General features: G+C 40.4%; 1 protein-coding gene across 2 annotated transcripts; it reads right to left on the bottom strand.

Moving 5' to 3' along the window:
• Positions 1-43,903: 43,903 nt before the first annotated feature.
• On the bottom strand, positions 43,904-135,447 carry LOC124621882 (dual specificity mitogen-activated protein kinase kinase dSOR1). 2 transcript variants are annotated; one of them, XM_047147349.1, is made up of 9 exons: positions 134,860-135,447; positions 131,221-131,259; positions 92,546-92,777; positions 69,499-69,611; positions 68,355-68,466; positions 67,429-67,605; positions 67,166-67,349; positions 56,799-56,980; positions 43,904-45,516 (listed from the first exon to the last, which is right to left on the bottom strand). In XM_047147349.1, exons 1-9 carry the CDS (start codon positions 134,961-134,963, stop codon positions 45,379-45,381), a joined length of 1,281 nt encoding a protein of 426 aa, XP_047003305.1. In that variant the 5' UTR covers positions 134,964-135,447; the 3' UTR covers positions 43,904-45,378. The 2 variants fall into 2 exon arrangements, with proteins under 2 accessions (XP_047003305.1, XP_047003306.1); XM_047147350.1 differs by lacking the exon at positions 131,221-131,259 and having other exon boundaries at positions 134,860-135,440.
• Between the last annotated feature and the right edge of the window lie 8,732 nt (positions 135,448-144,179).

Here is a 144,179-nt window from a genome sequence, read left to right as displayed (position 1 = left end):
CTATTTGGCATATAAACTTGTACTACTGTGATCGGTGTGGACTCTGTGTCCATCTTGGCTACAATAATGTGTTCACTATGCTATTCATAGTACCTTATCCACATACCAATTTCTTTATTGTTTATTAAACCTACTCCTGCATTGCCCCTATTTGATTTTGTATTTATAACCCTGTATTCACCTGACCAGAAGTCTTGTTCCTCCTGCCACCAAACTTCACTAGTTCCCACTATGTCTAACTTTAACCTATCTATTTCCCTTTTTAAATTTTCTAACCTACCTACCTGATTAAGGGATCTGACATTTCACACTCCAATCCATAGAATGCCAGTTTCCTTTCTTCTGATGATGATGTCTTCCTGAGTAGTCACTGCCCAGAGATCCAAATGGAGGACTATTTTACCTCCAGAATATTTTATCCAAGAGGGAACCATCATAATTCAACCATACAGTAAAGCTGCATGCCCTATGGAAAAATTACCGCTGTAGTTTCACTTTTCTTTCAGCCGTTCGCAGAACCAGCACAGCAAGCTGTTTTGGTTAATGTTAGAAGGCCAGATCAGTCAATCATCCAGACTGTTGCCCCTGCAACTACTGAAAAGGCTGCTGCCCCTCTTGAGAAACCACACATTTGACTGGCTTCTCAACAGATACCCCTCCGTTGTGGTTGCACCTATGGTAGGGCTATCTGTATAGCTACCGAGCGAGGTGGCGCAGTGGTTAGCACACTGGACTCGCATTCGGGAGGACGACGGTTCAATCCCGCATCCGGCCATCCTGATTTAGGTTTTCCGTGATTTCCGTAAATCGCTTCAGGTAAATGCTGGGATGGTTCCCTAGAAAGGTCACGGCCGATTTCCTTCCCCATCCTTCCCTAATCCGAGCTTGTGCTCCGTCTCTAACGACCTCGTTGTCGACGGGACGTTGAACAGTGAACTCCTCCTCCTCCTCCTCTGTATAGCTGAGATACACAAGCCTCCCCACTGACAGTAACATTTATATGGTTCATTGGGGGAGAGGGGGGGGGGTTAAGACAAATACAATACCCAATTCAGTTTCACAAATGTTCAATTACTGATAATTGTACTAGCACTCATTGTTCAAATATTTTCTAAGTCCCGACAAATAAATACACATCAAAATAATTGTGTTCCAACTAATACTTTGTCACACAGCTAACTGGCTACTCAAACTTTACAAACAATCTTACCCACCAAGGCAGAACATCAAAAGAACATGCATCATTCTCATCCTGCCTATTTAAAACTTTCATCACAAGACCCACCACTAAAGTCAAGTAAGCATCTTGTATCTAACCACTGTACTAAAGAGTGTGCATTTTATTATCTTGACATATTTCACTATATACACTTACAATAATTTGAAGACTGATACAATATAACATACTAAGCATCACAGAAGAGTTAACTTTGATTTGCATTATATACATCACAAAAGGAACAACAAAAGCTAGTCAAACTCATGTCTTTATTCAGCTTGCCACTGCCATATTGCACTATTGAAATAGTCATCTTACAAACAATTCCAAGCTTTTGATGATATCCAGCATCATCTTTGTCAAGGACTAACACCGGACTCATGAGCTGGCAAGGTTCCCTCTTTTATACCCCCAGAATGGCATCCAATTGACTGGATTATGTCACGAGTGCACATGCAGAAGTGGTGCACTCTATGTTCATAGATTTTGCTTGCGCGCTCTATCTAGCATTGCATGCAGTGCCATCCATCGCATCAGGTGTTGAACTGCAGTAAGTATTCCTCTTTGTTTTTTTATGAAAGGAGTCTGCCATGAAGAACTTTGTAGCCATATTAACTTACTAAATTCTTGTTAAGCAGGTATAAAAAAATTGTAGTAAAAGGATTAATTATTCATGCTGATGCCAATCTACAGTGTATCTGTGAAGAACTGTGAGTTTTGGCACTACTTTCTGAAATAATAAATTACTTTATTTATAACAGCTGTATCTCCTCAACGTTAAAATAAATATTGCCATTTTATAGCTTGCATCAATACCTATCCAGCCACATGCCTTACACACATGTGATGTATCTGCAGCTCATTATCACTTTAATAAAGAATTTTGCATATAAATGCCAATAACTTTGTTCATATTTACTCATACTTTGTAAGGATGGTAATAACTTCAGTGAATTAATCTTATGAGATTTCATCACTTTCATCAGACTTTCTGTTGTATGTCTGGAAGTGGTATTTGTGTTTTTAATGAATATTCAAAGCTTTTAGCTTTTGAACAGTCAGAGCCTGACCATACTACTCAGCATTCACAAGCACGTAGCAGTACAGTTTGCCCCAACCATCATGGGATTTCCCACACAGTGACCTGCTGGACAGCAACTCCCATTGCCTTCCAAGGCTTATTGCAGTGACTCTGAGCACTCCTCAGTGCTTGCTTGCCTACCTGATTCAGTCAGTTCATGGAAACTTGCCAACTATATGATTCTCAGCCAAACTCTGAAATTTTTAAATGCCTTGCACAGCAGACTCACCTCTCATATGATGTCACAGCTGCATGGTTTTAGATAGATTATATAAAGGCAACACAAAGTTTTCAGAACCTGATTATGAGTTGTAAAACATTTGCAGGAGCAGTTGTAGAATCTGACAATGATTTATTGGTTAGAAACAGCAGAGTAAAACTGAAGAGGCTGCAAGAAGATATTAAATTAAGGATATGGGGCCCGCATAAAGTAAAAGATCCTGAGACTCTGCAGAGTTTCAGTGAGAGCATTAGTCAACAATCATCTGAAATGGGAAAGGAATACAATTTAAGGTGAATGGGAAGGCTTCAGGGATGAATTATTGAAGGCAACAGAGAATAAATAGGCAGAAATGCAAGGCTAGTAGAAATCATTGTTAACACAGGAGAAATTAAATGTAACTGATGACAAAGAAAACAAAACATAGGTGACAAAAGTAAATACAGACATCCAAAAATGACATTGATAGACAATGTAAATTGGCTAGAGGACAAATACAATTCTGTACATGTATGCATAACTAGGAGAAAGATCAACACCACCTCTAGGAAAATTAGAGAGACCTTTGGAGAAAAGAAAAGCTCCAAAATGACTATCAAGAGCTCAGATGGCAAACCAGTAAGCCAACTAAGCGAAGAAGAAAATGTTTGAAGAAATATGTAGAAGGGCGAAAAGCTCCAAAATGGCTATCAAGAGCTCAGATGGCAAACCAGTAAGCCAACTAAGCGAAGAAGAAAATGTTTGAAGAAATATGTAGAAGGGGTATACACGGAAATGAACTTGAAGGTGATGAGCACTACCTTATTTCAGTCTATTCTAGCAATCACTCCTCAATGATTTTCATATAATTATTATGATGGCCTAGATGTGTCATTAACATGAAACTATCAGGTAAGACATTAAGAAAAAACAGCACTGGCTGCGAAGCATTGCATTGCAAATGTGCCGCATGCTCAGCTAGGTGAAACTCTTACTCTTTCCATCTCTCCTATCATATGCATTCTGCAAACTGAACAGCTTACTCATCAGAAGGTTTTTCCATATGTGAACAAAGCATCAACAATAGCTTTTTTGTTGTCATTTGGCAGAAGTTATTTTTCTTTTTTCTGATTATTATAGACTGAATGACAATTTTACTTAAGAATGATGTATTAAAGACTTTACTGTCAGCATATTGTGTTTAATTTTACATTCCATGCTTTCATTCTTTATGCCTTTGCAGTGCAATTTCCAGTGACTGTGCATTGATTCACTGCACAGTTCAGTTGAATGATATCAGGTTTATATTACTTGCACCTTACTGAATTTCTCTGTGAAAGTTTGCATTTCATACTACACTGAATTGCTAAGGAAACTGATATAGGCACGTGTATTCAAATACAGAGATATATAAACATGTAGAATATGGCATTGCAGTTGGCAATGCCTATATAACACAAGTGTCTGGCGCCATTGTTAGATTGGTTACTGCTGCTGTAATGGCAGGTCACCAAGATTTAAGTGAGTTTGAATGTGGTGTTATAGATGGTGCATGAGCGATTGGACACAGCATCTCTGAGGTAGCGATGAAGTGGATATTTTCCCGTATGACCATTCCACGAGTGAACCGTGAATATCAGGAATCCAGTAAAATATCAAATCTCCGACATCGGTGAGGCCGGAAAAAGATTCTGCAAGAATGGGACCAATGACAAGAGAATCGTTACATGTGACAGAACTGCAACCCTTCCACAGACTGCTGCATATTTCAGTGCTGAGCCATCAACAAGTGTCGGCAAGCAAACCATTCAACAAAACATCATCGATATGGGCTTTTGGAGCTGAAGGCCCACTTTTGTACCTTTGATGACTGTATGACACAAAGCTTTATGCCTCGCCTGATCCTGTCGACACCGACATTGTACTGCTGCTGACCAGAAACATGTTGCCTGGTCGGATGAGTCTCGTTTCAAATTGTATCGCTCAGCTGGACGTGTACGGGTACGAAGACAATCTCATGAATCCATGGACAATATACGTCAGCAGGATACTGTTCAAGCTGGTGGAGGCTCTGTAATGGTGTGGGGCGTGTGCAGTTGGAGTGATATGGGACCCCTGATACATCAAGATACGACTCTAACAGGTGAGAAGTATGTAAGCATCCTGTCCAATCACCTGCATCCATTCATGTCCATTGTGCACTCCAATGAACTTGAGCAATTCCAGCAGGACAATTTGACACCTCACATGTCCAGAATTGTTACATGGTGTCTCCAGGAACACTCTTCTGAGTTTAAACACTTCCACTGGCCAACTGACTCCCCTGACACGAACATTATTGAGCATATTTGGGATGCCTTGCAACGTGATGTTCAGAAGAGATCTCCACCAGCTCATACTCTTACAGATTTACGGACAGCCCTGCTGGATTCACGGTGTCAATTCTGTCCCACTACTTCAGACATAAGTCGAGTCCATGCCACGTAATGTTACGGCACTGCTACATGCTCATGGAGGCCCTACACAATATTAGGCAGGTGTACCAGTTTCTTTGGGTCTTCAGTGTAAATGCTCTGTTGTTGTCCTTTTTACGTTCTTCTGTGGGGTGAGAGGGGGGGGGGGGTTGGGGAGTGAGGGGGGGGGGGGATAATGCCAATGACAGCATTGTTTAGTAAAAGTCTTTAATGATCAAAAGATGTTACCTACACATAATGCTTACACTATAACCACTACAGATACTCCAAAACAGTGAACCACACCTGATGACTGAACTTTTCAGTCTCCAGTATGCTTAAGAAAGGAAAACAATAATAATTGCAGCAGCCATTGATTTATGAGGTTCAGCTTGTACTTTGGTTTTATTGTTATTTATTATCATCATCATCATCATCATCATCACATCACGTCATCATCATCATCATCATCATCTGCACTCTAGCTCCCAAGCCTAGTTACAGAAATGTGTTCAGTGTTTTGACCCAGGGTCAATTAGGTGCTCGCGTCTCTGAAAAAAGAGCTACAATCCTCACTTCCGAGAATGCTCAGAAAAACTATCAGCAGTGCAGAGGTATTTTGCCTCTGGCTAGTATAGCTGACAACATTGCAGAACATGTTTGACAACTCTATAATCACCAAGTTACTTCCTAGACATATAGAATTACCCTGGTTAATTCACTTTATGTTTTCTTGTTATCTGAGCAATTTTTACAAAAGGTGTGACATTGGACTATAAAATTTATAGCTTTGAGTCAAGGAAGGTCATTCCACATAGAGAATATAACTGATCTCATCATCAGTGTTGCATTTTATCTTTCCTAGCCATCGCTATGGCAGTGACAGAACAGAGATCACAATAGTAGCTCACTGGCTCAATGGTAATGTGAGTGACTTCAGAAGAAATGACTGTATTAGCTGTAGGTCAAATCTGTCTGGAGGACTAGTTTATTACACCTGCCTTTTTACTCTTCTTGAAACTGTCAGACAAAAAATCAGCAGGGAAATTTAGGAAAACCTCTACATTGTAATTCTCCTCACAAAACTGATTCAGTACCTCGTAAATCTGAAGTGAATTACAGTGTACCCTATATGCAGTAAAGTCAAGAACTAGTAACTCATGTACTTGATTAAACAGTGTGGTAAACATTCTCCTAAATTTTGTGGTTGTTTTCTTTCTAGTAAACTCATTCATTGACATGACCAAAGAGACTACGCATTTTTAGATCACCACCCCATCCCACAAACCACTACATCATGAGAAAATTGACATGAAAGAGTGTTATTCACAATCACATAACACTCATGGTAAGCAATTTTTTGGCATTGAGCTGCATTCCAATACAGCCAGAGCTATAATTTCAGTTTTCAAAAAATGAAGATAGGCAATTTTAGCTACAGACACACGTGTATAATAAGACTTTCATTTTTAGTTATTTCCAATTAAACGATTAAGCCTGAGTGATAGATAGTGCACACTCACAAACCCATTCTTAAAAGTTTTATTGCCTCCATACCTCATATGTTGGCATCCAATTGCTGTTACTGCTTTTTGAACATTGTCAGGTCCACAACCTGTCTTGTAGCCCGGAGGCATTTAGGAGTACCATCTTCCATCAAGTCAAATAAGCAGTCCTAGCACATAGGGCATAAGCAGTTACAGAGTGACATCAGATATTCCTGAATCAGTACCTCACATCCTCTCTCTGACGTCATACCCTGGACACTTTTTTTGCTGTGAAGTGTAAAACCACTAAACAGTTTGTATTTTTAAATAATGTGTGTCTTGCTAGGCCACACACATTTCCAATAAATTTCTTCTGCAATATAAGTAGTTTTGAGCGGATCCATATTAAAGATGAAAGTAAGGAAGAAAATCAATGTTGGATATTGCAGGAAACAGCAAATATGATCCAAGGAATGGCATGTTTGAGTATTGGTATACTATTTATAGCAAGTACACTCTTTTATTTTGAGAACTTGGATGGAAATCATAGAAGAGTGGGAATTACAGTGTTAGAGTGTATCCAAGTGTGTTGCAGATTTTGTCCCATATCCTCTATCTTAATAAATTTGCTTATTTAAAGCTGAGTTTTGAGCCAGTAAAACATCAGTATCATTTAAGTGTATGCGCCAATTGCAGCTACATATGTGCAAGAAGTGGACTCTTTGTATAAGCAAATCAAGAAAATTCTTAACCTCACAAAATATCTCGAGGTTAATATAATAATGGAAGACTTCAGTGTCAAACTGGGAAATGGCAAATGTGAAGATTTGGTAAGGCCGTCTGATTTTGGAGCATGGAACGAGAGACGTGATAACCCACTATGATTCTGCCAATAAGAAAACCACTAATACTAGGTTCAAATTACACCCCAGTGACTGCATACATGGAAATCTCCAGCCAACAAAGAAGACAATATAGTTTATAAGTATATAGACTATATTCTAATCAATTAGAGTTTTGGAACTCCAGTCACAATAGCGTCCACTTATCCTGGAGCAGATGCACAACCTGATCATGTACAAGCCTTGTAGCTTGTCTAAAAACAAAACTCATAAAACATAAAAAAAACCACCTCAACAAACGAGGGTGGCTTATCAAAAACTCAATCATTCTGAATTGAGAAGTGACGTAGTCATGGATATCAACAGTAAAGTAAAGACCTGAATGACACCTCTCATTGATTAATAAAAGTGGACCAAAGTATGGGAAGAGATGAAAAACATTATGATAATCAGTGCTCAAGATAAAATAGGATATAAAACAAGTTTATGGTAGCTTTCATTACAGGAGTAGTGCATTGAAGTACACCATTAAGTACAATGTTTCATTTGTGGTATGACACAGCATCTCATAAGAAGTGACTTATTTTGACTTTGCTCTCTACTCTTTAGTTTAAACTTCTAAACTTTCAGGCACAGTTCTGTATTTTAATAAACATCTAGTGTATACTTCCACCTTCTTTAGTATGGATAGGAACTGTGCTTCTGTGTTCAGATGTGAGCTGAGTTCGTGACCCTTAACTCACAGCTCCTGGCGGTGCTGGCTTTGGTCACACAGCTTGAGGTTATTGGTAGTGGGCATCACTCTGGGTGGCCAGACATGGGGATCCAAGGGATCTCCAGCACATCCCATGTGTCCCCCCAATTGGTCCACTACCATGGCCACCCCAGGTACTGGCTGCACTGAGGATGACACCTCCAAGGACTGGCAGGCTGTGAAAGACTTTCTGGGGAGGGGGGGGGGGGGGCTGATTGGAGGGCCACCTTAGTTCATCCAACAGACAGGTTTCAGGTTCTGTCTGCATCTGATAAACATCCTGAGGCAGATGCAGTCCCTTGCTCTGTTCCATGGACAGTCACAGAGAGTGGGATTACTGGTAGTTAGGAGCTCTGTTAGGTGCATATTGGGGCCCCTTAGGGATATGGCTACCAAGGAGGGGAACAAAGCCAGTGTGCACTCTGTGTGTATACCAAGAGGAGCCATTCCAGATGTGGAATGGGTGTTTCCGGATACCATGAAGAGCACAGGATGAAGCCAATTGCAGACAGTGGCTCATGTTGGTACTAACAGTATGTTGCAGATTCCTTGACTTGTGCCACAGGGTGGTGGGTTTTCAAGTTCTGCTTAATAGGCCAGGGATCCACAAGAAGTGGCTACATGGGTAGCTGGTGCTGTGTGGAGAGGACTGGATTTTTTTTTTAATGAAAGGTTAGAGAGTAGCTGTGCTGGGAAAGAACCAGAGCTCCAAGTGCTAACAGAAACCACTGAAGCTCAAATCGTTACACGTATGGAAAGTTGGCTAGAGCCAGATATGACTCTAGCCAAAATTTTTACAAAGTTCCTAGCCATGTTCAGAATGGATAGTTTAAATACAGTTGGTGGTGGACAGTTTATTGTTGTCAGTGTACCATGGTGATAGGCTTTTTATTGTTGTCAATGTACCTTGTAGTGAAACTGTTCCTATTAGTTAGTATGGGTACAGGTTATACTTGACAACTAAAATAAATTAATATTTGATTATTTTTACTGACCCCTTGACTCAGATGATACAGCTGCTGAACAGTTCAAAGAAAACTTGAGTCTCATTTCAAATAGGTACCTCACTCACATATTTACAGTTGGCAGTGACTTCAGTCTGCCCACGATATGTTGGTGAAAATACATGTTTAAATTTGGTGGTAGTCAAAAATTGTCATATGAAATCATACTGAATGCTTTCTTAGCAAATTATTTTGTACAATTAGTTCAGGAACCCACTCAGATTGTAAATGGTTGTGAAAACATACTTGACCTCCTAGCAACAAATAAACATCATGACAGATACTGGGATTAGTGACGATAAGGATGTTGTAGCAAGACTGAAAACCAGACATCCAAATCCGCCAAAAATAAATACAAAATAAATCTGTTTAAAAAAGCAGATAAAAATTTGAATGACACCTTCCCAAGAAGCAGTCTCCACTCCTTTTAGTGTGACCACGTAAGCATAGACCAGATGTGGTTTAAAATCAAAGATATAGTATTGAGTGCAATTAACAAGATATCAAATAAATTAATGAGAGATGGTAATCATCCTCTGCACAAAACTGGTCAGAACATTGTTGCAGAAGCAATGAAAAAAGGAAAATGATCTATTAACAAAGAGTCAAAACAGATTCAGAAACTATTGTTTTTGTGAAACACAACTAGCTCTTTATTCTCACAAAGTAAAGAGTGTTATCAACAGAGGATGTCAAATTGAAACCATATTTTTTGATTTCCAGAAGGATTTTGACACTGTTCCTCACAAGCAAATTCTAATTGAACTGTATATCTACAGAGTATCATCTCAGCTGTTCAACTGGATTTGTGGTTTCCTTTCACAAAAGTTCACAGTACGTAGTAATTGATGGAAACTCATCACATAAACAGAAGTAAGTGTTATAGGCCCTCTGCTGTTCCTGAACTATATAAATGATATAGGAGGCAATCTGAGCAGCCCTCTTAGATTGTTTGTAGATGTTACAGACATTTACCATGTTGTAAGATCACCAAAACCAGATGTAAAATAATTCAGACAAGATATATGTATGGTGCAAAAAGTGGCAATTGACTCTAAATAATGAAAGGTATTAAGACTTCCATAAGAGTACTAAAGGGAATATGCTAAATTTTAGTTACAAGAGAAATCTAAAGGTTGTGGATACAGCTAAGAGCATAGTGGTTACAATTACAAATAACTTAAATTTGAATGATCACATAGACAACATTGTGGGGAAAGCAAACCAAAGACTGTCATTTACTGTCAGAACACTTAGGAAATGCAACAGGTCTACTAAAGATGCTGCCTACACTATATCTGCCTTGTTCAACTGGAGTACTGCTGCATGGTGTGGGCTCTGCGTCAGATAGGGTTGATGGAGGACACTGAAAAAGTTCAAAGAAAGAGAGCTCATTCTGCATTATCATGAAACAGAGCAGAGAGTATCACAGATATGACACACAGATTAGAGTGGCACTCATTAAAACAAAGGTGTTTCTCACTGTGGCAGGATCTCTTCATGAAATTTCAATCATTAACTTTCTCCTGCATATAAGAAAATATTTTGTTGGCACCCACCTACATAGGGAGAAATGATCATCACCATAAAATAAAAGCAGTCAGAGCTTGCACAGAAAGATTTAAATCTCTATATGTCCATCATTTTAGTGAAGGTCATGGGACTTGGCTGTTCAAATTAAACCCCTTACAGCCATCAGTTTTCAACCTTATTTTATTAGGCACCCAGTCGGCGTGTGATGTCTGGTCACTGTGCAAATATCTACTAATACCAGTATTTCTGGCCCCTGTTTCAACCACAAGTGAGGAAGATCACTCCTACACATTGGTCAGGGGCCTGAAGGTTCTGTACTAAAGTGCTGAAACTGGCTGCCGAATAAAATAAAGTTGAAAACTGACAGCTGAAAGGTGTTAAATTAAACACCTCTTTGAAAGTTTTGTGTGTTCATTTTTCCTGTACTCTCTTCGAGAGTGGAACAGTAGAGAAACAGTTTGAAGGTGGCTCAAAGAACTCTCCACCAGGAACTTATCATATAGCTGCAGATGTAGAAAAGATCAAAAAATAAAATTTATGAATTAGGAAATTCTTTCACTGATGTGTGAGTGCCAGAAGCATAAATCCCACACAAATGTAAGTAATTACAATAATATTCAGAGATTTATAATGTCAGAGATTAGAGCAGTAAAAAATGAACGGTTGCAAAGCAAATTTGAAGAAATTGAAAGCTTGCCAGCTTTGCATGATAATGTTAACACATAGAAAGCTAAATGAAACTGCTGGGATGTATAGAAGAAAAATGTCTTCTGACAGTAAATAAACATAATATAGTTCTTTGTGTCATAGATAAGAAAGAGAGATGGGAAGACTACACTAACAATCTCTTTTCAGATGAGAGACCAAATATTGACATTTCTAGAAATGATAATCTAACAGGACCTCCAATTGTGAAAGAAGAAATTGAGACAGTGGCATGAAACTTAAAAACCATTATAACAATAGATCTCGACAAAATTCTGCTGGAACTCATTAACCTTTTTGATGAAGAAGGTATCAGTCTAACACAAACTTTTAAAAAAATTACAGTAAAAGTCATTACCCTGCCCGATGGCTGTTATCAACTTTCATTCCATTACCAAAATGGAAGAATGCATCAAAATGTGAAGATCATAGAGAAGCAATATTTGCGCTACAATTTCCTGTGCAAAACTGCTATGATCAGGATAAAAATGTAGGCATTTGTTTTATTGATTATAAAAAGTGTTTGATAAAGCACATCATTGTAAACTTATATAAATTCTCAGAAGAATCAATACAGATCAGAAAGACATCCAGTGTATAGAGAATTTATGTTTGAATCAGACAGCACAGGTTAAATTTGATAATGAGATCACATCTGTAGAGGAGTCTGACAAGGATGTGTTCTGTCACACATTTTATTCAGACAAGGATGCTTTCTGTTGCACATATTATTCAATTTTTACTCAGAGAGTGTCTGTCACGGTTTGGTGGTGTAGAAAAGGCATAAAGGAGTCTCCATCAACAACAGACCCTATGCTGATGATACGGTACTAATTTATGATAATAAAGACAATCAACAACTCATCAACATACAAGGGCTGTTCAATAAAGAATTTTTTTGACGATATACCTTTACTTTTACTCATAATTTTGATAGTCCCCAAAATAGTCTCCTGCATATGTAGAGCATTCATCCCAGTGTTTCTGCTAGTCTGCAAACACACACTGGAAACCATTTTTTGAATGGACCTTCAGAATCACTTCTGCAGCCTTCACTACTACTTCTGATGATGGAAAATGTCTCCCACAAAGGTGTTTCTCTAGGTTAGGAAATAGAAAAAACTAGCCAGGGCAAAATCCAGACTCTAGGGGCAGTGAGGGCTCCACTTCACATTAATTTATGCAAGATATTCAGTAAAAACATTTGTAATTGCAGCTGTGTGTTATTTTGGTGCAGCATTCAGCTGGTTTTGTGCTTATGTAATCTTTTGCACCTGATTTGGACTTGAAAAGTTTTCATGACATCCCTGTAGGACTGTCCAGTTATTTATGTGAGTGCAGGTACAGCATGCTGATAAACCATTCCATTAATGTAAAAAAAAAAAAAAACCCAATGGCCATAACTTTCATAGCAGAATCAACCATTTTGCTTTTTTGGAGGTTGGTGATGAAGGCAACTTTTCTGTTTGCTCTCAGGTTCAAAAATGATGTAACCAAGTTTCATCATCAGTTATTATTACCTTTGAAAGAAACTTTCTCTAACATTAGCTTCAACTGTATGCAGTCATGTAGGCGCATGTCCTTTTGTCCACAAATTGGCAGACTTGGAACCCACTGCACACAATCACATGCCATGTGTAAATTTTCTATCACTACCTTATGGGGGAACCCAATGAAATTTTTCAATACTTTGGAAAGCATTCATAAAGTTATCTGTCAATCCTTTCTGACAATGACAGCAGCAGTGTTGGTGTTTCCTTTTTTTCTGTAAGCAGTAACTGGAGAGCAAGGCCCATCTTCCTTTGAAACTGATTGTCTCCCCTCTTTAAACAAATTAAACCATCTCCAAGCAGTGCTGTAGGGAAGAGGAGACTCTCCACAGGCCTCCTGTAATATTGCATAGGACAGCTGAAGATTTTTTGAGACAAAAATAGAACTTCAAAGCCACATATTGTTCATTACATTTCACCACCATTGTTGCAGTAGGCAATACTGAACCTGTCTCACCTTGCCCACCTCTCACAGGTGGGAACAATGAAACTAGTGCTGTGTGTTTGATACTCATTAAACTAACAGGATATCATAAGATTAAATTATAGTGCATGAAATTATGATCATGTAATAAGTATGATCATTCTTTATTCAACAGTCCTTGTAATAGCAAATTACAACAGTAACCTGCTGTTAGTGTTGTTGTTGTTGTGGTATAAAAACGGTTTTGATGCAGCCCTCGATGCCACTCTGTCCTGTGCAAGCCTCTTCATCTCTGACTAACTACTGCAACTTAGATTCTTCTGAATCAGTTTACTGTATTCATATCTTTATCTCACTCTATGATTGCCCCTCAGTCTGCAAGATCCGGGCGGTCGCAGAGGGTGGGTTTACTGGTAGTTGGGAGCTCCAACGTCAGGTGCTTAATGGGGCCCCTTAGGGATATGGCAGCAAGAGAGGGGAAGAAAACCAATGTGCACTCCATGTGCATACCGGGGGGAGTCATTCCAGATGTGGAAAGGGTCCTTCCGGATGCCATGAAGGGTACAGGTTGCACCCATCTGCAGGTGGTCGCTCATGTCGGCACCAATGATGTGTGTCGCTATGGATCGGAGGAAATCCTCACTGGCTTCCGGCGGCTATCTGATTTGGTGAAGACTGCCAGTCTCACTAGCGAGATGAAAGCAGAGCTCACCATCTGCAGCATCGTCGACAGGACTGACTGCAGGAGGGTCTGAATCAGAGGCTGAGACGGTTCTGCGAACGTGTGGGCTGCAGAGTCCTTGACTTGCAGCATAGGGTGGTGGGGTTTCGGGTTCCGCTGGATAGGTCAGGAGTCCACTACACGCAGCAAGTGGCTACATGGGTAGCACAGACGGTGTTTAGAAGGGATAGATTGCGTGCAACTGGTGGTGGTGTGTTTGTCGCTGTTAGTAGTAGTTTATCCTGTAGTGAGGTAGAAGTGGATAGTTCCTGTGAATTATTATGGGTGGAAGTTACACTCAACAACCGAGCTAGGTTAATAATTGGCTCCTTTTACCGACCTCCCGACTCAGCAGCATTAGTGGCAGAACAACTGAGAGAAAATTTGGAATACATTTCACATAAATTTTCTCAGCATGTTATAGTCTTAGGTGGAGATTTCAATTTACCAGATATAGACTGGGACACTCAGATGTTTAGGACGGGTGGTAGGGACAGAGCATCGAGTGAAATTATACTGAGTGCACTATCCAAAAATTACCTTGAGCAATTAAACAGAGAACCGACTCGTGGAGATAACATCTTGGACCTACTGATAACAAACAGACCCGAACTTTTCGACTCTGTAAGTGCAGAACAGGGAATCAGTGATCATAAGGCCGTTGCAGCATCCCTGAATATGGAAGTTAATAGGAATACAAAAAAAGGGAGGAAGGTTTATCTGTTTAGCAAGAGTAATAGAAAGCAGATTTCAGACTACCTAACAGATCAAAATGAAAATTTCTGTTCCGACACTGTCAATGTTGAGTGTTTATGGAAAAAGTTTAAGGCAATCGTAAAATGCGTTTTAGACAGGTACGTGCCGAGTATAACTGTAAGGGACGGGAAAAACCCTTCGTGGTTCAACAACAAAGTAAGGAAACTACTGTGAAAGCAAAGAGAACTTCACTCCAAGTTTAAACGCAGCCAAAACCTCTCAGACAAACAGAAGTTAAACAATGTCAAAGTTAGCGTAAGGAGGGCTATGTGTGAAGCATTCAGTGAATTCGAAAGTAAAATTCTATGTACCGACTTGACAGAAAATCCTAGGAAGTTCTGGTCTTAAGTTAAATCAGTAAGTGGCTCGAAACAGCATATCCAGGCACTCCGGGATGATGATGGCATTGAAACAGAGGATGACACGCATAAAGCTGAAATACTAAACACCTTTTTCCAAAGCTGTTTCACAGAGGAAGACCGCACTGCAGTTCCTTCTCTAAATCCTCGCACAAACGAAAAAATGGCTGACATCGAAATAAGTGTCCAAGGAATAGAAAAGCAACTGGAATCACTCAACAGATGAAAGTCCATTGGACCTGACGGGATACCAATTCAATTCTACACAGAGTACGCGAAAGAACTTGTCCCCCTTCTAACAGCCTTGTATCGCAAGTCTCTAGAGGAATGGAAGGTTCCAAATGATTGGAAAAGAGCACAGGTAGTCCCAGTCTTCAAGAAGGGTCGTCGAGCAGATGCGCAAAACTATAGACCTATATCTCTGACGTCAATCTGTTGTAGAATTTTAGAACATGTTTTTGCTCGAGTATCATGTCATTTTTGGAAACCCAGAATCTACTCTGTAGGAATCGACATGGATTCCAGAAACAGCGATTGTGTGAGACCCAACTCGCTTTATTTGTTCATGAGACCCAGAAAATATTAGATACAAGCTCCCAGGTAGATGCTATTTTCCTTGACTTCCGGAAGGCGTTTGATACAGTTCTGCACTGTCGCCTGATAAACAAAGTAAGAGCCTACGGAATATCAGACCAGCTGTGTGGCTGGATTGAAGAGTTTTCAGCAAACAGAACACAGTATGTTGTTATCAATGGAGAGACGTCTACAGACGTTAAAGTAACCTCTGGCGTGCCACAGGGGAGTGTTATGGGACCATTGCTTTTCAAAATATATATAAATGACCTAGTAGATGGTGTCGGAAGTTCCATGCGGCTTTTCGCGGATGATGCTGTAGTATACAGAGAAGTTGCAGCATTAGAAAATTGTAGCGAAATGCAGGAAGATCTGCAGCGGATAGGCACTTGGTGCAGGGAGTGGCAACTGACCCTTAACATAGACAAATGTAATGTAATGCGAATACATAGAAAGAAGTATCTTTTATTGTATGATTATATGATAGCGGAACAAACACTGGTAGCAGTTACTTCTGTAAAATATCTGGCAGTATGCGTGCGGAACGATTTGAACTGGAATGATCATATAAAATTAATTGTTGGTAAGGCGGGTACCAAGTTGAGATTCATTGGGAGAGTCCTTAGAAAATGTAGTCCATCAACAAAGGAGGTGGCTTACAAAACACTCGTTCCACCTATACTTGAATATTGCTCATCAGTGTGGGATCCGTACCAGATCGGGTTGACGGAGGAGATAGAGAAGATCCAAAGAAGAGTGGCGCATTTTGTCACAGGGTTATTTGGTAACCATGATAGCATTACGGAGATGTTTAGCAAACTCATGTGGCAGATTCTGCAAGAGAGGCGCTCTGCATTGCGGTGTAGCTTGCTCGCCAGGTTTCGAGAGGGTGCGTTTCTGGATGAGGTATTGAATATATTGCTTCCCCCTACTTATACCTCCCGAGGAGATCATGAATGTAAAATTAGAGAGATTCGAGCATGCACAGAGGCTTTCAGACAGTCGTTCTTCCCGCGAACCATACGCGACTGGAACAGAAAAGGGAGGTAATGACAGTGGCACGTCAAGTGCCCTCCACCACACACCGTTGGATGGCTTGCTGAGTATAAATGTAGATGTAGATGTAGATGTAAATTTTATCCCCTCCACTTCCTTCCAACACTAAACTGGTGATCCCTTGATGTCTCAGAATGTGTCCTATCAACCAGTCCCTCTTTTTAGCCAGGTTTTGTGCTACAAATTTCAAGTCTCCTCAATTCTATTCAGTGCCTCCTCATTTGTGTGATCTACCCATCTGACCTTCAGCATTTTTCTGTAGCCTCTATTTCTGCCTTTCTAAACTGTTTATTATCCATGTTTCACTTCCATACTTGTCTACAGTCCTCACATATACCTACACAATAGACTTTCTAACACTTAAATCTATATTTGATGGTAACAGACTTCTCAATTTCTGAAACATTTTTCTTGCCATTGCCAGTCTACATTTTATATTCTCTCTACTTCAGCCATCATCACTTATTTTGCTACCCAAATAGCAAAACTCATCTACTACTTTAAATGTCTTGTTTCCTAATCTAATATCCTCAGCACCAGCTGATTTAATTTGATTACATTCCATTATCCTTGTTTTGCTTATTCCCGTTGAAGATGGTGTCCATTCCATTCAACTGCTCTTCCAAGACAGAATTACGTCATCAGCACATCTCAAAATTTTAATTTCTTCTCACTGAACTTTAATTACTACACCAAATTTTTCTTTGGTTTACCTTACTGCTTGCTCAATGTACAGACTGAGTCATCAAGGATAAGCTACAACCCTGGCTCATTCCCTTCTAACAACCACTACTTCTTTTTCAAGGCCCTTGACTCTCTTTACTTCCATCTGGTTTCTGTACAAGTTGTAAATAGCATTTCACTCCCTGTATTTTACCCCTGCTACCTTCAGAATTTCAAACAGAGTACTCACAGCATTGTCAGAAGCTTTCTCTAAGTTTATAAATGATATAAACCTAGTTTTGCCGTTACTTAACCTATCTTCTAAGAGAATTAGTAAGCTCAGTATTGCGTCATGTGTTCTTACATTTCTCCAAAATACAAACTGATCTTCCCCAAGGTCAGCTTCTACCAGTTTCTCCATTCTCCTGTAAAGAATTTCTGTCAGTATTTTGCAACCTTGACTCATTAAACTGGTAGTTTGGTAATATTCATATCTGTCAGCACCTTCTTTCTTTGCAACTGAAATTCTTAAATTCTTCTTGATGTTTGAGGGTATTTGGCCTGTCTCGTACATCTTGCACACCAGATGAAATAGTTTTGTCATGACTGTCTCTCCCAAGACTATCAGCAGCTCTGATGGAATGTCATTGCTTAGTACTTGTTGTCCACCTGAGCGCTTGATAATCATACAGCTGCTTCTCTTTTCTCCAAAGGCTTCTTTAATTTTCCTGTAGGGAGTATCTATCTTTACCCTAGTGAAATATACTTCTAAATCCTTACATTTGTCCTCTAGCCATTCCTGCTTTAGTTGTTTTGCATTTCCTCATTTTTATTCCCTTTTGCTTGCTTCATTTATTGCCTTTTGATGTTTTCTCCTCTTATCAATTAAATTCAGTATCTCCTGTATTACCCAAGATTTCTAAAAGGCATTGTTGTTTTACCTGTTTGATTCTCTGCTGCCTTCACTATTTCATCTCTCAAAGCTACCTTTTCATCTTCTATTGTATTCCCTTCCCCTTTCTAGTCAACTGTTGCCTAATGCTCCCTCTGAAATTCTCACAACCTTGCGTTTTTTCCTGAGTGAGGTGGCTTAGTGATTAGCACTTGCATTCGCGAGGATGATGGTTCAAACCTGCATCCAGCTATCCTGATTTAGGTTTTCCATGATTTCCCTAAATCTTTTCAGGCAAATGCTGGGATGGTTCCTTTGAAAGGACATGACTGACTTCCTTTCCCCAACCCAATGGGACTGATGACCTCACTGTTTGGTCCCCTCCCCAAACCAACAAACCAATCTCGTGTTCTTTCAATTTTTCCAGGTTGATCTCCTCAAATTCCTAACTTTTTGCAGTTTCTTCAATTTTAATCTGCAGTTCGTAACAAGTAAATTATGGTCACATTTGCCCCTGGAAATGTCTTACAATTTAGAATATGGTTCTGAAATCCCTGTCTTACTGTTATATAACCAATCTGAAACCTTCCTAGATCTCCAGATCTCTTTCACATAAACACCCTTCTTTCACGGTTCTTAAACCAAGAATTAACAATGATTAAATTATGTTTTGTGCAAAATTCTAGCAGGCAGTTTCCTCTTTGATTCCTTTGGCCTCAGTCCATATTCACCTACTGTTTTTCCTTCTCTTTCTTTCCCTGCCATCGACTTTCAGTTCTCCATCACAATTGAGTTTTCATCTGCCTTGCCTATCTGAATAATTTCTTTTATTTCATCATACATTTCTTCAATCTCTTCATCATCTGCAGAGCTAGTTGGATATAAACTTGTACGACTTTGGTAGATGTGGGCTTCATGTCAGTCTTGGCTACGATAATGCAGTCACTATGCTGTTCATGGTATCTTACCTGCTTTCCTATTTTCTTATTCATTATTAAACCTGCTCCTGCACTGCCCATACTTCATTTTATATTTATAACCCTGTATTCACCTGACTAGAAATTCTGTTCATCCTGCCACTGAACTTTACTAATTTCCGAAATATGTAACTTCAACCTATCCATTTCTCTTTTTAAATTTTCTAACATACCCACTCAATTAAAGGATCTAACGTTCCACACTCCAACCTGTACAATGCCAGTTCTGTTTCTCCTGATATCCGTGAGTAGTCCCCACCCAGAGATTTGGACTGGGGACTATTTTACCTCTTGAACATTTTACTCAAGAGGATTCCATCATCATTTAACCACACAGTAGAGCTGCATGCCCCTGGGAAAAATTACAGCTGCAGTTTCCACTTGCTTTCAGCCTTTCACAGTACCAGCACATCAAGGCCATTTTGGTTGATTTACAAGGCCAGATCAGTCAATCATCCAGACTGTTTTTCCTGCAGCTACTGAAAAGGCTGTTGCTCATCTTCAGGAAGCAAAGGTTTGTCTGGCTCTCAACAGATACCCCTCTGTTGTGATTGCACCTTAGGTACTGCTATCTGTACTGTTGAAGTACACAAGGCACCCCACCAATGGCAAGGTCCATGGTTCATTGGGAGGGGGCAGTAACCTAGATCTGGACATAGAGACTAAAAAGATGTATGACTGGCACACAACAGCCTGACTCTTTTACAAATGCAAATCTACAATTCAGTGGCTCATTAATAACAAAGAGTAGGCCTGTTTAAGTACCTTGGAATGTGGCTCTGTGAAGACTGGAGATCATACATGGAGGTAAAATGTTACAGAGAGAAGTACCATAATGCTTTTATAAAATTCAAGAATATTTTCTCAAATACATATTACACCCAAATCTTTGAGTCGAATTTCTAAGCTGCTACATCTGGTCTGTACTTACATATAGTTCTTAAGGATGGACATTAAATATGCCAACATTGAGAAAGATTGAGGCTTTTGTAATGTGGGTTTAATGTAGAATGCTTAAAATACCATGGACAGCAAAAATAATTAACACTCAAGTATTGCTGTCACCCCTCCTTCCACAATAACCTCCATGTGTTCAGATTGCACCAGTCATTAACCCTCACCAACCATTTCCTGCAAAACCATGCAAATCAGGCCCAAACCTTGACACATGTTCTCCCCATCCATAAACATCTCCTGTTGCGCAACCCATAATTCCTGTATCCCACCACTTCTCGCTCTCCAGGAACTATAGCAGCATGCACTACACCATCTCAAAAAAGGCTCCAAACTGTTCACCTTGAACTCCCATCTGGGATTACCACTATCTACCATTTCTACAACAACCACCAAACCTGCCCCTTCCCATCTCCTCTTAGTTGAAAAACCCTGCCTTGAAGATCTACTATATTTACTATACCATACAAAAATCCTTCCCAGCACCATACAGAGTCCGGAACCTGTACAGGTCCAAAATACGGTAATGAATATTTCCTCCACAAGCCTTAGCCCCACAGAAGTATCAGTCCTTTCCAAAAGCCTCACCTTTTGCCCCATTCTCAAATTCAATCATGCTGGACTTGTTAAAGACCATCTCTCCTTCTCCTGGTCCCTGTAGTGGAAATACTTTTCTCAACCAACCTTACTAATCAGATTCAATCCCAAACCAGTGGTGAACCCTGCTTGACTCAGTTCACACCTGCATCCAACTCTTGAAAACACTCATTGCCTCCATATCACCCTCTAAAACTTTCCAGTATTTCTTAAACTCGAAACTTGTCCCCACCATCTTTCCCCAAATCTCTTCACATGAAAGCTAACATTAGATCCACAGGAAGAACTGCAATCCACCATCTGAAAACTGATCTCAACCTTATAATCCTACCAGCAGACCAAGGCTCCACCTCTGTAGCTTTGTACCACAAAGATTATCTGATGGAAGGATCCACCAGCTGTCAGATTCATCCACCTACGAAACCTGCCACAGTGATCCCATTCCAGAAATCCAACAGGATCTCCATCCGTCCTCAAATCCTTTGGCCCATCACAGAAGCTCTCCATGGTATATATATCTCTCTCTTCACCCATATCACACCCTGCATTCCTACTTTCTATTTGCTTCCCAATGTCCATAAACCCAACTACTCAGGACACCCCTTGTAGCCAGTTACTGTGCTCCCAATCAGAGAATCTCTGCTCTCATAGACCAACACCTTCAGTCTATTACCCACAACATACCCTCCTACATAAAAGATAACAACCATTTCCTCCACTGACTCTCCACAGTTCTTGTTCCTTTACCACGTGCAATCCTGCTTGTCACTACTGATGCTACCTCCCTTTACACTAACATCCCTAACACCCATGTCCATGCCACTATTGAACACCACCTTTCCCAATTCCCAACAGATTCCAGACCTACACTGTCCTTCCTGGTCACCATGACCAACAATATCCTCACCCACAGTTACTTCACCTTTGAATGCATTACCTACAAAAAAATCCACAGTACAGCAATGGGCACCCACATTACACCATTCTATTCCAACCTAGTCATAGGCCATCTAGATGAACCCTTCCTAACCACCAGAATCCCAATCCCCTGACCCAGTTCAGATTCAGTGAAAACATCTTCATGATATGGATCGAAAATGGGGACACCCTATCCACATTCCTCCAGAACTTCAACACCTTCTCTCCCATTTGATTCACCTGGTCCTCCTCAACTCAACAAGCCACCTTCCTCGATGTTGACCTCCATCTCAAAGATGACTATATCAGTACCTCTGTCCATATCAAAGCTACCAACCACCTGCAATACCTCCACTTCGACAGCTGCCACCCATTCCAACCCAAAAAGTTCCTTTGATGCAGGCTAGCCACCTGTGGCTGTCACACCTACGGCTGTCACACCTGTGGCAATGAGCAGTACCTCTCGAAATATACCAAGTGTCTCAGTGAGGTCTTCACAGACTGAAGTTATCTTCTCAATCTTGTACAAAAACATATTTCCCGTGCCTTATATCTTCTGTCACCCATCACCTTCCACAGTCCTACATTCTGGCTACAGTGGACCATTCCCCTCATGACTGAATACCACCCAGGACTGGGGCAACTGAATTAAATTCTCCACCAGGGTTTCGACTACCTTTTGTCATGACTCTTTAACGGTGGTATTTTGACACCCACCAAACCCACAAAATATCCTCATCCATCTCTACTCTACCCCTGCTCCCAACCCCTTGACTCATACTCCTGTAATAGACCAGGATGTAAGAACTGTCACATACATCCTCCCACTATCACCACCTACTCCAGTCCAGTTGCAAGCATCACCTATCACACCAATCACGTGATCCCAAGCTAAGCCACAACCACTGCGCTGCATTCTACATGGACAGGAAAACCAACAACCTGTCTGTTCACATGGATGGCCACCAACAAACTATGGCCAAGAAACAGCTGGACTATCCAGTTGCTGAGCGCACTGCCACCACAATGTTCTTCACCTCAATGACTGCTTCACAGCCTGTGCTATATGCATCCTTCCTACCAACACCAGCTTTTCTGAACTGCGCAGGTGGGAACTCTCCCTGCAATATATCCTACATTCCAGTAACCCCCTTGGCCTCAACCTTCATTAGTCCCTTCACTCACCTATTCCCTTCCCTGTTCCCATTCCAGTGCTACACAGCCCTCTATTCCACCAATGCACCAGTCTTTTTGCTTCTCTCCTTTGCCACTCCCCCCTCCACCCGTCACGCCTCGCAACTGCACCTAGCTTCCCTATACTATCCCCACACTATTCCTGTATGCTCCCACAAGCAGCACATTACTGTCACCCACCAGTACCCTGTCGTCCTTTCTCCTCTCTGCCCCAGCCTCCTCCTTAGATCCACCACTGAGATTGCTTCTCCCATCATGCAATGCTGCTCGCAGTCTGGCATCAGCAGCCAGAGACAATGTGTGTGTGTGTGTGTGTGTGTGTGTGTGTGTGTGTGTGTGTGTGGCAATGTATCCTTTTCATCATATTGTCATTATTCTATTCTGGATTTTCCACTATTTAAAAGAAGAAAAGCTAATCAAATATGGCATATCTTATGGAATGCCATATATATACATCTACAGTTAACAATAGAAGGGAAGATCAAGGATAAAAGAAGAAAAGGGTGAAGAAGAATATCTTGGTTAGAAAACATAAAGCAGTGGACAATAAAGTGCACACTAATGGCTATATACTGCAGTTCGTAGAATAAAAATGCATTGTGTGGTCACCAACCTCCATTAAGGGGCTCCGGAAAGGCTCAAAATCATGAAAAGTTCAATTTTTACTTTTTTGCGTTTTCTGAATCGACTATTACCTTCTAATAGATGTATAATTTATTCAATTCCGAAGACTACAACTATTTTTAAATTTTTTTTGAAATGTGTTCTACATGGGCGTGACCCACTGTGACGCTGTTAAACTGCTGTCAAATGGTGTTATTATTAACGTCCATGTTCATCAGGTACATTTTAGTGATGTGAGGTAAAGTATGTGTTGCGGCTAACCTGTGATGGTTCAATATATATATATATATATATCGCTGGTGTGATTGGCGATTGTTTCATGTTTATTTACTCTGTCGTTATCTCGAAAATATTCGTAATTAATTCTGTTTCTTGAGTCTCTGTTTTGTTGAAGTATAATAATGAGTAAAAGTAAAGTTATTAGAAATCCTCTGAAGGCTTTTAAGAAAAGGAGAAATGTTGGAAAGCCAAAGGTATGTGTTATTACTGTAAACAATAAAGATGATAACCAAGTGAGTGAACCTAACCTCTCAAGTACACCTGCCCATAGCAGTCAAAGTGGGAAAGAAAATACTTCACAGAAGAAGCTTGGTTCAATGAGTGAAAACTATGAATGTTTTATGGGCGAATCGGATGTGAATGAAATATTTGATATGTCGGTTCTCAAAGGAATTTTTTCAAACTGTGTAAGATGTATTCATTGTAGTGAAGTTGGTCTGGAACTCTCCATAATAAATCACGTAGCAAAATCTACGAACACAACATTAGATTTGTTTATTCCTTGCGTTCAGTTGGTAAGGGTGCTACTGCAGGTGCAATTTTCTGTGGCATCATGAATCTTCCAAATCCCCCAACCAAGTTTACGACCTATAATAAATTAATAGGGTCTAAAGTAGAAGATGTCTGTATAGAATATATGAAGAACGTTGTGGAAGAGGCAGTAATGGAAAATAATGGTAACAGAGATTTGACTGCAGCGTTCGATGGTACCTGGCATAAATGGGGACACACATCTCTTCATGGTGTAGTATCTGCCACCAGTATGTATACAGGGAAAGTTTTAGATGTAGCAGTAATATCAAAGTATTGTAGATGTCCACAAAAATATAAAGGTACACATGACAATAATTGCAAAGCTAATTATAGTGGCAGTAGTGGAGGAATGGAAGTGGCTGGTGTTGCCAGTATATTCCAGCGTTCTGAGGCGTGTGATAAAGTGCGATATGTTAATTACCTTGGTGACAGTGATTCTAAAAGTTTCAAACATGTTCAAGGACTGAAGCCCTATGGTGATGATGTTGTAGTGCAGAAATTTGAGTGTACTGTACACGTACAGAAGCGAATGGGAACAAGACTTCGGCGACTGAAAGCTTCGTACAAAAAACAAAAACTCAGTGATGGTAAAGGTTTGGATGGGAAGGGAAGGTTAACTGACAGTGTAATTGACAAAATACAGAACTATTATGGAATGGCTATTAGGCAAAATACACAAAGTGTCGACGAAATGAAGAAGGCTGTTTGGGCTCTTTTTTTTTTCATACTTCTTCAACCGATGAAAATCCCCAACATAGCTTGTGTCCCAAAGAAGAAGACAGTTGGTGTAAATATAACAAAGGATTGCTAACTGGTGAAGTGTACACTCATAAGCATAGTCTGCCTCATGCAATAATGGAGGTGATAAAACCCATTTTCAGAGACTTAGCAGCACCTGAACTGTTGAAAAAGTGTATTCACGGAAAAACTCAAAACCCCAATGAAAGTGTAAATAGTGTTATATGGTCGAGAATCCCCAAAACTGTATTTGTTGGAATAGAAACACTTCACTTTGGTGTGTATGATACTGTTGCGACTTTCAATGATGGCAACATTGTAAGGTGCAAGGTATTTAGAAATATGGGAATGAAGATAGGTTCTAACATGGTACGAGCTTTAGACAAGGAACGCCTTCGGGCTGCAGACAGGGCTGTAAAGAGTCTAGAAATACAAGCAAGAGTAAACAGGAGGAGGAACAAGAGGAAGCTGGAGGAGGAGTTTGCAGAGGATGAAGATAATCCATCCTATGGACCTGGAATGCATTATAAAGTTAATCCAATCTTTGTCGCTCGATTCCCAAAACTTTTATTTTCTCATACTAATTACATGTTTTCTAAGGATCTTCCAAACATATTTGTTTCAAACTTTCAGTAAATGTTACACAGTACCTTCTGCATAATTTAACACAGCCTTTTTCCAAAAAACTGTATATTTTTGAATATATAAATAAAAAATTGCAAAAAAATGTTGTGAATTTTCATTACAATTGAAAAAAAAAATCATCTTTAATAACTGAACTAAAATTTTGTAAAATCCCTGTGTTAAGTTGTAGCCCATATTCCAATAAATAATCTGTAAAAAGTTCAACTTCCTACCTCAAATACTTTGTGAGGAAAGATGTAATTTATAAGCGTTATTTTAACATTGCAAGTATAGGGCGTTCCGGAGCCCCTTAAGGATAACAGGAACTTCTAAAAAACTGTGTCAACGTTATGAATATGTCTATCCATGAAATGAGATCTCCTCTCACTGATATTCTTCCCACAACACCCACTTTAACTTTCAGTCACCATTCTAACCGCCGTAACTTGCACAGACTACAATCTTCATGCACAATTGTTCCTGTTGTAAAATCTGCCCCATCCACTAAAACCTACTCCACTGATACACCTGGCAACATCTAAGGCAGAAAAACATGTGAACACACTTGTTGTTTATCAACTAATATGTATTCACTGCACAACTTTTTACATATGAGTGAAGACCGACTGAGCACATGAACAGATACACAACTGTTCATCTTTTGGACATCCAGTGCCCAGTTGCTCAGCATGCTTACAGCAGTACAAGATCTGCCCGCTTTTTACATCATAAGGATCAGTTGGATTCTTCCAGCCTGTACTAGTTTGCTTTAAGTCCAGAGATGGCAACTTAATCCCTAAAATATCATCACATTTTAGTACCCACGTAGCTTTAACCTCTATTAACACGCAAAGGAAGAATTTCATTTTTTCAATTACTTTTTTTATTCTCTCTCCCCCTCTTTGCCCCTCCACAACCAGCTCCTTACTGAATTATTCAACCACTTTGAATTTTTCTGATCATCTTTAATCCATTGTTGCTTCTTACTGTCCATTCTGCCATCTCTGTACTAAGCTATACTTTGGTTACCTTTGCCCTCCTACTCTTTTTCTGCTGCTCCTCACAAGTGAGTCCCTCTCAACTAAGAAAAGGTAAGTAGTGGCCAGCCATGAGATAATCAAAACAATGTGATATTTGATAATGCAAATAAACAAATTTAGAAATGCAGAAACACTTGGACAGTAAAATATTGTACTAAAGAAAAAAACAAAAAATATTTCTGGGCCAGATATGACATAATTTCACTCATCATGCTCATTGAGTATGAGCTACCAGCCCTGTCATCGATCAAAAAGGACACTGGAAAACACAGGAAATTAGTTCTACTTCTCATCTTCCAGTTTTCTCTAAATTAATGTAAATACAAATTAAATAGAAAACATTTTTGCAAATAATGTTTTTTTAAAAATCCATATAGTTTCCAGAAAGAGAAAAAGCACTACAAATGCCCTCTGTGAATTTACAGTGAATATGCTTTGTCATCAGGTAAGAAGACACCACTGTAAGTAAATTACCCGCCATTTAATAGCAATTCTCAGTCTTATCCACATTAATTGATAATATCTGTGCAACTGTTAGTCAAATATAAACACTGAACTCATATTTAATACTTACCTTATAAGAAATACTGCAGAAGCAGGAAAAATGTTACTCCTTGTTGTTGTGGTCTTCAGTCCAAAGATATGTTTGCTGCAACTCTAAACATTAGTCTGTCCTGTGCAAGACCCTTCATCTCTGCACAGCTGCCACAGCCTACATCTGAGTCTGCTTATTATAGTCAAGTCCTGGTCTCTCCTACAGTCACCCCCTCTCTCCCCAATCCATTACCAAATTGACAATTCCTTGATGCCTCAGGAAGTGTTTTATCATCAGATTACTTCTTTTAGTAAAGTTGAACCATGATCTCCCCCCCCCCCCCCCCCTTCCAAGTTATGTTCAGTACCTATTCATTACTTATCCAATCAATCCATCTAAGCTTTAATGGTGTCCAAATAAACAAATGGTATGCACACTACTCTTCCCTGTTCCCTGTATACCTCCAGAAAAAGACACAGGATCTATCAATCAGATGTGCTGATTCAAGCACTGACTATGACAAGCAGTTTACTGTGTAGAAGAGGAATATGTACCCCACCAGTCCAGAAAGTTTTGAGACTGCACTGATTAGAGTAACAATAATACAAAATATTAAAAACTACAGAAAATGCTTCAGGTGTTCTATATAGCACCCTCTCCCATCTCCACCCATTTGAATACAACAAATACGACATTCACACAACCATGTGAAGATGCCAGCAAAGTCCTTTTTTGAGATGATGTTCAACTCACACATCACATTAGCTTGAATGTTAGTTATGTTGTCAATGTGTTGAGCCTTCATGTGAATTTGTACACTGTTGTTTTGTGGTAGGTTCATATAGATAACACCAAGTCTCATCACCCATGTTGATTTTTTCCAGAAAAGAATTGTCAGCATTTTGCATTTCAATCAAGTCATAGTAGGTGTCTGCATGTTATTCTTTTTGTTTGGTAGTCAAGGTGTGTGGGAGCAACTTTAAACACACACATTTCTCTTCTTCAAAAACTTTCTGAAGAATGTCTTGAAGGTTTCATTTTGAGAGATTGTTCCACTGCAATTTGTAACACAAAAATTTTAAAACAAGGAAGGGCACATGTCCATTATTTAATGCTGGCTGCCTACAACTGAGTGATCACATGAGCATCTGCTATTTACAGTTAGTTCAAGCTGGCACTGTAGTTACTGCGTTGATGTCACTTAAAGGTCAGGAATAATAATCAGTTGTGGAATTTTAAGATGGACAGTGTATGTATTTGGAAGCCTCTTCAGAAGGTGGAGAGTTGGTTCTTCTCTCGAAAAATATTTGAAGCTCAGAAGCAATTCTGACACTACTTACAATATCCCACTAGGACATGTGTAAGACTTTGTAACAAAGTCTTGACCACTGGAACTAGGAATTTGTTCAAATCTGAAGAGAGAGATCATTTTCATGTGCATTTGAAACACAAACAGAAATACTATCAAGTATTGTTGTTGTGTACTTGTGTGTTCATTGCACAATTGGTAAGTACTTGTGTAACTTATTGCTATGTTTGTGTTAAGAAAATTCTTTCACCAACAGGTTTTCAACTGGCTGTCTTTGGGTTACATGCAAGTGGCAATGATACATGTGATAAGTACAGAACTTATTAACAATACAGAGAGGATGGGTACAGTTACTCTTTAAGTGATATTCAGAAGGGAGTGGACAAGTTCCATAACATTGACATCAAGCCTTTTAAGAGGTTGGAGGTTGTAAATGGCACATATGCTACAACTACAAGACCAAGAATGTCACTTATGGTAATCCTCAGTGGACTGGCTGGTGTTCATGTGAAATTACTCTTGAAAACATAGTAGCCAGTGTCATATTTAGCCTTGACAGGTTCAAATACAGTTGATTCTAAGGGTTGAATTTTGTGGCTGCAAGGAGAAGGAAATATGAACAAACCAATACCATTGTTTTATCATAGTTCTAGGAATCACTTCTGCAGTGTGATTCATGGTTTGGGTCATCATTTGATGGACATTTATGCTTTAGGAAGTGTGTTAATAGAGACAGGAACAGTTCACCTGTCATTCATCCACTTCGTCTGTCTTCTCCAACACATCCAGTTGTGGCACCTTCAGGTATGTGGCCTCAGAATTTTTGGTTAGGAAAATTAAAGGAAGGTGACACTACTTTTCACATTGCTGTTACAGCCCCCAAAACATCTTGTTCATCAACTGGCATTTGACCTACCAGATTCCTCCCACTTGGTCAAAATTTAAGAGGCCTGCAAACTGCTGACACTCCTGCTTCATAGAGGTTGTAAATTTTGTGGACCAAATTTAAATTTTTCCTTCCCATCCTATAAATCATCACATGAAACAGGCACATTAGTTTTAAATAAAACTCCGGCCTGTCCAAGGATGTTTGTTTCAGCATGGTCAGATTATGATGCTTATTACTGAGCCAGTCTTTTCGTACAATTTTTATTTCCTCCCGATTTTATTTGTGATCATAAACTCATAAGCAAGGCACTTCAATGAATATTTTGTCAATCTTTAACAACTTTCAACAGTTTCCCACCAAAAGTTCTACATCACTGGTAAATACTTTTAGATGTTTAATTTGTGGATAAAAGTTCAATTTTGAGGTATTTCCGGTAATATGAAATAAACCAAGTGTGAACAATAGGTTTGCAGTGTGCCACCTCCCCACTTGATTTTTGTTTTAGCATTTTCCAGATCTACTGTAAGCTATAACCAATTTTGTGTTGTCTCTGCGTGATTTCTGTGTATTTTCTACAGAAAGGAAGAGATATTTTAAGAAAAATGGTTTTCAGCTTGAAAGTGCAAAGTTTATCTATGTATAATTTATTTCAAACTTGTATTAAATCAGTTTCTTTCATCAGCAATTTGACATCCAGTTAATCCCACCTTACTTTACGAATGATCTTCAAAATGGTGGGAAAATGGCTCCATGTATAGCTTGTATTTCATGAAGTTTTGTAAAGCATTTCAAACTCAAACAAAATTGTGTACTATGAATTATTAAAACTTTCAGTAAATTTGTTAGTTGAGAAAAACATCACTCTTACCTTACTCTTCACCTATTTTAGTTACCATGTATCTGTGAATTCAACTAACATACAGCTGCCATATAAGCTCCGACAGTACAGCTAACCTAAGGAAATCAATTTGTAGTAGGAAAAAATAATTTTCCCTCTTGAATGCGTTTATTACTGTGATGGTCTAGTTAACCTCAAGGTTCAGTTAATTCCGACCTCCCATACATGTTTTAGTTCAGTGGTCATCAAACTTCCCCCCCCCCCCCCCCCCTCAAGAGAGATACTGACATGGGGTAGCATCTTGAATCAGATAAGTACAAATCTTCTTATTAATGGGTAGCCTACACAAATTATTACTTTGTGAGCCCCCAATAGGCTAGCTATAGTACGGGTGTGCAAATAGGTCTGCTGCCGGCCCCCAAGTACTGATCGTCAAAAGCCGTCACCACTCAGAACACTGTGTCGACTGTTCCATTTCAGATTCTTGCAACACTCAGCAACATAAAAGTTGTGACACTGTAATTGCATGTTGAAGTTTCGATGAGTTGTATGTGTGAACATATTATTAACTGATTAATAAAATTAATTGTAATTATACTTCTGCAGTGCGAGATGTGATCAAAACTGTTTACTAAATGTTTTGAATGTAATTTTTCTTCTACTCATTGTGTTGTACTGCAACAGCCTTAATTTAATTTCACGTTCCCTACAACAAATATGTAGCACATTTAAGATGACTGTCTCTATAATGCGCATTCACAAATCCATGTTACTTTCATTTGAAATTTATATCATAGCTGCTGATGAGTATGATGCGCACACACACCCACGAGTTGTCAGCCCTGGAAGACAAACAGGAGAACACTCCCCATTCATGTCCTGTCACCCTGCAATGACAAATCTACCTTTTGCCGCACCTGGCTTTACCCTCAGAGGTGACTGGCCTACTTTTCGCACCTACTATAATTCCTCCAGAGTATTTTTGATTCTACGAATGAGCCATAACCAACAGTTGCAAATAGTATTTATTCTTTACTGGTTATATACTACTGGCCATCAAAATTGCTACACCAAGAAGAAATGCAGATGATAAATGGGTATTCATTGGACAAATATATTATACTAAAACTGACATGTGATTACATTTTCATGCAATTTCGGTGCATAGATTCTGAGAAATCAGTACCCAGAACAACCACCTCTGGCCGTAATAACGGCCTTGATACGCCTGGGCATTGAGTCAAACAGATCTTGGATGGCATGTACAGGTACAGCTGCCCATGCAGCTTCAACACGATACCACAGTTCATCAAGAGTAGTGACTGGCGTATTGTGACGAGTCAGTTGCTCGGCCACCACTTACCAGACGTTTTCAATTGGTCAGAGATCGGGAGAACGTGCGGGCCAGGGCAGCAGTCTACCATTTTTTGTATCCAGAAAGGCCCGTACAGGACCTGCAACATGCGGTCGTGCATTATCCTGCTGAAATGTAGGGTTTCGCAGAGATCGAATGAAGGGTAGAGCCACGCGTTGTAACACATCTGAAGTGTAACGTCCACTGTTCAAACTGCTGTCAATGCGAACAAGAAGTGACCGAGACTTGTAACCAATGGCACCCCATACCATCACGCCGGGTGATATGCCAGTATGGCGATGACGAATACACGCTTCCAATGTGCGTTCACCGCGATGTCACCAAACACGGATGCAACCATCATGATGCTCTAAACAGAACCTGGATTCATCCGAAAAAATGGCTTTTTGCCATTCGTACACCCAGGTTCGTCGTTGAGTACACCATCGCAGGCGCTCCTGTTTGTCATGCAGCATCAAGGGTAACCGCAGCCATGGTCTCCGAGCTGTTAGTCCATACTGCTGCAAACGTCGTCGAACTGTTTGTGCAGATGGTTGTTGTCTTGCAAATGTCCCCATCTGTTGACTCAGGGATCGAGACGTGGCTGCATGATCCGTTACAGCCATGCGGCATTACACACACACACACAAACACACACGCAAACACACACACAAACACACACGCAAACACACACACACACTCTCTCCGCATGCATGAGGCATGCTTTCTTGTGTGAATATGTGTGTGTTTTTCTGTGCTGAAGGTAGCTTAACACAAAAGTTAAAATGTGTAAGTTTTTTTGTTGTGCTTGTTTGCAGCTCTTTATTTGGACTACATGGAGTCCTCACTGCATCTTGATATTTATGTTTCAAGTAGTTCATTTTTTAAATCAAAGCCTCATGGAGATAAGTTGAAGGAAATAGTTTTAAAATAAACAGTGCACAATCTCATAATTTTATATAACTGACAGGCACACATCCCCAAAATTCGATGTATTCCTGCTTTTGCAAAGGTCTATAAATTGAGTTTTAACACTTTCGCTGCGGCATCGGTGCAGGCGCGCAATTCTCCAGTGCAGCCCGGCAACGTGCGAGTGGGGGCCGGTAACACACTGAAACGGCAGGTACCACTCGGAGCCGACACTCCTAAGCACACCTGAGCTACAGGCTGGCGTAAAGACCTTGTAAGATCTGTAGGATCATGTTCTATACTGACTTAATGATGATATCTTAGATCCATTACTTCAAATAAGCTTCGACTGTATTGTGGTCATGTTTTAAAGTCTGTTTGCTGTCTGACACCTATAGGGGTCACAGGCATCATTCAGATGTTCTGATTTGTTGATAATGTAACAAAAATACAATTCAAAAGAGCAACAAATCCACTGCATTCAGGAAAAATTTGGATTCCAAAACGCAAATTCTTAAGAAGGAAAAAAAGGAAACTGGATTCATTTGAAATTATATTTACTTCAAATGCACATTTTTAAGATTGACTCTGACAGAGGTCGTCAGTTTAGTAGCATGTTTGCTCCTGGTATGAGAGAATTAGCTGTCTACATTTATCATAGACATCCAGGAGACACCTGGATGTGTAGAAACTAGTAGGCAAAACACACCCTACGTGGAGGCTTCTCTCGTGTTCCCCATCACTTCAACTGCAGTGCTATTAAAACAAATTTAGCACAACTCATTCTTTCCCAAAAAACTGGGAAATTATACAGCTGTTCAAGCAGTATCCAGGTTTGTCTGGGCAGATTGTACACTAGTATGGCGTATCAGGGCACTTGCCTTGTTCCGCGCACTTCTTACACCGCTTCCTCATAACTTGCTTCTTCCCTGCAGTAGCTTCCCGCTTTAGCACAACGTGAGTTTCTTGTGATGTTTCTTGCTCACATTTCGTGGAACGTCCATTGGCGGAAAGAAGCCCTTTATAATGTTCATTCTGTAATCGTACAATGTCATTTTATTTCCTGAGTATTTGTTGTACAGCATGTCACTGACATGAAAGAATAGTTTTTTCGGCCAGTGGATAGTCTTTCGTTCACATAAACCATACTGTATGATAACATCTGATCTTGTTTATCAGTCCCAGACATAGATTAGATTAGTTTTTCGTTCCATAGATCCATGCTGAGGAGATCCTCGTGGATGTGGAACATGTCAATTTTTTTTTTTTAAAAAGGCTGAAATAACAATACTAATAGTATGAATATATACAGTACATCATTTGTTTCTATTAAAAAATTCATCAATGGAGAAGAAGGAGTTGGCCACTAGTAAGTCTCTCAGGCTCCTTTTGAACTGATCTTTATTTGTAACTAAATTTTTTTATGTTTGCTGGCAAATTATTGAAGATGAGTGTTCCTGAGTAGTGGACCCCTTTTTGAACTAAAGTAAGTGCTTTTAAGTCCTTGTGCAGATCATTTTTGTTCCTGGTATTGTATGTATGAACTGAGCTGTTTGTTGGAAAAAAGAGATATATTATTTAGGACAAATTTCATTAAGGAGTAAATATACTGAGAGGCAGTAGTTAGTATACCCAGTTCTTTGAAGAGGTTTCTACAGGATGTCCGTGAATTTACTCCACAAATAATACGTATTACACGCTTTTGGACTCTGAAAACTTTTGTTTGACTTGAAGAGTTACCCCAAAATATTATACCATATGACATTATGGAATGAAAGTAGGCAAAGTATGCAAGCTTTTCCATTTTTATGTCACCTATGTCTGCCAACACTCGAATTGCAAATACATATTTGTTAAGGCGTTTCTGCAGTTCTGTGGTGTGCTCCTCCCAACTGAATTTATTATCAAGTTGTAATCCCAGGAATTTAAGACTGTCAACCTCTTCTATCTGCTCATACATGCATTGTACCTAATAATAGGCAATGGTTTCGTGACTACTTGCTGGTGCGCATTTGTCACTTGCTCCATAACATTTAGATGTTCTGTGGAAATGTAGGAAACCTCTCGTTGATCCTTCCTTTTTCCAATCGTAACTCCATTAGAATACCGCGCAATTGTCTCTCCTCTCCCAGGTTTGCCGATACAACGTCTTCGGGGGTACATTCCCTATTTAATTTCAGAGTGCCTGTCTAAAGTGTTTTTAGATCCAACAGAGTTGTAGCTAAATGAAAACTGTTATAATAATTGTTCAAGTAAATTTGATGACCAACATGCAGAAATGACAGTCTTCCCCTCCAAAGAATCATTGATAAAACTCAGCCCGGGTAAAACACTTGAGACATTCTCGTGTTAATATAATCCAATATAGGTCGCATCTTATATAAATGATAGTCTGGTTTCAGGTTTCCTGGAAGTGGATTTTTGTAAAATGCCGAGAGCGTAATATGATCAAATATCGGTCTCTGCTTATACTGATTGCTATTCCTCTATCCTCTAACAGCGGTTCTTTCTTCCAGTAGTCTTGTAATTGCCGATATTTATCGTTACCCATATGTAACGAAACAACCAGGAAAACTAGTAATCCGCCTATGCTTAGAGGTTTCCATTTACAGATCCTAAATCCCTCTTTTGTATTTTTGCTAAGAAATATGTTGACTGCGTTATCATTCGTTTTGTCAACTACAAATTGCAACAATTTGTATGTTACCAATAATCTGAAGAAATCCACAGGAGAATTGCCAGCAGGATGAATCTGCAAATTTTCTTCAAATGGTTCAAATGGCTCAGAGCACTGTGGGACTTAACATCTGTGGTCATCAGTCCCCTAGAACTTAGAACTACTTAAACCTAACTAACCTAAGGACATCACACGCATCCATGCCCGAAGCAGGATTCGAACCTGCTACCGTAGCACTTGCGCAATTCTGGACTGAGTGCCTAGAACCACTAGGCCACGGCGGCCGGCCAAAACTTCTTCCTTCGTAAATGGGTGATATTGCATATTATGTGGTTCTTTATGCCAGGACTCACCTGGATTATCCCCATGTGACAGGTCGGGCTCTTTTTCGTCGTCGATTTCCACACAGTCGTGATCCGTATCGTCAGATTCGGAACTGTCACGAAACAGATTCAAAAGCTGTGCTCCACACTATCATCACTCTGCAATTCTTCTGCAGCCTCTAAATGACAATCTCTGTGGTTCGCCTCGTCCTCACTACACAGAAAACCACTGTCATCTATTACACAAAGTAACTGTTCCTCTGTCAATTTAACACTTTTGCTGCTCCTTTTCACATTGGAAGGTCCATGTGTCGGTTCATTAGCCGCCATTACAAACAATATACGTTCGATAACTGACCACATAAAACAAAAGTTTACACGCTTTGATGCTAGCTTGGACGCTGAAACTGGACTAGTAATCTAACAGTGAGTGCAGACGCTTATAAGCGTCAGCCACACTGGCTCATGGCTTGTTGTGACACTTATACGCGTCAGCCGCAGCGAAAGTGTTAAGGTGTGTGATGTGTTGAAATCCAATTATTTCATTTATCAAACGAGTTTTATGAAGCCTATATTGGCAAGATAACCTGAGATCTTTATGTTCAACATGCCCAGGTTCTCTATGAGAATGAAACAGCTTCAAATATTTCTAATGTCTGCAAATACACTGAAGTGACAAAAGTCCTAGGATAGCATTATGCACATCTACAGATGGCAGTAGTATTGCATATATAAGGTATTAAAGCACAGTGCATTGGCGGAGCTGTGATTTTTATTCAAGTGATTCATGTGAAAAGGTTTTCAATGTGATTATGGCTGCACGACAGGAACACAAAATGGTAGTTGCAGCTAGATGCATGGGACATCCCATTACAGGAATCATTATGGAATTCAACAGTCAGTGATCCACAATGTCAAGAGCGTGCCGAGGCTACCACATTCCAGGCATTACCTCTCATCGCGGACAGTATTGGTGCCGACATCCTTCAATTGGTGACCAAGAGCAGCAGTGTCTGCGCAGAGTTGCCAGAGCTAACAAACAAGCAACACTGAGTGAACTAACTGCAGAAATCAATGTGGGACATATGACGAGCATATCCATTGGGACAGTGTCACAAAATTTGGCGTTAATGGGTTATTGAAGCAGACGACCAATGTGAGTGCCTTTGTTAATAGCACGACATCGCCTGCAGCACCTCTCCTGGGCTCACGACTATGTTGGTTGGCCCCTAGACGACTGGAGAACTGCGGCCCAGTCAGATGAGTCCTGATTTCAGTTAGTAGGGATCAAGTGTGCCACACAAAGCCACAGGCCCAGATTGTGAAAAAGGTACTCTGCACACTGGTGAGGCTCCATAATGGTGTGGGCTGTGTTGACATGGAATGGACTGGGTCTTCCAGTCCACTGGCTACTTGGAGACCATTTTCAGCTGTTCATAGACTTCATGTTCCCAAACAATGATGGAATTTTTATAAATAGCAACTTATGATGTCACCAGGCCACAATTGTTGATTTCAAGAACATTCTGGACAATTCGAGAGAACGGTTTGGGCACCCAGCTCACCTGGAACACATTCCACTGAACATTTATGGGACATAATTGAGAGATCAGTTAGTGCACAAAATCCTGCAATGGCAACACTTTCTCAATTATGGACAGCTATAGAGGCAGCATGGCTCAATACTTTTGCCAGGGACTTCTAATGACTTGTTGGCTCTATGCCACGTTGAGTTGCTGCACTATGCCAGGAAAAAGAAAGTCCAACATAATATTAGGAGGTATCCCATGAATTTTGTCACTTCAGTGAATGTTTTTTATTTCCTCCAAATATTCTTTGAAATAGGATGCCACATCTTGGTAAATACTTTCAGCTATAGATAAATCTGATCGGAGCATAGCAATAGCTGGACAAATCTATTTCTTCGCATTCATTTTTATAAAATTGCTGTTTTGCTTCAAATGCAAACATTCTATTAGTTATTTGTCCAATTACCTTGTTTGGCCCTTGCAATCCCACATTAAGCCTGTTGAATTTTTGTGTAATACCAAACAAAAAAAGCTGTTAGTGCCCACTATTCTAGATGAGAACTGCAGGTCACACAAATATTTGATTTGGGCCACTTGCGGCCCATGGTTCGACAACCAGTGTTTTAGATCATTACACGATGTAGTGGGTTCATATGTTAATGCAATGTAATCTTTCCTCTATCCACTCTCACCGAGTGAATTTTAGAACTAGGAATCACGAAACTTTACTCTTATTCTGCGAGTAACAAAATCCTCTCATACCAGCTGAAGTATATGGCCAGTTTAGTAGGAATGTAATCTCAATATGCCATCATAACTTCATCAGCAATTATTTTTAAGAGGCTTCAGAAATGTACACATCATCTCTGGACAAAATGTATCACTAATTGTAGTCTTATCTTCAAATCTCTCCCAAGCAAACACAATTTAAACTCTGTTCCGTAGGAGACAATAAATAGCAGATTTCTCACTTTGGGGTATTCCTGTCTTGCCACATTAATATTTAGATAAAATTAATCATTCCATCAATTTGTTAGGTTACATAAAAGTTTGTATTTGGAACACACCAACTTAAAATCCAATTCTAATTCATGTTTTCTTTAAGTAGTATTATCACATGAATGCCACATGGAAGTCATAGTCATGGCCAGTTCCCTTGTGTAGATGGCCTGCCTGCACAAAAAATTAGAGAACTTGACTCTTGGAACACAGTTTGTTGTTAGGAAGAAATGAGGAAAATTAGAAAGCCGAGACAAAATGCAGGATAAAGAAAGAAAAGTCGCTTTACACCCCAAATTTAGAGAGAGTCACTGTTTAGGAAAGGAACAAAATATATGACTGAAGTAACAACTATTTAAATTGCAGATTACCAATAGGAGGTAAGACCATGAAAGTGAAAGCCAAATGTTAACAAGTCTGGCATAAATTAATTAAAATTAGGCTACACACGAAGAGCTACATCAATCCCTTAACCCTTTCACTGTTACAGATGTGCTCGCTGCATTCCATGCTGAGTGTGGCTTTTTGTGATAGTACTGCTCACCAAATGCTGCTACTTGTGCTGCGAGACAGCATTCTGACGACTCTCAAATACATATGATCCATTTTTAAGAAAACTATTTGGTGAAAAAATTTGATTTTCACGCATATTACAGCCCCTTATCTTCGCTCAATAAAAGACTGAATTTCTTTTTGTTATTCATCATAGTTACTGTGCTGCATCAAACTAAGTAAAACACTGCACAAAATTTTAAAGAGTTTGCAGAAATAACGACACACTGCATAAACTTTGCGCGTGGTTGATTTTGCCTTATACTTTGTCATGTACGAAATGTAGACAAGATCTTGCAATTTTATTTGAATTTGAGAGCAAAATGATATCTCATTTCGTTCTCAAGTTATATCTAGCGGACAGCAGCAAGTCCCATTCCCATTTCTGCCTCTGTAGATAAGGAATCATGTGGTTCTAATGTTTTATAAATGGTTCGAGATATCAAAACAAAGTTTTTTGCAAATGATAGCCTGTAACGAGGAACATATTTTGCACAATAAATATTCTAAAACTTTTTTATTCTCCGAGGTATGGAAGTAACTCACTCACAGCAGTGCGAGGTTGGTGGAGTGGGACACAAACACGTTAATAGCACTTCAGGGAAACCCAGGGCTCTTATTTAAACATGTCCTCGAAACCTGGGAAGAGGCAGAGCACCACGACTTAACTCATCCACAGCTGTTAAAGGTGGCCTACAAAAACCGATTGTTGTTGTTGTTGTTGTTGTGGTCTTCAGTCCTGAGACTGGTTTGATGCAGCTCTCCATGCTACTCTATCCTGTGCAAGCTGCTTCATCTCCCAGTACCTACTGCAACCTACATCCTTCTGAATCTGCTTAGTGTATTCATCTCTTGGTCTCCCTCTACGATTTTTACCCTCCACGCTGCCCTCCAATGCTAAATTTGTGATCCCTTGATGCCTCAAAACATGTCCTACCAACCGATCCCTTCTTCTAGTCAAGTTGTGCCACAAACTTCTCTCCTCCCCAATCCTATTCAATACCTCCTCATTAGTTACGTGATCTACCCACCTTATCTTCAGCATTCTTCTGTAGCACCACATTTCGAAAGCTTCTATTCTCTTCTTGTCCAAACTGGTTATCGTCCATGTTTCACTTCCATACATGGCTACACTCCATACAAATGCTTTCAGAAACGACTTCCTGACACTTAAATCTGTACTCGATGTTTACAAATTTCTCTTCTTCAGAAACGATTTCCTTGCCATTGCCAGTCTACATTTTATATCCTCTCTACTTCGACCATCATCAGTTATTTTACTCCCTAAATAGCAAAACTCCTTTACTACTTTAAGTGTCTCATTTCCTAATCTAATCCCCTCAGCATCACCCGATTTAATTTGACTACATTCCATTATCCTCGTTTTGCTTTTGTTGATGTTCATCTTATATCCTCCTTTCAAGACACTGTCCATTCCGTTCAACTGCTCTTCCAAGTCCTTTGCTGTCTCTGACAGAATTACAATGTCATCGGCGAACCTCAAAGTTTTTACTTCTTCTCCACGAATTTTAATACCTTCCACGAATTTTAATACCTACTCCGAATTTTTCTTTTGTTTCCTTTACTGCTTGCTCAATATACAGATTGAATAACATCAGGGAGAGGCTACAACCCTGTCTCACTCCTTTCCCAACCACTGCTTCCCTTTCATGCCCCTCGACTCTTATAACTGCCATCTGGTTTCTGTACAAATTGTAAATAGCCTTTCGCTCCCTGTATTTTACCTCTGCCACCTTCAGAATTTGAAAGAGAGTATTCCAGTTAACGTTGTCAAAAGCTTTCTCTAAGTCTACAAACGCTAGAAACGTAGGTTTGCCTTTTCTTAATCTTTCTTCTAAGATAAGTCGTAAGGTTAGTATTGCCTCACGTGTTCCAACATTTCTACGGAATCCAAACTGAAAAAACCGATTATGGCGAATGAATATAAACATTTTGGGAAATGGTATTACTTTTCTTTCACATTTCTGCTTGTGTTTTAAAATTAATCCTCTGCCATGCCAAAATTTCAAATGAAACTTTTGTTCTGTCAACAGAAGTAACCATAATTCAATAAACAAAAGATGCCTGATACACAGCTCTGTTCAAGAAGTGTAATTCATATGCGCAATGTACTCAACAGCACAGCGCTGAAGTCACACTGAGAAATATTATGGTATACGCTCCAAACCATTTCATTTGAGATGACTAGGTGGTAAATTTGTGATACAATTAGCAGAAACATGTAACTATAGTTGAAGGGAGTATCTGGGAAAGTTATGTGTAAAACTATTAAAATGAAGAAGCTTGTACTTACTGTCTTACATTTTTAATAATATGGCAAATGTAACAATGTTGCAACAGGCATAAAGGTATTCTTTGGGTTCATCATCAGTACTCTAACAACAATGTCATATTTAGTGAGAAAATTTGTTTATAAATAATATACATAACTATCACAAGACATTGCTTTCTCAAATGAGGTACTTTTAAACTATATAAGCCATACAAAGTGGCCATTAGATTACACAGTTTTTATAATGAGAACATAAACTGCAAATCTCTGTATGATGTCAGCTGATTTCAAAATCTTTCACTTTCACACACACCATGGAGTAATCTACAGATCAAAAGAATATTAATGAAAGGGTACCTAGGGTCTCTACAGTACATTTACGGTGGACAACCAAAACGAATGTAACTTTTGTGTCTTTCTTTCCATGCTTTGCAACAGCTTTTAAACACATATTTAAAGGCAGAGAGGTAGGTACTTTCACAACATGTTATCAGTGGCTTTTAAAATGAATCACGGATTTGCGAACTTATCAGTTTCTGACACTGACATAACATTCATTTTGTGCTACAGAGGGAAAGTGATTTTGCCCCTCAAACTGACTCAATCACTTAAAGTTTTCAATCTTTATGATCAATACGACTTACCTCCATACCCAAAGTCTTGACCAGTTTAAATATAACAGCAGCAACTAACTATTTACTCTTGACTGCATGTTTATAGCCAAAGGGAAGAAGAAAACTTGGCACTTGCATCAGAAAAATGTCTGTGTGGTTGTAAACAAAGCTTGTTCTTCAAACAAGTAGTATATTATATTGCTTGCACTGTTAGTAGTAGTGCATCTTGGACAATTTTTATGTTTACTGATCCCTATTAGGCCTTCTATGACATGATCCCAAGAGAATTTTTGAAACAGGTCAGCAAAGGCAGCAAGAACAGCAACATTTTCATGTTGAGTGTCACATGGCAAAAACATGAAATTATGTCAATTAAATAGAAAGGAAACAAATGCTCTGTGGCTGCAACAAAAATTACAGATATTTGTGTCAACAGAATAATTCATATAACATCAACTTCTTCCTACATGCTTTGTGGCTCAGTGTTATGAAAAGGCAACTCAAAATGTGGAAGAAATAAACAGTGTGCTCAAGGTATGCTGCTGAATTATGGCAAAAAAGTACTTCACTATTGCAGTCAGTTGTGAAGATGTCACTCAAAACTACAGAAATGTAAACCATAATTAATTAATATTAATGGGTTATCTTGATCATGTTGACAATGTTAAAGATTACTAAAAACCACCTCAACTGAATTATTACAAATTTATTGTGTAACGACCACTCTTGTTTGATGAACACTTTCAGGTTGCTGAGTTGTGATAAAGTCATGACATAAATGGTCTGGTTGTCGTACATAATGTTACAGACCAAATCAAAAACACTGATCATAAAACATTCTGCCAACCACCTGACTGAAGTATGGTGGGCAGACACGGGATGCTGTGTAAAGTAAACTTGTCACTAAGGGCTGGGACAGTTTATTGTACAAAGCATACCATGTCTGACTGCTGTATTTCCACTGGAAGGTCAGTAGAATGTTTATGATCGGTGTTTTTTGATTTGGTCTTTAACATTACGTATGACAAGCAGACCATTTATGTCATGACTTTAGCACAACTTGTCAATCTGAAGACGTTCAAGGAACAAAACCAGTTGTAACACAATAAATGTTTAACAATACAAGAGGTGATTTTTATTAACAATTAATTAATGTGTCAGTTCAACAAATGAAAATGGCTGATGTTAAGGTCACTAATGAAATTATACACTGCCAGGAGAAATGAACACAATAAATTGTATGCATATATGCCTTTAGCTTACTATCAGAAAATATTTTGAATGGCACACATTAATAACATCACTGAAGTAAGAGGACATTACATTAAGGAAATTTATATTTCAACTAAATGAAATGTTGAGCAAAAATACCTGACACAATATAATATGAATATCAATCACTAACAGAGTATTAAGAAATTGGGGTGAATAGAACCTAAACTAAATAGATGCAAAGTGACAAGCATTATTCTCCAACTGGCTGTAACTAATCTTGTTTATAAACTGATGTGGATACTTCAACTGCATACAAAACATCTAAAATAGGGCTTGTCAATTATGCACTTGAGCAGCAACTGCTACATCAAAAGGAACAAACTTTACAATACATTACGAGTGAGCAAAACATTCTTATAAAATGTAAAATATGTTTAACAACAAAACAAAGTGAGGGAAGGACCTATGTTGCAATGCGAACAGGGACTAATTTAATTACAATTTCTTAATTTTTTACATTTATTTCTAAAGAATAGGACAATGGGTAATTGGGGGTAAGGGAGAAATCTTTTGATGTGCAGTGGAGTTTATCCAGGTGTGCAAAATCATGACAAAGAAAAAATTAAAACAGGGACAGTGGCAGATTGTAGCTGTAAGATGAATCGTGCCTAGATAATCGGTAAAAGTACGGCATGCAGACAGCATGGGCCAATGTTCAAGTTCTGATTGGCACAAAGCATTAATCTATCATGAAGTTTAAAGAGCTAAAACAACAGGAAAAGGTTAATTATAATGACTGGATACAAATCTGAGCTATTGAATCATTATAAACTTTTACAGAACAATTTAACATACCAAGAAGATGAATATTTATACACTGATGTGTCATTAATGTATATTACAGTTGTAACATGTCTGCTAATGCTGAATGAAGAACTTACCAGATGAAATTATGAACTTCTCATACATAATGCTTCTTCATGATCATTTAATGTCTGCTACTAAGGGACTGCAATGGAACCAAATTATTTTATTGTGACATATGTCTTTATGACACCAGTGATGGGACGGTCTACAAATATGTGATAGGAGAAAGGACTGAAGAGGCTCAGCAAAATCTTGTAGAATTTCTTTTGTTATTGCTAGAGGAACATAATGCCCACAATTTAAATAAATCTACAGTTCCTGGTACTATTTACATATCATGGTAATATAATAAAATCGTTACTCTATACACACCTTCTTCTTCCAAGACATTTTACTAAAAGTTACTTCCCCCCTTTCATAATAAACATACAAAAGAAAAGAGTGAAGCCTGAAACATAACAGCATAAAACAGTCAAATTTTTACAGGAAAATTTCATTTCCTTTGTTTTTATTATGGAAGTAAAGATAACAGGGAAATAACAAGATAGAGCAGTTCACCAGTTCCTTGTATTATTTTGTTGCCACTTCTTAATCAGCAGTCTTACACATTTACCAACTTCAAAATAAACACACAATTACAAGGACATCTGTAGCACATTAGTCAACATTTTTAACTACTTCTCTGGTGACTGTGTTCAAATTTTAGTTTTTAAAATAATACAATAGTTTCATTTTTTGCCTCAATTCCAATTTCATTAAATAGACAACAATGATACGGAATCCCAATAAAATGATGTTCACCATTAACCAGTAACAGTTGCATCACAGTCATAAATTGTCATCTTTGCTGAGTTGTGACCATAAAGCCAGATTCTTTTTGTAGCATCCCAAAATATTTAAAAGACATTAAAAACTGTTTCCAGGTACTCAGTGCAAAGGAATAAATACTAAACTATGGTCCAACATGTGCAATTGAGTTCCTCATTCTTTTACTGAACAAAATAATTACAGAACTGAGTTTGAGATAGTATAAAAGCAATAGTGTTGTCAACTCCACTGCATGTCACAGCCACAACAATAATTAAATTAATTATCTTGGTGCAGGTTTTATTATCACTGCAATAATATCTGATGTATGTATGTATATATAGTTAAATTGAATTACACTTGCTTATTCTTATTCTGTGAAACAACATAAATATACAGTGGTAAACAGTGCACAAACAGAAGTATCACATGCATAAATATACACAGTATCTATGACAGTAATTGACAAAACTCTAATTAATGGAATGGTTTCTCACACATATTAAAAGTATTAACACTAATAAAAATAAATTACTTTATATCAGTGAACTAAATAGTATTCAACAAATATACATCACAAGCAGACAACATGTTATCTGTTTCTCTCAATATTGACCAAAACCTCTGCAGGTCAATACATAAGGTAGATTTCGAGTCTTCAAGCTTAATATTATTTGGCATCTACATAATATTTTCCCTTGAAATGTAATCTCTGCTTTGAAGAGGTAAAGGCTGCGGGTCTCCCACAAATGGTGCAGAGTTTCACACAAAAAATTTGTTTAACTTCTACAGCAATGTACTTGTATGTTTATACATCTATATGTTTATAAAAAGACTTGCAGCTTATATTCATAGCATATTGATGTACAGGTAGGTCTACAATGAAGAAAAGGAAACAAAGCAAGTGATGAGATACTCTCACTTGCCAGAAGCACCACCAAAATTTGGAGCAGCAGAATGTAATGGCGTGCTTGGAGGAACCAGATCCATAGTTTTACACACCCATCCAGCAATGTCAACATTCTCTGATTCAGCCTTACGAATCCATTCATGGTTCTGTGGAAAAAGACAAGGGTACACAATTACTTGGACTTAAAAAAAAAATTACATTGTTACACCAAGTGCAAATACAACAATGCGTATCACACAACGGAATGCTGTCTGGTGGCACTGTGGGCATGTGATATGGTAAGGAATAAAAAAGTGGAACAGAGGCAAATAGGGAATCATCCTAGTGACAAAATCAATATAGGTTGACTTGAGCGACTGCGACAAAGGGCAGATTGTTACGGCCCAGTGCTTGGGAACAAGCATCTTGCAAGAGCAGCAAAGCTGGTCAGCTGCTCACACGATACTGCTGCAAAATCTATGGAAAGTATATGAAAGACAGTGAAACCTCAAGTAGGCTCAAAGTTGTTGAACACCGATGCCTCTAATATCTTGCCCACCCTGTAAAACAGGATAAGCAGTGATCCGTGGCAGATCTGCTGACAGTACAGTGCTGGTGGAGGCACAAGTGTTTCAGAGCACACAGTTAAGTGCACACTGTCCAACATGGGGCTCTGATGGAGATGACCCTACATGATCCTGCACTGATCCAATGACATCCTCAATTATATTGGCATAGGATCACAGAGATTGAACAGTGTATCAACAAAAATGTGTCAACTGGTTGGATGAATCACATTTTTAGTTCAAATAGCTCAATGCTCATAACACACACTTTATCACAGAGACAGGCCAATGGGGTGGGGTGGGTGGTGGGAGGGGTATCATGCATTTGAGGTAGTGATTATAATGTTTGTGCTCATCAATGAAACAGGTAACAGCAGCAACTGCACTCATTTCATAATGAGGTAGGATTTTTTCACAACAAATTTCGCTACACTTTTAGAGAAAGCTAGAGGAGAGATGGATTTCAAATATGGACAGTTAATTTTTCAGGCAACACAAATCAATATAAATATTCTAACATGCAAGTAAGACCATGTGGAAAACATGTAATTTTGCACAAATAACTGTCTCCAACAACAAATAAAGCCCCAAGCAGGAAGGAAATTACCAAAATGATACCTCAAAGGAAGAAATATGGCCACACAATCTGTTTTCTTACAGAATTATTTTCTGGATTAACATGACTAAGGTTCATATACAGTATTTACTCAACAAAATTGAGCAAAAAGACTACTGTGGAAAAAAAAGCCCTTGATCTTCAAAGATCTTTGAATTATCTCATTTCTCAGTACTCTTCAAGGATATTTGTGGCTAATAATAAAAATAGTACACAAGAGAAAACAGAATTCCTTGAAGACTGCCTCACTGTATAGGGTTAATAATGGTGATATTTCTTCTAGTGAAAAGGTCTTCAAGAAGATGTCTGCAGACGTAAGAGAAGGAATTATGGATATTTGCTCATTAAAATGAAAAGAAAAAGTTTTGCTAACCATTTATACACATTAACTGACCATTATGTTGTAGATGTAAAAAAAAAAACATTATTAACAAGGCAATTACGTTAAGCGTAAAGAACTAATTCTTCTTATTATTTGACAATTGTGAACCCACTGAGATAAATGTTTCACAGAAGCGCATGCACACACAGACACCAAAACTTCCTTACGTGTCACTCCTTAAAAGATTAGCTGAAAATATAGAAAGGTACACCAAAAACTGGTAAAGACCATGGCAAATATATGTATGTGGCTGGCTGACCACTAGACAAAGAAGGATGAGCCAGCAACTCTGCAACACACTAAAGCCTCCAACCTAATTTCCCAAACTATTTTCAGCAACAATATCGCCCTATTCAGTGGGTTTTTCTTTATTCTAAATGAATTTTATTCAAAATTGGCATCATTATAAAAATTAAAAAAATATTATTACATATGTACTGTTTGGATCCAAATATTGTATTCTTATTTACTTTAAGTCACAACACTGTGTCTACATTAGTTGCCTTTATTTCCAGCATATTTTCTGTATTTTGTTGCAGTTTCTTTGGCTCACAGCATGTTATCTGCAATTGCATAAGAGGCTGTTCAAACAAATATGAAAAATTGAACTTATACTACTGGGAATCATGGTAAAGGTGTAGATACAGTTTTTGTGTGCACTAGATTGTTATGTAATTTGTCATGCACTCACATTAATTGGTTGGCTAGCAGTTGCTTTTAAACACAGAAAACCATAAGTTTTACATCTTGATCGTAATTAAAAAATTACACCATCTCACAATTCATGTGTGTCGTGAGAATGTATCGCATATTGTGAGAAGATTTTGAAAATTGGAGCAGGAGTTCTGATGACTGTGTTTCTTATTTATACCTCTGTATGTGATGGAGGAGTGATTCTGGTGTGTGTGTATGTGTGTGTGTGTGTGTGTGTGTGTGTGTGTGTGTGTGTTTTTGTTTTCTCTTAAAGCCATAGAGAGTATGTTGTTGCAAAGTGTTGAATTTTCATTTCTTATGCTTTTCCCTTCTGCTATAGGCTTTCGTGTGTAATAATTTTCTTTTATTGTTAATTTTCGGTGCTAACAGTTGCTGTGTTTCAGGATGTGTTAATCAGCTTCAAAATTAGTGGAGCAGTGGGTTCCATTATCAAGTGTTCCACAAAAGTGGAATGTATGCTGTCACTCTTCAGAGCTCTCGTCCGGTCTGTGTACCTAGTTCGAAAGTTTCTGCTTCTTTGTCCTATGTATTGGGCTGGACAGGAGCTACATGTGAGTTGGTATATTCCTGCACTGCTGAATTTGCCTGAGGTTTTTTATCTGAACTTATCCTTCCCCGAACTGTGCTGTTTGTTATAAATGTTATTGGGATCCCTTAGTTTTTCAGTATGTTTCCATTTCTAAGTGCTATTACATTATTGTATGTTACTGTGTACCATCTGGTTTTTTTTCCCCTGATGTGGTGTGGTCTGCTTTATTGTCTGTGTTTCTGCTTCTGTGTTTTCAGACACTTTGGCTGCACTATTGAGTAGGTGGCCACTATCATTATTTTCCAGTTTTATCTTGTTGTTGAGCTTTTTCATGATGCCTGTTTTGTATTAATTTTCATCTGACTTGGGAGATATTCTGTCTATCCCGTGGATAATGTGTGGAACTGAGCTGTCAGGGGGTTGAAAGAGCTATGGATAGCAGCGCTTGTGGATATGGGTTTTCTGTAAAGGGAAAATTCACGTTGGTTGTTGTTTCTTGTAATTGTAAGACCCAGGAAATTAAGTTTCTCCTTTTCTTCAGTTTCCTTTATGAAGTGGGTTAGGGGTGTACTGTGTTGATGTTACTGTGTAGCTCTTCCATTCTGTTTTTCATCTATGAGACACATTATCTGCACCAGTATATTATTTTGTGCCCTTCTTGTTTCACAATGTTGTTGAACATTATGTTCCCTGTTTGATTCAAGAAAATGTTGGCTCAAGTTCCACTTATGGTAGAGCCCATGGGTAGACACACTTGTTGCGAATAGAAGTTGTTGAAAGCGAAATAATTTGTTCTGCAATTAGTCTAAGGATAGATGAGATTTGGTTTATTTGTACCTCTGGAAATTTCCTGTTTTTCAACTGTTGTTCTATGATGTTTATAGTTTCTTTTGTGGGTATACACTGAGGTGACAAAAGTCGTGGGATACTTCCTAATACCGTGTCAGACCTCCTATTGCCCAGAGTAGAGTGGCATGGACTCAACAAGTCACTGGAAGTCCCCTGCAGACCTACTGAGCTATGCTGCCTTCCATAATTGCAAAAGTGTTGGCAGTGTAGTATTTTATGTAAGAAATGATGTTTCAATTATAAGCCATAAAAGTTCAATGGGATTCATGTGGGGCAATCTAGATGACAAAATCATTTGCTTGAATTATCCAGAATATTCTTCAAACCAATTGTGAACAACTGTTGCCCAGTCACATGGTGCATTGTCATCCGTAAAAAAAATTCCACTGCTGTTCAGGAACATGAAGTCAATGAACGGCTGCAACTGTCCTCCCAAGTAGCCGAACATAACCATTTTCAGTCAATGTTCGGTTTAGTTTGACCAGAAGATCAAGTCCATTCCATGTAAACACAGCCCACACCATTAGTGGTCACCACCAACTTGCACAATGCATTGTTGGCAGCTTGGATCCATGGCTTTGTGGGGTCTAAGCCACACGCAAACTGTACCATCGGCTCTTACCAGCTGAAATCAGGATTCATCTGACCAGGCTACGGTTTTCCAGTCATCTAGGGTCCAACCAATACGGTCACAAGCCCAGGAGAGGCACTGCAGGCAACATCATACTGTTCTCAAAGGCACTTGTGTCAGCCGTTTGTTACCATAGCTCAGTAACGACAGATTCGTTCATCGCATGTCATACACTGATTTCTGAGGTTATTTCATGCTGTGTTGCTTTATGTTAGCATTGACAACTCTACACAAACACCACTGCTTTCGGTCATTAGGTGAAGGCCGTTGGCCATTGCATTGTCCGTGGTGAGAGGAAATGCCTGAAATTTGGTATTCTTGGCACACTCTTGACAGTGTGGATCTCCGAATACTGAATTCCTTAGCAATTTCTAAAATGGAATGTCTCACGCATCTACCTCCAACTACCATTCCATGTTCAAAGTCTGTTAACTCCTACTGTGTGGTCATAATCACATCAGAAACCATCTTATATGAATCACCTGAGTACAAATGACAGCTTCACAAATACACTGCCCTTTTGCACCTTGTGTATGCGACAATATTGCAATCTGCATATATACATATAGCTACACTGCGACTTTAAGTCACCTCAGAGTATACAGATGTAATGTCACGAGATAGCAGTTTTGTTGTTGAGGGATCCCGATATTCTTACTTTTCCGTATTATGCCTCCCATGTTTTTGAGGCTTCTGTCATTTATGTATGTGTATATTTTCTGTAGTAATGTGTGCATGTGTCTCCCTATTAAGTAAGAGTGTCTTTATGTTCCTTTGGTATCTCTATGTTGGTCACTGGTTTATTTTATTTTATTTTGACACTTTACCTGTTTTCTCAATGTATTCTGCATTCTGCCTCTGTTATTAAGACCAGAGAGTTTCCTTTGTCCACCTTGGTTATGAATTAATTATGTTGTTTTAGTTTATGATTTTCTCATCAGATTTTTGTATTTGTATTTATGGATGGTTTGTTCTTTCTGATTATCTGCTTCATTTCATCTGCCAGTAGACCTCTTGTTAGAAATGAGCTTAAATCTGATGTGTTAGTTCTTAAAGTAAATAAGATATTATAAAACTATTCACAGAATACGATATTTGGAAACAAACAGTACACATGTAATAAAGTTTCGTGTTTATAACCATGTTAATTTTCCAAGTTTCAGAAAACAAAAAACTCAATGATGATGGCTATATTGTCACTGAGACCAGTTTGGGAAAGAAAAGAAATAAAACAAAGTGTTTTGCATCAAGGCGGACCCACAGTCCCATGTTCTTATTCAACTTACCATTAGCTGAAACAGAGGGCAGGCCTCACTTACATGAACTGTTACACTCTGGTCTGAAAAATGCACTGTAAAACATTATGTATGGCAGGCTGTGCATCACAGGCATCACAGAATGGGGGATCTTCTTGCCAGAGTGCATGGCTGTGGATTAAGAGACAGTGTCCTATTAGGAGGCAGGTCAGGTTGGCCTCATACTGTAGGAGTGATTGGTGTAAGGCATGCCAAAGCCAGATATTTGGCTTCACTGACCACAGCTTATTGCCCCCCAGGCCTTGCCACTCTTCCTCCCACAGATACATAGTTCTTCGACTCAACAGTGAGATGGCAGCTTTCGGGGGCATGTTACTTTAAGCCCTGCTATACATGCTAGCTCATTTCCCCGCAATCCCACATGCCCTGGTATTCAGCACAATGATACCTGTTCCTCCTGCAGTTGGAGAAGTAGTTTACCCTCTATTAATTTCATAATTTTCTCTACTGGATACATTAGTTGCAATGCTTGTACAGCACTAAGGGAACTGGATCAGATAAACAACTTTTTCTTCAAACATATCTCATTTGCTCCATTGCCTTCAGGACTGTGTGCAGTTCACAGCACTGCAGATTGTTAACTGACCAGGGAGTCAACCTCGTAAGACACAGTCAGGGAAGATAACAGAGCATCCAAGTTATCTCTTTTTTGAGCCAGCTGTATACAAATCAGTAAAATTACTGTGCTTACCTAAAGTGTTACATAACTAGACTTCAAAATTACATTTGAGTGCACTGTTTCTTTAACACGGTCAGTTCTAAAATAATTCTAGGCCTCTCAAGCTAGCAGGGATTTTCACTCCAAAGTTCTAAAAGTAAATCCTTTCCATGTATCGTAAAAGGTTTTGCTGCTCACCAATGGATGTTACAGACTCATTCAAAAGGAAAGCAAGCAATGGAATGGTATGCAGCTCTGAGGGGGGAGAAATACGTCTTGTACACCTGCTACTAAATGAGGAGTCACCACCTGGAGTGAAGTAGCATCTCACCCACCTCGATATATAGCCTGGGAATGGGGTGGTCCTAAATGCACCCATGACCAGCCCCATTCCCTCTGGTGGATGACATCCAATATTTTTAATTCTAAGTACCTGACTATAACACCACACATCCAAGATCAAGGCAGGAACCTACAAAGAGTTGATGAAACTGAAGCAAATAAGTTCTGTCTGCTCTCCAAGCCCTGTGACTAACACATTTTAAAATATTACCTGCTCCGAGTCTTCTTGCCTTCAGATTTTTCAGGTGTGGCAGCCAAGCAAATTTTTTACCAAAAGTGAGGTTCAAAACACTCAACATTCTTTTTAAGTTTAAAATAGTGTCCATCACTCTCGGTTCAGGCAAATTAAAAATAGAATGCAAATGGTTAAAAAGAACAAATAAATACTTCTCAGTTAAAAAAGGAAAATCACTTTCATCTGCCCATTTCTCCAACCTCCTGATTGGCACGTGTTACTTGCAATGCTGGAAGATGAGCTTCCAACAGAGAAGTCTCTCACGAACAGGGAACACTGGATAGGATCCCTCACCTTGAATGTAGTACTGTTAATAGTAATTCCAAACACTGTCACTCTTAAGACACAACAGTGAGGGGCACTGTTCTTTTGTTCAAAATGATCAGACAAGATATTGCAGACTCTATATTTAAAATAATGAGGAGAAAGAAAGGACCACAGGAAACCTGGCAGTTACTATAGCAAAATGTTATACCAATGTCTGGGCTATGTTCCTTAGGTTCATATCGAGGCTTCCATTTCTCATTGCATCAGGAATGGGGCTCTTCTCACCTATCACAGAAATTGCAATGAACTTCCATACAACTGCACAGTTGCTGCAATGGTTTACAGTCTTCAGAAACTATTGCCAATACATTTGTTTACTCTGCTTTTTTTAATTTGGCAGGATTTGGCCCTCACTTCACAAAAGACAGAGGGGTTCTCTGCTGTTTGTTGATATTTGATCCTACGGAGGGCAACCCACATCTCTCCGATAGCTGAGACACACTCGTCAGTCCACCAGGAGACAGGCTGTCTTCAAGGTTGGCCTGAAGACTGTGGAATTGTTGCTTCAGTGGCACTGTGAATTGCCTTTGTGATTTGACCCATCCAGTCCTGGACAATGTCACAGCACTCAAAACAGCAACCTGTTCAGCTTACTGAGCACCTATTGTGATGGTATACTTCTGGGCACTGCTCTGTCTGTCAAGTGAATTCAGATCAGGAAATAATCACTACAAAGCAAGTCGCCAACAACTTTCCAATGCGTAGTGTTTGTGAGGTCTTGATATCATATCAAAAGACCCATGGCAGCGAACGGCCCTATGACAGTAGTGAAATGTGAACTCAGCCCAATGTTTGTAAGGCAAAGATCCTCTGTCAATGAGAGTTCTTCAACAGCTCTATCCTGGGGAAAAATTGCATGGAGACCCATAGTACACTGTGTGGATTCACATCCACACATAAGAGGAATGGGCAAGGGAGCTGTGTGATGAGGTTTTGATGACGTAATCCTGATCAACTGCTGACGGGGCATATACAGGGGACAAATAGCAAAATGTTGCTGGTATACTGTGACAGCCATTACTTGCATCTTGGTGGTAAAGGGGAAAACAGAAGGGTGGTATGTATCATACAAAACAGGGACACCCACGAATTCTGTACATGTGCAGTGCATTCTTATGTGTACTGAGCACTGTCGCCCTGCTGCACACTTCCTCCACTACCAAGTCATGTTGTCTGAACACGAGGAGGGAGAAGAGGGGAAACCGCAAATGCGCCATGTATAGATGGCAATTCACTCGCACAAGGAACACTGAACAAACTGCACACAACTTGGTTTTGTATTTCTTTGTATCAAAAACAAAACAAATTTTCAATATTATTTAATTACTTTTGGTGGGCCAAATACATCATAAACTTTTCATACTGTCAGCATATGTACAGAAGCACTAAATTTCACATAGTTTCGTCATTCAGTTTTCCATGTAACCATAACCATAATCGAAAAAAGCCTTCCACACACATACATTGATCAGAATATTGTATAATGTTTGCAACTTCATTACAGACACAAGGAAACTCTTCCCAAATAACTACTGGATAGTTAAAACATAAAAGAATTTGTCTTTTAAACAGGAATTACACTGCAGATTGATCAGTTCTTCTTCCTGTATGTGTACAGGAGTGCTTTCAATTGAAGAGGCAAAGTATCTCAAAAATAGCTCAAAAAGTATGTAAGATTGGGAGCATCCTTAAAATGTTTAGAAGACTATACTTGCATTTTTTCAATTGCATCAGTGAGCTTAGGAAAACTGACAGTGTATTTTTGTCAGAATTTGTCCCTTCCATAACAAGATTTTCTTTTTAAATGCATCCTCATCAAACCAGAAATATGTTATCTCACACCTTGCAGCAGTTTACTGTGGCAGTGTGCAGTTAACATGCCAGGTCTATACAATCAATTCCAGATGTTCTAACTTTCATCCCTGCCTTCCTTCTTCCTCCAGAAATTCATCAACAATAGCGAGTTGTAAACCAAAAAATCATTCCAAGCATGCCCCTGGACTTAACCAATGTACTTTGCAGTAATTTATATAGTCTCCATAATCTTCGTTCAGTTCCATCAAAAATTGTCACAACTGACTGTAATAATGTGTACCCCCAGTTTCACCACATGCTCTATGCCAGCAAACATACCATGAAGTGCATCTTGACGTATAGAACAATGAATCCTGTACAAACTGTCTGTCAATCATTTCAATTTTTTGCTCTTCCATCATCAGTTAGCTGTTTAAAATTCTTTCTGCATGATGTTGTGATGTTCCACCAAAAATTTGTTGCACTCGTCAATTATGTGACCGTATAGTAGATAGTGAGAATTGTCATCCTTCTCTCGTGCAATTTGCATTATTTTTAAAGGATTGTGATGATAAATTGCTAGACATCAACTACGAGTGGTGCCATAAGCCCAGTGATGGGAACAGTACCAGTGATTGATGACACATGCACCAAGTATGGTGTGGTGGCCTATATTGAATAATGGTTTGCAGTCTTGGCATCACTTTTCAGAGGACTCAACAGCAGTTGCTTCTCTCCTGAAGATGGCAGAAAGATGGATTGCTGATATGTATATAGTTATGTTGACTGAAGGATACGCCAGGAAACCAAGTATAAAAAAGAATAATCAGAGTAGAAGTAATATTTGCAGAATATTTTAATTTTACGAAGACATGGATGATAGAAGATATCATGCAGGGCTGAAATAGTGTAGACAACGCAGAAGTCTAATGAACGTTAATGTGAGTAAATAAAGAAGGAACAAAGACTACTTATTTTAGCCTCAAGAGGAACAAATGAGTTGAAGAGGTGTATTGAAGACTTTCAAACTCCAATTTCATTTGAATTTATTTGTACATTAGATACAATGTTAATAAATCTGTCTTTTTTTTTGTATTGCCATTAGGTTTCAACTGTGGGCTCAAGAAACTGGATGAAGCTTTTTTTCATGTACTGAAATAAAGCAAGAAAGCAAAAAAGGGCAACTCTACAAAAGTAATTAAGAAATCAGCACACCACTAGACTTCTTAGGAATGTAGTCTCCCGGCAACTGATACACAATTGACATTAAATTAGTAACATGGTGCAGCATAGTGATTCATAATGTCTAAAGGAAACTGGTCGTACTAACTCATTGACATTTGAAATTGAGCAACACTGTCATAGCCTCAAACACACGTAACATTCCAGAAGTAGTAGTTTTTCTTTGAAGGGAACTTGTATTGAACAACTGTTCCTCACATGTCAATAACAGAAGGAACTTGCAAGCACAGAGAGAAACTAAAGTCTAAAAATATTTCATATTACAATAACTGGGTCTGCATTTTTGTTGAAAGCAATACTTCAACAACATTTTTCAAACTATCTCCTTCATTTATGTTTCAAACACTAAAAAATGATGCTAAAAGAACAGAGTTATCTCAAAAGCTATTGTGATAGTATTATTTTCAGTTGTGCAGGTGGCACCCACCATTCATTTATAGATGAGTGGTTCCTGCCCCCCCCCCCTTTTTTTTGTAATCAAACAATCTGGATTTTGAAAAAGGTTTAGAAAGCTGGCCACCATTACTTTCAGGAGGCAAAATACTTAGTAATGCTGACAGACGCTTACACAAGTTTTTTAAAAAGTTCCAGCTTTTAGAGTTATTAGTTCCTTCCTCACAGAGGAATTAAGGAATAGGTTGGGGAAGATTGAAAAGGAAAGCAAGGCACTCTGACCCCCAGGATGAGAGAGAGTAGTTAGGGTAAGGGGTGACAAATATGAAAGGGGAGGCAACAGAGACTGAACAGGTATTTTCTACAGGGATATAAGTAATTTGCCCTTTCTTTTTAACCTCCCCAAATTCATCCCTCTTTCCTGCCTGAAGAAAAAAGTTATGATTCTGAAAGCTAGGGGAGTTCATTTTACTTTTACGTATGTCTGTCAATAATACTAAGTATTTCACCTCTTCAAGTAAATATTGGCCTGCAATTCCATCTCATAATTTTAATTTATAGCAGTTTTAAAACTCTTTATGAATGAAGACTGCTTATACAGAAGACTTCATTAGTAATAATTTGGTTACATGACAGCTGTGGAAAGTTAAGGACTTAGTACCTATACCTAAAAAGACACTGAGACAATATTTTTAAATTTGTCTCTGAAAACAGTAGATCAGCGATTTACATGGAGCTATGATTATTTCAACAGGAATTACAAAAATGTAGTTGATTAAACTGACAACAACACATATAGAACCTAATATACTATTTTGCTAAGAGTAATAAGATACTGTTCTACTTAGCTCTCACCATAAGTGTCTTGAGATCTGCTCTTTCTGACGGATTCTTTTTCAAACAGCTGTCAACGAAGTCTTTGAAGGCATCAGAGAATATCCCTGATGGTAACTTTGGAGGTGGCTCATTCACAATGTAATCGAGAAGTTCAAATATTGCCATCGGACGAGGGCCATTGGTGCCTTGCTGGAAGTTGCCTGTTAGGATACAACCAGGGCAAATTAACATACCTTTTTATGTATTCTAAATGTTCAGAATTACAGAAGCTAAGATAGGTTACATGTAAAAATCAAAGCAATATCATGAAGTTCAATTTCTTAAGATAAAATTTATGAAAGCTATGTGCCTGAAGAAATTATGAAAAAGTAAAAAGAAAAGTGAAATAGTGTTCTCAGATGTACTGTAGGCATAATTCCTGATTATACCAGGAACAATTTACCATTACAAGGTGGTTCATATTTCATCTGTGACAACAACTCTGGTGCATTTTTGAAAACTTTCAAGACTGTTAGCCACAATAATTCTCACAACTGTTTGAGAATATAGAAAATGTAAGAACTGGAAAACATGTTCCAAGCTATTTTTCTCCAAAAATTCCAAACAAGTTTGTAGAAATTTTGGGAAATAAGGTACAATCTGAAATAATGAGCAAGGTAAATTATACTTCTCTATTATGTTTGACTGCACTATGGATAAAGCACATTTAGAACAGACGATTTAAATCATTATGTGGTTCTACACTGAGTATGGGGTGTGTTCTGCAGAAGAAAGTTTTGCCGACTTCATCATAAGTTATCAAAAAATCAGCAGGGGATTACCAGAAGAAAAACTGCATAAGCTGAGTAGTGACAGCCTGGACATTCACGATGGTCATGGCGAAGGCTTCGATAGTGGCTCAAAGTTAGCAGGAAAATATGAATGTGTAAAGATACATACATTAAATAATAATAATAACAACAACAACAATTCCACATAGTTCAATGGCCTCCTGCAATGTCCCTAACCTACCCCATTTAACTAACCAGGTGCAAAAACGTACAGTATAGAATCTAGACCACATGTTGTTTCTAAAGTGCGCATCATTTATGACGGCGGCCAAGTTTGGTTCGTCCTGCGCATCTGACGTCACAAAACACAGTCAGCCAATGAACAGGTGCGCGTCATTTATGATGGCGGCCGAGTTTGGTTCGTCCTGCGCATCTGACGTCACAAAACACAGTCAGCCAATGAACAGAGAACGACGTTGCCAGAGCTCGACTGCAGTGCAGAGCACGGACGAATGTCTTCGGTTTTAGAAACGTTCAGTCATAAATATAGTAATTAAAGAAAAGCCATATCTTGATAGCAGTCTTTCTTTTATAGAAACTTTGGAAAAAGCATTCTTTATACCAATTGCTTCACATTCTATTAATTAACTAAACCAAACAAGCAATAAGCCTCCTAATTCAGGCAATAGCAAGGAAAGGTGTTTGTATCATTCTCAGTAACCGCTTTTTCGCAATAAAGAACAGCGGTAATTGTTATTTCCTATTGTACTTCGACGAAACGTGAGTAATTCATAGTCATACCAACAGTGTTTGTCGGTATTTTGTATGATATTTTAATGTCTTCCAGGAGATGTGTTGAATGACGAGCTATGTTAGCATAATGGTTAAAGTGTACGGCTGCTAAGCGAAAGGTTCCGAGTTCAAACCTTCTTCGGTGCTTAATATTTTCTTTATTTAAAAACAATATCGAAGTGTCTTACTTCATGAATTTTATTCGTTTGAAAGTAATTTTTTGAAATTTCTAGTGGCAACTAAAATCGACCATATGGAAAGTATACCATTTGGACTTTTACCTCTGCAAACTCTTCAAAATTTCGTACAATGGTTTACTACATCTAATGCTGCACAATAACTGCATTGAACATCGAAACAAAATTAAGTCATTTATGGGGGGAAGGTATCAGTCAAGAAGATGTGTAAAAATCACATTTTTGGGCCAAATAGTGTTTATGAAATCAAATGATAAAGTGTTTCAAAGCAGTCGAAACACCATGTGTCTGCACAGGCGAGCAATGCAATGCTGACAAAACCGCGCGCATCGCGGAATGCGGGGAGCACATCTCTGTAGCAGCAAAAGGTTTAATGCGGCCGTGGTGCCTTTACTTCATAAACTGCGCGCTCCCCCCTAAACGTAAGTTTGCGAACTGTACTACGGCGCTGCTTCTCTTGGCGCTTACAACTGGCAACGCAGCTATCTCCCGCATCTGGGCGGGCATGCGTGAACCGCCAAGATAAAAGAATTGAACTATAGTGATTCCTCACACTGTTGAGCGGCGAGAGCTAGGTTAAAGCAGAGACTGAAAACTCTGTTATCCAACTGAGATTTGATTCTGCAACCACTCTGTTTCCAGACATGTGGTTTACTGCTAGACCACCAGGCCCAACATGTACATAGATAGTTCATCTACTTGTATTGGTGAGTGAATTTAGGATGACTAACTGTTCTGAAACTTTATCAATAATTTATAAATAAATCCAGCACAATATTTAAAATTTTAGTACTAATTTCAGAGTAGCATATAAAGAAAGTTTAAGGATAAAAAAAAAATGTGGTCACAAATTTGCTTTATGATATTCCGAAGAACCACACACACTATTACTTTAGCACTAAAAACTGTCTGATCACCCTGTGTTTTACCACGATACCCATGAATCCTGTTTATCAGGATTCCTTTGGGAAATTAATATATCTGGCTACTCTGGTTAATGCTTATTTTTCCATTTAAAATTTCTGTCAGACACAATTCTAAAACTGCCAGGCTATATTTCTTCAATTCATCTGATTTACATTTGTGCACACACAGCATTTTCACACTAACAATTCTTAGGGTCTCAATTGTATGAGACAATAAACAGAACTGCAATCTACAAAACAAGTTCATAAGATAATATACAGACACTTGCAACAATGACTTCCTACTCAACCACTTGACTGTTATCAACAATTGTTTCTGCAGTCACTGTCTCACATTGTTGCTGCATTCATTAAGTTAGATTCGCACTGGAGTCATGGCTGTTTTTTCATGAATCATTCACAAAAAAAAAAAAAAAAAAAAATAATAATAATAATAATAATAATAATAATATTAACTTTCATTGTTGCTCCAGGTGTCATTGTGAAGATCGAGATACACAAGTTGTTTTATGCCAGTCACACAAATACAAGTTTTAGCTAATTAAAAAAGTTAAAAAGTACATCCTTCCAAAAACAATTAGTATTCAGACAGAGGCTCAGAATACTGTATATTTAGCCATTGCCGAAAACTAAGAACTTTCAAACAGTAACTTCCCGAACAGCGCGCGGGAAAAACAAACACCTAAACCTTTCTGTTCGAGCTCTGATTTCTCTTATTTTATTTTGATGATCATTCTTACCCATGTAGGCTGGGCTCAACAAAATATTTTTGCATTCAGAAGAGAAAGTTGGTGACTGAAATTTCGTAAATAGATCTCATCACGACGAAAAACGTCTTTGCTTTAATGCCTTTCTAATGACCCTTTTTTTTTTTTTTTAAAATGTTTTGTAGCCAAAACCAAATACAGGGAGTCTCAGTCAAACCTCCCTGATTTCAAGGACCCAGGAGAGAAAAACCACAGTAGATATGACAATGAAAAATGCATCACATTGTAGAGCATCTCAAAGAATTTATACTCCCACATCAGAAGTACCAAGTATCATTGTCAGGGTGTGGCACGGTTGCATGAAGTGAAAATGGTGACTCCGTAGCGGCATACGCAAGCAGTAATGTGGTTTGCAGAAACAAAATCACCAATTACTGTGCAAAGAAATTATCATCGTGTGTATGAATGTGATCCACCTGATATGAAAAAAATTAAAGAATGGTATAGGAAGTTTCTGGCAACAGGAAGTGTTCTGAAACATTCTGGTGGTGCACGTTATGGAGTTTCGGAAGAGACAGTGGAGGACATCAGACAAACATTTCTCAGAAGCCCACATAAGTCAATTCATCAAGCATCTAGGCAACGTGATGTACCTCAATCAACATTGCATTGTGTAGTTCACCAGCATCTTCGTATGAATGCTTACTAAGCACAAGTTCTGCAACATCTGATGCTGAACAACAAACCACGCCGACAACAATTTGTTGCGGATATGCTGCAGTGTATTGATGTGGATGCCAGCTTCCTGGAAAGATGTTGATCATCAGATGAGGCACCCTTTCATCTATCAGGAAGAGTTAATAGGCATAATGTTTGGATTTGGGGTCTGCAAAATCTGCACATTGTCATTGAACATATTCATGATAGCCCTAAACTAAATGTCTGGTGCAGGCTAATGCACAACAGGATTGTTGGACCATTCTTCTTTGCGGAACGAACACAGTGAATGGGTCAGTGTATCTGGACATGTATCTGAGGGTACACAAACTGCTCTAACAAGACTTGCAACCCAGCATCATTTTTCAACAAGACAGAGCTCCGCCACATTGGTCAACAGCTGTTCGCAAGTTCCTGGATAGGAACTCTCCCAATCGTTGGATCGGATATGGAGGACCCACTGCCTGGCCACCACATTCACCCGACATTACACCGCTTGATTTTTTCATATGGGGATTCGTGAAGGAGCACCTGTATGCGACCAAAGTGGACGATATTCCTATGTTGCGACATTGTATCACAAATGCGATTGCAACAATAACAGAGAAAAATGTTACAAAGAAATTGTCCAGCAATTGAATATAGACTCGATATTCTTCGTGCTACAAATGGTTTGCAAGTAGAGGTGTATTGATGATAAATAAGGAAATTCTTTGAGATGGTCTACAATGTGGTGGATTTTTCATTGCCGTATCTACTATGTTTTTTTTTTTCCTGGGTCTTTGAAATCAGGGGGGGTTTGAGTGGGACACCCTGTATGTTTGTAATTCTACAGTGGAAGTGCTCTTTTGTACTTTTTGCCAAACTTTCAAAGAATGTTTTAAATAGCAGGACAATGTAAAGTTGGGAATTACATACATAAATTTTACATTTTTATAAATACTTCGGCATTCCATATTTTTGATGAAAAATAAGAGATTATAGTTTGTTTAAATTTCTTCTGGTGAAGTTCTTTTCTATCTGGTGTTCTAGGTCATACATTTGAGAGTTGTTATGTTTACATCAAAAATTTAGCAGAAGTCCAAAGGTGTTTACAAAACTTATATACTGAAATGTGAAATGTGCAGTCAAATTTTAACTGTGCTGTTGACTCCATCTTAACACCTCAAAAACAGACATATTTCACATTTCACAAAAAGTGTCAAAAGTATGTGGAATTATATTTTTATTTAAATTGTTTGGGCTTTGCTATTAGTTCACAGCGTAGTTACCACTTCAGAAATTGCTACACATTCCACACTCCACTTGATGATGTCTCACTGCATATCAAAGTTAATCCGCTCTCTCTCTCTCTCTCTCTCTCTCTCTCTCTCTCTCTCTCTCTCTCCAAAATAATATGCCAAAAATTCCAATGCAGTTCATACTTTTGTCATAATAGGCACCACATATGTGACAAATTTGAAGGTAGTTTGTATATTAACCAGAATAGGTACTACCATAGTTCATGTTTACGGTTGCCAGATTTCCTTTCATTCAGACTAAGTTATAGCCCAACAGAAAACACTGTTCAATAATAAAACTATGAAGAACGCTACTCAGAGTACAATTATAGTTAGATTGGCAAAGATGAGATGCAAATCGGTAGAGACATGAATTGCCCGAACTTTTAACGACTTCTACTGATTCAGAACTAGATAGCCCAGACTTCAAGGAAGTGTACTGAATAATTTTTGTAAACACTATTTGAATGAAAACTACTAACCAACATCTGCGACACAGCCGATAAACTTGACTTCGTGACTGAATGAATGCTCAAAGCAAGGAAATGAAAAGTAAAATTATAATAATGTCCTGCGGCTAACTCATATTTGAAGAAGAAAGTCTTCACTGCTCAAAAACTTGCTGTAAGAATAATATGTGGTTCTCAGTCATTATCATCTTTAACACATCTGTTTGCTGAGCTGGGCATCTTGACTAATATTTCGATATATATTTATTCAGTTTGTTATAAATAATCCACTACAGTTCCAAAGGAATAACGATGGGCACAAATATAATACCAGAAGAAAAAATGCTATCCATTGCTCCACATTAAGGTTGCCTTTAGCACAAAAATGGGTGCACAATGCTGCAACTAAAATTTTTGATCACTTACCCAATGATATAAAATCTCTGATAAAAAGCAAAGTAGTTGTTGTTGTGGTCTTCAGTCCTGAGACTGGTTTGATGCAGCTCTCCATGCTACTCTATCCTGTGCAAGCTTCTTCATCTCCCAGTACCTACTGCAACCTACATCCTTCTGAATCTGCTTAGTGTATTCATCTCTTGGTCTCCCTCTACGATTTTTACCCTCCACGCTGCCCTCCAATGCTAAATTTGTGATCCCTTGATGCCTCAAAACATGTCCTACCAACCGATCCCTTCTTCTAGTCAAGTTGTGCCACAAACTTCTCTTCTCCCCAATCCTATTCAATACCTCCTCATTAGTTACGTGATCTACCCATCTAATCTTCAGCAAACTTCTGTAGAACCACATTTCGAAAGCTTCTATTCTCTTCTTGTCCAAACTGGTTATCGTCCATGTTTCGCTTCCATACATGGCTACACTCCATACAAATACTTTCAGAAATGACTTCCTGACACTTAAATCTATACTCGATGTTAACAAATTTCCCTTCTTCAGAAACGATTTCCTTGCCATTGCCAGTCTACATTTTATATCCTCTGTACTTTGACCATCATCACTTATTTTACTCCCTAAAAAGCAAAACTCGTTTACTTCTTTAAGTGTCTCATTTCCTAATCTAATCCCCTCAGCGTCACCCGATTTAATTTGACTACATTCCATTATCCTCGTTTTGCTTTTGTTGATGTTCATCTTATATCCTCCTTTCAAGACACTGTCCATTCCGTTCAACTGCTCTTCCAAGTCCTTTGCTGTCTCTGACAGAATTACAATGTCATCGGTGAACCTCAAAGTTTTTACTTCTTCTCCATGAATTTTAATACCTACTCCGAATTTTTCTTTTGTTTCCTTTACTGCTTGCTCAATATACAGATTGAATAACATCGGGGAGAGGCTACAACCCTGTCTCACTCCTTTCCCAACCACTGCTTCCCTTTCATGCCCCTCGACTCTTATAACTGCCATCTGGTTTCTGTACAAATTGTAAATAGCCTTTCGCTCCCTGTATTTTACCCCTGCCACCTTCAGAATTTGAAAGAGAGTATTCCAGTTAACGTTGTCAAAAGCTTTCTCTAAGTCTACAAATGCTAGAAACGTAGGTTTGCCTTTTCTTAATCTTTCTTCTAAGATAAGTCGTAAGGTTAGTATTGCCTCACGTGTTCCAACATTTCTACGGAATCCAAACTGATCTTCCCCGAGGTCCGCTTCTACCAATTTTTCCATTCGTCTGTAAAGAATTCTCGTTAGTATTTTGCAGCTGTGATTTATTAAACTGATAGTTCGGTAATTTTCACACCTGTCAACACCTGGTTTCTTTGGGATTGGAATTATTCTTCTTGAAGTCTGTGGGTATTTCACCTATCTCATACATCTTGCTCACCAGATGGTAGAGTTTTGTCATGACTGGCTCTCCCAAGGCCATCAGTAGTTCTAATGGAATGTTGTCTACTCCCGGGGCCTTGTTTCGACTCAGGTCTTTCAGTGCTCTGTCAAACTCTTCACGCAGTATCTGATCTCCCATTTCATCTTCATCTACATCCTCTTCCATTTCCATAATATTGTCCTCAAGTACATCGCCCTTGTATAAACCCTCTATATACTCCTTCCACCTTTCTGCCTTCCCTTCTTTGCTTAGAACTGGGTTGCCATCTGAGCTCTTGATATTCATACAAGTGGTTCTCTTCTCTCCAAAGGTCTCTTTAATTTTCCTGTAGGCAGTATCTATCTTACCCCTAGTGAGACAAGCCTCTACATCCTTACATTTGTCCTCTAGCCATCCCTGCTTAGCCATTTTGCACTTCCTGTCGATCTCATTTTTGAGACGTTTGTATTCCTTTTTGCCTGCTTCATTTACTGCATTTTTATATTTTCTCCTTTCATCAATTAAATTCAATATTTCTTCTGTTACCCGAGGATTTCTATTAGCCCTCGTCTTTTTACCTATTTGATCCTCTGATGCCTTCACTACTTCATCCCTCAGAGCTACCCATTCTTCTTCTATTGTATTTCTTTCCCCCATTCCTGTTAATTGTTCCCTTATGCTCTCCCTGGAACTCTCTACAACCTCTGGTTCTTTCAGTTTATCCAGGTCCCATCTCCTTAAATTCCCACCTTTTTGCAGTTTCTTCAGTTTCAATCTGCAGTTCATAACCAATAGATTGTGGTCAGAATCCACATCTGCCCCTGGAAATGTCTTACAATTTAAAACCTGGTTCCTAAATCTCTGTTTTACCATTATATAATCTATCTGATACCTTTTAGTATCTCCAGGATTCTTCCAGGTATACAACCTTCTTTTATGATTCTTGAACCAAGTGTTAGCTATGATTAAGTTATGCTCTGTGCAAAATTCTACAAGGCGGCTTCCTCTTTCATTTCTTCCCCCCAATCCATATTCACCTACTATGTTTCCTTCTCTCCCTTTTCCTACTGACGAATTCCAGTCACCCATGACTATTAAATTTTCGTCTCCCTTCACTATCTGAATAATTCCTTTTATCTCGTCATACATTTCATCAATTTCTTCATCATCTGCAGAGCTAGTTGGCATATAAACTTGTACTACTGTAGTAGGCATGGGCTTTGTGTCTATCTTGGCCACAATAATGTGTTCACTATGCTGTTTGTAGTAGCTAACCCGCACTCCTATTTTTTTATTCATTATTAAACCTACTCCTGCATTACCCCTATTTGATTTTGTATTTATAACCCTGTAATCACCTGACCAAAAGTCTTGTTCCTCCTGCCACCGAACTTCACTAATTCCCACTATATCTAACTTTAACCTATCCATTTTCCTTTTTAAATTTTCTAACCTATCTGCCCGATTAAGGGATCTTACATTCCACGCTCCGATCCGTAGAATGCCAGTTTTCTTTCTCCTGATAACGACGTCCTCTTGAGTAGTCCCCGGCCGGTGATCCGAATGGGGGACTATTTTACCTCCGAATATTTTACCCAAGAGGACGCCATCATCATTTAATCATACAGTAAAGCTGCATGTCCTCGGGAAAAATTACGGCTGTAGTTTCCCCTTGCTTTCAGCCGTTCGCAGTACCAGCACCGCAAGGCCGTTTTGGTTAGTTTTTCACAGCCAGATCAGTCAATCATCCAGACTGTTGCCCTTGCAACTACTGAAAAGGCTGCTGCCCCTCTTCAGGAACCACATGTTTGTCTGGCCTCTCAACAGATACCCCTCCGTTGTGGTTGCACCTACGGTACGGCCATCTGTACCGCTGAGGCACGCAAGCCTCCCCGCCAACGGCAAGGTCCATGGTTCATGGGGGGAAAAAGCAAAGTACAATTTGAAAACAAACTGAAAAAGTTTCTCCTTGACAACTCCCATAATCCACAGAAGAAAATCTATTATTGTAAAGTGTAAAATGTTGTGGGTAGGAAATACTAGCTCACATCTGTTTACTTAATAATAATAATAATAATAATAATAATAATATTCTTGTAAATGTACAGCATGTAGTCATATTTACAAATTAATTTCTGATGTAAATACAAAATGACTCATTCCACATCATTATAATCTATCATGCAAATGACACATGGAACTTGAAAATCACTAGTAAATACAGATTTACCCAAAACAGATTTTTCTCAACTTTTAATCATTGACCTTTTACTTTCTGTTTTAATTTATAATTCATGCACCATTAACAATTTATGACGAGTAAATGAAGTGTTCTTATTTATGAATCTTACTAAAAACCAATATATAATTGTTTCTACAAATAATATGGAAGAGATACTGTTTTACTTTCAGTTTTTCGATAGTTTATACAATTAGTAATTTAGTTACTACAGTGATGCATTTAATTTGTTGTGAGCTATAATTTTTCATAAACATAGTTCATTTAAGTTATGGTTTTCAATAGTGCTGCATTTTTATTAAATCTACTAACAAAATCATAAAATTGCTAAATCCGTGAAAGACAAAAAAGTGTAGTTTTATAGGGAAAAGTAATCAGCTTTAGCAGTTCTGTCAGGAGCGTATGACCATCTTAGAAATTCTTTTAGTAATATTGTAACTAAGATTAGTTGATTTCTGTTATCAAATGTAAAGAGTACAGTAAACTCACTGTGGGTGGGAGACTGTGGAGGTGCATCACCATTCTCAATTCTTTTTGGTCCAAAGATAGCAGCAAGTGTTTTAGCATCTGGTGGTGGAATAGGATACATTCCTATTGCCATCTCTACCAATGACAAGCCCAATGACCAGATATCACTTTGGACTGAGTAATGTGTTCCTTGAAGACGTTCAGGCTGTTCAACACACGAAATGCATTAAAAGTAAGAAAAAGACTGCCAGTGACACAGCCAGCACAACCATGTTGAAGCTTACCGACATGTAGCTCCTTGTTCCTACAAATGAATTGGCCATAGAATCTATTAACTGACCAGACACTCCAAAGTCACATATCTTAATCTCTCCACCACTGTTTACAAGGATATTACTTGGTTTCACATCTCTGTGCATTATGGCATGCTTGTCTCTCAAATAGCTCAATCCTTTTAACACCTGAAATTTCAATCACAGACAATTCATTGCTAAACATCTGATAATATACAGATGTGAATATAATAGAGGGAAACATTCCACGCGGGAAAAATATATCTAAAAAGAAAGATGATGAAACTTACCAAACAAAAGCGCTGGCAGGTCGATAGACACACAAACACAAACATACACACAAAATTCTAGCTTTCGCAACCAATGGTTGCCTCGTCAGGAAAGAGGGAAGGAGAGGGAAAGACAAAAGGATATGGGTTTTAAGGGAGAGGGTAAGGAGTCATTCCAATCCCGGGAGCGGAAAGACTTACCTTAGGGGGAAAAAATGACAGGTATACACTCGCACACACACACATATCCATCCACACATACACAGACACAAGCAGACATTTGTAAAGGCCTTTACAAATGTCTGCTTGTGTCTGTGTATGTGTGGATGGATATGTGTGTGTGTGCGAGTGTATACCTGTCATTTTTTCCCCCTAAGGTAAGTCTTTCCGCTCCCGGGATTGGAATGACTCCTTACCCTCTCCCTTAAAACCCATATCCTTTTGTCTTTCCCTCTCCTTCCCTCTTTCCTGACGAGGCAACCATTGGTTGCGAAAGCTAGAATTTTGTGTGTATGTTTGTGTTTGTGTGTCTATCGACCTGCCAGCGCTTTTGTTTGGTAAGTTTCATCATCTTTCTTTTTAGATATATGATAATATACAGAGATATTTATACCAAATGGAAGCACATAACACTTTCTGAACACTCACAGCAGACGTAATTTTTCCAAGAATGGGTTCTGGGATCTTGCCTGCTTTCTTCAATATCAAATCCAGTGAACCACCATCCATGTACTCCATACAAATACTAATCTCGCCATCGCTATAAAATGAAAGGCACATGAATGTACACAGTTTTTTCCACTGTAATGATAGTTTAAAAAAAAGTTAAGTGAAATGCAATTACACTAGCACAAAATAGGTCCAAAACAGAATTGCCAGCATATACACTCTGAGACAAAAGAAGCAATGCACCACAAAGGAATTATCTGAGTGGGACAGAAATCAGTAGATGTGATGTACATGTACAAACAGACAAATGATTACAATTTCAGAATAATTGGATGATTTATTCAAGAGAGAGAGATTCACAAATTGAGCAAGTCAATAGTGCATTGGTCAACCTCTGGCCCAGCAAGCAGTTACTTGCCTTGGCGTTGATTGGTAGAGTTGCTGGATGTCCTCCTGAAGGATATCGTGTAAAATTCTGTCCAATTGGCATGTTAGACTGTCAAAACCCCAAGCTGGTTGAAGTTTCTACTCATAATGATCCATACTTAGGTTCTCTTACCATGTTTGGGTGGCATTGTACTGCTGAAATTTAAGCACAGGATGGATTGCTATAATGGGCAACAAAATGGGGCATAGAATATTGTTGACGCGCCGCTGTGCTGTAAGGATGCCGCACATATAAGCTAATGGGACCTACTATGAAAAGAAAAGGCAACCCAGACCCATTGCTCATGGCTGTCAGGCTGTCATCCAATAACTCTATAACTCAGTGCAAAGCAGAACAACTGTTTTCATAAGGGCCAGAGATGGACCAATGTTTTTGACCAATGTTTTCTCGACTTGCTCAATTTGCGAAGCTCTTTCTCTTGAATAAATCATCAAATTTTTCTGAAATTTTAGTCATTTGTTTGTCTGTGTATGTAAATCACATCCACCAATTTTCATCCTATTCAAATAATTCCTTCATGGCATGTCACCCCCCCCCCCCCCCCTCCCTCTCTCTCTCTCTCTCTCTCTCTCTCTCTCTCTCTCTCTCTTTGTCTTAAGAGTGTATTATGGTCATAATGTATCAAGAACATGCAAAATATGTCACAGTCATATAACTTGATAAACACCACAGTACCTGTAAAATGCTCCATAAAACCCAACAATGTGAGCAAAATTGCACTCATGGAGAACCTTCAGCTCTCTAATAATTTGCTTCTTAATAGCAGGTTTCACTTCAAGATGAATTAGCTGCAAAAGAAAATGTAATGCCAGAATCTGTATATTTAACATGAAACGATGAGTACACAAAATGCTTGTTTAATTGCAATGAACATATTTTTTTAACACAACATAATTTTTATGAACAATAGTAACCAATCACAGTCATGTTCACAATAAGAAAACTGTACACTTTAGTGGACAGGTTATAAATCAAACACACATCCTTTCAAAATGGAGCAACTAATAAATTAGTGATGTGGTGAAGAATAGTAAAGTACTGTTGTGACATATGAGACATGTACATCATTCTTCCATATACGATACCAGAAACATTGCAAAAGAAACCGGGACAAACTGACTACCTCCAATTGTATCTAAACTTTCACAGTATTTGTAAAATTCCTTGGGGTTCAGCTGGATAACAAGCTAAAATGAAGCCAACATATTATGTAGAGTTGACAACAGGGCATCTTGTAGAAGATTCTTCAGGAACCTTAGGAATCTATCACTGATGTGCCAATACACTTTCTCCATACTGGTTTTTGTGCTTATTAGTAACAAGACTGACTTTAGGAAAAAGTGTGAAATTCACAACAACAATACTAGAGGTAAAAACAGTTTCCATGTAGGTTATACATCTCCATCAATGATTCAGAATGGGCTTTTGGTGTAAAAGTGTATAACAGTTTGCTGCTAGACATCAGGCAATGCTCCCAGGCAGTGAACAAAATGAGTGGGGAAGCCTTTAGTTGTGATATTAATTCATGGCTTGTTTTCTAAGTACCATTTTGAAATAATATAAAAATTCACTGATTCTTCTTAACAATTTTATTTTTACATGAAAGCCTGTATTTTTAAATAGTTTTTTTTACATGATTCTCACCGATATTGAGGCACTTATTGTATCATACAACCAGATTTCTGAAAACCATTCTTGCAGGAATCTGATACCTGATGTGATTTGGCAACAATTGCACCTCTTAACAGTTTAAGAAACTCACCACGTAATGTCAAAATCATAAAGCATCTGTTCTCTCTCACTTTTTCATCAACCTCCTCATGCCCATTTGTATGGCCATCTATAAAAGGTCTCACCCACTTCTGTGCTATCCCATTGCTCACAATGTTTTCTCCATACAATTCACTAATCTGAAGATGCATTTCAACCCCTTTCACACCTTTAGCACATAATACACAGTCAGAGGGATTATCAGAGGAAGCATTTCAAATCTTACAATCAAACAAAAAATGCTGAATATTGGTGGGAATTACGTAGAAAAGTAGATTACAGTACAGGCTTTCACGTAAAAACAAAATTGCTAATAAAAGTCTACTTGTTTTATTTTTATTTCAAAACAATACTTAATTAAAAAAACACGCCTCATTATTTTCAACAATGTTTAAAGATTTCTCACTTAGCTTTTTTTTCTTTTTCTTTTTTTTTCTACATAAATGAGGATTCTTACAGACTAATATATCACACTCTGACACCCTAGTTGTGGTAGTAGATGAACACGTGTGTGTCTTCTAGCACTAGAGGACACATTATTATTGTGAAAAATGTACTTCTTGTCCTTATTTTATTTATTAATCACAAGTATGGTACATCATGTTCTAAATGAAATTCTGTATTCTTAAAGTTATAACATCAGTAAAGATCAGAGCCAGACCAGATGTTTTCAGCCAAGAAGAAAGTGACAATGACACAAAAGATACAACTTTAATTAATTTTCAGTGAAGTCCGACTGTCTTTATGCAGAATAGGATTCCAGAGCCTTCAGCAACAAGGGACATGAGACTCAGATATTCGCAAACAAAGTAAAAGAATACCACACACCAATGTTAATATTACACAGATTTTTAACTTTTCCAGTATACAGACAGTTGGTACTGTTCTCTGAAACCAATAATGCTATATGAATGATTAGAAGCTACCTTTGTTTTAACAGTTGTGGCTTCTCAAGTAATTCAGAGTGATCCAGAAATAGATCTCATAGTTAACAATTTGAGTAGATTAGCACCACTGTCATTGATTGTTAATAAACTTAAGTACCCTGTTGTGGTTACAACTGCCTGTTAATGTATAACTTTATTTGTTCTACATCCCTGAAGAGACCCCCCCCCCCCCCCCCCCCCGCCTTTCATACTGTGATGTATGGAACACAATATGTGAATAAATCAGTGTCATTATGTAAATAAAATCTTCAAGACACTGAGGTTGAATAATAATCCAGTTTCATCTGACAATGCATAAAACTGAAAATATCTCCAAATTTGAAGGAAATTATACCTTACCAGTTGTTCTTCCAAGAAATTACCTTACCATCTAGCTTAGACCATTAACTGCTTGACAAGTAGCAATGTGAATTGTTAAAGTACCACTATTCTTATGGTGTGTACTCTCACAAGTAAGTAAACTACCAATAGCTATTGGTGTATAGAATATCATTAGGCATCATACCAATCAATGATTCCGATGCCTAACTACAGGAAGGGTTAGTGAAATATTGGTGCATTTGAGTACGGACTTACCATGAGTGCCCAAAAGTATACAGCAGATTCAAATCAACATAGGCACAAAGCTTTTCACATGTCATTGTGTTAAGAGTGTACAATGAGCATTTCCATTCTGGAACATCGCTCTCGGGAAAGCAATATACAAGTGAAAAATGTGCATATGACAAGGGTCACTACAATTATCAGTAGCAATAGGAAACAATCTGTTTTATTTTTTGCAGATTTTGGTGTTATTTTCTGATGGCTTATTTTTTAATTATTTTCTTTATTTTTGTTGTATTTTACTGTTTTTAAGAGTTATGTTGAAAATGAACAAACACCTATCAGTTTGTAATTATACAAGTCATTTAATGGCATTGTGTAATTACAACACCAAAATGCTCGTAAATCAGATAATTTTATTCATTACAATAGGCCTATTTTGGCAAACAGCCTTCATCAAGTTACCTTCAAGTAAATGGTACATAATTTTGGTACAATATTTCAAATGCTGTAAGAAAATGGTTTTAACATCCACACGTTATTGTGATCCTATCCCTTTGTTTTAATTTCATTCCATTACTTTTTAGTGTTCTTCAAGTAGTAACAACTGGTTATACTATTTGACAGATATACCAGTGATATTGTATGGTTACCTTCAGTTTTGTTGGACATGCTGTAATTTCAGCAATCTTTGCTAGTGGTATCACTGGTGATCTAGTGTAATCTGTGATTGTTTTGTAATATTTTGTATGTCTATCAATTTTTTTTATTAATGATTTCAATAAAGCTTTTGGTGTATTTTCTGTGACTTAGGACAATTTGCTCATGAAGTATTTTTAGAGTCTGCAGTCTTCAGACAACTGAAACCACACTACGATTCGTAGATGGAGACAGAGAGATGAGTACAGTAAGCAGTTTCAGAGAGATATCGATTGCACTGGTTATTCGGAGATGAAGATGCTAGCACAGGATAGAGTAGCACAGAGAGCTGCTGCATCAAACCAGTCTTAGGACTGAAGACCACAACAACAGCATCAAGCCATATCTAGTATAACAAACTGTTATTACTCCTAGAACACTAATGGAGTATAATTAGAACAAGGAGATAGCAACAGAACCACCATAACATATGGATATCGAACCCATCTGATGTATGTAACAAATTTTATAATATTTTCTAATTAATACTTATGTATAATATTATAAATATTGTACCAAAATTATGTTACATGATGGCTATTTGCTGAAGCAGGCCAATTGTAGCAATACAGTTATCTGACTTAGCAATGTTTTTGAAATCTTAATTACATACATTTATCAATTATATTCACCGACTTCACACATCTCATTTTGTTCCATTATTCTTAAAAAAATTCTCCAAACCCATTAAGACTAACTCATTAAAGAATAAATAATTCTGCATCCAAACAAGGTTGGAAGTTTTTCAAAAGAAAGCATTCTCGTAACTTCAAATTTCTATTCAGTGACAATATGCTATCATCACTTTAATACAGGGTATTATATTTATCCTGACCATACCGAACAAATTTTGTCCAGAAGCAAAATTAAAAATGTATGAGTCAAATGTTGTGTAACTATCAGGTGGATATTAATCATTATAATTTCCTTACTTGTAATTTTAAACAATGGAAAATCCAGGATGGAATAACAGCAATATGAAAATGATAGATTGCTACTCACCATATAGCAGAGATGTTGAGTCGCAGACAACCAAACAAAGATGCTACTAAACCCATAAGTTTTGTCCAGAAGGCCTTCTTTTGCAATAGACAACATACACACACTCATTCAAGTAAACGCAGCTCATACACACGTGACCACTGCCTCTGGCTGACCTTGGCAGCCACAGACAGTGATCATGTGTGAGAGCTGTGTTTGAGTGAATGTGTGCGTGTCTGTTGTCTACTTCAGAAGGAGGCCTTTTGGAAAAAGTTTGTGTGTTTAGTAGTCTTTTTGTTGTGCCTGTCCGAGACTCAATATCTCCGCTATATGGCGAGTAGCAATCTATCCCTTTCATATTACTTACGATTTTGTTCGTTATGAAGATATGAACTGCTGTCCATTTTTTAAGTAGTATACTATTATTTTTTATTCACTACTCCATTTCCTCTCTTAAAGACTTGTTCAAAAATGTATCACAGTGTACCATTAACATGACATGACACTGTTAAAAACCTAATACAAAACTGACTTTGACTCTCCGGTATGAGTACACAGTGTAGGCACCCAGGATAACTTAACTCATCCACTTGCTTGAGGTGACAGTAAACAAATGAAAATACAAAGAAAATGCATGAAAGTCATACAGTCAACCAGCTACAGTTGAAGTTTGGTGTAAGTACATTGCACAGCAACGAACGGAAGGTAGAAGTGCTGCTTGTCTATGGAGAATGTAAATTTAGCAGAACACTAATTGCAATACGGTGGGGAAGTGAAGCCTTGTCAGGATATCACTCTCTGTAGAGTTCCTCTGCCTGCATAGCATTATGCCTATCATCAACAATGATTAAAATAATGATAGTGCAATTTTTAATCAAGAATTGCCTTTCCTGTACACAACATATCATTTAAAGGTATTATAGAACAGCACTACATTTAGTTCTATCATAAATAACAAAACAATATTGCAATTCCTGTTCTACTAACTTACATTCTCCACAGATGAGCAGCATTTCTACTTTTCCCCCCATTGGTGTACACTGTACTCACATAAAGCTTTAACTGAACATAGTTGACTGAATGACCAGTTGGCATTGTCCACATTTTCATTTGTTTACTGTCTTCTCCAGTATGTGGAGAAGTTAAACACAATATTATGTTACATTTTTAATAATGTCGCATTTAATGAGTGGTACACTGTAATACACTTATGAGCAGCTATTGAGGAGTGGAAGTAGATTACCAAATGAAAAACAGAGGGTGCTGTTTAAAAAGATTTACTGTTGTTCATATCTTTCATAAAGTTCTTGTAGAATATAAATACTTTTGGATTAAAGGATACCACTCATTGAAAACAATATGCAGCTGAGCACAAAATGCTCAATTTCAATGGCTGCTTCACACCCTGAGTGGTCTGGATCCTTCGCTAAACCACCAGCTTCTCTGAACTATGCAAATGGGAATTATGTTTACAACACATCCTCTGCTCTCATAATCATCCTATTGTCAACCTCACTATCCCCGCCCTCTCCATCCATGCTTTTTGCATTTCTTCATTAACAGAGCTCATCATTATAATCCTATTGTTGAAATAAGAACCTACTGCTGTCAACACAAACTTGCATATAAAGGTGACCAAAAGAATTTGCGGGCTATCTGACAGGTGCAACTCAGTGTGTTTCACAGTTTCCTTCATCTCTGCCTGAAATATTTCTCTATGTGTTTTTCATCAGTTTGTTAGTTTCATCATAAAAGTTACTTTTCTCATTTTAATGAATGCATCTGCAAATTGTTTTTCCTTGAAATAGAAGTCATGGAATTACACTCCAAAACGTTTCGGTGTGTGTGTGTGTGTGTGTGTGTGTGTGTGTGTGTGTGTGTGTGTGTGTGAGGTTGGGAGGGGAGGAAGAGAAAAGCACAATGCATTTTGAAGAGATTTTTAAATCAGAAAATATCAATTAAATTGCATATAAATGTGAACAAAAAACTGCCAAATAAAGCATTTCAGCTTAAAAAAATGTGCAAATCAACATGACACCTGCTCAGTTTGCTTCTATCAACCAATCATAACACAGGGCCCATGACAACATGCCAATGTGTTTTTGGTGGTAGAACAGAACTCAAGGAATGTTTATCACAATATTTAATCAAAATTATTCTGTGGTGACAGCCTGATCTGTAGCATAACCCATGTGACCAAAGGAAGCAAAACAATGAGCTGCCATGTTTATTTACGTATCTGAAAACTGATGAAATGCAGAAGTACAGTATGAAACATATAACAGTGAACCTGCCTGGTTAACTATGTGAGTTAAAGCACTGCTTCTGGGCTGGGGAGGTGTGTCGACCCCAGACTGAATTCACCCCCAGAAGATTAATGATTAATTTCCCACATCCCACTATGCGTTACTGGACTGGTACCAAAGTCCCACCTCAGTTACAAGATTCATGAACATTTGGAAAACTTACGCTTACTTTTACATGAATAATACTGCATACAGAGATTTGGAGTTCACAAATTCCATCTCAAGTGTTAATAGTGGTGACAGGGATGGTACATGGCCAATCCTTAAGTTAAGCCTGGAAAGTTCGTTCATGAAATATGGAACACTGACTTGGCAGCTGATATCACACAAGAAAGGAATCATATGAAAGGAATTCAGGGAGCCAATTTCAGCTAATGTCTCTTCCACCTCAACTCTGAAATAGAATTCTTGAACAACAGCTGAGAAACAGCTTCCCAAACATCTGTTGCTCCAAAAAAATATTGTTTCCTTTCAGTATCCGTGACTGTTAGTCTGAAAGAATATTTAGTGTGTGGGAAAGGATAAAGAATATCATATGAACCACAATGATGCAAAATAGATTATCATAAAAGCAATCAATTATTGACAAAATAATTTAATTGGATGATTAAAAAAATCTACTCACCAAGCGGTGGCAGAACACACACATAGAAGACAGTTGTAATTCGCAAGCTTTCTGAGCCAGTGGCTCTATCTTCAGGCAGAAGGGTTGAAGGGGAAGGAAGAGGGGTGAAGGAGAAGGACTGGAGAGTTCTAGGAAAAGGGGTAGATTTCAGGAAAGTCACCCAGAACTGCAGGTCAGGGGAGACTTACCATACGAAATGAGAATGGCGGACTGACTGTGGGGACTGCATTGAAAGAGATCTGAACACCTGAGAGCTTAAAAGGTGGAAGACAGGGTAATATGTAGACAGACATTACTGCTTAAACATCATGCATGAGTTAATAAGAGAGAAAAGGTAAGTGCATTGCATGTAACAGAGGTGGGAGGGGGGGCAGTGAAAAATAGATGGGAAAGACAATGAAAGATGAAGAAAACTAAAACAGAGTGAAGCAAAAAGTAGTTACTGTGAAAAAATGAGTAGATCAAAGAAATTAATGTAAATCAGGGACAGGTGGGTGGCGAGAAGCAAGGACATGCTACAGTGCTAGTTCCCACCTGCATAGTTCTGAGAAACTGGTGTCTGGGGGAAGAATCTGGATGGCACGTATGATGAAACAGGTGCCGAGGTCATGTTTGTCATGTTGTAGAACATGCTCTGCAACAGGATATTGCGAGCTGCCAGTATACACCCTATGCCTATGCCCATTCATCCCAAATGGTAATTTGGTGGTAGTCATTCCGATGTAGAAGGCCAAACAGTGTCTACATAACAGCTGGTATATGACGTGTGTCATTTCACAGATGACTCTCCCTTTGATAGTATATGTTTTGCCTGTTACAGAGCTGCTATAGGTGGTGATAGGAGGGTGCATAGGTCAAGTGTTGCAGCAGGAGCAGTCACAGGGGTAGAAGCCATAAGGTAGGTAGATGGGTGCAGAAGGAACATTGGGTCAGACAAGAATATTGTGGAGATTGGGAGGGCAATAGAAAGCTATTCTATGTGTGGTGGACAAAATTTCGGACTGAATATATCTCTTTTCAGCACATGATTTTAGGAAGAAATGGCCCTGCCGAAGTAGTTGATTAACACATTCCACACCAGGCTAATAATGTGTCACCAGTGGTGTGCTCCAAAGTTGTTTTTTGGAGGGATCAGCAGTACCAGGATTGGAAATCTGCTTTTTAACTAGGCTGGTGGGGTAATTACATGCAGTGAAAGCTGAAGTGAGAATGGTGGTGTATTGCTGTAGAGTGTCTGCATCTGAACAAATCGCGAAGACAGCAAAACGAAAGCTGAAATTTTAAATTTAGCATTTTAGAAATCTTTCACGCAGAAGGATCGTACAAACATACCACCGTTTGAGTCTCGTACAGATTCCCGTATGGAGGACATAGTGATAGACATCCCTGGGGTTGTGAAGCAGCTGAATGGGTTGAAAATAAATAAATTGCCAGGTGCTGATGGGATTCCAATTCGGTTTTACAGAGAGTACTCTACTGCATTGGCTCCTTACTTAGCTTGCATTTATCGCGAATCTTTTGCCCAACGTAAAGTCCCAAGCGACTGGAAAAAAGCGCAGGTGACGCCTGTATATAAGAAGGGTAGAAGGACAGATCCTCAAAATTACAGACCAATATCCTTAACATCGGTTTGTTGCAGGATTCTCGAACATATTCTCAGTTCGAATATAATGAATTTCCTTGAGACAGACAAGTTGCTGTCCATGCATCAGCATAGCTATAGAGAGCATCGCTCCTGCGAAACGCAACTCGCCCTTTTTTCACATGATATCTTGCAAACCATGGATGAAGGGTATCAGATGAATGCCATATTCCTTGACTTCCAGAAAGCGTTTGAGTCGGTGACCCACTGCAGACTCCTAACTAAGGTACAAGCATATAGGATTGGTTCCCAAGTGGCTCGAAGACTTCTTAAGTAATAGAACCCAGTAAGTTGTCCTCGAAGGTGAGTGTTCATCGGAGGTGAGGGTATCATCTGGAGTGCCCCAGGGCAGTGTGGTAGGTCTGTTGTTTTCTATCTACATAAATGATCTTTTGGATAGCAATGTGCGGCTGTTTGCTTATGATGCTGTGGTGTACGAGAAGGTGTCATCATTGAGTGACTGTAGGAGGATACAAGATGACTTGGACAGGATTTGTGATTGGTGTAAAGAATGGCAGCTAACTCTAAATATAGATAAATGTAAATTAACGCAGATGAATAGCAAAAAGAACCCCATAATGTTTGAATACTCCATTAGAAGTGTAGCGCTTGACACAGCCACGTCGATTAAATATTTGGGCGTAACATTGCAGAGCGGTATGAATTGGGACAAGCATGTAATGGCAGTTGTGGGGAAGGCGGATAGTCGTCTTCGGTTCATTGGTAGAATTTTGGGAAGATGTGGTTCATCTGTAAAAGAGACCACTTATAAAACATTAATACGACCTATTCTTGAATACTGCTCGACCGTTTGGGATCCCTATCAGGTCGGATTGAGGGTGGATATAGAAGCAATTGAGAGGCGGGCTGCTAGATTTGTTATTGGTAGGTTCGATCATCACGCGAGTGTTACGGAAATGCTTCAGGAACTCGGGTGGGAGTCTCTGGAAGAAACGAGGCGTTCTTTTCGTGAATCGCTACTGAGGAAATTTAGAGAACTAGCATTTGAGGCTGACTGCAGTACAATTTTACTGCCACCAACTTATATTTCGTGGAAAGACCACAAAGATGAGATAAGAGAGATTAGGGCTCGTACAGAGGCATATAGGCATTTTTCCCTCATTCTGTTTGGGAGTGGAACAGGGAGAGAAGATGCTTGTTGTGGTACGAGGTACCCTCTGCCACGCACCGTATGGTGGATTGCGGAGTATGTATGTAGATGTAGATGAAATACATTTGCCTGGGATGCCAAGGTTGTATTGGACGGAATGTTTGACATGGAAAGGATGGCAACTGTCAAAATGTAAGTACTGTTTTCTGTTGGTAGGTTTAATTTGGACAGAAGTGTGTAGCCGGCCTTCAGTGAGAATGAGATCAACATCAAGGAAAGTGGCATGGGATTTGGAATATGACCATGTGAAATTTAATTGGGAGAAGGTATTCATAGATTCTAGGAACTTTAGCAGGTCAGCCTCACCATAAGTCCATATGGTAAAGATGTCATCAATGTATCTAAACCAAACCAGGGGCTGAAGACTTACAGATCCCAGGAAAGTGCCCTCCAAGAGACCCATGAAAAGGTTGGCATAGGAAGGAGCCATCATTTTTCTCATGGCTGTTCCCCTGATCTATTTGATTGTCTGCCCCTCAAAGGTGAAGTACCAATCCTGGTACTGCTGATCCCTCCAATAAGCAAATTCGGAGCACACCACTGGTGACACAGTATTAGCCTGGTGTGGAATGTGTTAATCAACTACTTCGGCGGGGCCGTGTCTTCCTAAAATCATGCGGTGAAAAGAGATATATTCAGTCCGAAATTTTGCCAACCAAACCTAGAATAGCTTTCCGTTGCCCTCTCAATCTCCACAACATTCTTGTCAGACCTGATGCTCCTTCTGCACCCATCTACCTACCCTATGGCTTCTACCCCTGTGACTGCTCCTGCTGCAACACTTGACCTATGCACCCTCCTACCACCACCTATAGCAGCTCTGTAACAGGCAAAACACACACTATCAAAGAGAGAGCCATCTGTGAAATGACACACATCATATGCCAGCTGTTATGTAAACACTGTTTGGCCTTCTACATTGCAATGACAACCACCAAATTACCATTTAGGATGAATGGGCATGGGCAGAGGGTGTATACTGGCAACTTATAATATCCTGTTGCAGAGTATGCTCTACAACATGACAATCATAACCTTGGCAACTGCTTCACCACACGTGCCATCCTGAAGAAGTAGCCACTGGCTCTGAAAGCTTGCCAATTACAACCGTCTTATGTGTGGGTTCTGCTGCCACTTGGAAAATAGATTATTAGATTTAAGAAGACTTGGCATTGTAGATTGGCTTATGAATTAAACTTTGGTGATATAACTAACACACTTCAAAGCAAGTACACAAGGAAAGCTGTTTTACAAACTTAGTAATAATCTATGTACACAGCCCTGTTACATTTATTTATAACACAGGACAGATGTATTTTAAATGTCACGATACAAGAAAACTTTTATAGTGCTAAATCGTGCTGTGGAACATAGGGACGCAATAAATTCCACATGCTTTTCTAATGTATAGTTTATTTGCTTTTCATGTGCTGTTGTCCTCAAATGAAACAGTACATGCAGTGACTGCTGTTCGCTAGCACTGCAGTTAGATGGAGGAGACAGGCTGCAGCTTCAAGAAATAACAGTGAGTGAAGTACAACATTATAACCAAAGACTTAAGTCAAAGTTTAAATACATAACAATTGGGCAGTTAAATTTTCAGTTATAACCCCAAAATATTTTAGAAATAAATGTGTGAAACTGATATATGTAATACATGGATGTGGGAAAAGTATCCTGAATGAGGTACTATTAGATAAGGAACTAATAGTCAAAAATGACTACTTAGTTTCTTGTAGAGATAAACAACTGATTAAAGTGACCAATGCATCTATTACAATGGCACACAAAGTTTTGCACACACTCTAAAATATCGCTCTTATAATGAGAAGAGCAAATAAGGCATTAACAACCATTTCCTGTTCAACTTCAGTTTAGGCTACACACGCTAATGAATTCAAGACACACAATACGAAAATACCCATCTGGAGATCACACAGGGAATGAAACAGGACCTTACTGTCAAATGATGATGAATTCTGTTGTTCAGCACTTACAGGTATCAAGATCAAAGTGCGCTGGTGCCGCCTCATGCTGAAACCATATCCTCTCAGGGACAACCAAAGTACAAGCCCGAACAAGTGAGGCAGCAGATCTCGAACTGACACAATGTGATGTGCACCAGTGACATGGGGTAACAGCAAGTAAGGACATATTGTTTGATCTTTGACAATCCAAGTCCACAAGTTGATGAGAACTGTTGCTTGTCAACTGAGGTAAGTGTAGTGGATGGATTTTTATGACTCCAGAAATGCCTAAAAGAGCATCTGAATACATTATCACTGTTCAAAAAGGCATAGTCCATGAATAATACAAACTGTAGAAAGTTTTGCATTGGAGTATTTCATTGGATAATACATTGACAAAACTGTACTATGAGCCCAAAATCATTTGGCTGTACTTCTTACATTCATTGTTTATTATGGGCGTGTAATTACAGCTCTAACAGCACTCTCCATACCATAAAATTCAAGGTGAGCATTTTGAAGGTTAGTTAATGGGTTTTTTTCTGAGAAAACTTATCCCAATCTCATCTAGTTCTATTGTGCAAATAATTCTTCATCAAGAAACTTGTGCAGCTCTCTGTGGCTTGAATGAACCAGTTTCTCAAAAGTTGCTCTCCACAGTGACTGGTTTTCAGGCCACAGCATCCTGTGGCACCATACATTAGCCCATTAATGCCCAGTAGCAACTAAAGTTGCCAATGAATTTAAAAATTAATATTGGCAACTATGATAATACTGTACACTATTTAACTGCTGGAAGCAGTTTTGGACACTTTTCTTTCTTGTTTAATATTTGAAGTTTCAGTATTCAGTCCATCATTGTTGCTTACGAATGTTAAATCTGCTGGTGGGTACGATTGTTAAAAACCGCTTTGATGGAAAATGTAAGTACAGGACAATATATGAATACTTGAAGTAAATTTTCTTTGCTGTCTTGTAATAAATAGTCTAAATTACACACAGGATTTCCTTAGAATATTTATGTTGGGTAAAATATGTCTGGTATCTTTAGTTGCCACTGGGAACTTGTGTTGCCTTTCAGGTGTGATAATTATTTATGGACTTTGGACAAAATAATAAATTTTCTTGAACCAGATCAAACAGAACAATACAATTAGTGGGCATCATCCTTTCTTATGAAGTACAAGGTTGAGATACTAATGAAGATTCTGATTCATTAGATGATGAAGTTCAAGGTTGGTTGGTTGGCTTAAAAGATGGGGGGAGGGACCAAACTGCTAGGTAATCAGTCCCTTGTTCCGGTTAAAATAATTCCACAAGGGTGAGAATAAAATAATTAAGACATACAAAACACAGCTGGAAGAAAGGAGAAAACCACAAGAATGACACAAGGGCAACAAACACTAAAATTGACAAAATCAGACAAGAAAACCACAGAGAGATGCAAGAAACGTGTAGAAGAAATCAAACAAGAGAGCAGATTACCATGGCTGACTGACCATGAGAATAAAAAGGAGAAGACAGCCATTCTGCAACACATTAAAACCTCCACCTTGAAAGTACCCTGGTGGAGGACACTGGGGGACAAAGGACATGTGCTAAAACTTAGATCAACTAATAAAACCCACCCTCACGAATAAAACGTAAACTAAAGCTGCTGTTAGGCATTGTCATCCAACACCGAAGGTAGAGTGCTGGGAAAGTTAAAAGTCCTCCACAGAGCGGCTAAAAGTGGGCAGTCCAGCAAGTGATGGAGGAGGTAACCATGCGTTAGCCACGTATGTCCAATGTGGAGCCACCAGAGGACAACTGCGAGAGGACCACATGGAAGACTTCCACACATTTGTAGTCTCCTTAATGACACGCAGTTTGTTGTGCGTAATGTTATGCCATTCCGTCTCCCAAAGCTGAAAAACCCTGCAGCGTAAGACAGAACGCAGGTCAGTTTTGGATATGCCCATCTTCAGAAGTGGTTTCCATGTAGCCTGTGTGGCCAGCCTGTCGGCAAGTTTGTTGCCTGGTATTCCAACGTGTCCTGGGGTCCACACAAACACCACTGTATGACAGGACCATTCCAGGGCATAGATAGGCTCCTTAATTGACACTACCAACGGATGGGGAGGGTAGCACTGGTCGATAGCTTGTAGGCTGCTCAAGGAGTCAGTACACAGGAGAAATGACTCACCAGGGCATGAGCGGATGTGCTCAAGATCACGAGATAAGGCCGCCAGCTCTGCAGCGAAAACACTGCAGACATCTGGCAGGGAGTGCTGTTCAGTATGTCCTCCATGAACATACACAAAGCCAATGTGACCATCAGCCAATGAGCTGTCGGTGTAAACCACTTCATGACCCCGGTACATGTCGAGAATCGAGAGGAAGTGACAGCGGAGAGCCAGAGGGTTAACGGAATCGTTAGGGCCATGTGAAAGGCCCTGGAGAAGCTTAGGCCTAGGTTTACACCATGGAGGTGTACGTGAATGGACCTCGAGGAGAGGTGGTAATGGGAAGGACTCCAGTTCAGACAGAAGGGACCGGACATGAACCACAAACATAAGCCCTGACCTGGGCCGCCGATGCGGGAGACGAAACACTGTCTTTGGAAAAGGAGACAGTAATTCAGATGCGCAGGAGAACTACGAACTTGTGCAATGTAACTGGCAAGCAGTTGTGCACACCTAACCTTCAATGGAGGGACTCTGGCCTCCACCAGGACACTGGTCACCGGACACATTCTAAAAGCTCCCGTCACTAGGCAAACGTCACAGTGGTGCACTGGGTCAAGTAAACGCAATGCTGAGGGCACCGCCAAACCGTAAATCAGACTCCCATAGTCAAGGTGGGATTGAACAAAGGCTCTGTTGTGTAGTGTAGAGCAATCTGCATCCCAGTTGGTGTTGCTCAGGCAGTGGAGGGCATTGAGCTGCTGCCAGCACTGCCACTTAAGCTGATGAAATTGAGGTAGCCAAGTCAATCGGGCATCGAAAACCAGTCATAAGAATCGATATGTCTCCACTATAGTGAGTGGATCATCATTAAGGTAAAGTTCTGATTTTGGATGAATGTGCGACGCTGACAGAAATGCACAACACACAACTTTGCGGCTGAAAACTGGAAGCCGTGGGCTAAAGCCCTTGACTGTGGCTTGTCAATGGCTCCATGTAGCCACCACTCAGCAACACCAATACTAAAGGAGCAGTACGAAATGAAGAAGCCATCCGCATACAGAGAAGGTGAGCCCGACGGCCCTACAGCTGCTGCTAGACCGTGAATAGCCACTAAAAATACAGAGAGACTCGATATGGAGCCCTGTGGAATGCCATTCTCCTGAATAAGGGAGGGAACTATGGGAGGCACTGACTTGGACACAGAAAGTACGGAGTGACAGGAAGCTTTGGATAAAAATTGGGAGTGGGCCCCGGAGACCCCACTCATACAATGTGGCAAGGATATGATGTCGCCAGGTCATGTGGTATGCTTTACTTAAGTCAAAAAAGACAGCAAACTGATGTTGGCATCTGGAAAGGAAAAGGCTGTCCATAAGGCAGACATGAGGGACACAAGATTAGTAGTAGTAGAGTGACCCTGGTGGAAGCCGCCCTGACATAGAGGCAGTAGGCCATGTGGCTCCAGGACCCAACCCAACCGCCGACACACCATATGTTCCAGCAGCTTACAAGGAAGTTGGTGAGGCTGATGGACTGGTAGCTACCCACATCAAGCGAGTTTTGACTGGGTTTGAGCACCATAATAATGGTGCTCTCCCACCATTGCGATTGGAAAGATGCCTTCACACCAGACCCGGTTGAAGATGACGACAAGATGTCGCTTGTAGTCAGATGAGTGATGTTTAATCATCTGACTGTGGATCCGATCCGGCCCAGGAGCTGTGTCGGGGCAATGTGCAAGGGTGCTGAGGAGCTCCCACTCTGTAAATGGGGCGTTATAGGGTTCACAGTGGCGTGTAGTGAATGAGAGGACTTTCCTTTCCATCCACCGTTTGAGGGTGCGAAAGGCTGGGGGGTAGTTCTCCAACGCAGAGGCTCGAGCAAAGTGCTCGAGCAACGTGCTCGGCAATGAGCTCGGCAATGAGCTCAGCAATGAGCTCGGCAATTGTGTTTGCATTGGTAGATAACACGCCATTGATGTTAGTGCCAGAGATACCTGTTGGGGTCTGGTACCCAACAGACATCTGATTTTTGTCCAGACTTGGGAAGGTGACGTATGGCACACAATGGTCGACACATACCTCTCCCAACACTTATGTTTCCATCATTTTATAAGCTGGCGAACACGGGCATGGAGCCGTTTAAAGGCTATTAGGTGCTCTAGGTAAGGGTGTCGCTTATGTACTGTTAAGCTCGCCGACACTCTTTAATTGCCTCAGTGACTTCCGGTGACCACCAAGGGACTGTCTTTCACTGGGGGCACACAAAAGAACGAGGGATCGCATTTTCTGCCACAGAAACAATCATTCTAGTGACCTGCTCAACGATAACATCAATGGAACCATGTGGGGGAAATTCAGCGGTGACAGCAGAGGTGAAAGCTTCCCAGTCTGCCTTGTTTAAAGCCCATCTGTGTTGGTGTTCATGGGCATGACACCGGGGGAGTGACAGGAAGGTGGGGAAGTGGTGGTGGTGGTTTTTGGGGAGGAGACCAGACAGCGAGGTCATCGGCCTCATCGGATTAGGGACGGATAGGGAAGGAAGTCGGCCGTGCCCTTTGAAAGGAACCATCCCGGCATTTGCCTGGAGCGATTTAGGGAAATCACAGAAAACCTAAATCAGAATGGGGAAGTGGTCACTACCACACAGGTAGTCACGTGCTCTCCAGTGGATAGATGGAAGAAGGCCAGGACTGCAAACCGAGACATCAATGGCCGAATATGTGCAATGTGCCACACTGAAATGTGTGGGGGCACCTGTATTTAAGAGGCAGAGGCAGAGTTGTGACAGTAAATTTTCGACCTTCCTACCTCGGTCAGTAAGCATGGCGCCACCCCACAAGGGGTTAAGCACGTTAAAATCTCCCAAAAGTAGGAAAGGTTTAGGGAGATGATCAATCAGTGCAGCCAATACGTTCAGGAGTACTGCACCATCTGGAGGAAGATACATTGCAGTCAATTATTTCCTGCATCGACCTTATCCTGACAGCCACAGTTTCAAGAGGGGTTTGAAGGAGCACAGGTTAACTACATAATGAGTTCAGGACATAGACGTAAACTCCACCCAACACTCTATTATAGTTGCTACGGTTCCTGTAATACCCCTGACAGCTGTGGCACCCAGGGGTCCACATTGCCGGGAACCAGGTTTCCTGGAGAGCAATGCAGAAAGCAGGTGTAAAGCTTAACTGGTGCCGTAGCTCCACCAGGTGGTGGAAAAAACCGCTGCAATTCAACTGGAGGATTATACGATCGTGAGACTGGGAAGGCATGAAACATTCAATGAGGCAGTCTACACCTCCAGTCATCTTCTGCCACCAGATGAGTACCTGTGCGATTAAGGGCCCAGCGATATCTAGGTCATCAGCAGATGCCAGAATCTCCACCTCATCCTCAGACACAGAGCTTGTAGGTAGTGGTGGTGTGCGTGCCACCACAGTGCCTTGATTCTTGGGGCCTTTTCTTTTTAGGTTTCTCTCACTACTCCTTAGGTTTGTCCGGCTGGGAGGGCTTCACTGCTTCAGTCTCAGGGACTGAGGAGGACCATGAAGCTCTATGACCAGCTACCTGTGGTCGCTTCAGTCAATGGTTGATGTCAGCTTTGCCACTGGTAGAAACCTGGGAAAGGAGTGACCCAAGGGATCCCTCCCTGGCAAGAGGATCCTAAGAAAACATACACTTCTCTGGCTGAGAAGTGGGGACTGAAGTCCTCGATTCCTCGATTGTTGGGGGGGGGGGGGGGGGGGGGGGGGAGGAAGTTGCTCCTAAAGTAGGTTGTGCAGAGTTAAAGGGAGGGAAATGCCCCCCCCCCCACCACCACCATCAAGGGAGCAGGTGGAGTAGGGGAGGCATGGTGCTGAACAGTTTATCAAAGGCAAGTCAATTAGATTTGGTTTCAAACTATGGGTTTTGGCAAATCCTGATGGCTACATTATATGTGCAGAACCTTACTGTGGCACACATACGAAACTACCTAAAATTGATCTTGGTCAAGGTGGAAATGTAGTGACTGGTTTGATTCAGCACAGAAATATTCCAGATGGAACAAAAATCTACTTTGACAATTTGTTTACGTCAGTTCTGTTGCTGGAAGAACCGTTTAGAAGAAACCTGGGTGACATAGGGACAACGCGAGACAACAGAGTTGGAAAACAACTGAACTCACCATCAAAGAATGAATTTGGAAAACAAGAATGAGGAGACCGTGTTTCAGTATCTAACGGCCAAATGACAGCAATGAGATGGATTGACAATGAAGTAGTGACAGTTTTTTCCAACTGTGGTTATGTAGAAATGAGGAAAGATTTAGCAGAACAGAAAGAAAGAGAGTAACAATAAAGACTACTGATGCTGTGAAACAACAATCTGCATATGGAAGGGGTTGATCTCAATCTATTCACAGCTCTATACAGGACAAAAATGAGTAATGTTGTAAGGCAGGACAGAAAAGATCATCTCATCATCAAAGGACAATCTAAGTATTGCAGATGCCAGGTATGCAAGACTTGAACTGTGTATATTTGTGTGAAATGCCAGGTACCACTTCATCCATGTTGTTTTGAGGGTTTCATAAACTTTGAAATACCTCTAAGCTAAGATTCAGATGAGAATTCTTCAAATGATTCACAACTGTTTTCACTGTTTAAATAGCTTTCTTTGAAAAAATACAGTGAGAATGTGTAATTAAAAAACAGTTCAAAAAATAAAAATTGTTATAAATCTGGAAAAGTGTTTCATTTGTTACGTTAAGTGCCCATTGGCAACTTTAGTTGCCATCAATGTTCATGACTATTATAAGTGAAAATTAAACTGAAATTATGTTTTTCATGTAAACCTGTTACAAAACAATAACCTACAACTATTTTTAAGCAGAAAAATTTAACTTAACACTTCTGGGCACTTATGGGTTAAATGCATGTCTGCAAGTTGCTGTAACAAGTAACGCTCTACAGACGAGCACGGATGGGCGTGACGTTGTCAGCTCAACGGTGTGTGCGCACACACGTAGTATGGCTGTAGCAGCAACAGCTGTGCAGTTCCTTACTGGACTACCTTCTCACAGCACCTTTTAACGTATGGTGTTGAGTTCACTTTACAGGATCGTATATCCTCATGGCTTAACAAATGTCCTCCTGTGTATAAAATGATACCGTGTTCCTATTATTTGTATATCTCAACAAAGCAAAATGAAGAGCACTGTCTTTTACAACAATCGGAATGAATCATGTACAGCATCATATTCAATACTAAAGGGGTGCTAAAATGGATCTAAATTGTTCATGTAAATACAATAATTAACAACATTAAAATAATATAAACTACTTGAGCACATACCAATCACTGTAGCATGAAGAGTATCATACTTGTGCAGAGGAGTATTCCTTAGTAATCAGATTAAATTTATGGTGCAAATGCAGTACACACCATCCAGTCAAAAATGTGAAACACAAAAATAAAGACAAATTATGTCAAAGGGTAAATGCCACTTAGTTTATAATCAGCTTCTTCCTCAACACTGTTGTTATCTAATCTCTGGTCCATGAAGGTGACTGGAATTGCCCAAGGACATAATTATGTTTTCAATATTAATTTCTATACTCACTCACTTCACTTTTCCATGCTTTCTGAACAATTGTTTCTGTGTCGTGTACAACATTACTCCACTTCTCTGGCATTATTTGTGCCACTGCTTCCTCTAACAGTCCTTTAATTTCTGTCACAACGGAGCTTTCATTATTTGTTGCCACGTAATGTTTAGTCATCATCATCATCATCTTGGACAGTTTCCAGCCACTGGCTGGGTCTGTCAGGAACACAAGCCTCTCCATCGTGTTCTGTCTTTCCACCATTCCCCCTCTTCCACCTTCGTCCAGTTCTCTCCTCTTCTCGTCACACATTCCTTCACTCCCTTCACCCATCTATCTCTTGGTCTTCCCCTGGGCCTCTTCCCCTCCAGTTGCAGATCAAACATCCTCTTTGGAATTCTTCCCTCATCCATTCTCTTCATGTGTCCATACCACTGCAGTCTTGATTTTTCTATCCTGTCCTGTACTGGTTCCTCCTTTAGTCTTTTTTGGTAATGTTTAGTCTGTTTCCAAATCATTTCTATGGCATTGGAGTAGCAGTGGTATGGTGGACACCTAAGAAACCTGTGCCCACGTTCTTTAGCTATCATGTCGACAATGTACTATTGAAAATGAGGTTCCCCCCCTCCCCCCACTACTTCCATGAGCTCCACCTTACATAAACCATACTGAATTTTCACATCATGGCATTTCAATCAGTCAACAATGTCGGCTTCTTTCATTCAAATCATTGGGAGTTTTACCCTTAATAACTGAATGGCATGGGGAATTATCCATTACAATGGCAGATAGCTGATTTGCATTTTCCAATAGTTGCCTCTTGAACCACTTCTCATCACTGCAGTCGCTTATTTTTTCTCGATCTGTAAATGCGGAGACAGTTAGGTAAGAAACCAGATGCAGTTCTAGCATGCAAGACAATAATTCTTGCACACACTCCCACAGGGACAGCAGAACTTCCACATATGCTACCATGTGTCCATCTTTTCTGAAAGAATGATCAGCATTTATCCAGGTTTCATCGAGCCACACGACGACTTCAAACAGCACTTAAATGATATTTCTTAAAAATTGACAACTTCCACACTACGATGTGATCATTCTCTATTATAATTTTTCACCCATTCACCTTTTTTTTTTTTTTTTTTTTTTTTTTAAAAAAAAGTGAAAACCACAAGGTCTGACAACTGTTAACAAGGAAGTCTTGCTGCCACTGAATAACTCTGCCTCATGAAGAGTACCACACAACTTTTTTTTATAGCTGGACGTTCTTTTCTCTTATAATATCCATGCATGCAATGACGAACAGCATCTTTTTGAAAAGATAATAATTCTGTTACTTGAGGTTCTGTCTTTTCCTTTTTGCTGGGTATTCGCTGTTTAGATGAACCAGGTTCTTTGTCTTCTGTACTGTACTTCTCCTTACAAACCTCGAGGACCGTATTTTTATTTTTATGTATCTCAAAGCATCTGCAGTTTGTGACAAAGCAAGCTGGGATCTCTTTACTTATTCTCTTGTTTTGCCATCTACCTCCTTAAAGTCATTTTTTCACTTTTGACTAATTACCATCAGCATACATGAGTATAATCTGCATTTCCATAAAAGAGAAAGGTTGGCCATAAGTCTTAATAAATATAGCAATAGATCTAATTTTGTGCTTAGTTTTGTGTATGTAATCAATTTCCTAATTTATTTTGACAATTCCTAGTTAATATGTTTTGTTATAGTGTGAAATCAGTGTTTCATGACTTAGATTCTATTGTTGACTTACAAACAATATTAATTCTGTACTAATTATAAAGATTTGGAAGACGAACCACTAGCATTCTTTAAGTATTTATTTGGCTCTTTTCGAAGTCAAGTTAGCAAAGCTGGCCCTTAATTAATTCCAAAATAATTACCAGGCTTGTCAAAAGTATTGTTTGTATAACTATATCTGTTAATTTCATCATTTAAACAAATAATTTGGCCTAACCCATGTAGAAGAAACTGTTACAAAGAAGGAATTTTTCTGTATATTCAGTTATTTGTATGTTAATTAGTTTCAGTGCTTATTATTATGAGGATATGTAAAGGCCCGATTTTTGGTCCTGAGACAGTCAGTCCACAGCCAATTTTCAAATGAGAAACCTGTATTCGTTAGATCGACAACAGTGCATCAACTTAACTGTGAAATAGGTGTAACACAAAGAGGCAGGGTATTAAAATAATTAGAGTGTATGTTCAATAGCGTCGCATGTATCATATTATTCCACAAGAACTGTGTGGTTATGTTTTTACTGCTCATAGATGTTCGACAGTGAACTATTGTAGCAGTATGCTGATATCTGTCTTCAAACTATTAATGAGGCTGGTCAAAAGTTAACCAATATTGAACTGGCCATGTAACTGTGTAATACTGCAGGGTTGTGAACAGTGAAAGTAAAGATCTGTGAAAAGCAACTATGCAACTGTTGGCTACATCATTTACAGTAATCAGTGTTGAACTTCCACCTCCCATTTTTCAGCCAGTATAACAATGCAGTACGTCGACACTGAGGACTATCAACAAAGAAATAAAGCAGGTGAATGTTACAAGTTCTTTCAGCTACCTTTGTTAGAGGCAATACAGTCACATCATTCTCTCTCTCCTTCTCAAAATACTCGCACACAAACTCATGTGTCTGACCACACAAAACATGAGCAGATTGATGAACTTTCAATTTAGCAACCACACTTTTTTTTTCACACTTCCGCTACAGGCTTCAGATATTCTGTAGCGCAAAGTAAACTCGCTGCAGAATGAAATAAAGCACACATTGAAATGAACCACGACTGTTTGCATTACCGATCACAAGTGTCATCTACAACTTGCAACTACAGCTGCTACCTGCAGTAGGGGAGAGTTCTGACAACATGAATGGAACAGGAGACACAGACAAGTGTGTTCTTCGATTGGCTATTGCTATGGCAGTAGCCCTGTAAACAGCTAGATGTCAATCAACTTTGTTATTCTGAACCGGGTATAGTTTTCTAATATCCTGATACAAATTGGTTTAAGCCCTGTAAATCCTTCAGGAGATTCTATCTGAACCCTATAGAAATGCACTCCGAATTTACTAACATTCCAACAGAAATATACTAAAAGAGACTATAAAGGGAAAAAAAAGAAAAGTAAACAGAAAATTTACTTTGATCAGTCACTCAGAATCAGTGGAACTGAAGAAATACCTGAACACTGGCCATGTCAATAGTATTATGAGACTCATACGAATATCTGAGGAAACCGGCCAGTATGCAAGCTATATTAAAATTGATTGCTTTCAGTTTTATTCTCACCTTACGAGCCATAATGAGACCACTGGATCGGTGTCTGACCTTCATCACCACACCTCCATTTCCAGCTCCAAGTTCTCCCAGTTTCTCAAAGTCATCATCTGATAATTCACCAATCTTTTCTTTCTGAACAAGGAAGTATTCCATTCGTTTCCTCTGAGTGTCATCCATTTCCAATTCTTCCAGTCTCTCTTGCAAAACTTCAATGCTTGTTTTCCCTGTCAATGTGCTACGCCTATAAACAAATACAGCAACAGTGAAAATGTGATCTTTTAACACTTCAATGACTCAGTGACAGTACAACATATTTAAAATAAGGTACATCTTAGATCCTGAGTATCAGGTAATACCTACACAAAATATACCTTGAAGTTCAAACATAAGCAATATCCTGAAATGTCAAACATATTTGAAAGGAATTTTGGCTCTTAGAGCCTTACAAAATAAACAGTCTTTAAACTGAAGCACAGTATGAATGTAACAGAGCTTTAGTGCTTTACTGGGTAGGCTACTACTGAAAATAACATAGCCTTATGCTCCTCTGAGCTGAAAAGCAACCCACCCAGGACTTAACAAAACAAGGAACTTCCAGTTTAACACAGAATCTAGACTGTGAGCACTTTCCACTAACAATATACACAAAACCTTATTGGAGTTGAAATACTCATAAGTGGGAGGCAACAAATAATCTTATGGCTACACAGGATTGAACTCCTGACATTTAAAATTTTTGTGTTACACAGACCCACAAAACTGAGGGAGATTAGAAAGAAACTAATTGTATGATAAGCACATGCCTGCTAATGAGAAACAAGAGGCCTCGATTCTGTTCCATACAGCAAATAAATAAGCTTTGACAGTAACTATAGTAATTTGCAAGGATGGTATAAAGGTAGTTTATAAGTTACTTCAAGAATTCAGTAATCGAATGGGCAACGCAACTATGACTGAGAACAAACACAAATGAAAGGGACCATATGTACAACCAAATATGAATAGGACACTCAATGTGGCACTACAGGGATTCAATAGGTGATCACTGAATTACATAGACCTCTTCAGCACTCACACAATGATGGGCAATCCAACAACACACGGCAATTGAACTGGTCACTTGCAATGTCCATGCCCACAAAACACTGGCCTGTAATTTATGGGAACTCTGTGATATTTGTATATACATGTCCCTGATCTCTGAAAATGTACCAAGAACTTGTCGAATCCAAGCTATGCATAGTCCCTGCTGTACTGCATTCCGAAGATGGACCAATACTGTATAAAGCAGTTGGTCATAATGTTTTGGCTCATCATTACTATCCTAGTTTTGGAGCCAATAGTTCAATATTGGTAAGGAGAGAAGGACAAGGCTTGGGAAAGTTAAAAAGAAAGGGCAGGTTACTCACATCCTACTCATCCTGGCATCTCAGTTACCTACCCTCCTTTTTAAACCAACAGAAGTTATCCACTTCTCCTTTTCTAGTTCCAAAATCTAGTTTAGTGTTTTGCTTTTATGTGTGTGTATCTGCAGTACTGAAATTTCGCCTCCTCTGGGTAAGTACTCAACAAGAATTCTACCTCATTATTTTATTATTTTCTCGAGCGAATTTTGATTTTGATACACACAAGGTATTGGCCCCATCAAGTACAATGTCAATCAGTGTTAGCAATTATACAGAGTGCACCAACACTTCCTTCAGGACACCAATGCATGTACAATGAAGAGGCAAAGAAACTGGTATGCCTGCCTAATATGTAGTGCCCCCACGAATTCACAGAATTGTCAAAATATGACGTGGCATGGTCTCGACTAATGTCTGAAGTAGTGCTGGAGGGAAGTGACACCATGAATCCTGCAGGGGTGTCCGTAAATACGTAAGAGTATGAGAGAGTGGAAATCTCTTCTGAGCAGCACTTTGCAATGCATCCCAGATATGCTCAATAATGTTCATGCCTGGGGAGTTTGGTGGCCAGCAGAAGTGTTTAAAGTGGAAATGTTTAAACTCATAAGAGTGTTCCTGGAGCCACTCTGTGGCAACTCTTGATGTGTGGGGTGTGGCACTGTCCTGCTGGAATTGCCCAACTCCATAGGAATGCACAATGGACAGGAATGGGTGCAGGTGATCAGACAAGATGCTTATGGACATGTCACCTACCAGAGTCTTATCTAGATAACCAGGGATATCACTCCAACTCCACACACCTCACACCATTACAGAGCCTCCACCAGCTTGAACAGTCCCCTGTTGACATGTAGGGTCCATAGATTCATGATGTTGTCTCCGTATCTGTAAATGTCCATCCACTCAATACAATTTGAAATGAGACTCCTCTGACCAGGCAACATGTTTCCAGTCATCAAGAGTCCGATGTCGGTGTTGACGGGTCCAGGCGAAGTGTAAAGCTTTGTGAAGTGCAGTCATCAAGGGTACACTAGTGAGCCTTCAATGCCAAAAGCTCCGAAAGCTCATATCGATTATGTTTCATTGAATGGTTTGCATGCTGACACTTATTGATGTCCCAACACTGAAATCTGCAGCAATCTGCAGAAGGGTTGCACTTCTGTCACGTTGAACGATTTTTTTCAGTCTTCATTGGTCCCATTCTTGCAGGATGTTTTTCTAGCCACAACGATGTCAGAGATTTGATGTTTTACCAGAGTCCTGGTATTCACGGGACACTTGTGAAATGGTCATATGGGAAAATCCACACTTAATCACTACCTCAGAGATGCTGTGTCCCATCACTCGTGTGCCGACCATAACACCATGTTAAAACTCACTTAAAAGCTTGATAACCTGCCACTGTAGCAGCAGTAACCGATCTAAATACTGTGCCACACACTTCTTGCTTTATATTGCCATTGCTGACTGCAGCGCCATATTCTGCCTGTTTACATATGTATTTGAATACGCATGCCTATACCAGTTTCTTTGGCACTTCAGTGTAGTAACCAAGTACACACTCTGAAGATATCATACAAAGAAAGTAGTATAAATTCTTTATTCTAAGTATAAATTCTTTATTCTAAGTGCCACTAAATTAACCAAAGTAAAATTCTACTGAACACTTGGGTTCAATGACATATCGTACCCCAGTATCCCAGCAAGAAAAATGACATGAGCTGGAAACCAGCATCTGTAGTGTATGTTGCTGAAAAATACCTGTGAACTATCCAATGTGCATGAAAAAAATATAACAGAATTTACTATCAACAATAATTACTTGAAATGTAAAGGTAGTTTACATTTTTTCAATATAAGTTTTATAGACTTAATTCTTTAAGTCAAGTTTTCTCAAGTATTGCATTTCTGAGTTGTGTCACTGTTCTTGCCACTTGATGTGCTGCCTTCACTAGATAAATGCTGCAGATCACATCGAGTGTATAACAATGGGTCATAGACGTCTCAATGTCGGAAGATCATAGGAAAATGGAAAACAGCCTGCGAAGTTTTGTTAAGAGGCTCAACACGAGTTCAAGTATTACACATAAATTGACAGAACAGCTCACTATTGTCCATTACACAACTGACAATACATTCCTGAAAAGTCATTATCATACAATATCTAGAAGTGCACATTCCGAGTGATCTGAAGTAGAATGAATACACAAAACAACTTGCAGGTAAGACTTATGCCAGATACGTTCATTACAAGAATTCAAAGGGAATCTAATTCTTGCATGAAGGCAGCATCAAAAACTATTGGTTGGTTGGTTTGTGGGATTGAAGGGTCCAGAATACAAAGGCCATCAGTCCTGTCTAAAACTACTGTTCAATTGATTCTCATGTGTAGCCTGCCAGTCTGGAATCCCTAACAGGAGAGTCAATGGAGGATATCAAAAGAAGAGTATCAAACTTTGTCAAAGGTTGGTTTAGCAAACAGGACAGTGTCACTGAGGTTCTCATTCAACTCCAGTGGCAGACAAAACAAGAGAGATGTATCACTGAGGTGTTTGCTGTTAAATATCTGACAGCATAATTTCAATAAGATTTTATGAAGACGGTGCTCCACAGCTTGACTGTAACTTAAAAACTCGAACACCCAAAAGCTGTTGTCTAGATGAAACTTTTTATTAACTACTAATTTCAGTGAAGCAATTGCCATCCAACATATACACTTCATCATTACAAGAAACACTTACACAGGAAATCCACGACAAGAAATACAAATTGGAAAGTGACGGTAACCACCTTTAAGATTACATTACATTACCCCCCCAAAGAACCACGGACCTTGCCGTTGGTGAGGAGGCTTGCGTGCCTCAGCGATTCAGATAGCCGTACCGCAAGTGCAACCACAACGGAGGGGTATCTGTTGAGAGGCCAGACAAACGTGTGGTTCCTGAAGAGGAGCAGCAGCCTTTTCAGTAGTTGCAGGGGCAAGAGTCTGGATGATTGACTGATCTGGCCTTGTAACACTAACCAAAACGGCCTTGCTGTGCTGGTACTGCGAACGACTGAAAGCAAGGGGAAACTACAGCCGTAATTTTTCCCGAGGGCATGCAGCTTTACTGTATGGTTAAATGATGATGGCGACCTCTTGGGTAAAATATTCCGGAGGTAAAATAGTCCCCCATTCGGATCTCCGGGCGGGGACTACTCAGGAGGACGTCGTTATCAGGAGAAAGGCAACTGGCGTTCTACGGAACAGAGTGTGGAATGTCAGATCCCTTAATTGGGCAGGTACGCTAGAAAATTTAAAAAGGGAAATGGATAGGTTAAAGTTAGATATAGTGGGAATTAGTGAAGTTCGGTGGCAGGAGGAACAAGACTTTTGGTCAGGTAAATACAGGGTTATAAATACAAAATCAAATAGGGGTAATGCAGGAGTAGGTTTAATAATGAATAAAAAAAATAGGAATGCGGGTAAGCTAATACAAAAAAACATAGTGAACACATTATTGTGGGCAAGATAGACACGAAGCCCATGCCTACTACACTAGTACAAGTTTATATGCCAACTAGCTCTGCAGATGACGAAGAAATTGAAGAAATGTATGATGAAATAAAAGAAATTATTCAGATAGTGAAGGGAGACGAAAATTTAATAGTCATGAGTGACTAGAATTTGGTAGTAGGAAAAGGGAGAGAAGGAAACGTAGTAGGTGAATATGGATTGGGGCTAAGAAATGAAAGAGAATTTTGCACAGAGCACAACTTAATCATAGCTAACATTTGGTTCAAGAATCATAAAAGAAGGTTGTATACATGGAAGAACCCTGGAGATACTAAAAGGTATCAGATAGATTATATAATGGTAAGACAGAGATTTAGGAACCAGGTTTTAAATTGCAAGACATTTCCAGGGGCAGATGTGGACTCTGACCACAATTTATTGGTTATGAACTGTAGATTAAAACTGAAGAAACTGCAAAAGGGGGGGAAATTAAGGAGATGGGACCTGGATAAACTGACTAAACCAGAGGTTGTACAGAGTTTCAGGGAGAGCATAAGGGAACAATTGGCAGGAATGGGGGAAAGAAATACAGTAGAAGAAGAATGGGTAGCTTTGAGGAATGAAATAGTCAAGGCAGCAGGGGATCTAGTAGGTAAAAAGACGAGGGCTAGTAGAAATTCTCGGGTAACAGAAGAAATATTGAATTTAATTGATGAAAGGAGAAAATATAAAAATGCAGTAAATGAAGCAGGCAAAAAGGAATACAAACGTCTCAAAAATGAGATCGACAGGAAGTGCAAAATGGCTAAGCAGGGATGGCTAGAGGACAAATGTAAGGATGTAGAGGCTTGTCTCACTAGGGGTAAGATAGATACTGCCTACAGGAAAATTAAAGAGACCTTTGGAGAGAAGAGAACCACTTGTATGAATATCAAGAGCTCAGATGGCAACCCAGTTCTAAGCAAAGAAGGGAAGGCAGAAAGGTGGAAGGAGTATATAGAGGGTTTATACAAGGGCGATGTACTTGAGGACAATATTATGGAAATGGAAGAGGATGTAGATGAAGATGAAATGGGAGATCAGATACTGCGTGAAGAGTTTGACAGAGCACTGAAAGACCTGAGTCGAAACAAGGCCCCGGGAGTAGACAACATTCCATTAGAACTACTGATGGCCTTGGGAGAGCCAGTCATGACAAAACTCTACCATCTGGTGAGCAAGATGTATGAGATAGGTGAAATACCCACAGACTTCAAGAAGAATAATTCCAATCCCAAAGAAACCAGGTGTTGACAGGTGTGAAAATTACCGAACTATCAGTTTAATAAATCACAGCTGCAAAATACTAACGAGAATTCTTTACAGACGAATGGAAAAATTGGTAGAAGCGGACCTCGGGGAAGATCAGTTTGGATTCCGTAGAAATGTTGGAACACGTGAGGCAATACTAACCTTACGACTTATCTTAGAAGAAAGATTAAGAAAAGGCAAACCTACGTTTCTAGCATTTGTAGACTTAGAGAAAGCTTTTGACAATGTTGACTGGCATACTATCTTTCAAATTCTGAAGGTGGCAGGGGTAAAATACAGGGAGCGAAAGGCTATTTACAATTTGTACAGAAAGCAGATGGCAGTTATAAGAGTCGAGGGACATGAAACGGAAGCAGTGGTTGGGAAGGGAGTGAGACAGGGTTGTAGCCTCTCCCCGATGTTATTCAATCTGTACATTGAGCAAGCAGTAAAGGAAACAAAAGAAAAATTCGGAGTAGGTATTAAAATCCATGGAGAAGAAATAAAAACTTTGAGGTTCGCCGATGACATTGTAATTCCGTCAGACTTGGAAGAGCAGTTGAACGGAATGGACAGTGCCTTGAAAGGAGGGTATAAGATGAACATCAACAAAAGCAAAACGAGGATAATGGAAAGTAGTCAGATTAAGTTGGGTGATGCTGAGGGAATTAGATTGGGAAATGAGATACTTAAAGTAGTAAAGGAGTTTTGCTATTTGGGGAGCGAAATAACTGATGATGGTTGAAGTAGAGAGGATATAAAATGTAGACTGGCAATGGCAAGGAAAGTGTTTCTGAAGTAGAGAAATTTGTTAACATCGAGTATAGATTTAAGTGTCAGGAAGTCGTTTCTGAAAGTATTTGTATGGAACGTAGCCACGTATGGTAGTGCAACGTGGATGATAAATAGTTAAGACAAGAAGAGAATAGAAGCTTTCGAAATGTGGTGCTACTGAAGAATGCTGAAGATTAGATGGGTAGATCATATAACTAATGAGGAGGTATTGAATAGGATTGGGAAGAAGAGAAGTCTATGGCACTACTTGACTAGAAGAAGGGATCGGTTGGTAGGACTTGTTCTGAGGCATCAAGGGATCACCAATTTAGCATTGGAGGGCAGCGTGGAGGGTAAAAATCGTAGAGGGAGACCAAGAGATGAATACACTAAGCTGATTCAGAAGGATGTAGGTTGCAGTAGGTACTGGGAGATGATGAAGCTTGCACAGGATGGAGTAGCATGGAGAGCTGCATCAAACCAGTCTCAGGACTGAAGACCACAACAACAACAGTTGTCATTGTGAAATTTCCTGCATAAATGTTTCCTGTATGATGAAATATGCCTGCCAGATGATGGCCACATGACCAAACTTAGTAGCTAATAAACATTACCATCCAAACAGAAGCTTTTGGTAGTTTATAATGGCATTTTACAAATTAAAGAAGTTGAATGTTGTATTACTTCCTTCCTCTCTCATACAGAATAACTAAGACAGTAAAACTGCCCTCACTAAACAAGCATGAATGGAACAGAAAAAAGGGGAATGATAATCCTTCACTAAGAATCCTACACCACACATACCATAAAGTGCCCTGCGGGTCAGGAGTAGATAATTCAGGTTTATATTCAGGGTGAAAGAAAATTTCCAATCTGCAAATCTGTAGCATAATTTTGCTCAAGCATGGGTACCAGTGAAGTTGCAGGTCTGAGACAAGATACCTAAAAGTTCAACATCAATATACCAGAAATCAGCAAACTGTAATGGTGGAAGTTCTCCAAACAAACTATTCTGCTACCTGTAGCTGATCCTATATCTAATCAATCTTTCATACACCCGCATTTCCTCTAACTGTTTCTCACCAATGCAGTTTTTAGCTTCTATGAAAGATATATACAGGAGGATATGACTGTGTTTTTACCTTTTTCAAATGTGACTCAATCCAATAAATTACGAAATCACTTTAACTACACACTGGTCAGTATTACTACTACCTAACAATTGAGGCATGCTTTATCCTATTTTCAAACACTTCACTTCATTAACATACCCTTTTAAACATTACTAACTGCCAGTCATATTGCAAAATGTTTTGATATACGTATGGATTTTGAATAGCATACTAACATAATTTATAGAAATCACCAAAAACAGAATCCTTTGCTTATTTTGACAATATTTGAGAAAGACTGAGACTCTTACAACATTATTCAATGACCCTAAGCTTATTTTCTGGAATCATTGTTCTACAGGTAAGAACACATTCCATTCCACTGTTGTGTGTAACTTTATACTTCAATCTGTTCCTTTCAAAGACATTCCACTCCCATTCATGGTTTAATTTCCACTACCAACATTACACATAATATTAACCCAAACACTTTATATAACAATCAAAACAAAAAAAGCAGACTTTCGCTATCACAACAATGAGGGGTCCATCTTCTAATCAAGAATTGGAACACTGAATTTACTTGCTCCAAAACAAACTTCAACTGCAATTTAGCAGAAAAAGATGCATGCATGAACCATAAACAAGATCACTGATGGCGCCAGGATTAGGGCTGTGTGCACAGCTTATTTTCTATCAGCAGCTGGGAAGAGTCATTCTGAGCTACTGATTGCTCTGAAAGACTACTCTGTCAAGCTTTCTTAGCTCATTGATATAGTATTAACCAATGGCCCAACTGGCCCATTGGAGAGTGACAAGTGTGATTTTAGTGCTCATCACAACATGAATTTTGATCATGCTTTTGTTCTTTTTTGTTTATCAAGTTTTGAAAACCTTTTTTTAGTATATTTAGTGGTTATTGTACCAAAGGGTAACCTGTTTAGAGAATTCCGAATAGTTGCTATCTAGGTCCGACTTTTGTTTAAACACTGAACTCGTATTTGTAACAAACTGTGCAAATATGTGCGTAGTTTACATAAAACTTTTTCTGTGAAAATCCAAACTACTGTCTTTCATTCAAGTTATACATGTGAAGATTTGATATCTCTGCATTGCATTTGGAAAATATCTCATGTTGGTTTGAATTTCTATTAGGTGTGGCTTCAGGTTACCATTTTGTTTACATATGTATATATGACATAACTGAACTCACACTCACAATAAATTCAGCTCTGAAAGTTAACTTTTGTACTTTTGAAGTGGAACAGACATAATACATCTCAGAATACTCTTTTTGTTTCAAATATTTACAGTTTTTTCTTTGCTATAGATATTTTATTTGACCACGAGTAAAAACTGTGGAAGTTGCCAAAGGGAAAGAGAGTAGTACGATATATTGTGGTAGCTACAGCAAATGGTATCACTGGTGGGGATGCAGTGGGGAGAACTCTAAAAAGGTCCCTGATGCCCTGTCTTGGAAATGAAAAATGTGTAGCAGGAAAATATTAACAGAGGAGCAGAAAGGAAAGGAAGATCTGTGCTGTCCAGGCATATTTGGAAGATGATAGTAAAGAATTAATGTGGATAAAGATAGGTAGCGTTGAGAAGGGGGTGGTGGTTGGGAACTGGCAGCTGATAGGAAGGCTAGTACGAGGATGCAGACTTACAGTTTTGTCGTGTCTTGTAGTAACAGGTACCAGCAGCCGAAGCTGAGGGCAGACGATCCTCTGGGTGGTGTAGGAGTAGGAAATGTGCAGCAGACTCTGCCCACAGGTAGGAAGGCTTCGAATAACACTAATGTTAGGAACAAGAAAATACCACTAGTGGACAGCAGTCATGGCAGAGGTGTAGACCTTCAGTTGTAGGAGAAATGGGAAGGGTATCAGGTCACCAGCATTTTCAAGCCAAGCACTGGGCTGAATCAGGTGATAGAGGGTTTAGTGTCTTAATGTAAGGACTTCACAAAAGGGATAGTGATAGAGAGTGGGGCACAGAACAGCTTGGACAGGGGCAGGGTGTACGACACAGGTGGTGTCCTGAGAGAGATAGGTTCTCTTACTGGTGATGCCAATGTGAGCATGGTCAAATTGTTGCAGTGGCACGATCTGTCTTGCCTTGGCAGTGCTATACAGTGAATCAATGGAGAGCTGGAGATGGCACCAATGACTGCTGACTGAGTACAAATTGCACTGGCGTCAGTGGGAATTATTGAGAGATGAGCTACACTAGGAATGGTCTGCACAACAGGGCTGGAAAGGGAAATTGGTGAAGTTAATTAGTCAAAGTATAGCTGATGGGTATGGAACCACACAAAGATAAATATATCTTGTAATGGATACGTAGACTTTTTTTTTTTTTTTTTTGTTTGGGGTTTAAGGGCGCTCAACTACTGAGGTCATTAGCGCCCAGTTACAATTGTTAGAGCACATAGAATCCAGTAAAACTCAAGGGGGGGGGGGGGGGGAGGGGGGGACCCCAGAAAGTTCTTACAAAGATGCATATAAAATAAGTGAAGGAGTTAGATGTCTTTGGACAAGCCAGTCAAAGTAATGAAACGAAGAACACGAGCAGCTGCTCGAGCGTCATCAGCTAAACTATCCTGTAAAGTAGATGGCAGAGACAGGACAACACGAGATTGACTAAAACGGGGACACGACAATAAAACATGGCGCACTGTTAATGCATGACCACAAGGGCACTGCGGGGCTGGGTCACCGGAGAGCAGGTAGCGGTGGCTAAACTGGCAATGCCCAATCCGCAATCTGGTCAGAAGGACCTCTTCTCGCCGAGATGGTCGGGAGGAGGTTGTCCAAGCAGTTGGGAACGGTTTTATTGCCCGGAGCTTGTTTCCTTGAAGAGATGACCAAGTATCCCACCACAAAGACACAAGCCTCCTACAAACAACCCCACTAATGTCAGATGACGGGACACAATGGGAGGCTGGCCGAGGCAGGAGGACTGCAGCCTTGGCTGCAGCATCAGCAGCCTCATTCCCAGGCACTCCTACATGGCCGGTAACCCACAGAAAGCTGAAAGGAGAGCCATCAGCAGCAGAAGAATGGAGGGACTGCTGGATCCGTTGCACCAAGGGATGGACCGGATACGGAGCTTCAAGGCTCTGAAGAGCACTGAGTGAATCAGAGGAGAGTACATACGATGAGTGGCGGTGGCAGCGGGCATACTGAACGGCCTGATGGAGAGCAAAAAGCTCGGCTGTAAAGCTGGTACACTGGTCAAGGAGCCTGTATTTAAAGGTCCGGCCCCGACGACAAAGGCACAGCCGACACCATCGTCAGTTTTGGAGCCATCAGTGTAAATAAAGGTGTGACTGGCAAGTCACGCACGAAGTTCGACAAACCGTGAGCAATACACTGCAGCCGGAGTACCCTCCTTCGGGAGTGAGCTGAGGTCGAGATAAATATGAACCGGAGCCTGGAGCCACGGTGGTGTCGGGCTCTAACCCTCTCTGAAGGTGGTAGGGAGGGCAAAATCCAACTGTCGAAGCAGGCGACGAAAGCGGACTCCAGGGGGCAGCAGGGCAGACACATACAACCCATACTGACGGTCGAGAGAATCGGCAAAGAAGGTCTGATAAGAGGGGTGGTCGGGCATTGACAACAGCCGGCAGGCATACCGACAAAGCAGTACGTCGCGCCGGTAGGTCAATGGTAATTCGGCAGCTTCAGCATAAAGACTCTCGACGGGACTAGTGTAGAATGCTCCGGTCGCAAGACGTAACCCCCAATGGTGGATGGAGTTGAGACGGCGTAAGAGGGATGGCCGAGCAGACGAGGCTCCCATAATCCAGCTTTGATCGGACTATGGACCGATACAAGTGAAGCAGGACAGTGTGATCCGCTCCCCAAGATGAACCACCAAGAACTCTGAGGACATTAAGGGAACATGTACAACGGGCAGCCAAATAAGAGACGTGCGGAGACCAACAAAGTTTCCTGTCCAGTGTGAGCCCTAGAAACTTAGTTGTTTCCGGGAATGGGAGAACAACAGGACCGAGATGTAAGGATGGCGGAAGGAACGCTTTATATCGCCAGAAGTTGATGCAAACCGTCTTCTCTTCAGAGAACCGGAAGCCATTTGCCACACTCCATGAGTATAGGCTGTCTAGACAACGCTGAAGGCAGCGCTCCAGGAGGCACGTTCTCTGGGCACTGCAGTAGATCGCGAAGTCATTGACAAAAAGAGAGCCTGAGACATTAGGTGGAATGCAATCCATAATTGGATTGATCGCTATGGCAAAAAGGGCTACGCTCAAGACGGAGCCCTGAGGCACTCCGTTCGTTAAAAAGGAATCAATAAAAAGGGGTAGGCGGCCGCGTAGACCCCACCTGTGCATAGTGCGGAGGATACCTCCTCTCCAACAGGTATCATAAGCCTTCTCCAAATTGAAGAACACGGCTACTGTTTGGCACTTTCGCAAAAAGTTGTTCATGATGAATGTCGACTAGGTCACAAGGTGGTCAACAGCGGAGCGGCGGCAACGAAAGCCGCATTGAACATTGGTAAGTAGCCGTCGAGATTCAAGAATCCAAACTAACCGAGCGTTAACCATGCGCTCCATCACCTTACAGACACAGCTCGTAAGAGAAATGGGGCGGTAACTAGAAGGAAGGTGTCTATCCTTCCCGGGTTTGGGTATAGGAACAACGACGGCGTCACGCCAACGCATGGGGACTTGGCCTTCGGTCCAGACGCGATTGTAGGTACGAAGAAGGAAGCTTTTGCCTGCCGGAGAAAGGTGGGCCAGCATCTGAACGTGAATGGCATCTGGCCCCGGAGCAGAGGACCGGGACAGTGCAAGTGCACGTTCGAGTTCCCGCATAGTAAAGGGGGCATTATAATTTTCCAGATACAGCGAGTGGAAGGAAGGTCGCCGAGCCTCTTCTGCCTCTTTCCTGGGAAGGAAGGCAGGGTGGTAATGGGCGGAGCTTGAAACCTCCGCAAAAAAGTGGCCGAAGGCATTGGAGATATCCACAGGATCAACAAGGACCTCAGTACCTGAAGTCAGGCCAGGTACTGAGAAATGGGCCTTAATGCCCGACAGCCGGCGCAGGCCACCCCAGACGACAGAAGAGGGAGTAAAACTGTTAAAGGAGCTGGTGAAAGAGGCCCAACAAGCTTTTTTGCTGTCTTTGATGACTCTACGGCATTGCGCTCGGAGTCGTTTGTATCCAATGCAATTCGCCAACGTAGGATGGCGGCGAAAGGTGCGTAAAGCACGTCGTCGAGCACGGATAGCGTCTCTACAAGCCTCATTCCACCAGGGGACGGAAACGCAACTTGAAGAAGAGGTAGTACGAGGAATGGAACGTTCGGCAGCATTGATGATAACAGCCGTGAGGTATTCGACCTGACTGTCACAACTGAGAAAATCGTGGTCCGGAAAGGTCGCCAGGGAGGAGTAAAGTCCCCAGTCAACTTTCGGTATGTTTCAGCTCGAAGGACGTGGGGATGGGGTGTGGTGCAGGAGACGAACGACACAGGGGAAGTGGTCGCTCGAATAGGTGTCAGAAAGGACATACCACTCGAACCGACGGGCAAGAGTGGTAGAACAGATCGAGAGGTCCAAGTGGGAGTAGGTATGAGTAGAGTCCGAGAGGAAAGTCGAGGCGCCAGTATTGAGGCAGACAAGATTGAGATGCTTGAAGACATCCGCCAAGAGGGAGCCTCTCTGACAGGATGCAGGAGAGCCCCAAAGGGGATGATGGGCATTGAAGTCGCCAAACAATAAAAACGGCAGAGGAAGCTGAACAAGCAGGTGCATCATGTCAGCCAGACTAACTGCGGATGACGATGGAGCGTAGACGGTACAAATGGAAAAAGTAAAGGCAGAAAGAGTAATACGAACAGCTATTGCTTGGAGTGGGGTGGTCAATGGGATGGGATGGTAATAGACATCGTCCCGAATGAGCAACATGACCCCACCATGAGCTGGAATACCGTCCACAGGGGTGAGGTCAGACCGCTCCGAGGTATAGTGGGTAAAAGCAAGACGGTCAGTTGGGCGCAACTTGGTTTCCTGGAGACCAAGGACGAGCGGACAGTGCAGGCGGAGAAGCAGTTGTAATTCCTCCCGATTAGATCGAATACCTCTTATGTTCCAATGTAACAAAGCCATCACTAGTCAGAAAAAAGGGGGAACGAAACGGGTGAAGAGCTGGTCACCTCGACGGCCGCGGAGGGCCAGGTTTCGAGGGAACAACGCTACAACCGGCGGGAGGCGGATCCTGTTCCATCGAGTCGTCACCAGCTGTGGCCGCTTTCCCGGGTTGCATAGGAGGGGCAGCATCATTCGCCGACGAGAGGCCAGCTGAGCGCCTGGCAGCAGAGCGTCCCGGCGAAACTGAGGACAGCCGGGAGCAGCAACTCACGGATGGAGCGTCAGACGAAACGCACCGGGGTGGAGAGGGGGATAAAGACTTCTTCTTGGAGGCCTTCTGGGAAGTCCGATGAGGCACGGGGATGGTGGGCTGGACCCGAAGAAGGTCCTCACGCGCGGGGTCCGTTTTGGAACACCGGACCTCGGAAGGCGGGGTCCGGAACATTTCCCCGATGGATGCCTGAGAAGAGGATCGCTTCTCAGGCGGTGGAGGGGGAGGAGGAGGAAGGGTGGCCTCTGGGGCAGAGGGGGCAGGGGCCACGAGGGAGGAGGATTTGGAAGGGAGGGATTTGGGAGGCAGAGGCATAGACCCCGGACGGGGTGAGGAGGTGGAGGGGGGACAGGATAGGGGTGAGGATACTGTGGAAGGAGCGGACACGACCGAGGCAAACGAAGTTGTCAACATCATGGGATGGAGGCGGTCATACTTTTTCCTGGCCTCAGAATAAGAGAGGCGATCCAAAGTTTTTAATTCTTGGATCTTCTTCTCCATCTGATACGCGGGGCAGTCTAAAGATCTAGGCGAGTGGATGCCAGGACAACTGACGCACCGAGGTGATGGGGTGCATGTATGTTCCTCACGAAGAGGACGTCCACAATCGCCACAAAGGGGCTCAGCCTCACACCGTGACGACATGTGCCCAAAGCGCAAACACCGAAAGCAGCGCATAGGAGGCGGGACGTAAGGTTGCACGTCGCACCGGTAGCACATCACCTTTACCTTCTCCGGGAGAACGTCCCCCTCGAAGGCGAGGATAAAGGCCCCCGTGTCGATGCGATGGTCTTTGGGGCCGCGCTGGACTCGCCGGACGAAATGCATGCCTCGGCGCTCCAGGTTGGCCCTGAGCTCCTCATCAGATTGCAGCAGGAGATCCTGATGAAAAATAAACCCCTGCGTCCTATTCAGTGCCAGATGCGGGACAATGGACACTGGGATGTCCCCTAGTCGGTCGCACACCTGGAGTGCCGCCGACTGAGTGGCGGAGGTGGTCTTTATAAGAACGGGCCCCGAACGCATTTTACTGAGAGCCTCGATTTCTCCGAAGATGTCCTCGATGTGCTGGACAAAGAACATGGGCTTGAGGTGGCGAATGTCCCCCCATCGGTCCGAGAACAGACTAAATAGCGGGGGAAGTACTTCACCCCAAGCCGGCGGGCCTGTCCTTCCTCCCAGGGAGTGGCCAAGGGGGAAGGGGCATGAGAACCAGAACCAGAGACAGTACCTTTCTTTTTAAAAGACTCGGCCGCAGAGCGACCTGATACATGTTGACGTTTCATCTGCGAAACGTCCGCCCCGATACCACCCACTCCGACCAGGGGCTCTCCCCACGGGCGCCACCCAGCCTCAGCAAGGGCCACCTGGCAGGATGACCGTTGCCGGGAGTCCTGATGCCCCAAGGAGACGGGCATCTACTCCTCGGCCGACGTGGGGAGTGTGCAGCTCAGGTATCGGCAGTACGATCCCTGTGTTGTCAGGGGGCTACAACCTAGAGGGTACATGACGACCCCACCACAACGGGCTGGCTACCGTGCTGGACTTCGGGTGCCATGGAAAGTCCATCATGATCGTAGGTGCAGTTGGGGACGCACTATGGGCGTAACTTGTGCAACCCATCAGGCGTTTAGGCCCAATTTGAGGAATAGCGGGTGTGGTTACAACGCCGTTACAATGCTGAGTGCCAAGGTCTTAGTGCACTCAGGACCAGTGAGACACCACGTAAGGCGTCCTTCCCCAAAAGGCTCGTACTTCTGTAGAATTTTGAAAAATGGAGGTCAAACCCCAAGGGGGACCATCACATGGAAGGCCAAAATGGTTGAAACTCCTTTTAGTCGCCTCTTACGACAGGCAGGAATACCTCGGGCCTATTCTTACCCCGGACCCGCAGGGGGAGGATACGTAGACTAGGCCTTTTTTACAAAAAATCTTGACAATAGGTTCCCCAGAATGTGCATCAGACTGCACTCTCACTACTTATAGAAAATACGGACAGTTATAAGAAATAAGGACAAAGACAATACAAAATTGCTCAGAACTATCTATTCTTCATCAAAATATGCAGTCTATCAACGATAAAATACACGAGTTTGAAGTTGAGTTACAGTTTTTGTACAGCACGGTGGTATGCATTACAGTGTTATCGTCACATGACTGTGCAAGTTGCTACTGTTGATTTATATTACAGGACAATGTATCATGTATTGATATCAGAAGTGGCACTCACTTTAAAGTTAGGGAAGATATGACCACAACTTGTGTAGACGCGCATTTTGAACTATACTGCTCACCTAGTGGTGTTGATACCTTCTTCAACAAGCTCCTGGAAAGAATCTCAGCTCCCAAAACAAACATAATGACATGTGGAAAAGTGAATATTAACACACATGTTGAGGGTGAAACTAGTGTTAACTTCCTAAACATTTTGAACTCTTTGGGTATGGCACAAATGGTAAACACTACTAGCAGGGTCTCAAAAAGTTCAGCATAAGTATTACATCATTACTTACAGACAGCGACAGGAAAAACTGTACAGTATTCATAAAAGATATTGCCTTCTCTGGTCATAACTGTCAGATAATAAACCTAAAATAGGCTTGGCAAAACTGATAAAACTGCAGACTTACAAAAAAATCTTCTTGAAATGTAAAAGCCATATTTTTTTCTAGGCCAGTGACAAATAAAACTTGAGATGAAGAATATGTGGAAACCTATGTATATACTGTATTATCTAAATTTTGCACTAATTAATTTATGAAGAGACATTTCCAAAAGTAGCCACTTCAACAGCACCAACTAAGGAAAGTAGATGGATAACAGCTGGTGTTACAAAGTCCTCTCAGTTCATTACAAATGCATTACATTGATCTACAGTTCCTAGATCACTATCACAAGTGCAAATAGATGCACAGGAGGTCACTGCTTGCTGCAAAAGACTGTTCAATGACATAATAACTAAGCAGAATACAGAAGTAAAGTGGTTTAGGATGGTATAAAACTTGAAATTGAAAAGGCAGGCAAATATAATAACATGTAAATCAAAGATAGGAGTAGACTAATAGAAAATCCTCAGGAATCAGCAAATTTTGTAAATGAATATTTCTCTGGTATTGTGGGATATTGCAACAAAATTTCGTAAGTCACATGTAGCACACACAGACAGAATTACACAGCACAAACAATGATGTTGTTTCCCACAGCAGAGCTTAAGGAAAGACAATGCAGAAATGGGAAATACACACACACACACACACACACACACACACACACACACACAGCTCAAAAACCATTAGCAAAGTTAATAACTGAATGCTTTAGTTCAGGTGTTTTTCCAAAGTAATGCATGCACAAGTTGTATTCCTACTAAAGATAGATAATGCGAAGAGTACATGTAACAACAGGACTGTTTCACTAGTGTCAGTGGTCTAAAAAACAACTGAATCAGTAATGAAACATTGAGTAACGAGTTACATGAAAAAATACAACCTATTCAATGAAGCACGGTTTGATTTCCAAAGCTAGGGAAGTACAATATAGGCCATTATGAAGTTTACAAAAGTGGTACTTGAAGCTCTTGATAAAGATAACAGTGTTACAGACATATTCTTACACTTGACCAGACTTTGGGGGCTGAAACAGCAACTGTTGAAATTCGTCACGGTAAATGATAACAGGTAAACAGTTGCAGGATAAAGATTTATTAAAATCCTTGACCACAGTTTCGGTATATCTAAATATACCTTCATCAGAAGTAAAATACACTAAAATCACATTCTGCAGTTGAGATACATAAAATAATCATGCCAAAGACATCGTCAGTACTTTGATACTGCTGTCATCAACAAAGAGAACTTTTTCACTATGTCTTACACAATGTGAACACACACAGATATATATTAAGAGTAAAATTGGACCAAATGCATTATGCTGAGAAACACCTATATTTACGTTTCTTGTCAGACAGTTGTTTTACTTGCAGGTACAAGGAACTACTTTCTTGTTATTCCTTTTGCATTCCTTTGGCACGATTATTTTATGTATCTCCACTGCAGGATGTGATTTTAGTGTATTTTACTTCTGATGAAGGTATATTTAGATATACCGAAACCATGGTCAAGGATTTTAATAAATTTTATCCTGCAACTGTTTGACTGTTATCATTTACCGTGAACTACTAAACACGCTAGACGCACTACATGCAAAAGGAATAACAAGAAAGGAGTTCCTTGTACCTGCGAAACAGGATGAAAAAGGCAGAGAGAGTTCACATGTCTGTTGCTGTTAATTTTTTTTAGTGTAAAACAACTGTCAGACAAGAAATGTAAATATAGGTGTTTCTCAGCATAATGCATTTGGTCCAGTTTAAATATATATCTGTGACTTTCCACATTGTGTAAGACATAGAGAAAAAGTTCTCTTTGTTGATGACAGCAGTATCAAAGTCGCTGATAAAACACCACAGCTTTTATCAGGGAAAGCAAATGAAATCTTCAAGAATGATTACATTTGGGCAACATGTAAAAAATTAACCCTGAACATAAAGAAAACAAACAACATGCACTTCAGCATAAAGAGGGAAATCAACTTTGTTGCATTAAACATAGGTGATAAATCTATGGCTTAAGTAACAAACAGAAAGTCTTTAGGGATGAATACTGACTCTAAATGAATATGGATTGAACACACAAAAATTGGAAAGAAAAATGTTATCAGCATGTTATGTTCTTGGGGTTTTATCATCAGATTGTAACAGCCAGTGACTTGTGGTGAGATACTACTCCTACGTACAATCAGTTCTTAATTATGGGACTCTTTTCTGGGGATCAAAGGCACAAAACATTCACACAGTTTTTAAACTGCAGGAAATGTCAGTAAGAATAATAACTAAAATTATTTGTTGGTCTCATTGTAAGGACCTATTTAAAAACTGGATATCCTTACTGCACCAAGTGAGTACATCTATCAACCTGAAGAGAATATAAATACAAGGAATTAAAATTGTGTAATAAAATGTCCAAGGAGATGAAAAGACTTCTAAAGTACATTTGCCTGAGAGAGGTGGTGCAGTATTTAGCACATTGGACTCGCATTCGGAAGGACGACACTTCAGCCATCCAGATTTAGGTTTTCTGTGATTTCCCTAAATTGCTCCACATGAATGCTGGAATTGTTCCTCTGAAAGGACATGGCCAATTTCCTTCCCCATCCTTCACACAGTCCCAGCTTGTGCTCCCTCTCTAATGAGCTCAATATTGACGGTACATTAAACCCGATCTTTCTTCCTTTCTTCCTTCCTTCCTTGAATTTAGTAGTGAAGTAGTGAAAGTACAATTGTTTAGAGAGGCAGCTAAAGCATACTTCATAAGTAATGCATACTACAGAATTAAAAACTATTTTGACGACTCTGAGTAGTGGCAATTAAAGGGAGGGGGCGGCAACAACAACAACAACATACTGTCACCTTGCAATACATGATCACAATGGAATGCTTTTGTAAGAAAATCATATGCCAAGATCTACAGTGCACAACAGCAACGTCTTTTCATTCTCATGAGCTCAGCATCTCATGCATCATGGGGGATGCTGCCTCAAGCTTTTAAGAGAAGAAATGACAAAAAAATGTGCATGGGATACAGTAGCACGTTTAAATGCCTATAATGAATTTTCTGATCAAACTGGAGGAAGTGCATAGTGGCATGTTCATTGTCCTGGAGTCATAAGCTGGTGTCCACACTGTGCACAGTGATACACAATGTTTTATATTGTAAGTTACCTACTGTAAACTCTGTATAGTCAAAATAACATTGTACAGCAGGAATCAACCAAATGAGGCAGTGAAACTGTTAAGACGCTGGCTTCATATTCAGAAGGATGGAGTTTGCTCTGTCTGGGAATTCCAACTTAGGTATTCCTAAACCATTTCAGGACAAGGTTGGGATGGGTCCTTCAGTAAGGCCATGGACAACCCCTCTCCTATCTTCATAAAAACATACTGATCTGTACCATGTGTACGGTTATTATGAGTTATCTATTTGCTCTGTATTACAATGACAAGTCCTGTATCATTGAGAGATGATCTATGGATGAGTACATAAATAAGAATTATTAGGATTCACATGGTCCCACATTATGACACAGGACGAGAAAGACGCAGACAGAGATCAGACAAAACGAATTAAAATCATACAGAGTGTGACAGTGGTTGGCCGACCATAGAGATAAAAAAGGAAAAGCCAACCACCGAGAAACACACTAAAGCTCTGTCTAAAATCGTAGGCCAAAGGCCAGACTCAAAACCAAAGAGACATTACTAACACTCAGATTACGTGATAAAAACCCCCTGCCCGAATAAAACGCAAAACCAAGCCTGCCATGGCAGTGTCATTTGTTAAAAGGGCAAGGAGCGTGTCAGGCAGCGCGAACGTCTGCCTGAGCACAGCTAAAAGGGGACACTCCAACAAAATGTGGACCACCGTCAAAACGGATCCGCAAAGACATAGGGGTGGGTCCTCACGGCGCAATAAGTGGCCATGCATCATCCGTGTGTGCCCAATGCGTAGCCGGCAGAGGACAACAGACTCCTTGCGAGAGCCCCGCATGGATGACCGCCACACATCCGTCGTCTCCTTGATAGGACGGAGTTTGTTTGGTGCGGTCAGGTTGCGCCATTCAGTCGCCGGGAGGCCAATGTCCAGAAATGGTTTACTGGTGGCCTCTTTCGCCAGGCGGTCAACATGTTCATTGCCTGGTATCCCAACATGGCCTGGGGTCCACACAACGGGCAAGAGTATGGAGGGACTCCTGGACAGCCATCACCAGACGAGAGCGAGGGAAGCACTGGTCGATAGCTCGTAAACTGCTCAGGGAGTCACTACAGATAATGAAGGACTCGCCTGAGCAGGAGTGGATATACTCTAGGGCACGAAAGATGGCAACCAGCTCAGCAGTGAAAACACTGCAGCCAGCCGGCAATGGATGTTCTTCGTAGTGGTCCCCTAGAGTCAGAGCATAACCAACACGACCAGCGACCATCGAACCGTCAGTGTAAACAACACCAGAGCTCTGATACATGGCAAGGATGGAAGAAAGCGGCAGCGGAAGGCCTCTGGTGGGACGGAGTCCTTCGGGCCCTGTGCCAATTCAAGCTGGATGCAAGGGCGAGGCACCCACCATGGGGGTGTACGCAGAGGGGCCCGGAAAGGAGGTGGAAGAGGGAAAACCCCAAGCCTGGAGAGAAGCTCTCTGATGCGGACCGCGATCGTAAAACCCGACCGGGGCTGACGTTCTGGGAGCTGGACGACTGACTGCGGGAACAGGAGACGATAATTAGGATGCCCAGGCAAGCTACAAACATGCATAGCATATGCGGCCAGGAAAAGTTGGCGCCGTAACCGCAGTGGAGGGACACCTGCCTCCACAAGTACGCTGTCCACAGGGCTGGTCCGGAAAGCACCAGTGGCAAGTCGGATCTCGCTGTGAAGGATTGGGTCCAGCACCCACAACACAGATGGGGATGCTGAACCATAAGCCAGGCTCCCATAATCCAGACGGGACTGGATTAACGCCTGGTAGAGCCATAAGAGGGTAGATCGGTCGGCTCCCCAGCTGGTGTGGCTCAAGTACTGCAGAGCATTAAGATGCCGCCAACACATCTGCTTAAGCTGCCGAATATGTGGGAGCCAAGTCAACCGGGCATCAAAAAGCACTCCCAAAAACCGATGTGTCTCCACCACAGCAAGTAGTTGGCCGGCAAGATAAAGCCGTGGCTCTCAGGGTGAACTGTTTATCACCAGCAGAAATGCATAACGCAGATCTTGGCAGCCGAAAACTGGAAGGCATGCGCTACAGCCCAATACCGCACCTTGCGGATACCACCCTGCAGCTGACGTTTAGCAGCGGCAATGCCAATGGAGCTGTAGTAAAGGCAGAAGTCGTCAGCATACAATGAAGCAGAGACAGACGTTCCCACTGCCGCAGCGAGCCTGTTAATTGTAATTAAAAGCAGGCAGACACTTAAGACTGATCCCTGTGGTACCCCGTTCTCCTGAACTTGGGAGGAACTATGTAAGGCCGCGACTTGCACGCGGAAGGTATGATGTGACAGAAAATTTCGTATGAAAATCGGCAGTGGACCCCGTAGATCCCAATCACGAAGTGTAGAGAGGATGTGGTAGCACCATGTCGTATCGTACGCCTTCCGCATGTCAAAAAAAACAGCGATGAGATGCTGACGGCGGGCAAAGGCCGTACGGATGGCTGACTCCAGGCTCACCAGATTGTTGGCAGCAGAGCAGCCTTTACGGAACCCACCCTGAGACGGAGCCAGGAGGCCCGAGACTCGAGTACCCAACTCAATCACGGGCTCACCATCCATTCGAGCAACTTGCAAAGAACGTTGGTGAGGCTAATGGAGCGGTAGCTGTCCACCTCCAAAGAGTTCTTGCCAGGTTTCAAAACGGGAATAACAATGCTTTCCCGCCATTGCGACGGAAACTCACCCTCGACCCAGAGACGGTTGTAAAGGTCGAGGTGGCGTCGCTGGCAGTCCACTGAAAGGTGCTTCAGCATCTGACAGTGGATGCAATCTGGCCCAGGAGCTGTGTCAGGGCAAGCGGCTAGGGCACTGTGAAATTCCCACTCACTGAATGGAACATTGTAGGATTCAGGACGGTGGGTGCAAAATGAAAGGCTCTGACGGTCCATCCACTCTTTAATGGAGCGGAAGGACAGTGGGTAATTCGCATAAGCAGAACTCAGAGCAAAATGCTCTGCCAAGCGGTTTGCAATTACGTCGGTGTCAGTACAAACTGCTCCATTCAGTGAGAGCCTAGGGACGCTGACAGGGGTCCAGTAGCCATAGAGGCTATTGGCCCAGACCTGCGATGGAGAGACATGGAGGCCAATGGTGGAGACATACTGTTCCCAGCACTCCTGCTTGTGTTGGCGGGCCCGCACACGGAGCCGTATAAAAGACGACGAGGTTTTCTAAAGATGGATGCCACTTGTGAAGCTGGAGCGCCCGCCGGCAATCTTTAATCGCCTCGGCGATCGCAGGCGACCACCAAGGCACAGTGCTCCGCCGAGGGGACCCAGAAGAACTGGGAATGACAGATTCTGCAGCAGTAACAATGCCGGTGGTGACTGAGTGAACCACCGCACCATTGGCTTCATGAGAAACAGGTTCAATAGCGGCAGTGGAGGAGAACAAGTCCCAGTCAGCCTTATTCATAACCCACCTGCAAGGGCACCCAGAAAACTGATGCTGTGGCAGTGACAGAAAGATCGGAAAGGGCTAACTGCCACACAGGTTGTCATGCACACTCCATAGAACAGAGGTAAGAGGCTAGGACTGCAGATCGAAAGGTCGATGGCGGAGTACGTGCCATGTGCCACACTGAAATGTGTGAAGGCACCATCGTTTAAAAGGGAGAGGTTGAGTGGTACCAATACGTTCTCAACAGTGGCGCCTCGACCTGTTGCCACTGACCCACCCCACAGAGTGTTATGGGCGTTGAAGTCGCCAAGTAACAGGAAAGGTGGCGGCAATTGGGCTATCAGCGGTGCCAGGACATGCTGCGGATCTTCATCATCCGGTGGAAGATAGAGACTGCAGACAGTAACAGCCTGTGGCGTCCACACCCGAACAGCGACACAGGTGTGTGTAGAGGGACAGACTCGCTGTGAAGAGAGTGAAGGACATAGATGCAGACGTCACCAGACACCCTTTCATAAGCTGCCCGGTTCTTATAATAACCCCGATAGCCACGGAGGGCGGGGGTTCGCATTGCCGGAAACCAAGTTTCTTGAAGAACAATGCAGAAGAAAAGGTGAAGGCTGAGAAGTTGTTGGAGCTCAGCAAGATGGTGGAAGAAACTGCCGCAGTTCCACCGGAGGATGACATTGTCCATGGCTGAGAAAGGCGGGAAGGGACTGGGGAGGCAGATTACGCCTCCTGGGCCCCTGCTGCCACCGATTGACTACCTGTGCAATAGCTATCCATCGCGTCTGAGGGACCGGCGAGATCCAGGTCTTCAGTGGATGCCAGAATCTCCACCTCATCCTCAGACGCAGAGTTGGAAGGCTGCGGTGGGACGGGTGCCACCGTAAGGTCAGGATGCTTGGGATCCCTTTTCTTTGTCTGCTTTGCACGCTGTGCCTTTGTTGGGTCTGGCTGGGAGGGCCTCACTGGGTCAGTCTCAGGGACGGACGACGACGGTGAGGCCCTACGACCGGTGGTTTCTTCAGAAACTTGTGGGTGTCTGCTTTGGCACTGGCCAAAGCCTGGGATGGGAGGGCCCCACGGGACCCCTTCCTGGCGAGAGTAGCCGAAGAAGTCTCATGCTTCTCCGGCTGGGAAGTGGGAACTAATGTCCCCGATGGTTGGGATGGTGTTGCTCCTGAAGTAGATGGAGCAGGAGCAACAGGGAGTGAAGTGCCCCCCACAATCAAGGGGGCCGGTGAATTCTGACGTAGCTGAGAGCCAACTGTACGTGACAACATGGTAGAAGATTGAACAATTGTGTTGCAGCAGCGGCGTAGGCTGATGGCATTGGCACAGGACGTAGCCGCTCATATTTCCACCTAGCCTCGGTGTAGGTCAGGTGGTCCAGGGTCTTATATTCCACTATCTTCCTTTCTTTCTGGAATATCCTACAGTCCAGCAAGCAGGGGGAATGGTGTTCTCCGCAGTTAACACAGATGGGAGGCGGGGCACATGGAGTATTGGGATGCGAAGGACGCTCACAATCTCGACACGTGATGCCAGAAGTACATCGGGATGACATATGCCCAAACTTACATCATTTAAAACACCGCATCGGAGCAGGGATATATGGTTTCACATCACAGCGGTAAACCATCACCTTGACCTTTTCGGGTAAGACGTCACCCTCAAAGGCCAAGATGAAGGCACCGGGTGGCCACCTGATTATCCCTCGGACCCCGATGGACACGCCGGACAAAGTGAACACCTCGTCGTTATAGGTTGGCGCACAGTTCATCGTCCAACTGCAGAAGAAGATCCCTGTGGAATATAATACCCTGGACCATGTTTAAACTCTTATGGGGCGTGATGGTAACGGAAACATCCCCCAACTTATCGTAAGTGAGCAACCTCCGTGACTGGGCAGAGGATGCTGTTTTGATTAGAACTGACCCAGAGCGCATTTTGGACAAGCCCTCCACCTCACCGAACTTGTCCTCTAAATGCTCCACAAAAAACTGGGGCTTGGTCGACATAAATGATTCACCATCAACTCGCGTACAGACGAGGTACCGGGTGAATAATCTCCACTGCCTTCTTTAGCCATACGTTCCTCCCATGGAGTGTCCAGGGAGGGAAATGATCTCAGATCATATTTCTTCCTGTTGAGGTTAGACCTCAATTGCTTAGAGACTACTGGTGGAGGCCCACCAGCGAGAGATGATGTACCATGCTTCATTGCGGGTCATCCGCCCTGATGCCACCCACTCCAACCAGGGGCTCTCCCTAGGGGTGCCACCCAGCCACAGCAAAGACCACCTGGCAGGATGGCCTTTGCCAGGAATCCTGATGCCCCAGAGGGATAGGCATCTACTCCTCGGCATACGTGGGGAGGTAGCAGCTCAGGCATCAGCAGTGCGATCCCTGTGTAGTCAGGGGGCTACCACCAAGAGGGTACATGATGACCCCACCACAACGGACTGGCTACCGTGCTGGATGTTGGGTGTCGAATATCCATGTATATCACGAGGGCGAAAATGGAAGTGCACAATGGAGGGAATGTATGCTACCCGGAACACACTGCAGCTGATGTGGCCGGAAGCTCAGTGTGAGTCCAACTCCATGACAATATCGGGTGTGCCAGATCTTAGGGCAAAATGGATTTAAGATACACCATGTCAGGCGTCCTTCCCCAAATGGTACGCACTAACTGAAAATTTGGAAAGGTAATGGTCAAACCCCTTAGGGGACCATCACATTAAAGGCCGAAACAGTTGAGACTCCTTTTAGTCGCCTCTTACGACAGGCACGAATACCGGGGGCCTATTCTTACCACCGAACCCACAGGGGGTAGGGGTCATTAGTGTTGGGTAACACTTATACGTGGCAACACAGTGACCTAATGAAAACTTATTTTACTATTGTTTAGTTAAATATTGACTTAGCTCATGTAATGTAAGTTTGTTTTATCATTGTTTAATTAAACTAAGATCAAACTCCGATTTTGTTCATTTGTGTTTACCTTGGTAACATAAAGGCAGCTGTTCTTTACATGTGTATGAAGTACACCGTGTGCTTGCTTGTATTATGAAAAATGGCATGCCCACTTGAAGGTAAGGGATAAATCATATTCTGGGAATGTCACAGGATGGAATGGGGGACTCATGGAGGGTAGAAGTGCAAGGGAAAGTAGGTCACTGGAATGTGATCATGCAATTGCCCAGGTGTGCAAATTGAAGAACGAGCAAGTGATTCTCCACTCTACCTACCCCACTATGCCACAAGAAGCAACTAGTTGGAGTTCCATGAATTTATGCTGACCCTCTGCAGCACGCCTTATGAATTGCTGGTAATGCTGTGCACAGAAATGCCCACGAGTGTTTATTTTGCACAAAGTGCATTAACACTGAATGAACTACAGATATGATTTACTAATAATTCTCACACAAGAAATACATATGGACAGAATCTATATAAATCTCTGCACACGGTGATGCACTGCTAAGGGGTTTATTGGTTCTTAGTCTTCCAGTGTGGCAGCTATAGCATTTTTCTGGGCAAGGAAACTTCCAACAACTACGAGTACCCTCATTTTTCATTTTGCTGACTGACCATACCTCCCCCAGCATTTCCCATCCAGTTCTCTTCTGTGTGTAGACAAACTAACTTCACTAAGCTTGTATTTAAATAGTGGAGTTATTTTCAGTTTATTAAATTAGTACTTATTTGCAGTTGCTAAGTGTGCTATTATGTAAAAATTCTCAACAGCTGGAGCTGTCAACTGTCTACCATACTGAAGAGCCTGTCCGAGATATAACATGCTGTCAATAGATACCACCGTCTCCACTATCACACTGGTTGGAATACTTTTCACAGCATGTGGGGTATCAAATGCATCACCCCAGCCTTAGCTCTCCCAACATCTGAAGAGTCACAGAGACTTAAATTGTCTCCTTCTGCAACAGAAGTAGGTGACCTGGAACTTAAGATACTTCAACATAAATCAAGCACAGATGTACCTCAATTGCTGTTCTAGATTTGAACATGATCAGTCCCATTCCGTTAGACGTATTCACACTCAAATTGGAATATATACTGTGGATGTGAGCTAAGTTGCTCCACTCAGTGCAGCCCACTCTACAAGTGCCAGCAACTCCTGAGTGTAAGAGATTTATGCAGTCTACTAGTAACACAACTAATGGTGAGAGAAGTGGAGTAACTTTCTGGTCATTCATTGATACACGTCAAGTGACACCACCACCCAACGCTACAAAAGTCGCTGACAATATCACACTTATTAAATTATACACTTTTCAGTCATTGTTTATAGAAACATATTTTACTTATAAGCTCACTTAACAAGTGCAAATAAGTATTCATTTTACAAACTGAAATTAATTCCACCATATAACCACAAGTTCAGTAAAATTATTTTGTCTACTCAAGTACAAGAACTGGACATGAAATGCTGGGGAGGTAAAATGAAAAGCAATCAGCACTCATAATAGGGGAAGTTGCATTTCGTGGAAGAATGCTACAACTGCCATACAGAATAATTACAAATAAATTTCCTCTCTAACAGTGTAGTACAGCATGCACAGATTTACAGAGATTCTGTCCACATGTGTTTCTTGAGTTAGTATTATTAGTGACATCTGTGTGTCCACATAGTGTTGTTACACTTTCCGGCAAATAAACATGACTTCGGCATGTCTGCACACTGTCACCAGTGAGACATAAGGTGTGCTGCAGAGACTTGGAATAACTGTTTAAAACACCTTGCAGTTTTTTCTTGTAATGCAGTGGAGTTGAGAGAGTGCTTGCTCTTCAGTTTTCAGACCTATAAAAGAGGGAATTGCATAGCCACAATCTGGTGACCTACCTCCTCTCGCGCTTCTAACCTCCACCCCTGACCCTCCACCCTGTTACACCTCCGCAACACAATTTATGCCTTAATATAGCTCTATGCACTTCGATATGGTTCACACATTTAATATTTGTTCTCAAAACATTTCATTCAACAATTAATACGAATTTTGTACCATAAGCACTGTTTCTAATCATCTGAAATTTTTACATTCATTGCAAGACGAAACTATTACTGCTACAGGAAAAATGAATAGCACTTTTCTTGTCGGAAATTGAATGTAGTTTAATATAGCACAAGAAAATATTTCTGCTAGAAATGGTGGTTTTCAAGTTATTCATGAGAAACACAAAATAGTGATCTTTAAACACCTCTCCCATTCCCAGACTCACATCCCACTGGTGGGGACTTTTAGTATGTTGTTCATGACACTCCCTCCTACAATTGCAAATAAATAAATAAATCGCAACTACACAATTTTGTATTACTAACTTTCCTTTGTTGACTGGACTAAATGTTTTATTTTAACACTCTCACATCCTAATTCAGTGCAGCTATCCTTGATTTCGATGTTCACCATGTGCACGTGAAACTTGTTCGTATTTTCCACGTCATTGGTGCAGACCATCAACGACTATAAAGATTATCAGCCAATAAACAATAGTTGTGTAAGCACTACTGATAACCTTTGTTAGTTAATAAACTAATAACCAGCCAGGACTGGCAAAACACCTTGAGGAAATTTGCCCAACGTCATAGCAGGAACACACAGAAAACCTAAATCTGGATGGTCAGATGGAGACGACAACGATGATGATGATGATGATGATGTGAACCCTGCTTCTTCCAAATATAATTTCAGTTACTGCATCCATCATTCCTTATCAAGTTAAAGTGTGCGAACACATATCTGTAGTAAACCAGATGCTCATACAAACTGCTTAAGCTGCCCAAACAGTTCAGATCTTCTCTTTGCACGAAATGAGCTGGAGCAATGTAACAGTTGCTATCACTTGGCTGACGAGCAGAACAGTTTTACTGTATGTTAACCTTGCTATGTAAGAACCTTTCTTGCGTCACAGAAGAAAATAGTTATGGCGTTCAGAAGCTACATCTGTATGACAGCACTGCAGTTCACACTTGAGTGCCTAATAGCGAGTTCATCAGAGCACTTTCAAATTATTTCTCTATCATTCCTCTCTCAAATAGCGTGCAGCAAAAACAAACTATGTACACAGGTGTCAAAAAACTATTTTTACTTTTGGACGAGAACTATGGGGCTTGAAATGTCATGATAAAAATCTTGATGCAACAAAAAGCACCTTTGTTTTATGGATTGCCACCCCCATTTGTGTACCATATCCATGATACTCTCTCCCCTATTTTGAGATAATACAAAATGAGCTGTCTTCCTTTAAAATTTTTTGATGTCCTCTGTCAATCGAATTTGGTAAGTATCCCCTACTGTATAGAACTACTCCATCAGAGGACAGACAAATGTAGTGTACACTTTCTCTTCAGTAGACGTGCTGCATCTCCTAAGTGTTCTGCCAATAAAATACAGTCTGCGGAGGTTTCACTGTGTATTGGAATATTGGTTTTCCCACTGAAATGCCAAATATTAGATTAGTGCATAAGTTTGTAGTGTCTTTGTTTCGCATGATGGTATTCTGGTTGCTTTGGGTTTATTTATTGATTGTAATTTTTTATTTGATTTTAAATATAGTCGTTTTATCATGTGGAGATGGTGAGTGGAGCTGTGGACACTAGAAAATGGAGTGACAAGTGGAGAAATCTGAACATTTCTGACATATCCATCTGCTGACAGGATGAGGGGTGACAGCTGCAGAGGCAGTCAAGAACATTTGTGTCATGTATCGAGTTTATGCACTGAACAGAACACAGCAAGAAAATTGTTTTCTCATTTCAAGGAGCATTGTGACTCAAGAAGACCTTCGGGGTTTAATGAAGATCATTTAAATGCATTCATTCACAATGATCCATGTTAGTGAACTCAATAGCTGAAGGTATGATGAACTGTGACCACTCCACCATTGTGCGATATTTGCATGCAATGGGGATGGTTCAAAAATCAGGTGTTTGATTACCACATGTTCCAAGCCAAAATCACAAATATCAGTGTGTATCGTTGCTTGCTTGTCATCAACTGACTTGTGAACAACTCCAATCATTCCTATCTTGTATCCTTACTGGTGATGAGAAATTGTGTCTTTATGCTAACATAAGAAAATGAAACGAATGACTGAAGCCCAGCCAAACCTGTACGCATCCAGAAAAGATAATGTTATGCATCTGGTGGAATAGCAATTGTGTGGTGCACTATGAATTACTTCCATGTGCTGTAAGCATCACTGTCGAATTTATTGTCAGCAACTGAGGCATCCTGCAGGCACAATCCAAGAATAAAGCCCAAGAAGATTGTGTGAAGAAATGCTACTCCACAATAACACCCACCCTCATTCTGCCAGAATGACAAAAAACACTATACAGGAGTTGAGCTGGGAAGGCATTCCATACCCACCTTATTCACCTGATGTTGCACCCACGGATTTTCATCGCTTACGCTCTCTATTGTACAATCTTCAAGGGGTCTCCTTTCTGGATGAAATTCCCCTTCGAGCACTGACTACCTAGTTCTTCACCTCAAAACAACACGATTTCTACAGTCGCAGAATCAAAACGTTACCCCAGAATTGGTAGACTGTGGTAAATGGTGAAGTAGAATATATTATTGATGACTAAATGCGCTGCTATGTTTATTAAACTTATGGAAAAAGGCTATGAGCTCATGCAGCAACCAAATAAAATATATTTCATAATGACTTTGGTCAATCTCCTGTACTACCGGGGTATATCAGATTTGAGAACTCTCAACAATATTTGTTACAACAGTAGAGTCAAACAAGAATGGAGATCCACCTCTACATAAAGCTCTCTATACAAGAAGTGAAAGTACTCCCAGTCCATCTGCAACCAGCTGAACTCATGCTAATTGACCAGGTCCTCCAACTCAGTCTAATTATTTTGGCACTTTTAATTACTACTCCACTGTATCCTTATTAAGACTGTGTCAACTAGTTCAAAGCTATCTGCAATAAAACTTTTCTTCATATCTGACCACATCAACTTGTTTTATAGACTAACTTTTGGCTCCTGTTACAAAACAACATCCTCACAAACTCAGAACAAAGATGTGGAAGCTTATGCTTGAACAGATTACAGTACTAGTTACATTATCCTGTTTTCTGTTTTCATCTAACCAAATATGACTAAATGGAGCTCCGAAAATAAAATTGCCCTCCATTCGTAAGGTCACTGTATCAGTCTTTTCTTATCTCGTGGGAAGGAAACAGGAAGATAGATAAGGGGTTTTCACCCTGTCAACATTAAGATCACTAGCTAGGAGTGGGGAACAACACTGGCAGTGGTCTTTCAAATAAATTCTTCCAGCAATTTAGGGAAAATACAGAAACCCAAATTAGAAACGCTGGATGGGACTTGAACTGCCAGTGTGTTTACCATTGCGTCACCTCACTTCTTCTATCTCTTGTAATATAGTAAAGTATTTCCTTGTTCCATCGAGCATTCATCTGGCTTCACATCCTGACCCCCCCCCCCCCCCCCTCCCTGATCTTCATATTCATTACACCCATAATCACCTCTTCCATGTAAGGCTTAGTTTTCAACGGTTTTCACATACAATTGCATGTCTTGCTGCTATAAATAGAAACTTAGAACACACTGTTGCAGACACACAGCATTTCAGAACATTCTCTCTCTCCCTCTCTTGTGCCCATTGCCCTAATACAAAATCTCACCAACTGGTTCATAATTGTTAATATATACTATTTTCTTTTTGATGGTGTGATAATACATAATTTTAATCTGACTGTCATTATAATCTGACTTTGTAGATAAAAACTGAAGAGTAGATTAAAACTGAAGAGTAGATTAAAACTGAAGAAACTGCAAAAAGGTGGGGATTTAAGGAGTTGGGACCTGGATAAACTGACTAAACCAGAGGCTGTACAGAGTTTCAGGGAGAGCATAAGGGAACAATTGACAAGAATGGGGGAAAGAAATACAGTAGAAGAAGAATGGGTAGCTTTGAGGGATGAAGTAGCGAAGGCAGCAGAGGATCAAGTAGGTAAAAAGACGAGGGCTAGTAGAAATCCTTGGGTGACAGAAGAAATACTGAATTTCATTGACGAAAGGAGAAAATATAAAAATGCAGTAAATGAAGCATGCAAAAAGGAATACAAACGTCTCAAAAATGAGATCGACAGGAAGTGCAAAATGGCTAAGCAGGGATGGCTAAAGGACAAATGTAAGGATGTAGAGGCTTATCTCACTAGGGGTAAGATAGATACTGCCTACAGGAAAATTAAAGAGACCTTTGGAGGTAAGAAAACCACTTGTATGAATATCAAGCGATCAGATGGAAACCAAGTTCTAAGCAAAGAAGGGAAAGCAGAAAGCTGGAAGGAGTATATAGAGGGTCTATACAAGGGCAATGTACTTGAGGACAATATTATGGAAATGGAAGAGGATGTAGATTAAGATGAAATGGGAGATACGATACTGCGTGAAGAGTTTGACAGAGCACTGAAAGACCTGAGTCGAAACACATCCCCGGGAGTAGACAACATTCCATTAGAACTACTGACGGCCTTGGGAGAGCCAGTCCTGACAAAACTCTACCATCTGGTGAGCAAGATGTATGAGACAGGCGAAATACCCTCAGACTTCAAGAAGAATATAATTCCAATCCCAAAGAAAGCAGGTGCTGGCAGATGTGAAAATTACCGAACAGTCAGTTTAATGAGTCACGGATGCAAAATACTAACGCGAATTCTTTACAGACGAATGGAAAAACTGGTAGAAGCTGACCTTGGGGAAGATCAGTTTGGATTCCGTAGAAATATTGGAACACGTGAGGCAATACTGACCCTACGACTTATCTTAGAAGCTAGATTAAAGAAAGGCAAACCTACGTTTCTAGCATTTGTAGACTTAGAGAAAGCTTTTGACAATGTTGACTGGAATACTCTCTTTCAAATTCTGAAGGTGGCAGGAGTAAAATACAGGGAGCGAAAGGCTATTTACAATTTGTACAGAAAGCAGATGGCAGTTATAAGAGTCGAGGGACATGAAACGGAAGCAGTGGTTGTAGCCTCTCCCCGATGTTATTCAATCTGTATATTGAGCAAGCAGTAAAGGAAACAAAAGAAAAATTCGGAGTAGGTATTAAAATCCATGGAGAAGAAATAAAAAATTTGAGGTTCGCCGATGACATTGTAATTCTGTCAGAGACAGCAAAGGACTTGGAAGAGCAGTTGAACGGAATGGACAGTGTCTTGAAAGGAGGGTATAAGATGAACGTCAACAAAAGCAAAACGAGGATAATGGAATGTAGTTGAATTAAGTCGGGTGATGCTGAGGGAATTAGATTATGAAATGTGACACTTAAAGTAATAAAGGAGTTTTGCTATTAGGGGAGCAAAATAACTGATGATGGTCTAAGTAGAGAGGATATAAAATGTAGACTGGCAATGGCAAGGAAGGCATTTCTGAAGAAGAGAAATTTGTTAACATCGGGTATAGATTTAAGTGTCAGGAAGTTGTTTCTGAAAGTATTTGTATGGAACGTAGCCACGTATGGTAGTGAAACGTGGATGATAAATAGTTAAGACAAGAAGAGAATAGAAGCTTTCGAAATGTGGTGCTACTGAAGAATGCTGAAGATTAGATGGGTAGATCATATAACTAATGAGGAGGTATTGAATAGGATTGGGAAGAAGAGAAGTCTATGGCACTACTTGACTAGAAGAAGGGATCAGTTGGTAGGACATGTTCCGAGGCATCAAGGGATCACAAATTTAGTATTGGAGGGCAGCGTGGAGGGTAAAAATCGTAGAGGGAGACCAAGAGATGAATACACTAAGCTGATTCAGAAGGATGTAGGTTGCAGTAGGTACTGGGCGATGAAGAAGCTTGCACAGGATAGAGTAGCATGGAGAGCTGCATCAAACCAGTCTCAGGACTGAAGACCACAACAACAACAACAACAATCTGAATGTGACTGAGTTTCGTACCTAAAATCAAACTTGTTCAAAGTTTTTCCATTAGTTGTTATTTACAGCCCTAGAGACAAATAGTACAATATCATAAACATTATGAAAGTGGTTCAGGTATGTTCCATTAGCGTATTCTGTTTGTTCACATTTTTAGATTACGGGTCTGGAGACTTCCTCTACAATGGTCAAGACCAGTGTTGGTGAAATGGGATCTCCTTGCCTAAAACATCTTCCTTTTCTGAATTCATGCCACCCAATGAAATTCAATAAAATCAACAGCACTGATACATAAATTCTTCAATATACTATCAAAACTTACAGTAAGACCTTATTTGTCATAAGCTGTTAGCACCGATTTTCTTGAAATTTAGTTAATAGTGAATTCCACACAAAGTGTTAATTAATTTTCATTATTCTACTCCATCATTGCAAATGGACCACTGTACAACTTATTATTATAAACATGGTTTTCTTTTGTTTAAGTAAAAGCTAATTTTCTTTTACTGTACATTAGGTGATAAATTTGGTGGAATCTTGTACATTAGGGGGAGTGGGATGATATGCCTATGGATATGTGTATTCCCCCCCCCCCCCCCCCTCCTTGTTAGTGCCCTTTCTTGTGAAATTGAGCAAGTACAGTACTGATCTGGGTTTTGAAAATTGTCTTCCTTCACAGAAAATCTGCAAATTAAGATTCAATGTGGTGAACATCCAAAACTGAGTAACATACCAGTTATTTTAAAAATCTACATTTAACTTTGCAAGTTCCTTTTGCAGCTCTTCACCTTGAGCTTTAACCATCTTAAATACAGCAACACTTCCATACACCTTCCCATTCTACGTACCTCACAGGGCTTCATACACCTTATTTGGCCTAACGTTCAGACTTGCATTATTGTCACTGTTAGCTAACTGTTTTTCAGAGTTACCTCTTCAATTAAAGAAACATTTAAAGAAATCTGGGACTGCTTGAACAATTCTCTGTGAACTTTTAGATGATGTGTCACCTCCCATCTTAAATTTGTTTTCTTCATATGTTCACTGTTTTCTATCAGTTCTATAACCAATTTTCTAGCTTCTTTTCACATCTCCTCAAAGATATTTCCAAATAAATTTGTTTAATTAACAGGACTCTATCTTGTCTTTATTATAATTTTCTTAAAACTCTTGCCATCACTTACATAGTTGCCTTGTTTTATTTCCAGATTTTCTTTTAATTTGTCTTTGTCACACCTATACCATCAATTATGCTCTATTATTAAATGCAGCAATGATCTGCTAAATTACATGACTTCTGTTTTCTGAAGCAATGTCCTTCAACAGCAGTAATCCATTCATATGCACAAGTAAAGCTGATCTCAATCCAAAGTTTGTTTAGTACACTGTGGTACTTTACTAGGTAAGGTCCTACTGAAATGTGTACACCAGTAACTTGTGATGCACAAATTTAGAGCTGTGGTGGTAATGAGAAGTAATGTACACCTCATGTTACCTGGAAATACGGAAGCATCTGATCCCACCCGTCTGCTTTGACCCATGATGTCACAAATATGGCGGAAACAAAAACAAACACACACACTTTCCACAAGAAGCCTAATGACACTAACGGGACAAGCGCGGGAAATGGGGTGTTTTGGGTGGGGGGCAAACTAAATATAAACAAATTTAGACGCCTTGCGTAGCTACAACGTGTAAGTGAAGACAGCCATGCATGAATACCCACCCACCCACCTCCCCAGGGGTCGTAACCCCTGCAACCCATAGAAGATAAAGATGCTTCAGTAGCTGATTAGTGTTTTTTGTCTTTTTAAAAAAAAAAAAACACCTCACGGGATAGAACGAACAGATCAGAAAGATAAATATAATAAACTAAAACAGAAATTCAAGGAAACAGATAATTAAAATAAGTAATAAGTGTTTTTAAATTAAAAAAAAAAAAATCTCACGAGATAGAACGAACAGATCAGAAAAGCAAATAAAATAAGATAAAACAGAACTGGAGACAGCCACACTCAAACCAAACTCCACGCCGTCATGACGTCACACACGACAACACCCTTACGTCACGGGTCAAAGCCGGCGCGTTGGATCGGACGCTTCTGTCGACCCTGTTACCTTGTACACAGGGAAACTTTTTACTGATATGTAAAATCCTTCACACTAATTTTTTTTTTGTCAGTCTGAAATTTATTCTACAGCACTGTCTAAAATGTCATTGTTTGAATGTAACAAAGAACTACAACATTTTTAAATAGTACACAAAGAAAGGATCACCATTGTGAGACAGCAGTGTGTGCAAGCAAATATAAAATGGGAAGTCACAGTATTGCTAAAACTATAATTATAAAACTTTAAATAAGAATGATTTCATATGTAATTGTATAGAAAGGCCATGCATCAAACACGTACTCAATATCAACCTCAAAAAAAAATTGGTACATTGCTAATAGAAATGAAAATGATGAAAAAATGAGCCTCTTAAAAGAATATAGCCTACTTATATGAATGAATGTTCCTTGAGCTGTTTCAATTGCCTCAACATAATCAGAACTGAGCATAGCAAAGAACTGATGATGTGAGTGAAGTTACAGAAGTGACTTCTAGTGTACACATGTATATACAACTAGAAGTAATTAAACGTTTAATATCAGAAGATTGGGTTTCATTGTCTGATGCATATTTAAGATATACATCTTTTTTCTGCATATAAGTAGCTTACTTCCGTATAATGTGCCAGACTGTATATGATTTAATGAAGTGCCTTATGACATACCACAGAGCAAAATGACTAAACAACAAATAAAAACTGCACTATGAGTACTCTCAGCACCTTTATACTCCACCTTATGCAAAATAATGCTTCAATATTGTTGTCACACAACTTCTGTTATCAAAAGTAGGGTTGACAAAAATAAATTCAAGATCAGTTTTCAGCAAAACATCATGCAAATCATCATCCTATATAATGAAGAATCAAGTTTATAGAAGAACAAAAGGTCTGGTGTTAAATATATTTAAAATAATATTTACACAGAGTATATGCACTTTTTCTTAGATACAAATTTTGATGTGGGCGAAGAGTACACAGGAACCAAATTTCATGTCTTTCAAACAATAAAGGCTCTATGTAAATGGTTTGTGCTTCATACTGGGCATCTATACAAGTAGCCCTCACTACAGGTCGTCTATTCCTTTACCGAGGTGTGGTAAGTAGTACCCTCTGATGCAACAGGAATTTAACCATTCATACAATGATAAAGCAACTGGACACAGTACAGAGAAATGAACTAATATTTAGCAATGGAAACTCCAGGCAGGAATGTGAACAATGTAGGAAAAGATAGATTGCTACTTACCATAAAGATAACATACTAAGTAGCAGACTGCAGAATTAAAAGACACTTAAACTTATGCTTTCACCCACAGCCTTCTTCAGAAAAAGAGAAACATACATCATTCATTCACACTAGCAAGCAGACCTCATGCACACATGACTGCCAACTCTGGTAGCTCGGGCCAGAATGCAATCTGGCATGAGCTGTCCGAGTTGGTGGTCATGTATATGTGAGGTCTGCTTGCTAGTGTGAATGGTGTGTTTCTGTATTTCCAATGAAGGCTATGGCTGAAAAAGTGTCTTAATTGTGCCAGTCTGCAACTCAGTGTGTTATCTTTATGGTAAGTAGCCATCTATCTTTTCTTACATTGTAAATATTCAACAATGTCTGTTACAATGTTGTCATACAGAATATTGTTTAATCATTAAGTTTCTCACCAAACAGAGATAAATGCACTAGAAACCCGATGTCTTCAGAACCCTACAGATCTAAAATGACAAGAAAAAGTGCACACACAGTAAAAGTTGCCAAAGGGAAAGTACTGAAGCAAAATAAGTGTTTTAAAATATATGGGGTATACTTAAAAATAATTACTCATTCATTACAGAAGCTGAATTCAACTCTACTAGATTGTACTCATGCTGAAAAAGAGATGGCAAATATAATAGTATGACAGTATATGACAGGTAGGTTATACTCTGGAAGTGTGTACCTGTTTGAACATCCTGATCCAGAAATTGTTACTTTTTTCCTAAAAGACAAAAGAATATGACAGATTTCATCAGCATGACAAATCAAAAATATTTTTACACTTACTTAACTCATTAACACTATTATGTCATCTGCCAGTAGTGTGTATTGACACAAAATAAACTACTTACAAGTTCATATAATTGTAATTGTCTTAATCTGGATTCAGTATTTGGTTTCGGTAAATGAAATTGTAGACTGACCACAAAAGATCATCTTATGGATACAACGATTTTGTAAAACTTCAGAAACAGTGGTAAGACACGAAATTTTGTGACTGCACGATACATGTAGAATTGTGTTTGCATTATGTTGTTATTGTAGTCTCCAGTCCAAAGACTAGCTTGATGCAGCTCTCCATGCTAGTACAACCTACATAAATTTGAACATGCTTACTGTATTGAAGTCCTATATTTTCTTTATTCATCTCCATTATCAAACTATCTTCTCTTTCACAGCTAAGGACATATCCTTTAAACTACACGTTCTTTTAGTCAAGTTGCGCCATAAGGCTACTTCCTCCCTGATTTGTTGTCAAATATATCTACCCAATCATCAGCATTCTTCTGTACATCAAATTTCAAAAGCTCCCATTCTTTTCTTGTTTGTAATGCTTACTGTACATAATATTGTCCACATATCAATCAATAGTTACAGCAGAGGTTCTCCACCTCTCTCCTCTCGGCTGAGCAGTCAATAATCTACTATGTTTCAAGCCTAAACCTTTTATTTGCTCTGACATTCCCACTGTTATACAAACTGAATTAAACAATGAAAAGTCTAGGTTGGAATAACATCAACATTAAGAAAAGGGTAGCTACTCACTGTAAAGATGACATGTTGAGCTCCAGAAAGGCATAATGAAAAGACTGTTACATACATTCACACAAGAAAGCACACCTTGCACACACAACCACTATCTCTGGCCACTCTGACCAGAATGCAGCTGAAACATGTCAAATGGCAGCAACAGTCCAGACTGGATAAGGTGATCTTAATTTCAGGGCAACATGACATAATCACAGCCTACCCAAAACCCTTCCCACCCCTCCTAAAGTGATGTTTCATCGCCCACTCAACTTCCACAACATCCTAGTCCATCCCTATACCATTCCCAATCAATCACAACTCCCCACAGAAACAAGACCTGGCCAAATCCACTCGCCCAACACCTCCTGCTCCAGTTCTGTCATGGTCTTATTCTTATTCTACCCCATCAGAGGCTGAGCCAGCCACAAAGGCAGCCATGTCATATACCATCGCTACTGTAATCATTGCTCAGCTTTTTATATTGGTATGGCTACCAACCAGCTGTCCACCAGAATGAATGCCCTCCACCAAACAGTGCCCAAGAGAAGAGTGGACCATCCTGTGTCACAACATTCAGCTGTGCATAACATGCTAAAGTTCTGTTTCGCGGCCTAAGCCATCTGGACTCTTTCCTCTATCACCACCTTTTCTTAACTGCTCAGATGGGAGCTATTTTTACAACATATTCTCCACTGCCAAAATCACTCCTCCAGCCTCAACCTACGGTAACCTATCATCCCCACACCCTGCACCCAGCTGTTAGTGCCCTCTCTGTACTATCACCTCCTTCCATTACATGTCCACTCACCCTCAGCGTGATCTGCACTCTGCCAATCCACTTGCTAGATTCTTACCCTTTCCCCTCCCACCCCAAAGCTTCCCGACATTGCAGCCTTGTCCTACCACCTCTAGGCAGCTTTGATTCCTCTCCCCCACCTACACCCTGATACACCCCTCTTCCTCCACCCCACTCCAGACTGTTGCTCCCATTTGACATGTTTAAGCTGCATTCTGGGTGGAGCGGCCAAGAGTGGTCGCGCGCGCGTGTGAGGTGCACTTATGTATACATGTGTGTGTTTTCTTTTCTGAAGATGGCTTTGACCAAAAGCTCATATGTGACAGTCTTTTCATAATACCTGTCTACAACTCAGCTACATCAATTAATTGTTTTAACACATGTGTCTAAGTCTAAGATATAGCTGAATTGTACAACTTGTAGAAAAGTTAATGTCCACAAACCCAACTTGAACTAATAGATTTAACAAAGAAGAAAACACACCATTCCTCATCCAATATTTACAGCGCTCTCCTCTCTCCTGTACTGCATATGGACCCTTTGTTTCCGATTCTTCTATACCCTTTCAACTATGACTGATGTAAATGGCTGAAAAATATCTTGAAACCTTCCAGTATACTTCTGGGAATTATTCTACCTAGACATTCTAACCAATTCTACTGCATTGTCAGTACTACATAAGAGTGGCTAAGCTTCTCTACAGATTCCCTACATAATTGCAGTAACAAAGCCCGACTGCAATACAATGCAATTTGTTTCGGACTTACAACATTTGTAATATACTTAGTCCACAATTTGTTCTGATGAAGTAACAGTATTTTAACTAAATTTGATGCTGCAATATTCAGAGGTATCCCCAATATCCTACTTGTCTATTCCAGGACTTGGCACAGATTTTATATCTCTCCAACTATCTATAATTACGCACATTCAGGAACCTCAATCTGTGTGTGTGTTCTACAAATCAACATGAAACACACCGGGTATCTTTATTAGTACACTAACACAACAGTAACATGAAATAAAATAAATGTGCATTACACTATTCATACCATCATTGCACGCATACATACTACCCACAAACATTCCAGAGTGTACACTTCTTAGCTGTAATAATAGTCTTTGATGAAACAGTATCTCCCATCCAGAAACCTACAGTAAGTTTATGTACATTCATTACACTTGGTGAAGTGTGCCTGATATGCCAGAAACTATACAAAAACATTCACTGTATAAATTCAATAATAGCTTTGAACAACTTCGACTAGGGAATGCTGTATAATTTATTACAGATCCATTGGTTGTGAATACTCTACATTTCTTTTCCTTTGAATCTGGTTCTGTCCAATTCTTCTTTGTCATAAACTCAAGGACTGTCTGTCTAACTTTGCACGTAGGCCTATATAATCTTATTTTATTATTAGCGTTAGCACTATAATATGAAAGTCTTTCAAACTGTCAGCCCATTTCATTACACAACATTTAAATTGAATCTACATCTTTGACTTCTTTACATGTCTGTATGTCTGGATCCGAAAATTCCATTCAATATTTACAACATTATTATGACGTAGTGAAATTTTTTGACGAATTTCATCTTCAGGCATTTGTGTATTTTCACAATATACTTTGTGTAGCATACAACTATGATGTTCAATAAATGGCTTAAAAATAGATTTAAAACGGGAATGAAAATATTTTTTCTCACTTTTTGATCAGTTAGACTATGTCCTGATACACAAAGCTAGATATGGAAGATTAAAATTATAATCTTGCAGACGAAAGTGTTTCTTAGGTTCTATACACATCCTATTTCAATGTTGAGTTATGTTACATGCTCTTTATTTGTCAAGCTACGCAGTGCATTGGGGCTGAAGAAAATAGTAGCAGCACTACTTTAGTTCAAGCAGGTGGCTGACGACCTTTTAGTTTGGACAATAAATTTGCTGGGATTACAAATTCACCATTAAAATTATAATATTACACTATACTTACTCTGGCACAACAGGTGGGTCCACTGTAGGCTGAGAGGTCGGTGTTGTCTGCGATGCTTCTATTGCGCCTGATGGCAACGTCAGATTTAACTTATTTTTTGACATTTTGACGATAACCGACTGCTGGTAGTCGGTTAACAGTGATTCTCAACCCAACACCTATACGCACCACAAGTAAATGAAGATCCCAACCTGTACCACGCAACATACGAGATGTTGCTCCTGTGTAATTGTAAAACTCTGACAGCTCTTGCAGTTGAATTACTTGCGGTAATCACGCTCACAAGTTCATTCTTTCACACGACGTAAAAAGCGTAACACGCCCATGTTGGCGACGTATCACAAATTCTTTGCAGATACAATTCGTATGATACTACGACTACTAGATTATACAAGCATTTAACATATCCCGTTCAGTATTATTCAAGCAACATACACACAGGGATTCACCACACATTTGTCTCGGAGTGACAGTACTAAAATCGTAAACATTCCAGCCAGTGCGAACACAAGAACTACTACTACTTTTTTTTGTAATATTTACGAATGATTGCGAAATAGCAAAGATGATCTCTGTGACACCAACACACAGATATTACTCATCCAGATTTACAGCCATTAAAAAACAACTATATTTCTGTGTATCCGATTAGTTATACCACGGGGCGTTTTTTTACAAGTAGCACGTGAGAGTTCAATTCAAAGAATCAAAAACACAACGACAGCAGAACAAAAAAAAAAGGGCACTATGGTTGGTGAAAGCACAAACTCACACCCAGATATAAAGGGCGGTCCACACGCAAAAGCCTGCGCACATTAAATTTGCGTAGGTCAGCGAATGGACTGGAGATTTGCGCAGATACGAGATAGGTGTGTTGGAGTTTTGAGTAAAATTACTCAAACCAACTCCGCGCAGACAAATCGTACCGTGTGGGTACGATATTGACGCAATTTTGACGCGCGTAATGTGTTTGAATCAGCTATTTGTCCAGCCTAGTGTTTCTCGCCTTTGCATATCTACACAGTGCATTGTAAAATGGTTGACGTTATCTTGTAGAAACTAGAGATTCTGAGAACAATGACTGTAGGGAAATCATAAGGGCTATACTTTAAAATAGCAACCAGCCACAAGTATGACTTAATTTTTTTTTTTCAGGCGAATCATTACTCGTTTGCTATGTATTATAAATCCATTTTATGACGGCTCTCACCTAAAGATTTCCTTACTTTCCTACTAGGATCTTGTTTTGTAGTTTTTATTGGTTTTGTGCGGTAGTGTACATTTCAGTGCGACGAAATCGTCGTCTATCTGTATGAGGTAGACTTTTCAAAGTTAACACAGTTTTGTACACGCACTATTTGAGTGCTGTTAAATTCCCTTGAAACTATTTGAACACAAAACATTCTATATTTTATGGAGGTGTACATGTTCTACGTCTACGTCTCCTTGACCTAAATCTATACCGTGCAAACCACCGTGAAGTTCATAGCGGAGGGAGTGTCCCATTGTACCAGTAGTTAGGGTTTTCTCTCGTGCTATCCCCGTAGGGATCGCGGGATGGATGAATGTTTTTATGTCTCTGTACTGTAATTATTCTAATATTGTCTCTGCGATCCGTATGGGAGCATCCGTATGGGGTTGTAATATATCTACTTAAAGTAGATTCTAGAAATATTTTAAGTACATTTTCACGGGATAGTTCGCGTGTATCTTCAAGCGTCTGCCAGTTCAAGTCTTTCAGCACCAGTGTGATACCCTTGTCGCGACCTACACGTCAACCGCCATGCGCTAATGCAAAGTTCAGTCTTGTGCAGTGTACAGTCAAGTGAAGTGGTCTTAGGGCGCGTTTATGCTGCCACCTCGCTGCTCGCCGGCATGACACGGCGATGATGAATCAAACCCACAGAATACTACCGCCCCATTTAGCGTGCACCATCGCATCTCGCCCCGCTCGCTGCTCGCAACTCGCTACGATCCTCGCCAGGCGATGATATCAAGCTGGTTTGTGTTTCGCGCTACGACCATGGATTTTTACCTCCATGGCTACGACCATCGCCACCCGGCCTGAAACTTGTGCTGTGATTGCCTGCTTCAAGGTTACTCTAGCACAGCGCAGTTTGCCTGCTTGTTGCACCTGTGGTACTTTCGTGTCCCATCGCGCACAATATTGTTTGTTGGATGCAGTTTCTGTACAGGCCACGAAAAATGAGTGAAGATTTGAAGCAAATGATTATTTCAGCCGTTTTTGAACGTAACGCCATCTGGGACCAGAGACATTCAGATCATCATACTGGATAAACTGTGGACAGAAGTTGCAATGAAATGTGGAACACGTAAGTTGCATTTCAATTTGATTTCATTACACAATACTTTCTTCATTAAACGAACACTGAAACAGATTACTTATTTATGCAAAACATAAGCAGCATATTGTCTGTTGCATTACACAATATTTTATTCATTAAAGAAACGCTTAAAGAGATTCCTTATCTCGATAGCTTCAGCAGGAGCTGCATTGTTTCTTCTTTATGGCTGAACTCCAGGAAGTACGTCTCTGTACTTCACATTGTTCAGCACATTCTCTTTGTCCACAATCACACTATGTAAAACGCAAACACCTTTCACAATCAGTTTTGCAGTCTCTACTTTCGTTTCAATTGGTTCGTTTAGTAATCGCCACTTTGCAGCTGCAATTCCAAAGGCACATTCAACAGTTTTTCTAGCTCGTGAAAGAACTTTGTTGAACTTTTCGTTCGAGCAATCAAGATTTCTCCTGGCAAAAGGTTATATCAGGTGTCTGAGAAGGGGGTACGCTTCATCTCCTATGAAGACAAAGGGGGCTTTAACAGCAGTACCTGGTAGAAAGTCGTCTTCAGGAATGTGAAGCATGCCTTTCACCATTTAATCGTACAAAACAAAACATCGTGAAAGTGCCTCTGTCACTTTGTTTTCCAAGTGCTCCAACTTCGATAAAAGTAAATTTACAGTCTGCATCACACACAGCCTGTAGAACTATTGAAAAGTGTTTTTTATAATTGAAAAACATAGAACCAGACCATTTAGGTCTTACAATTCGTATATGCTTCCCATCAATAGAACCTAGACAATTTGGAAACCTCCACTTCTTGCAAAACATTTCAGCTATTTCTCTGAATTCTTCTTTCGTTGGAGGCTTCATATGCAATGGTTGTAGTGTTTGCCACAACACTGATAAAACCTGTTTTACAATTTGAGAAACAGTAGTTATTCCTACTCTAACCGCTCCTGCTAGGCTTGCATACGAGTTCCCTGTTGCCAAGAACCTGAAATTAAAAAAACAGGTGTGTTACGTTCCACTGCGTATTTATGTAACTACATTGTGTACTTAATGGAACTGGTTATTCTTTAATGTTTCTGCAAAGATATTTTTCCTCTTATTTCAGCACTCTGCGATGTTAAGAAAAAATGGAAAAGTCTTCGACAGCAGTTCAAAGAAAGGCTGAAAACGCTTCCTAAACACGCCTCAGGTGGTGCTGCTCACACGGCTCCAGTACAGTGGCTGTATTTCGAGGCTATGATGTTGTTACAAGATAATTTTGAACCTAGAGCGACTAGTGGGAATTTGGATCCTGTGGAAACCAGCGATACGACTGAACACAACATCGAGTATAGTTCTCATTTTGATGAAGCTCATAGCCAACCAACAACGTCTTTGGCATCACCACTTTCACCAGTGTCTTCTGATCGCGCTGAGACACCACCAAACTTTACACCTGCTGAACATAGGGCCTATAGGAAGAGACCACGACCTGTAGACTCAGTTGCAATTCAGCTGATAGAAATTGAAAAAGAGAAGTTGCTTATGCACAAAGACAAAGAGTCGCTGTTATCAGAAAAAAACGATGAAGATGTAGCTTTCTTCATGTCTCTTCTTCCTCACGTGAGATGCATGACTCCTTTCGACAAAATGTCGTTCAGAATAGACGTGCACAAACTAGTTATGGAAAGAGTATACGGATCTTCAGATCGAAGTTGCAGAGGATACGATGAAGCTTCACAACGGTATATACGTATTCATCCATCTACTTCAAATATTAGCACTGAGAACGGATCCATCGGATTTGCACCGGGAACAGCACTTAGTAACCAACATTGCACAGTTAATGGCGTACAAACATCAAGCCCAGGTGAGAAGATAACTGGTGGTACACACTACGATCGCCCAGGTGAAGCGGAAGTAAGTTTTGTGAATGTCATGGATCCGCATTACAACCAAGCTTAAAAAGGAGACTAAATAAACATTATAAAGCACTTTTGAAATGTAGTTAGAATTGGTTAAAATAAAATAAAACTATCAGAAATGTATTTATTATTGTTTTTATTTGTAGCTATCGTGTTAGTCTTTCGTATCCCTGTAATTCAAAATCATGCAACAGAAACATATTATATAGGATCTGTCATTAGTAATTAGGTATAATATTTTTTAAAGTTATAGTTACATCTAAGTTATAAATTTTACTATTAGGACAACCCTAAGCAGATGGCAGATGTAGCACATAAAGTAGACATAAATAAAATTTGACGAATATATTATCTCAGAGTGAGTACCAGGCGCTCCTCCACAGAAATTGCATTAGCAATGTTGAGCCGAATCTTCATCTGTTTAGCTATTCCTGGTTCGATGAGATTTAGAATGTACTGAGAAGTTTCTTGTGACATTCGTAAATGTCTGAAAAAGCTATCTGGATAGTTTTTGAGATATCGGTAATACTTGTGAAAGTATCCGTAGTGAGGACGTTCAGCATTCAGAGGGTGCACTCCGTGCTTCCTCTTCCTTCTCCTTTCCCACAACCACATTTTTGTAGCGAACGAATCACTGTCAGTGTCGTCAGACGATGTGGAGAACATGTTTTACGCTTGACGCCACGGCAGTTGTGCACTTTCCTCTAATGTAATAGCTGAAGGATAAATACACACGGCGAGCAGCGAGGTGCCTGCAGCATACATGCGACAAGGCGAGGTGCCGTGTGCCAGCAGCCAGCTGCCAGCTGCGAGAAGGCAGCATAAACGTACCCTTAGCAAGTGAATCGCGGCTGTCTGAGCAAATGCACGCCCAGACCCCAGGTGCGCTGTGTGTGTTTTTTTATGCTTTTATATGTTTTCTCAAGAGTGGGAAAAGGGAGAGAAGGAAACATAGTAGATGAATATGGATTGGGGATAAGAAATGAAAGAGGAAGCCGCCTGGTAGAATTTTGCCCAGAGCATAACTTAATCATAGCTAACACTTGGTTTAAGATTCACGAAAGAAAGTTGTATACATGGAAGAAACCTGGAGATACTAAAAGGTATCAGATAGATTATATAATGGTAAGACAGAGATTTAGGAACCAGATTTTAAATTGTAAGACATTTCCAGGCGCAGATGTGGACTCTGACCACAATCTATTGGTTATGAACTGTAGATTAAAACTGAATAAACTGCAAAAAGGTGGGAATTTAAGAAGACAGGACCTGGATAAACTGAAAGAACCAGAGATTGTACAGAGTTTCAGGGAGAGCATACGGGAACAATTGACAGGAATGGGGGAAAGAAATACAGCAGAAGAAGAATGGGTAGCTTTGAGGGATGAAATAGTGAAGGCAGCAGAGGATCAAATAGGTAAAAAGACGAGGGCTAGTAGAAACCCTTGGCTAGCAGAAGAAATATTGAATTTAATTGATGAATGGAGAAAATATAAAACTGCAGTAAAAGAAGCAGGCAAAGAGGAATACAAAGTCTCAAAATGATATCGACAGGAAGTGTAAAATAGCTAAGCAGGGATGGCTAGAGCACAAATGTAAGGATGTAGAGGCTTATCTCACTAGGGGTAAGATAGATACTGCCTACAGGAAAATTAAAGAGACCTTTGGAGGTAAGAAAACCACTTGTATGAATATCAAGAGATCAGATGGAAACCAAGTTCTAAGCAAAGAAGGGAAAGCAGAAAGCTGGAAGGAGTATATAGAGGGTCTATACAAGGGCAATGTACTTGAGGACAATATTATGGAAATGGAAGAGGATGTAGATTAAGATGAAATGGGAGATACGATACTGCGTGAAGAGTTTGACAGAGCACTGAAAGACCTGAGTCGAAACAAGACCCCCGGAGTAGACAGCTTTCCATTGGAACTGCTGATAGCCTTGGGAGAGCCAGTCCTGACAAAACTCTACCATCTGGTGAGCAAGATGTATGAGACAGGCGAAACACCCTCAGACTTTAAGAAGAATATAATAATCCCAGTCCCAAAGAAAGCAGGTGTTGACAGAAGTGAAAATATCAGAGACAGCAAAGGATTTGGAAGAGTAGTTGAACGGAATGGATAGTGTCTTGAAAGGAGGATATAAGATGAACATCAACAAAAGCAAAACGAGGATAATGGAATGTAGTCGAATTAAGTCGGGTGATGCTGAGGGAATTAGATTAGGAAATGAGATGCATAAAGTAGTAAATGAGTTTTGCTATTTGGGTAGCAAAATAACTGATGGTGGTCGAAGTAGAGATGATATAAAATGTAGACTGACAATGGCAAGGAAAGCGTTTCTGAAGAAGAGAAATTTGTTAACATCGAGTATAGATTTAAGTGTCAGGAAGTCGTTTCTGAAAGTATTTGTATGGAGTGTAGCCATGTATGGAAGTGAAACGTGGATGATAAATAGTTTGGACAAGAAGAGAATAGAAGCTTTCGAAATGTGGTGCTACAGAAGAATGCTGAAGATTATATGGGTAGAGCACATAACTAATGACGAGGTATTGAAAGGATTGGAGAGAGGAGGAGTTTGTGGCACAACTTGATAAGAAGAAGGGACGTGTTGGTAGGACATGTTCTGAGGCATCAAGGAATCACAAATTTAGTATTGGAGGGCAGCGTGGAGGGTAAAAATCGTAGAGGGAGACCAAGAGATGAATACACTAAGCACATTCAGAAGGATGTAGGTTGCAGTAGGTATTGGGAGATGAAGAAGCTTGCACAGGATAGAGTAGCGTGGAGAGCTGCATCAAACCAGTCTCAGGACTGAAGACAACAACAATAACAACAACATATGTTTTCTAAGTGTTCTGTTTATTCTTTGTTTTGTGAATTTTGTTGGTAATATATGCTCCTTGCCAACTTTCTGTTATCTGCTGTTACCGAGTTGTAGCTTGTACTCAACACCTTTCTATGACAAGGATTAGGGCTCGAATTACGACATTTCTGTCCTGCCTACTTCTAAGAGTAATGTTGAGTGTGTGCTCCTAATCAAGTTACAAAGAATCAGTGCAAGTGTTGTTCGCTTAGTCGCTGTGAACACGTCAAGCATAAGTCGGTTAGCCAAAAGTAGAGCACATGTGACCAGCGGTATCTAAGCCTAATAGCGCGAAGGCCGAAGAACCAACAGCATCAAGAATAGCAGTCTGTCTGCTGCTGTTCACGTCGGATAATCCCATCCTTTGATTCACGCAGCTGGAAGCGAGTTTTTGTTGCAGAGGAATAACAGCAGAGACGACTAGGTTTTCACTCACAGTAAGCCACCACGACCACCGATTCGCCACTGAGGTGTAACACACGTACACCAAGCTCAATTTAGAATTGATATAACAAGCGGACGCCTCCCGAAAGGATCACATACAGTAAGTTCATACTCAAGAAGAGATTGACGACAGAAAGCCATCTCAGTACCTGCAACACCTGCGCAGTGAGGTTGACACGGTCACTGTACCAGATAACTTGCTGCACACGCTATGGAGTAGTCACTTGGCCCTGCAGAAAAAAGCCATAGTTGCCTTGCAGATTGACATACCTCTGGACGCCGTGGCGCGGCCGGCCAATAGAAAACAAGACGCAGTTGTGAATTTACAGATCAGTGCACAAAGCACAGTACAATAGTGCAGCTACTGCAGCAACAGTATCTTGGATTGAGCACGAATCATTCGCAGCAGAGGTCAAACTACTGTGCACCCAGGTCAGTGCACTGTTGTCGCGAGACAGCACCAGCAACGATAGAGGCTGATAGTAACGATGTTCAAACAGTACATCTTCTGGTGGTGCCACGAATCCACAAAGTAATACATAGTTGTGCCATCGTCGGTTTGGTGATCAAAGAAGTTTTCATCACCGTGCTCTCACTCAAATGCAAGTGGCGGTAGGTAACAGGTGCAGCTGATTGCCAGACGTCCTCCAAGTGCTTGTTTGTCACTAATAGAGCTTGCTGCATGACATTCTTAATAGATACCAGGTCAGATCTGTGCATCCTGCCTCGAGCGTCCATGCATCATTGTTGGTCATCAACTAACTTCCATCTGACAGCCCCCAGCAACTCCTCAATCATTATGTATGGTATTCAGCAGATGGAGCTCAAACTTGGACTGCAGCACCCATGTGCTTGGGACCTTACCGTCGTGGGCGTCACTGAGGCGATCGTTGGAGCAGACCTCCTGGCGTACTACCAACCAGTTCCACATGTCAAGAACGCTCGTCTGGTGGAGGTGTCACCAGCTTAGCAGTCACCAGTTTCCACCACAGCGCCGCTGTTCACAGAGGATGCAGGCTTCTCGAGTTGAGGACATAGGTACGTGAATTTGAGAAATGGACCATCTGTCAGCCAAGACCTTTGGATCCCGTTCGCTTACTGGTAGCAAAGGCCAAATTTGATTATGATACATGAAGGCATAATGCGGTTGTCTAAAAGCCTGTGGTCCTTGGCATTGCACTTGGTGCCTAGGAAAGGTGAAGCCTGGCACCCATGCAACAACTATCACATGTTTAAACCTCGAATAGTTCCAGACAGATTCCCTTCAGTAGGATTATAATTACACACTACCTGGGCACCGGATACACAGTTGGATACACCGATTCCCGTCAGATCACCGAAGTTAAGCGCTGTCGGGCGTGGCCGGCACTTAGATGGGTGACCATCCATGCCGCCTTGCGCTGTTGTCATTTTTCGGGGTGCACTCAACCTCGTGATGCCAATTGAGGAGCTACTCGACCAAACAGTAGCGGTTTCTGTCAAAGGAAACCATCGTAACGACCGGGAGAGCAGTGTGCTGACGACACGCCCCTCCTATCTGCATCCTCAGCTGAGTATGACACGGCGGTTGGATGGTCCCGATGGGCCACGTGTGGCCTGATGACGGAGTATTGGTGCCGCTGAGTTCACCATCTTGGAATGTGCGAAGGCATATACTTAGATACCAGGAGCCACAGAAGACATACTCAAGATTGTCATAATCACATCTTTTGGTTTATATGAGAGCATGATTAGGATCTTTGGCTTATGCAACGCAGCTCAAACATGGCAGAGATTTGAGAATCTGTTCTTC

The sequence above is a fragment of the Schistocerca americana genome, chromosome 7 (genome assembly GCF_021461395.2).
Source record: "Schistocerca americana isolate TAMUIC-IGC-003095 chromosome 7, iqSchAmer2.1, whole genome shotgun sequence".
Taxonomy (NCBI): domain Eukaryota; kingdom Metazoa; phylum Arthropoda; class Insecta; order Orthoptera; family Acrididae; genus Schistocerca; species Schistocerca americana.
Note: the sequence above shows the minus strand (reverse complement) of the source record. Positions and strands in the feature narration are given on the sequence as shown.

Bases quoted from the DNA above. Each gene is read 5' to 3' on its own strand.
- LOC124621882 (XM_047147349.1), bottom strand. From the start codon at position 134,963: ATGTCAAAAAATAAGTTAAATCTGACGTTGCCATCAGGCGCAATAGAA. The intron at 92,778-131,220 runs GTACACACTTCC...ATTTGTTTATAG, and splicing joins GGATCAGGATGTTCAAACAG to GCGTAGCACATTGACAGGGA. The intron at 69,612-92,545 runs GTGAGAATAAAA...TTTCTTTTGCAG, and splicing joins GTCTCATTATGGCTCGTAAG to CTAATTCATCTTGAAGTGAA.